The sequence below is a fragment of the Euleptes europaea genome, chromosome 8 (genome assembly GCF_029931775.1).
Source record: "Euleptes europaea isolate rEulEur1 chromosome 8, rEulEur1.hap1, whole genome shotgun sequence".
NCBI classification, from domain to species: domain Eukaryota; kingdom Metazoa; phylum Chordata; class Lepidosauria; order Squamata; family Sphaerodactylidae; genus Euleptes; species Euleptes europaea.
In genome coordinates this window covers 15,551,188-15,678,621 of record NC_079319.1, presented here as the reverse complement: position 1 = coordinate 15,678,621, position 127,434 = coordinate 15,551,188, and the positions used below count along the sequence as shown (strand labels likewise).

The following is a 127,434-nucleotide window of genomic DNA, read 5'->3' as shown; positions in this document are numbered from 1 at the left end:
CACTTTGCAAATGAAACCAGGGACCAGTACCTGGATAAATGTGTGGTTTCAATCACATGTTCATCTGTACATGCACTGAATGTAACATGAGAATAGTATGTGTAAAGTGCTGTCAAGTCGCAGCTGGCTTCTGGGGACCCCATAGGGTTTTCAAGGCAAGAGATGAACAGAGGCGGTTTGCCACTGCCTTTCTCTGCATAGCGACCCTGGTATTCTTTGGTGGTCTCCCATATAACCACAAATATAAAGAAAAATTAAGTGTACACTGTACATGGAAATCCTGTTCACAAGTTACAGTGAATGCATATATATCCCTCCATGTACATCCATTTGTAAGAAAGAGGCAACACATGTTACCTTTACAAATGAAACCAGGGACCAGTACCTGGATAAATATGTTGTTTCAATCACATATTCAGCTGTACATGCACTAGATGTAACATGAGAATTATCACATATATAAAGTAAAATCAAGTGTACACTCAGGGTGGCCAACCACCAGGTACTAGCTGGAGATCTCCTGCTATTACAACTGATCTCCAGCCAATAGAGATTGGTTCACCTGGAGAAAATGGCCGCTTTGGCAATTGGACTCTATGGCATTGAAGTCCCTCCCCTCTCCAAACCCTGCCCTCCTCAGGCACCGCCCCAAAAACCTCCCGCCAGTGGTGAAGAAGGAATGGCAACCCTATGTACACTGTACATGGAAGCCTGTTCACAAGATACAGTGAATGACTGTACAATCCATGTATACTGTACACCCTGATTTTTCTTTATACATAAAGTATTTCTCATGTTACATTCAGCGCACGTGCAGATGAGCATGTGATTGAAAAAACACATATATCCAAGGTACTGGTTCCCTGGTTTCATTTGTAAAGTGAACACACTCTGGCTGTTTCTTGTAAACAGATGTATGCATGTTTAGTGTAAATTGTGGACAGGGTTTGTGAATGCACCAATAACTTGCTTGTATGTGCATGCATCTGTTTGTGAGAAAGAGCTGACAAGCATTCACTTTACAAATTAAACCGGTACCTGGATAAATGTGGGGTTTAAATCAAGCATTGAGCTGTATATAATATGAGAATTACTCAACACTAGGCTTAGGGTTGCCACCAGCTCTGGGTTGGGAATTAAAATGGCAAATGAGATTCAATGTGAGTAAGTGTAAAGTGATGCATATTGGGGCAAAAAATCCCAACTTCACATAAACACTGATGGGATCTCTGCTGGCAGCGACAGACCAAGAAAGAGATCTTGGGGTGGTAGTGGATAGCTCAATGAAGATGTCAACCCAGTGTGCGGCTGCTGTAAAAAAGGCAAATTCCATGCTGGCCATAATTAGACGAGGAATAGAGAATAAAACTGCTGATATCATACTGCCCTTGTACAAATCTATGGTGAGACCACACTTGGAATACTGTGTACAGTTCTGGTCACCACACCTAAAAAAGGATATTACAGAGCTTGAGAAGGTGCAGAAAAGAGCAACCAAAATGATTAGGGGACTGGAGCAACTGTCCTATGAAGAGCGGTTAAGACGCTTAGGGCTGTTTAGCTTGGAAAGAAGGCGGCTAAGGGGAGACATGATAGAGGTCTATAAAATTATGCATGGTTTGGAGAGAGTGGACAGGGAGAAGTTTTTCTCCCTCTCCCATGATACTAGAACACGGGGTCATCTGCTAAAGCTGGAGGGCGAGAGATTCAAAACAGATAAAAGGAAATATTTTTTCACACAACGCATAGTTAAATTGTGGAACTCCCTGCCCCAGGATGTGGTGATGGCTGCCAGCTTGGAGGGCTTTAAGAGGGGAGTGGACATATTCGTGGAGGAAAGGGGTATTCATGGCTATTAGTTAGAATGGATACTAGTCATGCTGCATACCTATTCTCTCTAGTATCAGAGGAGCAGGCCTAATATATCGGGTGCTGTGGAACACAGGCAGGATGGTGCTGCTGCAGTCGTCTTGTTTATGGCTTCCTAGAGGCACCTGGTTGGCCACTGTGTGAGCAGACTGCTGGACTTGATGGGCCTTGGTCTGATCCAGCAGGGCCTTTCTTATGTTCTTATGTTCTTATGAAATACCTGGAGATTTTGGGAGTGGAGCCTGAGGAGGGCAGGGTTTTGGGAGGGCCTTCAATGCCATAAAGTCCAATTGCCAAAGTGGCCATTTTCTCCAGGTGAACCGATCTCTATCGGCTGGAGATCAGTTGTAATAGCGGGAGATCTCCAGCTAGTACCTGGAGGTTGGCAACCTTAGCAAGGCTACTTAAAGAACAGATTCTGCTGTGACAATCAGAACCTAAGCAAATGGGGATCCAGGGATATGTACTCTGCCCTTGGGCTCGGGTATCCAGGAGAGTCATCCCAATCTGCAAACTGGGAAGCATTACAAGATTGTATAATGGGTAGGGTTGCCAGGTCCCTCTTTGCCACTGGTGGGAGGTTTTTGGGGAGCAGCCTGAGGAGGGTGGGGTTTGGGGAGCGGAGGGACTTCAATGTCATAGAGTCCAATTGCCAAAGTGGCCATTTTCTCTAGGTGAACTGATCTCTGTTGGCTGGAAAGCAGTTGTAATAGCAGGAGATCGCCAGCCACCACCTGAAGGTTAAGCAAAAATAATCAACACTAGGCTCAATTCTACACATATATTCAAAGTGAGAAGTCAATACAAAAAGTAGTGCAAGCAATATCTACAAGTGAGCGATAGTCAAACAAGAGAACATAGTACAACAAATATCAGTGAACAAGGTCAAGGAACATATATACAAAAAATCTATGTCTAATGTTTCTCTCTCAATCTAAAGACTTTCCAGTTATAATATCAGTCTTTGTAAGAGCTGGTCCAGAGAGTGGAAAGGATTCCTGTAGATTTTTGGTGAGGTCCATATGTGGAATCAGACTCTATAATCCGCTGGCCATGTGCTGGGGGTAATTCAAACGAGGACCAAGCTGACACTTAATATCAATAGGAAACGTCTTCCAGGTAATAGACACTTTCACCAAAGATGGCTTCTTCAGCCTAAGTGCCCAATATGTTTTTATATATATATATATATATATATATATATATATATATATATATATATATATATATATATATATATATATATAATTTTTGTAATTTCTATTGCCAAACACACTGAGATAAGTAAGATAAAGTAAGTTGTATTACCTTGTTATTTTCTTAATGCTACATAGTAGTCTATAAGTTGATTCTTGTCCGTGTAATGGTCGCTAGTGCTTTCTGAGTCAAGCTTCTATTCACAAGTGTTACTTTTTAACCTATTTTGCTGACTGTGAGGTCCTAGTGTGTGTTGTATTAAAGGGACCATGTCTAATCTAAGTTTGTAGGTTATGTTGAGAAACCTAAGTCAAGTTAACAAATTGTTTATAAATAACAAGATAAATCAAAATCTGTATTTAATCCTAAAGGTGCCAAAGTTTTGAAAAAATGTATATATTTAATTTATTGTTGTAATAAACAATTTTGTACGTTATTTGAATTGTATTGATGACCTTTATACACCCAAACAACAAAAAATCTAAGATAGTTTTCGTTATGCTTTTTTTCGAGGAAATGCAAGACTCAGTGCGCGTCTTGTACTTGGGCCCTGATCCGTGAGCGATGCTCTCCGATCCGAAGTCGTATAGGGCGCATTGTGCTACCAACGTAAAGTTTCGCGCATGTGCAGGTAATGGGTGGTTTATCCAACTTGTATGGCAGTGTGAACTGTTTTGCTACCACCTGAAGGTTAGCAACCCTAATCATGGCAATTGCAGAAGTATAAAACAAAATTGTTTAGGAGATTGTATTGTGAGACAGCTTCGGGGACGGAACATTACAAGTTTGTACCAGGCCTGTAGAAATTATGTTCAGACTCTGCAGGGACTCAACGAGTCTTCTACACAGTTCCAACTATAGACAAAAACATTCAAAAGTATTCAGAGAATATGGTTTCTGCCCTAAAGTTTGCAATTTTATATCCCTGTTCCCTTTTTCATCAGCTTTTCCAAGGCTATCACTACTACAAATTTCTTCTAAACCGTTTAAAAACCCACTATATCCATACACAAACAAAGCAAAATCAGTCTCTTAAATCATATTGCCTTTTCTATTAATTAAAGTCTTTAATAAACAATTCTGTTTACAAAGTAGATTATAAAGTAATGAATGGAATTGGCAATTTTAAAAAGGCATTTGCTCAGGCAAGTTATTTACCAAAAGTTATTTGCAAGAAAAAAAATGTTATGATGAAAACATGTGACATTAAAATGTTTACCAATAGCCCCACTTGAAAAGGGACAGAGTTGCAATTGTTAAGCCTGGACCAAAAAGAAGAATAACACTTTCTTCTGTCAGGGTCACATGTACACATACGGTTGCCAACAAGCCTGGAGAAACATTCCCACTCTCTTTAACAGAGGTTTAGTTAGGGTTGCCAACCTCCAGGTACTAACTGGAGATCTCCCACTATTACAACTGATGTCAAGCCGACAGAGATCAGTTCACCTGGAGAAAATGGCCGCTTTGGCAATTGGACTCTATGGCATTGAAGTCCCCAACTGCCAGGTACTAGCTGGAGAGCTCCCGCTATTACAACTGATCTCGAGTGGATAGAGATCAGTTCACCTGAAGAAAATGGCCGCTTTGGCAATTGGACTCTATGGCATTGAAGGCCCTCCCCTCCCCAAGCCCCACCCTCCTTGGGCTCCGTTCCAAAAACCTCCCGCTGGTGGCAAAGAAGGACTTGGCAACCCTACATACACTGTACATAGAAGCCTGTTCACAAGTTACAGTGAACGATTGTACAATCCACGTATACTCCCCAAACCCTGTCCGTGGTGAAGAGGGACTTGGCAAACCTACATCTAGTCCAGCATCCTGTTCACACAACGGCCAACCAGTTACCTCTAAGAAGCTCACAAACAGGAAGATTGCCACAGCATCATCCTGCCCGTGCTCCCCAGCAACTGATTTAAGGGGGCATACTACCTTTGGTGCCCTGACCTGGATGGCTCAGGCTAGCCTGATCTCTAAGAAGCTAAGCAGGGTCAGCCCTTGTTAGTATTTGGATGGGAGACCACCAAGGAATACCAGGGTTGCTGTGCAGAGGAAGGCACTGGCAAACCACCTCTGTTAGTCTCTTGCCATGAAAACCTCAAAAGGGGTCGCCATAAGTCGGCTGCGACTTGAAGGCACTTTACACACACACACACACACACACACAACCTTTGGTACTGGAGGGACAGATTTAAAAAAAATCAAAAACAGTTTGTGCTGAGCCTCCAGCAAAATGTGCTTTTTTATGTTCTCAATTAAATCAACTTCAGTTTCTGCAATACATACACTGGGATTAACTCTACACCAGTAAAGTCAAAGGAGCATTGTAAAAAGCCAAGGACCGAGCATCCGTCAACTAGTCATTCTGGCCTAGTATGGCCCATGTCCTAGACTCACGATTACCTCATATCCAGAAAACACCTACACAAGGCCATTGACATCTGCACACAAGCATGGTTTTTAGAGCTGCTCCTGAAACCGTCCGCTGTACTCTCCACAGTAGCATTAATAGAAGCTGCCCTTGTCTGTAAAATTTTTGTTGTTGTTGTTTCTTTTAAAGACCCCCGCTGAGCAGCTGTGTCTTTCCCCTGCGGTTTATGTGGCCGAGTAATTACAATTCAGCAAAAGCCCAGATTTCTCTCTTAAATGATATGTTATGTTCTACAAAGAGATGGGCCAGTTTATTCAAAACCAGGAGAAGAGTCACTTGGGCTGGACGGCACGGTAAAAAAAACAAAAAAAAGTGTGAGGTTTTCCATAGTGAAGACGGACAATTTTTCGCACATCACAAAAGAGACTTTAAACCTCTTGCTGAATACCTGCACCGTGCATGAAAATGGTTCGTGTGGGACAGAAAGCAAGTAAGTTCCAATTTGAAACTCTCTAGAATTTTTCTGCACAAGAAGGAAATGCAGACAGCGCTCCTAGGGTTGCCAGGTCCCTTCTCTCCTCCGGTGGGCGGCTGTTTTGTATAAGCGTGCGTGCACGCACCGACGCGCCAATGCGTGTGCATCCCTTCCGGTTTAGAACCTCGCGAGGTGAAACTTCCAGTTCTGAACCGGAAGTGACGCACACGCATCGGCGCGCATGTGTGCACATCAGGTGGTCAGCGGGCAGAGCGGTAAATGGCCAGGGGTTTGCCCGCCACCAGCGAGCACCTGGCAACCCTAGGCACTCCAGTGTTGTGTGAGAATACCCCCACCAGATCCCTCAGAACAAGCCTAATGATTCCTACACTGGAGATTAAGAACCCTACTTCTCAAAGTGGTGGTGGGCAGCTAGGGCTGCTGATGGTGGGAGACCAGGCAGCCCTGGTGCTGTGTTACATTTCAGGAGTTCAAAGTCCTTCCCACACATTACCTCAGTAATGGTTACCACAGCCCCATATGGCAGGCCACATATTAGGTTTGCCAGTTTCCAGGTAGGACCTGGAGATCTCCCAGAATTACAACCAATCTCCAGACTACAGATAGGGTTGCCAACCTCCAGGTGCTAGCTGGAGATCTCCTGCTATTACAACTGATCTCCAGCCAATAGAGATCAGTTCCCCCGGAGAAAATGGCCACTTTGGCAATTGGATTCCATGGACTGAAGTCCCGCCCCTCCCCAAACCCCACCCTCCTCAGGCTCCGCCCCCAAAACCTCCCACCAGTGGTGAAGAGGGACCCGGCAACCCTAACTACAGAGATCAGTTAAATTGGAGACAATGGCTGCTTTGGAGGGTGGGGCCCTATGGCATTATCCCTGCTGAGGTCCCTCCCCAAACTCCATCCCTAAATCTGCAGGAATTTCCCAACCCAGTGTTGGCAACCCTAACGAAAACAGTGATTTGCTTCAAGCCATCTTCGGCTTTTGTGGCCCAAGCTACATTTGAAGTAGGGGTTTCTGGGCTCCTACCTCACACTCTCAGCCAGCCTCTGAACTTGCATACCAAAGAGCAACCAAAAAAAGGGAAGGCAGTTCTGTTTAGCAAACTGGTCCCAGGCTGTACGTTGGCAGAAAATGCTGTTTACGGTCAAATGGCCCATTTATAGGAGCTCTCATGTCCAACAAAGGGCCTATTTCAGGAAAACTTTGCTCTCCACACTTCCTAAGCCAGCACCGATTTCTCGTGGCCCCTGGGACTAAAGTGGGGTGGCTGCTCGGAGAGATCTAGCCTCGTAGCCAGCAGCAACAGTGAAGTCAGTCAGAAGTTGATTTACAGGAATAAAAAGCCACGCGTCTTCTCCAGAGTGCCCCATTTACCTGAAAGGAAGACAAGGGATTTTTTTCCAAGTGTGCTGAAAGAAGAGAGGGGGCCATCTTAAATTCACCTGCCATTATGTACAGCGATTAAAAGCTTTTTTTCTCTATACCTTTTTTAGTTTAATATTCTTAGTATTAAACGCAATTGGCTTATATTAGACGGGATTTCTAGTTGTGAACGAAAACCAATTATACCTTTCAAAAGAACTTATACTTTAAAAGATCAGTTAGTTCAAAGTGACACCTCTCTAACCAAGAAACAGAACCTTTTACTGTACACTAAATTACCTAAGGGGCATTACAGATGTGATCATTGTTCCTATTGTAGATTTACACGTAAAAGGAACTTCTTCATAAACCTAGTAGATGGTAAACAATATCAGTCAAAGAACTTTACAACATGTAACTCTATAAACATCATTTATCGTTTATGCCATCATGTGTCCATGCCAACAAATCTATATTGGGAAATCTGTAAGATGCCTAAAAACACGCATTATTGAACACAGAAATAACATCTAGCTCAGAAAAACAAGAGCCCTCTAGTTGCACATTTCCGGAAGGGGGAGGGGGAACATACCACAATGGATATTGATTTATGGGCAATACAACAAGTATCAAAACATAGTTATATTGTGGAACTCCCTGCCCCAAGATGTGGAGATAGCTGCCAACTTGGAAGGCTTTAAGAGGGGAGCGGACATGGAGGAGAGGGGTATTCATGGCTACTAATAAAAAATGGACACTAGTCATGATGCATACCTATTATCTCCGGAAACAGAGGAGCAGGCCTATTATATTAGGTGCTGTGGAACACAGGCAGGATGGTGCTGCTGCAGTCGTCTTGTTTGGGGGCTTCCTAGAAGTACCTGGTTGGCCACTGTGTGAAGAGACTGCTGGACTTGATGGGCCTTGGTCTGATCCAGCATGACCTTTCTTATGTTCTTATCAGACCATAATGAATAGACACTTCTGAGGAAGGAGGCAGAGTGGGTTTTAAGGCTGAAATCTTTGGTGCCATCTGGGTTAAATGAAAATTTGGAACTTCTACACCTTATTTAAGATCTTTAAAGTCAAACTTATAACATCCTGTAATTGAGTGATAAAGGTTTGTTTTGGTATAAATAGAACCTGCTCAGTTCTAAGGTGTTTTACACTCTGATATATAAAAAAGTGATAAAGGTTTATTTTGGTATAAATAGAACTTGCTCTTTTCTAAGGTGTTTTACTCTCTGATGTATAAAGAAGTGATAAATGTTTATTTTGGCATAAATAGAACTTGCTCTGATCTAAGGTGGTTTATACTCTGATATATAAAGAACTGACACATATCATATTATGTATACAATGATCCTAAGAATGCTTTGAACTATGGTCCTTTAAGGGGTGAAATGAACATCTATTTCATCAGACCATATAACTCCTTGAGAATGACTCCATCTTTATTGCTCAAGGTGAGACTGGAGACTCATGCTATGATAGGCAAGCAGAATAATTGTTTGGTTACATGTTATTTTTTTAAGATAATTAATGGATTTTGCTGCTAGTTTCCTAGGGTAAAATTATCAAAGAATCTTCTAAAATAATATTTTATTTGCTAAAAAAAAATTCAGTGTATAGGTCCCTAAGATTTGTAACCAAATTTTTCAAAATACACACACACACACACACACACACACACACACTAAATGAATTGTATTTGGTTGTGTGTGTGTGTGTGTTTTATGACTTGTTTTTATTCTTTGAGCATATTTTCCCTGATTACAATAGATCCTCTGACAAAGCCACAGGAGAAGTGCGTTGGGATCAGGAAGTAACAATAAAAGATTTATTCAACACCTTGATTCTTTTCTTCTGCTTGCTACTGCTGGCATAGCCCTGACTTTTTCCTGATATCCTTTTTTTTTTAGGACAATTGTCTTCCATTCAAGATTGTCTTCCATTCAAGTAAATGCGGTACCTTTTCTATTTCAGCTAGTTTAATTCTGTAAAACAAGCTAAGCAAACCAACATCCATGGCACAGCGTTGTCTCACCCTTAAGAAAAACTGTGCTCAAGAGTGTTTGGTATATCCCAGAGATGCCATTTCACGTTGCGGAGGGGAAGGAAGTAGCCAAAAAGATCTCAAGACCTGCTGTTGGGTATAATCAAGTTAGGGATGCCAGCCTCGAGGTGGGACTTGGGAATCCTCTGGAATTACAGCTTATCTCCAGACTACAGAGATCAGTTCCCCTGGACAAAATGGATGCTCTGGAGGGTGGGCTCTATGAGATTGTACCCCACTGAGGTTCCTGTCCTCCCCAGGCTCCACCCTCAAATCTCCAGGAGCTTCCGACCTGGATCTGGCAACCATACCACCTATCCCCCACTGGTGGCCAAGGGGAACGTGGTAACCCTAACTGGGAGGATTGATCCCATCTAAAAGATAAAAACAGCCGCTGTAATACTCTCCATTGACACCAATGGAATATCTCACGGCTGTGGGGCAAGCCAAGGAATAAGAGCATTTGACAGGTTCAGTGATATTTTAAAATTAAAATTATTTCTGTTTTTCACCAATAAAAGTAAGGTCGGAGTACTAGCTAACAAGTTCATTCCCATGGGGAGCTCTCCAGTTAAAAGAATACAACTGTGTTTGGAGCCAGTACACTTTGGTTTTGGCCAAATCAAGACAACAGACCATGTTTTAGTTTATTTTAACCCCAACTTCTGGTTGGTGAATTTCACTTCTAAAAATTCTAAATGCTAACTGCTCTCATCTTAGATCAGGGGTGGGGAATGTCAGGCCCGGGGGCCGTTTAAGGCCCGCGAAGTCATTTGGTCTGGCCTTTCGTGGGTCCTGGCAGACCTCTAGCTCAGAAGGGTCTAAGACTGCTGATCCGCCCCCTCCTGTGAATAGGAATAGCCTTCAAGGCGGATGTGAGTTTGTTTTGCTGAGAAAAGGAACCTTTCCCCCCCCTTGCAGAAGAGTCATTAGCTATGGAGCTGCTAGGACCAAGATGCCACTGGTTGGATGCCTGCCTGCTTGCCCGCACGTGGAGGGGGTGTCATCTGGGGCAGCTGCCTGCTTGGGGCTTGGTCGGCCAATTTTTAAGTTGAAATGATGTTATAAATGTCCAAATGGCCCTTGGCGGAAAAAAGGTTCCCAACCCCTGTCTTAGATCTTTTCTTTAGCTTGGTTATTAAGTTCACATTGGATTATTATAGCCATTGTTTTTATTAAGACTTAGTTCCAATGTTTTGTAGCCTATAGCAAGAAGCTATCCTACCAGTCACGATCTTGTGTACTATCTTGTGGACTCCTAAGGGTTTGCAACACTCTCGGTAACCTTGTGATATAGACCATTATTATTATTGTCATGTTTAAGACAGAAGGCTAAGGCAAACAGAGAGAATGGTTTGCCTAAGACTGCCCAGAACGTGAACAGCGGAGCAGAGCTTTAACCAGAAATTTCCTGGCTTGTGCACTTAAAAGCATTCGATGTCCCCACCTTCCTGAAGCCAAGCCAATTTGGGTCTGGCCGATCTCTGAAGGGGAGACTGCCTGGGAATTCCAGGTATGCTATCTTCAGTTCTTGGCAAGAAGGGCAGATTAACAATACAGATAAAAGAAATACACCAACTCTCTATCTTTAGGACCAGAGTACTATATATTCCCAGCTCTACAGTAACATGTAGTGGCATCGTAAACCTTCTGGACTCTCTTTTTCCAGACACATGCTAGATTGCTAAGACGCATCAGAGTGAAGATTTCTGGACAAAACAAACACATATTATTTTTGTAAACCACATAAAGTCTGGAGTGAATCAGTTTAGATATCTCATATCTAAATGTCTCATCACACCTCATCCCACATATCAGATTTACTATTGAAGAGTCATATGTGCTCAGTAGTTTATAAAGAGTAAGTAAGTGGCATGGCTTTGAGAATCTTAGCTTTCTAGCGCCATATCATAAGTATACTCTTTTCTGTTGGTCTTGCAGGTAACACTAAGGTCATTTCCACATAGGTTATTAGCCCTGGATTCAGTGCTGTTGGGAAGCGAGGGGGGTTTCTGTTCCCCCTCAGCATTGTGGTTACGGTTGCCAACCTCCAGGTACTAGCTGGAGATCTCCTGCTATTACAACTGATCTCCAGCCGATAGAGATCAGTTCACCTGGAGAAAATGACTGCTTTGGCAATTGGACTCTATGGCACTGAAGTCCCTCCCCAAACCCCACCCTCCTCAGGCTCCGCCCCAAAAACCTCCCGCCGGTGGCAAGGAGGGACCTGGCAACCCTAGCTGTGGTGCATTCATATACCTCCCAAGGTTTCCCCAACTTTTCTCTGACCTTTCTCAATCCTACTTTTCTGCAAAGTTTTGGGAAAGATTATAGTAAAATTTTGATAGCTGCTGTGTAGTGCTGCTGCCAGCCCACTGGGGGAGGCCACTGTTGACAGTGTAACATCATTTCTGGGGAATACCTGGAAGTGATGTCACACATCTCTAGGAAACATGGAAAACTCTATGGTAAAATCAAGGAGTTTCCAGTATTTGCTAGAGAGGACTGGTATAATTTTCAGGATTTTGGGGAAGTGACATTACGCCATAGGCCAACTGGCCATTTTTAAAATTTCTCTCACCCCAAAGCGGCAGCAGAAAACAAAAGTTGGGGGTGGGAATTCCCCATCCCCACCAGGAAACTGGAAAGCCTACTGTGTGGGTAGGAAACTTTGGATTTTTTTTTTTTTCCATCACTGGGTGGGGCTTTTTTAAATCCACAGTTGAATATCATTATATTGATATAAAGTTGTAATGATAATGTGTTTACAAGACACTCTGAATTCCCGGCTTTCATTTTTTAAAAAAGTTTCTAACCCCTTTCGTTGTGGCGGCATAAGGGGAAAACCAAATGTGTAACAGTGTGGTCATTTATGCAGGGGAAGTTTGTGTTTGGTTTGCTGCACAGTTTTCTGATCTGAATTCTCAAACATCATATGCATGAGGGCTTCCCCCCCTCCCCCAAGAAATTCCAGGAGTACCTTGTTATTAATTTTGAGCTTCTGAGTTCCTCCCCCTGAAAATGCAGCCTTGTTGCAGTTTACTTGGAGGGGGCCAGTCAGCTCTTAAAGGGACTGCTCCCTGTCTGTGTGTGTGCTTTTGCAAAGCTGGGTATTCCTCCCCACCTTTCTTCAACAGCTCCCTGCCAGGAGCAGCCTTCTAGCCTCTCTTTGGTTGGTGTCTTCCTATACATTTCATGAAGGTTTCGCTCCCTCTTTTGTGCTTCACTTTGACGGACATGTGGGAGGGAGAAGCCAGAGTGGGTGTGACGACAGAAACCTGAAGTTAAGACGATGCATGGAAATGGCAGGGATTTGCCTCACTCTTACTTCAAAGCAGAATTTAGATTCATTATAAAACAGCATCTTAGAACTGCAGGGAAAGAATGAGGCAGGAGCGAAGTGACTTCTAAAGGTTGGTAAAATTATGAATAATGCAAAGGAAGCCTCAAAGCAGTCCAGCAGGGATCGTGAGCTAAATACCCCTGCATAAATGGCCTATGACTTCTGGGATGAAGGTTTTTCAATTGGTTGCATCCCACAGATCAGATCCCCCAGTGGTCATTCTCTCCACCAGGGCAAGGAGTCTTCCCTCAACATAAGAGGTTCTAGCATCAGGGGAAGGCTCCTTGAACTGGGCAGGGACATTCCATCCCCTGCCCCTAGCTGCTCGCTGCAGCACCAAGAGAAAATGGAGAGAGGAAGTGTCATCACTGCAATGATGCAACATCACTTCCAGTCACTTAACCAGCAGAGATGTCATGCATCACCATGACTCTCTAGCAATCCCCCATATCTCTATGGTTTTACCATAAAGGTCTGGGGGGAGTGCTAGAGAGTCACATGATGCCAAGCCCCACCCTTCAAAGTTTCCTGCAAGCTGGACAAAAGCATCACCTCCAGCAGGCCATAACTATGCCATGAACTATTAATTAGATTATTTTTGCTACCTCCTAGAATGAAATAGCTGCAATCATGTATACACTTATTGGAAGAAAAGTCCTGTTGAACTTGGTCGGAATTATTTCTGAGTAAGCATGCACAGGATCTGGTTCTTATTGTCCTCAAGGATTGAACAGCGATTGTTTTATGCTTTGGAATACAATTTGTTTAGAAGCTCTGAAATAGCATGCATTCCTACCAACTCAGTCGTGTATCCTCAGGAGAGGACATCCCAGAAATCCCGAACGTGAATGCAACCAGAGCTAATTATATAAGCAGAATTTTACTGCAGGGAATGCTTTTAAGTGAACTGGCCTTTTACTGGAAGCGGTGAATGATTTCATTCTCCCAAGCATTCCAGTCCAAACCCCACCATTCTCGTACGTTGTTATTTACACATATGATGAATTGGCCAACATAATTTAACAGAAGTCCCTCCTTCACTGAATAATCAGAAACAAGGATGCAAGTATATATTTACATCTAATCTGACGGGACATCATCAATGCTCACAGGCTGCAAAATCCTAAAATTGGTCCTTCCTTTCTGCAGAGCCCCCATCAGGGCTGCCCGCCATCAACCTGTCTTTAACAGCAATAAAACAGCAAAGATGCTGCCGCCAAACTTCCCTGCCCCGTGCTTTCTTCCATGTGGGAAAATCAAACTCATGCTTGCTACAGCAGGCATAAGAGTCAACAAATCAATGGAGGAGAAGATGACACCCCACCTGATATATATTTAAAATTTAAAAAACAAAACACCAGTATTTCAGCAACCAGGCATCATAGTGGTTTGTGCAACAAACTCAGGTCAGTCCAGAAGAAGTAAGTAACAATTCAGCAGGAAGCTGTGGTTCCCCATCCCCCCAGTAAAGTGATAGGAAAGTTTCTAAATGTCTGTACATCAGGAGGAGGAGGAAGAAGAGGAAGAGTTAGAAGAAGAGGAGGAAGAAGAAGAGTTGGTTTTTCTATGCCAACTTTCTCTACTTTTAAGGAGAATGAAACCAGTTTACAATCTCCTTCTCTTCCTCTCCCCACAACAGACACCTTGTGAGGTAGGTGGGTGGCGTCGCTAGGTCCCCCTTCACCACCGATGGGAGGTTTTTGGGGAGGAGCCTGAGGAGGGCAGGGTTTGGGAGGGGAGGGACTTCAATGCCATAGAGTCCAATTGCCAAAGTGGCCATTTTCTCCAGGTGAACTGATCTCTATTGCCTGGAGATCAGTTGAAACAGCAGGAGATCTCCAGCTAGTACCTGAAGGTTGGCAACCCTATAGGTGGGGCTGAGAGAACTGGCTTCATATGCAGGAATGGGGAAACCAACCCGGTTCACCAGATTAGAGTCCACCGCTCGTGTGTAGGAGTGGGGAATCAAACCTGGTTCTCCAGATTAGAGTCCGCTGCTCCAAACCACCGCTCTTAACCATTATACCATGCTGGCTCTCCAGGTAGCTAAACAGGGGCAAAAACAGAGCAGAAACTATATTTCCAGTCCTTTCAGCCTTGTCAAAAAACATTTTCAGAAGTAGCGGTGCAAGCTTAAGCAGAATTACATCCTTCTACAGGCCAAATTACACCATACACCAGCCGGGTAAGCAGCAGAGTCGCAGTCAGATGCACATTGAAGAAGAGTTGGTTTTTATACCCTGCTTTCCTTTACCGTAAGTCTCAAAGCAGCTTACACTCGCTTACTCAGGGCCACAGGCTGCAAACCAAGAGCTATGGTCCAGAAGATCTTCAGCTCTTGCCCTTTGGCTTGCACCTCTGGCAACATCCAGGCAAAACAGCTGCAATACAGGAGGAACAGAAGCTAAGCCCAGATCTCATTCAGCCGGCAAGAGATGCTCCTAACCTTCCTTCTCTGCTCTGTCCTCACCCATGCGAAATACCTGGAAGACAGGAGGAATCGCTCAACTCAGAGCTCGTTCAGCTGGCAACCAGAGATGGTCTCAACTTTCCTCACCTGCTAATAGAATAATGGTGGTGGTGGTGGAAAGTGTCATCAAGTCGCAGATGACTTATGGTGACCCTGTAGGGTTTTCAAGGCAAGAGAGTTCAGAGGTAGTTTGCCATTGCCTCCTTCTAAGTCCGGACCCTGGACTTCATTGGTGGTCTCCCATCCAAGTACTAACCAGGGCTGACCCTGCTTAGCTTCCAAGATCTGATGAAATCAGGCTAGCCCAGGCTCTCCAGATCAAGGCAATGGGATAATAATCCTATTTTTCAGAATTGAAACATCACTTTTTGCCCTCAGTCTGCAAGACCTGAGCAAGGCTATTAATACGACATTTTGAAGGGCATTAATTCATAGGGTTGCCGTAAGTCGGAAGTGACTTGACAACACTTCACACACACACATACACACACACACAATGTTTGCATCTAAATTTCCCCCAATCATGCAAGATTCTTTTTCACTATATTATGTAGTTGCTGAGGAGGGGGGGGGGTGTCTTATTATGGCTTGTCAAAAAATATTTTCTCAAAAGCAACAGTAAGACCATAGTTGCTTTACCCCAGCGCGGGTTTTTATTATTATGTTACTAGGAATTTCCTCCTCATGATTCATGTGTTTTGCTAAAACATAATACACTGCATTTTTCTGGATAAGCATTTCAAAAAGGATAATAGAGCAACCTCTGTTCAAGAGCAGGCTGACAAAACAAGCAGCCTTCTTAACCCCCCTGAAAGAGTGTAAACTAGCAATTAGGAGTTTCCTCCATAGACAGTGGAGGAAAACAGCGAAGTATTGGAGGAAGCCAGAAAAGAACAAGTTTCTTGTTTGCTTTCAGGGCACAATAGCTCTCCATCCCAAAAAATGTTTTAGTTATAGCTTAAAACCTTCTTGCTAATAGTTAGGGTTGCCAGGTCCCTCTTTGCCACCGGCGGGAGGTTTGGGGGGCAGAGCCCAAGGAGGGCGGGGTATGGAGAAGGGAGGGACTTCAATGCCATAGAGTCCAATTGCCAAAGCGGCCATTTTCTCCAGGGGAACTGACCTCTGTCGCCAGGAGATCAGTTGTAATAGCGGGAGCTCTCCGGCCACCACCTGGAGGTTGGCAACCCTACATATGAACTATCTGACCAGCACGGTCATTTTCAGAGGCCCTTTTTCGGGTGCCTCTGCCATCTGAGGCTAGATGGATGGCAACCCAAGAAAGAGCATTCTGTCCACTTTGAGACCTACATGAATTTCTTCTGGTCCTATGAGACTGTGTTTTTTCCTTACACTTTATTGATACAGATAGCTGATGAAGCCATGAGCGAAACGTGATTTGGATCTAGACAACACGTCCTGACAGCTTCCCTCCTTGGCTCCTGCCTGGGACTCCGCTTTCCAGCAATTTACAACACCTAAAGAAGTCTATATTTGAGTATAAAAATTTTCTTACCTGTTACTCAGGACACTCAGGAATTGACATTGACTTACCTGACTCCCAGGATATTTATACACTGAACTTTTTTTCTGCTGGACTGCTATTGATATCTATATGTGTATCTGGTTATTACCTTGTTGTATATATTGTTCACTTTTGCACCTTCCTTCACCTTTATTAATTAGTACTTTAATATATATTGTGTGAGTGCTGTCTGGATTCTTTCCAATCTCCAGGTGCTAGCTGGAGATCTCCTGATATTACTGCTGATCTCCAGCCGATCGAGATCAGTTCACCTGGAGAAAATGGCCGCTTTGGCAATTGGACTCTATGGCATTGAAGTCCCTCCCCTCCCCAAACCCCGCCCTCCTCAGGCCCCACCTCAAAAACCTCCCACCGGTGGCGAAGGGGGAGCTGGCAACCCTAGCCTTCTCTGCCATGACACCAGTATTATGGAATTCCTTCCTTAAGGAGATTCATCTCTTCCCTTCTGTCATTGTCTTCTGCCTGCAGGTGAATACTTTTGTTTTGCCTGACATTCCCTCAATGATTCTTATCGGCCCTTCCTCCCATTCATGTGTTTATGTGTTTTGTTTTAAACATGTTTATAACTTTGTGTGTTTTAAATCTTGTTTTAATGTTTTTATTGTCCGTTGTCTTGGGGACCCCAAGTTGGGTGAAAAGCCGGCTTTACAAAGTTTTAAAATAAATAAACAAATCAACAGAGGCTGCAAGCAAACAGAATGGAGTGTACACCATCCAGAATTCCTTAGAGGGTAAGATAAAAATGTATCTATTAATAATAACCTGGCTTTGTTTGCTTCCCAGCGCAGCAAGCCTGTGGGGTAGCACAATTTCGGCCAAGTCATCTGTATATTTCCAGTTGCATCTCCACAGCTGGCTTTTTATAATTCTTATGGGACTAGGTAACTATAAAACACAGTGCAGTTTTAAAGATGCTTCTCATCTACTGTGGCTATTTATACCACATTTTCTCTCCAATGGGGACCCCAAGTGGATTACAATACCATTCTTCCCTCTTCCATTTTATCACAACCACCCTGTGACATTGTTTAGACTGAGAGTGGGTGACTAGTCCAAGGTGACTAGTAGGGTTGCCAGCTCCAGGTTGGGAAATACCTGGAGATTTTTGAGGCGGAGCCTGAGGAGGGCGGGGTTTGGGGACGGACTGCAAAGCCATAGAGTCCAATTGCCAAGCGGCTGTTTTCTCCAGGGGAACTGATCTCTATTGGCTAAAGATCAGTTGTAATAGCAGGAGATCTCCAGCTAGTACCTGGAGGTTACAATCCAAAGAAGGCACCTCCGTGCCTATATCATATAGGTTAGGGAAACAGCACTGGAGAACAAGTGTACAAAAGTAGCAAATTCTTATTAAGTGCTTAAACACCAATAACAAACAAAAGTGGAATATATAAACATATCACTAATATGTACAATATATACAACACATGTATGATGCAGTCTCTGTGCAACAGAATAATGCAATCTTCTTGGTATATATTTCTAAATGATGACAATGAAGTTTCAAGATGGTCCAATATATGGTACACAATCAAAATAGTCCCAAAAATGCAATTAATGGGAAAAGATGGGGGAACGGCCATTTCACAGTCTTTTCTTCAGCCCCAAGTGCATTCAACTTTTATGTATCCAAATAAATTTTCTGCCTAAAACATCATCAGGTTGATTCACTGGTTCCCCGAAGGATACTCCAAAGGATTATGTACAAATAAGCTCCACCAATTCCATTAGGATTTACATTCTAGTAAACATGATTTAGGTTGCTGTCTTAACAGCACCCAGATGGGATGAGATGCAATACTGCTGCTTAAATTTAGGCACTGCTTTTGGCTTACAACTTTTTCAAAATCTCACTGATGCTATTAGTTCTATTTTAAATACCTCCCGCAGTTTTAAATCTGAGGCCAAATATCTAGAGTATGTATTGCAGTCTAGGGGAGGGAAGGCAGTATGATGTAGCCAAATCTCAGAAGCTAAGCAGGGTCAGTACTTGGAAGGGAGTCCTCCGAGGAAGACTCTGCAGAAGAAGGCAATGGCAAACCACCTTTGCTTCTCACTTGCCTTGAAAACCCATTGCTGGGGCCGCCATCAGATGGCTGCGACTTGACGGCACCGTACACACACACATCGCAGACTGGACTTACTCAAGATCCTAGTTCTGCCTGCAGCCGGTGCAAGTAAACCCCAGTGAATTGAGCACAACTTATTCCCATGCAAGTGCAGATAGGATTGCAACCTTAAACAAAAACAGGAACATAACTACTTAAAAAACAAGAACACTACAATGAATGAGAAGGAAGAGAGGGGGGGAATTCCTACCAGTTTGCTTTTCTTATCCATGGATCAATCGATACCCGCCTTTATCTCCCCTTTTCCGCTCTCGGTTGCTCCCCCAGAGCCTATAAGATGCAAGAGTCTTTCTGCCTATAATTGTTTGTCCACTGGGTAAGCCTTTGCTTTTGAGATTGCTCCAATGCAGATGAAGTCAGGGTGCCAGCTGTCCATAGAGGACAATGGTGCAATTGGATGATGCCTTTTTCAAACAAAAGAGCTGCTTGCAGGATTGATTCCCCCCCTTTCCCCTCCCTTCAGGCTCTCCACACATAACCTTTCCCTGAAATGACTCCAGGGAAAGTGTCATCAACCTCCCCAAAACCGCTTTCAAAGGCATCCGCCTGATAGGCGTTGAATTCCTTTGACTGCCACCACATTTAAGAGAGGCTCTCGGTTTCCAGAGGTTACAATGCACAGCCAGCCAGATAGCAGTGGGATTGTTTCACTGGCTGTCCTTTCTTTTTTTTTTTTAAATGTCTAGAGCAAACCTTCAGTGCCCTGAATATTTAAACCCCCTAGGCTACAAACAGGATGTTATAGTGGCCCTTCAAAGCAAAGACCTGAAACCCCAGATCTTCCTCTTTTTTAAGTAACAAGCCAGATAACTCAGAAGTAAGTCCAATTGCATTAAATGGCATTGACTACCGGGTAAAGTTTAAGACTGCAATCTTGTGCAATTTATGTAGGGTCACCATGAGTCGGAAGCCATTGTAAGCAACTTTGAGGCGCCTATCGGTAGAGAAAAACAGGGTACAAAAGTAGAAAAGAGCAAGAGTCCAGTAGCACCTTAAAGACTAACAAAAATATTTTCTGGCAGGGTATGAGCTTTCATGAGCCACAGCTCACTTCTTCAGAAAAAGCTGATTCTTCTTCTCCTTTGCCTAATCCTGCAGCTACCATCCACCAACTTCACTGGACAGCCCTGAATTCTTGCAAAAGAGAGGGAAAGTTCTGTTGTCTGTCCTTTGTGCATCATTTTATAAACCTCTACCGTGTCCTCCCTTTAGGATTACCAACCTCCAGGTGGGGCCTGGAGTTCTCTCAGCATTACAACTCGTCTCCATACTACAGAGATCAATTCCCTTGGAGCAAAGGGCTGCATCGGAAGGTGGACTCTATGGCATTACATGCCGCTGAGCTCCCTCCCCAGGCTCCACCTCCAAATCTCCAAGAATTTCCTAACCAGGGGTTGGCAATCCTACACTCCCTTTGTCACCCCCCCCACACACACACACAAGTCCCAAAATCTTTAGCCTTTCCTCACAGTGAAATGTTTCCCAGCAACTCTCCCTTTGCTGACTGTGAGTTTTCCACTTATCTCATGATTCCTCCTATCTGCTTTGTGGGCTGCGCTGTTCTGAACAGGAATGCGTGGCTTGAACTATGTTCCTCCTCTTCCCATTAGAGTGATCAGATGCAAAGGAAGGAAGAGCTCCTGTAACAGTTGCACAAAAGGCAGAATTAAAGGGCTTTCAGCAGGTGCAGCTTGAGAAGCAATGCAAAGGAAAGGCAGAATCGCTCTAATCGCTCTAGCCGGCAGGCCCTCCAAACTGTCCATGCAGAATCTTAGGGGCAATAGAGGCTATGGTTTGCAAAATCATGACGACGTCTACCCCAGAGGGCTTGAAATTCCAGAGAATTCAGCACTGTTTACTTGGCATCTTATCACTTTTACTTTTGCCCTACAGGGTTTAAACGCACCAATGGTTTTAAAACATATGTTTTGGAACTGTCTTGCATCTGTCAAATATTCCATGGGGGCGGGGGGCGGGGAATGAAAGACAGTAAAGCAGAGATGCAAGCTGGCCTCCTTAAAACAGTAAAACAAAAGAAGGGTTATGACTAACAAAGGCAACACATATTCTCTCTGTACTGTTTTTAAAATAATTTCATTTTTCAAACTAAACATACAAACATAAACAAATTATTACATTATATTGGAACCTACTTTACAGTCACAATTCGATTATTGCCTTCTTTAACTAATACTTTTCTACATTCTTCTTATATTTTCATATCTGATACCTTTATTGCTTAAATTCTTAAGTACTCTTTCTATTCTTAATTGTTAGCTGTGTAGTTAAAGAATACATTCCCTTTTTCATTCAGAGATTGATCTATTGCGTACTAAAGTTGTCAGTTTGGCCATATTAACTAATACTTTTCTACATTCTTCTTATATTTTCATATCTGATAATACCTTTATTGCTTAAATTCTTAAGTACTCTTTCTATTCTTAATTGTTAGCTGTATAGTTAAAGAATACATTCCATTTTTCATTCAGAGATTGATCTATTGCGTACTAAAGTTGTCACTTTGGCCATATTTGCATACTCTGTTAATTTATTTAACCATTCAGTTACATCTGGATGCTTCCCTGCTTTCCATTTTCTTGCATATACCACTCTTGCCACGGTCACCATATACGTAAATAATTCAATATATATTTTTGACGTATTGCTTGGTAAAATATTTAACAGCATGCTTTTTGGATCTAACACCAACTTAATTCTCAATATTCTCTGCATTTCACCAGGAAGCAGAAGCAGAAGCAGAAGCAGAAGAAGAGTTATTTTTATATGCCGACTTTTTCTACCACTTAAGGAAGAATCAAACCAGCTTACTATCACCAGCCCTTCCCCTCCCCACAACAGACACCCTGTGAGGTAGGTGGGGATGAGAGAGTTCGACTAGCCCAAGGTCATCCAGCTAGCTTCATGTGGAGGAGTGGGGAAACAAATCCAGTTCACCAGATTCATGTCTGCCGCTCATGTGGAAGAGTGGGGAATCAAACCCAGTTCTCCAGATCGGAGTCCACCGCTCCAAACCACCGCTCTTAACCACTACACCATGCTGGCATGTACAATTGTCCAGTATTTTCTTCCCTTTTTACAGGTCCACCACATGTGATAGAAAGTTTCATCTGTATTTTGACATTTCCAGCATTTCCCATGAAAACCTTTATTAGTGTTTGCTCTGTCTTTAGGTGCTACGTACCATCTGACATACATTTTACACCAATTCTCTCTTAATGTTTGGCATTCTGTGAACTTAATTTCTTTTGTCCATAAATTTTTCCCATTGGCTCATATTTATACTTTCTGCCAGATTTTGCATCCTGATGTTGCCTCCTAGCACTGGTATTTAGTGTCTCCCCACCAACTATCCTCCGTTCATACAGATTTCTCACAGTTCCTACCCATAGGAAAGCTTTTATGCTCGCCAGATTGAATGTCCTGCCGACAGCTGAACTGACAGGATGATTTGATAAAACTCCATTCTCAGATAGGCTATGTGCATCAGGAGCAATCGAGACAATAGATCACCTTCTATTATTTTGTGATCAATGGTCTGCACCCAGGGCCCTCTGGATTGCTCCTATTCTATCAAAACATCATCTTCCTGCTGACCCCAGGATGTTTTCAATACTGATGGGAGACTAGGACCCAGAAATTATTAGAGGTGTCGCCAAATATTTGACAATAGTCCTGTCTTTAACGACACTATAAAGTTAAATTATGTGCTAAACAAAGATATTATCAACGTACTGTTTATACCGCTATCCCTTTTAAGCTATTTATTTAGTGTTATATTTGTAATTTTAAAATGATTTATGAATCCCAAGATTTTAAAGTCATATTGTCTACAATATTTTAACATTCTATAATGTTGTAAATTTTGTTTTATCTTATGTATGTTGCACTCAAGATGTTTGGTCAGATGAGCTTGAAATAAAGGAAAGGTATTTAGTGTCTCCGGAAATGGAAATACTGATCCTGGCTAGTAGCCATTGATGGACCTCTCCTCCATAAATTTGTGTTCTCCCATGACAAAACCATTTAAATCATACTGGATTCTTTCGCACTGACCCCAGCTTCACTCTGCCAGTATTGGTTAACCATTTCTTAATCTACCTTGAATAACCCTGGTTTTCCAAATTGATATTCAAGTTGTGTAAATCTCATGCTGTCCTAGGTGTGGAGGGGTGTGTGTGTGTTGAAATGGGCAACCCTTTTGTGTATACACAGTTGACCACTGAAATCCCTTCTGGACAGCTGCCCAGTATCCTTAGCCGCTTACTGCTGTCAGCCTCCTGTTACCCAACTGAAGGTTCCAACCCATCATTTGACAATTACTGCCTTCGATCAATGTGGTCTGTGCCGTACATCAATAATATGGTACCCACTGCATATCCCAAAGGTTCAATTAACAGAAAAGTTTACTGTGAGCTGGTATTTGAGAGGGCCTGTCTTGTGTCACATCCCACAATCAAAACGCATGCTTTTCTGCAACGTCTATAATTTAACTTTTTTGGCACAGCTTCATTGAGTTTCGAGGAATAACGTTTTACTTACTGCACTTTGATCATCAGCTATGCTATGTCCTGTATTTTCCAAAGGCGTTTAGTCATCGTACGGTTGTCAAAGATGTTCAAGGTCTGAAGCAAGAAAACAAGGTTTGTGGTTTATAAGCCTTAAAGAAAGATATTAGCCACCCGATTCTGTGCGGAGTTAAGCATGCATAAGCCCACTGATTTCTACTCTGTGTAAAATTAGGTTGTAAGTCTGGAACCATTGAACTTAATGGGACTTTCTTCTGAGCATAGATAGATGGGGAGAGAGAGGGAGAGAGAGAGAGAGAGAGAGAGAGAGAGAGAGAGAGAGGACTAAGGTGTAAATTACATAACAAAAACTCCAGCCCAGCAACTCCTGATGGGGACTCATAAGTACACATGGCAAAGTTTGCTTAAGACCACATTATGATCATTTAAGATTTGCCAAGTCACTAAATAAATGACACTGGAAGAAGAAGAAGAAGAAGAAGAAGAGTTGGTTTTTATATGCCGACTTTCTCTACCACTTAAGGAAGAATCAAACTGGCTTACAATCGCCTTCCCTTCTCCCTCCCCACAACAGACACCCTTTAAGGTAGGTGGGGCTGAGAGAGCTCTAAGAGAGTTGTGACTGGCCCAAGGTCACCCAGCTGGCTTCATGTGTAGGAGTGGGGAAACCAACCCAGTTCACCAGATTAGCCTTTCCTTTCCTTTATCCCTTAGAAGCTCCTTGATCCATTGGTTTTGAGCAGCGTAATTTTAGATCTAACGTTTGAGGGATATAAGGACTGAAATAAATCTGGTCACTGACAATGTAGCCTTGGGATCCCTGTCACTTAATAAAAAAGCCATTATGTCAGACACAGAGGCATTAGGTTTATATGTTAAAAGGGGAAAGATATAATGTGATCGAAGTTCCTCGTAAAAGCGGCATTCCAAGAGGGCATGAGCTAATGAATCAATAGAGCCAGAAGAGCAAGGACAGGTCCTGTCTGGGTATGGTATATTCAAATTCCTGCCCTGCATAACCATAGAGGGGTTAGCATTCAGTCTAGCTAAACAGAAGGCTCTAGAAAGACGAGAAGTTGTCAAATAATAAGTATAAGGGCATCAGATTAGCATCCACCATTCATATGGAGGAGTGGGGAATCAAACCCGGTTCTCCAGATTGAAGTCCACCGCAAGGACGGACTGCAAGGATCACTGGAGAAAGCAGAATAAAGGTTTGAGGTAATGGCCCACAAGAACAGGCTCGACAATTGCAGGGGTGGCCATTTCCAGAAGGGTAGCCATTTTAGCCTGTCGCAGCAACTATAAACAGGAGTCTTGTGCCACCTTCAGCACTAAAACATGCTTATTCCAGCACAATCATGGGCCACCGTCTGCTTCATCAGATAGGTTCGAGGAGCTCACAGTTCTTTCCTCTTCCGTTTTATCCATACACAACGACTTTGCGAGGCAGATCAGGAAAGAGAGAACAACTGGCCAACACTGAATAATTCCCAGACCTAGTTGACAATGTACATTACATTGGCTCTCAGTATGTAGATCTTAGGGAGAGAAGGGGGCATGGTATAGCTTGATTTCATCAGATCTCAGGAGTTAAGCAGGGTCAATACTTGGACAGGAAACCACCAATGAAGGCACTTCAGAGGAAGGCAATGGAAAACCAACACTGCTTCCCACTTGCTTTGTAAGCCCCTTGCTGGGGTCACCATGAGTACTGTTGCCAGCTCCAAGTTGGGAAATACAGGGGAATGACAAGGAGTTATGTTGGGCATCTCATTTTCCCCTCCTCTTTCCCTTCACTGAAAGCCCTTTTCATGCTTCTTTCTTTCCTTCCCAACCACCAGCCAACCTACCTTTATTTACCCCTCAGCCTCACCTTTTCCTTCTCCCCTCCCCTTAGCAGCCTCTCCCCAGGAAAACCCTGGCGAAGTTGCGCAGTACCAGCTGAGCTTGGCCCACTTACATAGTGGGAAATTGTCAAGGACTTGCAGGGAGCACCTCACTTTCTCCTTCATCCCCTCCCCACACATTTTGTCTTGTCCTCATCCTGGCAGCCCCCATATCCTCATCTTCCCTGGCTTCCTTCTCTCCTGATCCCACCCACCCACCAATCTACCTTATGTCAGCCTTCACCTTCAGCTATATTTATTATTTATTTACTTACATCATTCTTCTCTCCTCCATTTTATCTTCACAACAACCCCGTGAGGTAGGTTGGGTTGAGAGTGTGTGACTGGCCCAAAGTCACCTAGTTAACTTTCACAGCAGAGTGGGGTATTCAACCTGGGCCTCCCTCCCAGATCCTAGTCTGAAACTCTAACCACTACACTGGCTTTAAGTTTGGGTGGTTGCTGTTGAATAGTAGCAAGCAGCCAGGTTGGGGTGCCTCGTGCAAGTTGGGCGGGAGTGAGTTGCCTGGCAGTTGCTGCAAGGCCTGGCCCCTTGAGTCCTCCCTCAAAGGCCAAAACATCCCTGGAAATGCCCCCTCCCTCCCCCTTACCTTTTCCTGACAGAAACAAAGACTTTAATGCTGTTTTGGTTGCCTAGCAATGACCACTGAGGGCATCTGTTTCTTAAAGCCACAGGTGCTCCTTTTATCATTTGGGGGGCATTAAACCCAATGTATTTTTTAAGATTTCAGATTTTTCTGCAAACCTGGGGCTTTTCTCATATTTGTAGGAAGATCAGTCTTATCTGTCCATGGTTCCAGTTTCTGGATTTAAGTATCCACAAAAGGGCCACATTGAAAATAAGATATATTAATGATAACGTCCATGGAATTTTGAGGGGGAAAGCAAGAGATTTGATAAAACTAGCAACATTTCTATTGGGGGGATGTGCATACGCCTGCTCTGTGTTGTAGAGAACCCAAATCCAGTTATTCTAATTTAGTGGAAACTTTCCTCGTCCTTAGGAACAATTTGCAACGCTGAGAGGTTGGCCAGTGCACATGTGTGCTGAGTACACCACTGTGCACTCCATGTGTAATTATATGGGGCTTTTAAAAATCTGATTCCAATTTCTTTGCACAATTTGGTTTATGTCATCACTCACAGTTTATGGTCTGCTTCAGATTACTTCTAACATCTGTGCCCTTTTTTCCCTTCTCCTTGCTTGTCAGAGGATGTTGGTTTCCATTGTAATGTTGCCATTGTAATTTAGATAATTTTTCATTAGGAAGTTCATCACCCTGCATTCATTGGCAGCTGTAGGAGTTCTCGGAACCCTCTCACCCACAGACTACTGCACATACCACCAACTGACCAAAACTGTGATTACGGGTTTCATAATTATAATACTGAATATGACAATAAGAGATATTATGAAGCAGATTATAACCTTTTTTTATGGGTCTGAAAGAGAGAGATACAATACAAGCGGGAGTTCTTCTGGAATTACAGCTGATCTCCAGACTACAGAGATCAGTTGCCCTGGAGGATATGGCAGCTTCAGAGGGCAGACTCTATGGTATACTATAATGTCTAAGAGAAATTGAAGTCCTAGAGTGACAAGCTTTAAAAACTTGGACAGATCTTCTTAAAGTACCATGAAAAGGCTGAGTGAACCCAGAGAAGAACAAATACCTGATATTTCTTGAGATGGAAATAAGAGAGGTGACTAAAGCAGATAATGTTATGATACTGGGAGACTTCAACTATCCTCACATTGACTGGGTAAACATGTGCTCAAGTCATGCTGTAGAAATGAGATTCTTAGACATCATAAATGACTGTGCGCTGGAACAGTTGGTGACAGAGCCAAGAGGGATAGTGATCTTGGACTTGGTTCAATACCTGTTGAGAGATGCAGAGGTTGTCGCACCAACTGGGAACGGCGACCTGCTATTAATTTCAGCCTTCATATCAATGGAAAGTTACCCATAAAGTCCAAAACTGTAACATTTGATTTCCAAAGAAGAAACTTTACAAAAATGAGGGGAATAGTTAAAAGGAAGCTGAAAGCAAAACACAAGAGAGTCAGATCCCTGGAATCCCTTGGAAGCTATTTAAAACCATGCGAATTGAAGCCGAGATAGAATGCATTTCCCAGGTTAGGAAAGGCACTGCCAGGTCTAAAAGAATGCCTGCATGGTTAACAACACAAGTCAAGGAAGCTATAAAAAGTAAAGAGGCTTATTTTAAAAAGTGCAAGGTTTGCCCTAATGACTTGAATAGAAGGGACTACAGGATTTAGCAAAAGACATGTAAATTAATAATTAGGCATGCAAAAATAGAATTTGAGGAGCTGGTTGATAATAGCATCAAGACAACCAGTAAACATTTATTTAAATATATCCAGAGCAGGAAACCAGCCAGAGAAGCAGTTGGGTTTCGGATGACCAAGGAATAAAAGGATTGCTAAAGGAAGATGAAGAGAAGCTCAACTAATTTTTTTTTTTTTTTTTTGCTTCTATCATCACTTTGGAAAGTGTGGGGCATATACCCATGCCACAGCCACTATTTTCAAGAAGGGAGTTTGAAGAACTGAGTCAAATTGGGGTGACGAGAGATGAAGTTCTAGACCTACTGGGGAAATTAAAAACGGACAAGTCTCCAGGTCCTGAGGGCATATACCTGAGAGTTCTTAGGGAACTCAAATGTTAGATTGTTGATGCACTAATCCATATATGTCACCAATCACTAAATTCAGCTGATACACCAGAAGACTGGAGAGTAGCAAATGTTACACCAATTTTTAAAAAGGAGACCAGAGGGGAACCAGGAAATTGCAGGCCAGTCAGCCTAACATCTGTCTCAGGAAAATTAGTAGAAACTGTAATCAAAAATAGAATTATTAGGCACATCGAGGAACAAAGCCTGATGAGGAAAATCCCTTCTGCAAAGGGAAGTCCTGCCTCACCAACATTTTGGAGTTGAGCAAGCATGTCGATAACAGTGACCTGGTAGACATTATATACTTGGACTTTCACAAGGCTTTAGACAAGGTATCTCACGAAAGACTCCTGAGTAAATTTAGCAGTTATGGGATAAGAGGAGGGGTTCTCTTACAGATTAAAACTGGTTGAATGACAGGAAGCACAGTGTAGGAATAAATGGACAGTTCAAGAAAAGCTAGACTTTGTTGGCGGTCTCTCATCCAAGTATTAACCAGGGCCCACCCTGCTTAGCTTCCACTTTCCTGGGCCATCCTGGGGCAGGGCTGTTTTCCATCCAGGAGAAGCCTAATCTGGATTGGAAAGTCAGCATGGTGTAATGGCTACAGTGCACTACTAGGATCTGGGAGACCCCAAGTTCTCCATTCTGCCATGAAAGCTCGGCGGGTGACCTTGGTCCACTCACAGGTTCTAGCCTTACCTACTTCACAGGTTTGTTGTTGAGGATAAAAATGGAGAAGAGGAGAATGATATGAGCTGCTTTGGGTCCCATTGGGGAGAAAGGCAAGGTACAAATGAAGTAAACTAACATGTAAAGAATCCCTGAGACCATCAATATATTCTTTGCATGCAGTCTAGAATGGAATCTCTGTGGAATGGATATACATCTTTTAAAATGTCTCTCGAGAAGGGATATGAAGAGGACCTGCAGAGGACAGACAGGAAAAGTACATTTCCAGACACTGTCCTTCAGCGTTACTCCTCTGAAGATGCCGGCCACAGCTGCTGGCGAAACGTCAGGAAAGAAAATACCAAGACCACGGTCACACAGCCCGGGTAACCTACAAGAACCAATACATTTCTTTCAGTTACATAATCTGAAATATTTGAAGGGGAATGCAAGAGCAGGGAGACAGCAAACCTTCGTGGTCTCTATGAGAACATTGCAGGGCTTTACCCGTCTGTGCGCTTCCATCTGGCAAGTCAAAATAAAAACGGCTTGTTTGTTCTCTCTTATCACCTTTCCACTATGATACAAAACAGGAATTGGTTTATTAGTTTGGACACCTAAAGGGTCAAATGGGCAGCACAAAAGGTTGCCGGACATTTTCTTAGCAAGTGAAGTCATGAAGAACCTTGCGGGCTTCCTTCCTCTCAGCCGATGTGTCTCCTCTGGTTATTTTATTGCTTCTTTCAAATCCTGTTCCCTCCCCCCCCCCACCGCCCCGTGTCATAAGTGGCCAACTTTTGGAGAGATGGAATGATGATAGTTTTGTCCTCTAACTTAAAAGGGGGTTAGCAGCTGTTTTGAATAGTAAGCATTATAAATCTAAAGTCTTCTTTGAAATTAGTGGTGGGGTCTTCCTCTCACGAAATTTCTGTGGAAAGCCTGAGGTGTTCTGATAAAGCACATCTGGTCAAATTACTAAAGGGGGGTTCCACATATCCTTCAGTTGCCAGTAGATCCCCCCCCCCAAGCAAAATTCAAAACAATTCATTTCAGGGATCCCAGGCCCTCCAAAGAATGCACCCTCCAGGTTTAGATTCAGAACTCTGTTGATAGAGTTTATTGTCTGTGGCCAAAGGCCATCACAATCCACCATGCAAAACATTAAAATAACATTAAAATATCGTAAAATAACATTAAAATAACTTTAAAACCGTCCGACCCACAAGAAACTAATATTTAAATGTGTTAAGGTCCCTGGCTAAAAACAGCTTTAGCTCGGATTTTCTTGGCTGCTAAAGCAAAGAGTGACACTTTGTAGGAAACATCAGGATTGGTGTCTGATAGGAGAAAGAGCAGCTTCTCTGGATCTGGAGAAAGATTTAGGCCCTTTAGAATCGCTCCGAGGAATTTAAGTCTGGGCTCTGTGTAAAGAGGACAGAATAAGGTGTAATGAGTTAGGTCCTCTGGAGCGGCCCCACAAATACGTCAGCGAGAGGCCCGTGGTGTTTGGGAGTGACGTCCAGCTATCCAAGCCGTTGGCATGGTTTGAAACCGGAGGGAGGTGAAAGCTATTCTGAGCTTATGGGAGGGGATGCTGACCAGGTATGAAGCTCTGACATGGTCCCTTTTAAACTGTTGAAACCGTGGTGAGAATTTGGACTGGGAGATGGGTTGCCTGTCCGACGCGGCATCGCATTTGAGCGCCCAATCCCGAACGTTGGTTCCTGCTTTGGGGGCAGCCTGGGTGTCATCTGATATGGAGTAGCGGTGCAGGATGTTGTTATACCAGGCTAGCTTGTCGGCATCCTTTTGCATTCAGAACTCATAGACTGGGAGGTCACACCATGAGGCACAGCTGTCTGATAGCCTGGCCTGGTCTCTCAGGGGACCAAACAGATGTGACATGGGTCATGGGTAAAGATCCTACCCACCGAAACCTTCATCACTCAGCCTTTCACATTCAAATACATTTACCTCATGAGTAGACCCATTCAGTATAGGTTACCATGGCAACAATTGGTGGCTCTAGATGAACCGCTGCTGTGCTAATACTATATGCGAATGCAGTAGGCATATTTGAATATGACAGATGTGCATGGAACCCTTACACAGGTAAACACCTTTCCTCCCTTCCGTTTTAGCGTCTCTTCCAGTCTTCACTGGCGATATTGATGCAATTGTAAGAATACTTTCCTGAGAGTAATAAAATAAGCCTTGCTTTCCAGTAGGCCTCTTTGGGATTGCTTCCTAAACAAATTATGAATTATCAGGCATTTCGTAAAGAGGACGACCACAAACAAGTTGTGATAATTCTCCTCTTTCCCTCATGTTGGTGCAACATGTAAAATTATTGCCAGATAGGTTTGCCAACCTCCAGGTATTGAAAATCAGCACAGTCAAGGTACAAAATTACAAATTACCAGACTTTGGATTTTATAATGGGATTTGTGAGTATGTAATTTTAAGTAAATAGTATACTTTGGTGATAGGATTTATTAGCAATATTTACATTGTATATTTGAATATAGGATTGAACATGGGGCTGAAGAAAACATCTTGAAACGGCCGTCCCCCAGCTCATTCTTTTTGGATTATACCAATCATTGGATATCCTACCTGAATTGGACTTTTTCAACCATACTATAAAGATAAATTGCATATTTGCATCTATAACACAAAGAATAATTGTACACCTGAATGGTTGACATCAAGTGAATCTTATGTATTATAGTAATAGGATAAGTATTTGTTGTATAGCACTTGTTGTAATTTGTCCTAATCACTAATAATAATTTTGTAATTTTGTACCTTGACTGTGCTGATTTCCAAACCTACTTAGGTACAAGCATAGTGATGCCTTTATTTGTTTAACCTCCAGGTATTAGCTGGAGATCTCCTGCTATTACAACTGATCTCCAGCTGATAGAGATCAGTTCACCTGGAGAAAATGGCCGCTTTGGCAATTGGACTCTATGGCATTGAAGTCCCACCCTCCTCAGGCTCCACCTCAAAAAACTCCAGGTATTTCCCAATCTGGAGCTGGCAACCCTATTGCCAGAGGATGATGGGTCAAAGGAAAGCAGTGCATGATAGCCACACATCCAGTGTGTTCAGATGCTAACAAAAAACAAGAGAAGTGAAACCTTGCGATGTCATACAAGATTGAACCCCCATGGTTACAAAGAATATGCTGTTTTAAATAAACTAGACAGGTTTAATTGGTCAAAGACCATTAACAATAATAAAAGAAAAGGCAGGTTTAATTTTGCAGATGCTTACCTGCATTATTGCTCCATCAGCTTAAATGTTTATTAGCAAGAGAGCATTCTGTTTGGGTACAAAACACATTTCCACAGTTTATTTCCCACACTGTTTACAAGGAAATAGATTTGGAACAGGAAGAATAGGTCAAGGATCTGCATTAGAGCTGTAAAGAAACCTTCATGAATCAACCAACACTTTCCATTTAAAAAAAAAAAAAAGTTCACAAATGCTTGGGAGCAAAAAAAACTAGCATTTCATTTTGATCATTTCTCTCCTTTTTTTGCTGCTGTATTAAGATTGCCAATTCTGCCTTGGGAAATTCTTGGCAATTTGGGGGTAGAGCCTGGTGAGGGTGGGGTTTGGGGAGGGGAGGGACCTCAGCAGGGTATAATGCCATAGAGCCCACCCACCAAATCAGCCATTTTCTCCAGGGAAACTAATCTCTGTAGTCTGCACATCAATTGTAATTCTGGGAGATCTCCAGATGCCACCTGGAGGTTGGCAACCTTATGCTGTATATTTAGGGTTGCCAGGTCCCTCTTCACCACTGGCGGGAGGTTTTTGGGGCGGAGCCTGAGGAGGGCGGGGTTTGGGGCGGGGCTTCGATGCCATAGCGTCCCATTGCCAAAGCGGCCATTTTCTCCAGGTGAACTGATCTCTGTTGACTGGAGATCCATTGTAACAGCGGGAGATCTCCAGCTACTACCTGGAGGTTGGCAACCGTATACTGTATATTCATTGTGCTTCATCATATGCTTAGAAATACAAGGAAGAGACCAAAACGTATCAAGGTTACATATGAAACTGGCTTATACCTAAATCAGGTCATATCTTATAGGCAGCTCCCAATGGTCTTGAGAGAAAGAGAGATTCCATGCAACACCTTTTACTTGAGATCCTTTAACTGAAGATGTCAGTAGTTGAATGTAGGATCTTCAATGTGTAAAGCATGTGCTTTGGCAACGAACCACAGCTCTTGCACTGTTAATAGGTCATAAAAGAGGTGATGTCATTTCTCCTTGAAGAGGATACTTATTGTTAATTTGTACTGTTTGTTCCTTAAACATCCTGGCGTTGTGTTCTATGGCAGCACATGACAGCAAGGAACTGGGACATAGTAGAGGTTTGGGATAAGAAACACCTTGAGACAGAGATCAGAGCCCCAGACGTGTTGTTTAGCTGCAAAGAGCAGGAGTGGGGAGCAGATATGGATCTGGGCTGTGGAAATGGATAAGAGAAGACTATCTTGGTTTATTTTAGCCCAGCTGGGGGGAAAAGAACAGACCAGTACTTAGGGGTGCTAATGGCAACGCTTGGTAAAGTGTCAGGATAGGCTTTTGTGGGCCAGAAAAGATCATATAATTCTAAAAGTGCACCAATTGGAGTCACTTCACTGCTTGGAGCTACCGGAGAATATCTGTTTCCAAGAAAACAAAATTTGTTTTCTTTTTGCTTCTTTCTGGGGTGGCTTGCTATGGGTTTGCTCCCCATCTGTCTTGTGACCCCTGCATTGAGAGGGCTTCCCACCCAAGCTGGTCCCCAGCCAACTTACAAATACCAGTGTTGTCAGAATAATTCTGAGTTCTCTGAAGATTGTTGTAAACTTGAGAGTTTGCAAAGCCTAGCACAAATGGGGGAAGATCTAGAGAGCAGGTGGGTTTTGTTATTGTTGTTTTGTGATGCATCAAAAGCCAGGGGTAGATTGAACTGGAGAAGGAGGTAAATTTAGAAGTTTAAAAAGCATCCTCACTCTTGCTATTCCCACTTTCTGCCATTAGGATTGCCAGCTTTGGGATGGGAAATTCCTGGAGGTTTGGAAGTAGAGTCTGGTGAGGGTGAAGCTTGAACAGGGGAGGGACCTCAGTGGGGTATAATGTCATGAAACCTCCTTCCACAGCTGCTATTTCCTCCAGGGGAACTGATCTCTGTTGTCTGGAGATCAGTTGTTATTTTGGAAGATCTCCGGGCCCCACTTGGAGGTTGGCAAACCTCTTAATTGGTGATTTGAAAATTAACCTCTGCCAACTAATCAGAAGGTAGGAACAGATACTGGTAGGGATGGGCACCATTTTCCCTGGCATTTTTTGGATTCGGGTTTATTGGACCCGAAGATTTGCTGCAAATCTGAAAAAAGTCAAATACCTATACCTTTTCAGATATCCAAAAAATTTCAGCTCCATTAAAATCTATGGGGAATTTGGGACGGGGGCCTCCGGGGGGGCTGCTTTTCAAGGTAGAGGCACCAGATTTGCAGCATATCTGTAGATGACTCTCTTCAGAAGAACCCCCCAAGCGTGGTGAAGTTTGGGTCGGGGTTCCAATTTTATGCTCCCCCCAAAGGGGTGCCCCATCTATCCAATGGAGTTTTCAATTGTTTCCAATGGAAGATGGGGCACCCCCTTTGAGGGCCCATAAAATTGGACTTCCTTTTGTTTTGTCAGGTATTCCCTTATTGACCCTTTTATATTTTAATTGCGAGTTTTATTCATACTATATCACATGCACCCACCGTTTTTACATTTACTTCTATTGACTTTTTAAACTGTTTGCCACCTTGAGGGCCCTAATTGGGCAGAAAGGCGAGATACAAATGTTTTAAACACATAATTCCTTCACCCGTCTGACATGCTGTCAATCTACATTAATCTGTAAAATGTGAAAATGCCTTTTCTTGCTTTTTCTCATGTGGGAGAATCCATGCTCCCAGCCTATGCCAAGACGTACAGCCTAGTTCAGATGTCAAAGCCAAACTGTGGTTTGTGCCCGCAATACCACCCTCATTTCCTGGTTCAGGCAAACTGTGGTTTGTCATTATGCCCAAACTGGTAGTACGTACCACAAACCATTGTTTGTCTCCAAACTTGTATTGGAAACAGTGATTTCTAGTTCTGGTTTGAAAGCAAATTAGGGTTTGCCTAAGCCTCTGGCAGTAAGGAAGGAAAATAAAATCTGCAGGACTGCCTTCACTCATAGGTATCAAAGTCAGCTCCAATCATCAGACCAGGAATGATTTGCACAGATCAGTGAAAACTGTTTCTGCTCAGGCTTGTATTTTCCCAGTGGCTGCACCTCTGGAGTGGAAGGGGATTCCTGAGGGTGTAAGTAAGACCCACAACCTTGTACAGGTTTCAGAGGCTCTGTAAAGTGTATCTTTTCCAACACACTTTTGATAGCTCATGAGTGGAGGTTATGGGCCACTTCTTATCTGTATTCCTGTTGTATTGAGATTTCACTTGGTTTTAATTGTTGTAAGCCACCTTGAGCCCCCATTGATTAGGAGCCAAGCAGGCTACAAACCTTTTAAATAAAAAGAAGGGAAGAAGGGAGACGAGAGGAAGGCATGTGTGAGCCCAAGACACTGTCTCTGGCCCTTCCTCTTTTCCAGAAAAAATGCTGTTTCTGTGGCAAAAATGGAGACTGACACATCCTTGAAAGCTGGGGAGCCAGCATGGTCTCGTGGTTAAGAGTGGTGGTTTGGAGTGGTAGACTCTGATCTGGAGAACCAGGTTTGATTCTCCACTCTTCTATATGAGTGGCAGACACTAATCTGGTGAACCAGGTTGAAGAAGAAGAGTTGGTTTTTATATGCCGACTTTCTCTACCACTGAAGGGAGAATCAAAGCGGGTTGCAATCACATTCCCCCCCCCAACAGACACCCTGTGAGGTAGGTGGGGCTGAGAGAGCTCAAAGAGAACTGTGACTAGCCCAAGGTCACCCAGCTGGCTTCATGTGGAGGAGTGGGGAATCCAACCTGGTTCTCCAGATCAGAGTCCACCGCTCCAAACCACCGGTTAACCACTCCACTCACAAATGCATTTCCTACTAATATCATGCAGAAAACACTGAAGTCAAACTGCCAGCATGGTGTAGTAGTTAAGGGTGGTGGTTAGGAGCGGTGGAGATCGGGTTTGATTCCCCACTCCTCCACATGAGTGGTGGACGTTGATCTGGTGAACCGGATTTGATTCTCCACTCCTCCACATGAGTGGCGGATGCTAATCTGGTGAACCGGGTTGGTTCCCCCATTCCTTCACATGAGTGGCGGACTCTAATCTGGTGAACTGGGTTGGTTTCCCCACTCGTTCACATGAAGCCAGCTGGGTGAACTTGGGCTAGTCACAGCTCTCTCAGCCCCACCTACCTCGCAGGGTGTCTGTTGTGGGGAGAAGGGACGGTAAGGCGGTTTGATTCTTCCTTAAGCGGTAAAGAAAGTCAGCATATACAAAGCAACTGTTCTTCTTAACGATGCACTCACATATAAAAGTTACACAATATTCATCAGCAAGGACCAAGCATTCAAAACATATGCATGGATCAAATATCAAAGCAGCGATGTCCCATAGTGCCAAAATCAAAACTAAAAGTCTCTTCGGCAGCTAAAATCATAGTTTAGCAGGCTGCAGTTAAGGGCTAATGTAGATTCTTCCCTGCAACTGTTCTCCGTGATCCCTGAAATCTTTAATGCCTCTTATGTGACTCCATGTGGCAAAACACAGGTACTACCAATAAGGCCTATGGCCCAAGAGTGCTGAGGAGCATAGACACCCTCTGCCAGGTACACAGAGATGGGACATTGTACGTATGGTCCTTTTAATCCTCTGCACAGGACAGCCAACCAAGCCAAGCCACCCATAATTAGTAAAATTAGTAACCATATCATGTAATCCTACCTCCAATGGGAAGCTGGATTTTAATACTTTTTTAATGATTTTTTTTTTTTTTGTAAACCATCTTGGTTAGGTTCCTGGAGAAGCAACACCTGGTTGGCCACTGTGTGAACAGACTGTTGGACTTGAAGGGCCTTGGTCTGATCCAGCATGACTTATGTTCAACAGAATAAAATTATAAATAAATAACAAAATAAAGCAATGCCTTTTATTGCATTAGATCTAAATGTGGCCCCAAAGAGGGGATAAAGTCTGATTTGTAGATCTTTTTGGGTGAAAACGCATGGTCGCTTTATCCTCCTTTAATCCCTGTTTCAGCCAGGATCGAACGCATGCTAAATCCTGGCTGAAACAGGGATTAAAGGAGGATAAACCGAACATGCGTTTTCGCCCTTTGTGTGGGGGGAGGTACAGTTTAGTGCTGTCAGTAAGAGTACTGGCTAGGACTGGGGTGACCTAGGTTCCAAATCTGCACTCAGCCAGGAATTTCGCTGGGGTACCGGAGGCCGGACACTCACACTCAGCCAACTCTACCTCACAGGACTGTCGTGAAGATAAATGTGGGAGAAGACAATCTGTCACGCTGAGCACATACTCTCCGCACATGCACCAGGAGGTGCAGCATGAAATGTTGAGGGGAGGAGCCCTGGCTCGGTGGCAGAGGCTAATCTGGTGAACTGGATTTGTTTCCCCACTCCTACACATGAAGCAAGTTGGGTGACCTTGGGCTACTCACGGTCTCAGCCCCACCTACGTCACAGGTTGTCTGTTGGGGGGAGGCGAAGGGAAGGTGATTGTAAGCCGGTTTGAGTCTCCCTTAAGTGGTAGAGAAAGTCGGCATATAAAAACCAACTCTTCTTCTTGCCTGTCATGTGGGCCATGTCTACATTTGCCATCTCAATCCAAGAGGCTGATTAAAGCCATCCTGTGGTTTTTTTAATGTAATATTGTTTTAGTTAGAAAGAAAAGACACAAGTCTGTTCTCTCACCAGCTCATGTTTATACCCTGATGATTTTATACAGCAAGTACACAATTAACAGCAGACTGTACAAAAGTGTTTATTAACAAACGATGGTCTATTTAGAAAATCAATTTTGAGTCCCTTCTTGAAATCCCTGTTCCTGGACTGGCACTGTTCAGCGATCTCTCCACTATCTATGAGCTTTATAACTAAAAAAAGGACACACACAACACACGCACATCAAATAAAACACTTAATCTAAAGGCCAAACTTACAAGGGAGGGGGGAGGGAAACACAAACCAGATGTAAGAGTAACTTGAAATATTCTTGAAAACTGTAGCGGGAAAGAAAGACATACTTACAACTACACAAAAATAAAATAATTATATATATATATTGCAATATTCAGTAAGGTTTGAAAATTGAGTACTCGCTAGATATTGTTACTTCATATACCCAAACAACCTAAATTGCAACTTACTGTACGTTCGAGGGAGATTTTTTTAATCACAGAGTTTCCAGGAAATTTATCACAAGAGTTTTAAAAGTTTTTGCAGCTCAGTCGCCCCCCTCCTCCCCTCCGCTGCCCCACTTTACAAGGAGAGCCTTTGAAAGGGTAACTGACATTTTATGGAAAGGCTCCCCTCTGCCAGTTTTGCAAGGGCTTGTTTTTGCCCAAACTTCATTATATAATTATGAGGCTGATTACAGGACACAGCAGAATGGCGGCATTTTTTCTGCCACCAAAAAAAAAAGTTGTGGAGGTGATTGCCAAATGCAGCTGAAGTCACATGGGCTTATGTGCATAGTATTTTTTTAAAAGCCAACATCCTAAAAATAAGACGTTTTTCATCTTCGACTGTGCAAGCGTTCCCCCCCACCCCAAAATCACAACACGGTGGGACAACTGCGAAGGTTAGACGACATGTTGAAAAGAGATCAGTCGAAGGCCTTTTGTTTCCCCGGGAGGCCTACATTACGTTATACAACACGTAACCGCAACTTTTCCAGAGGCTTTGGCAGCTGTCTTCTGTTTAAAACACGCTTCGCTCCGCGACAGCCATCAAAGGTTTGAAAAACACAATCCATTCTGGCAACGCTCTCAGGAAGCCTGTTCCGATCCGGGGCCTTCTGATACAGCTGTAGCAACTCGAGAGTGGCTCGCTTCAGTCTGACAAGGAAGGAGAGCGAACAGAGCGCCCGCTGGCAGGGCTGTTTGAGAAGGTGAAGGGCTCCTTCTCCTTCTCTTTGTTGTCGTGTTTGTGCTTGTGCTTATGCTTGTGTTTGTGCTTCTTCTTCTTCTTCTTGTGCTCGTGATGGTGGTGGTGATGGTGTTCGCTGTGCTTGGAGGAGCTGGGCTCTTTTATGAAACCGGGCAGCGGGGGCGCGGGATTGGGCAACATGTTCAAGTCCAGCGAAGACTGTTCTTTACCTGAAACGGGAGGGCGATCACAAATTCAGTTTTATGGTGACTTTCACACATGTGGAATTCTCAGAGCAAGCGCAAACTCAAAAGCTCTGAGGATGGGGATCAGTAACACACCTCTGGGGCCCACATGTATCTAAGAGCAGGCCTCCATTTCCTCCTTCCCTAATTCCTTTCCCTTCCTTTTGACCTTTTCCTTTAATTCCGTCTTGGTTGTTTCCCTTTCCCTTGCGGGGTTTCCTGTACCCCTGTCTTTCCGTCTCCAACCTCTCTCCCCCGCCCCCAGACTGAGGACATCAATAGTGGGCATAGATATATATAACCACCTGTTAAAACATCCTCCCTGAGGTGGAGTATTCAGGTGCCATCAGAAGGAAATTGTTAGCTGAGTAGAGATTTTGAGTAGAGGTCTTTCACATCACCTACTTGCCTAGTCCCTTTAATTGGAGACGCCGGGGATTGAACCTGGGACCTTCTGCATGCCAAGCAGAGGCTCTACCACTGAACCACAGCCCCTCCCCAAAGCCATCAGCTCTTAAGCTGGGTTTTTTGGGGGGTTTTCACTTTACACTCATAACACTTCAATGCAAATTTGAGCTTGGATTGGAAAGTGAGCCACATTTACACTGGTGGGTGTGTACGCCTCTGGATCACACATGGTAACAGTACCTGAAGATCTCTAACTGAAACACAGTATGAACCCATCTCCACAGCCCAACACCCTACCAACTAACTCCCTCACACCTGTGGAAGACCAAGCAAGTCTAAGGAATTTATCCACATTTACTTGAATAGGCAGAGCCTGAGAGCAATGGCTATGTACAAATCTCAACAGAAAAGGAAAACCAAACAAGCATTAATGGTGAAGAAATAGACAGTTGATTTCTACCAAAGATGCTCTTAGTAGGCTGAATAGGAGAATGGGTCATCTTATTGTTAGCGCCTAGAATTGTTAGAGCCTAGAATTAATAGTAGGAAAGCTGATAGGAAGAAAGTAGATTCCTTTGAAATGTGGTGCTGGAGGAGAGTGTTACGGACACCATGGACTGCCAAAAAACCCCAAATCAATGGGTTATAGATCACATCAAGCCTAGAAGCTAAAATGACTAAACTGAGGCTGTCGTACTTTGGTCACATTATGAGAAGACAAGAGTCACTGGAAAAGACAATCATACTAGGAAAAGTTGAAGGCAGCAGGAAAAGAGGAAGACCCAACAAGAGATGGCTTGACTCTGTAAAGGAAGCCACAGCTACCAATTTGCAAGATCTGAGCAAGGCTGTCAAAGATAGGACATTTTGGAGGACATTGATTCATAGAGTCGCCATGAGTCGGAAGTGACTTGACAGCACTTAACACACACAGAATTACTACAGAAGAATAAACTCCTGGTCAGAAAAAGCGTCAAGAAACAGTAATCTGACTTGACATTGTATGGTGTTATATTGTGTCCTAAATGTCTTTTTTTTCTGAAGTAAATATTACTTTTAATAAAAAGAGCGAGACAGCTGTAGCTAGGTGTTGAAACTCTGTACATAAAGCCGCAATCTATACAGGGCTCGAGTTCCTAGGTGCGTGATGAACAGAGACTGCAAAGAAGATGTCATCTCCTACTGAAATAAACAAGTGTCAGGGGTGGGGAACCTTTTTTCCGCCAAGGGCCATTTGGATATTTATAACATCATTTGCAGGCCATACAAAATTATCAACTTAAAAATTAGTTTCTTGGGCGGTTCTAGCAGCTCCATAGCTAACGACTCTTCTGCAAGGGGGGAAAATGTTCCTTTTCTCAGCAAAATAAACTCACATCTGCCTTGAATAGAGGCTATTCCTGTCCGCAGGAGGGGGCGGATAACCAGTCTTAGATCCTTCTGAGCTAGAGATCTGCAAGGACCCACGAAGGGCCAGACCGAATGATTTCGCGGGCCTTAAATGGCCCCAGGGCCTGACGTTCCCCACCCCTGCTGTAGATTGTGGGGATCTAGTGTTCTAGATGCCATTTAGAGTCCCATTGCCGACAGCAGTGGGGACTGCAAGATCTTTCACAGCAACAGTACGTGCCAGCTCTCGAAATTCTGACAGCAACTAATCTAATTTAGAAAGACTCATAAACCTTCTCTTTAACTCCGAGTACCCACTAAAGATGGAAAGCCGGCGTGGTGGTAGTGGATAAGAGCGGCGGAATCTAATCTGGAGAACCGGGTTCAATTCCCCGCTGCTCCACATGAAGCCTGCTGGTTGACCCTGGGCCAGGCACAGTCCTCTCAGAACTCTCTCGGCCCATGCAGAGGCAGGCAATGGCTAACCACCTCTGAATGCCTCTTGCTTTGAAAACCCTACAGGACTGCCGCAAGTCAGCTGTGACTTGACGGCACACACACACACACACAAGATAACTATTCACAAAGAGGAGAAGCATTTACGCCCAATCCCCGACAAACTGGTTAAGCTTTTCTAGGGAAACTGAAATATATCAAGCCAGCGTGGTGTAGTGTTTAGGAACAGTGGTTTGGAGCCGTGGACTCTAATCGGGAGAACCGGGTTTGATTCCCCACTTTTCCACATGAGCGGCGGAGGCTAATCTGGTGATCCAGGCTGGTTTCCCCACTCCTACACATGAAGCCAGCGGGTTACCTTGGGCTAGTCACAGCTCTCTTAGAGCTCTCTCAGCCTCACCTACTTCACAGGGTGTCTGTTGTGGAGAAGGGAAGGTGATTGTAAGCTGGTTTGAGTCTCCCTTAAGTGGCAGAGAAAGTCGGCATATAAAAACCAACTCTTCTTCTTCCTCTTCTTATACTGAATCTTACCACTGGTCCATCGAAATTAGTATTTTCAACTCTGACTGACAGCAGCCTCGAGCCTATTGAGCATATCGCTGTCTCTTTAAAATGCTGGACTCCTTGCCCTGTTCTATTCCCAGACAAGCCTCTGACCGCATGATTACAGCTTCTAGGTTATGGGGCTTATGTTATATCTATGAAGCTGTCATCCACAGTTCATTACACGAATATAAAAAAGGGCACCCCGATGGTTTGGGTACACACATCTAACACAAAATAAACCAAACCAGATTTCAGCGCCATTTCAAAACACGAGTTTGAAAACCAACTGCAAAAGCACAAAATGGAGAATATATGTGTAGCCACAAGAAGAACTGGAAAACTGAGTGAAACTGAGTGCTTGGTTAGGGCCTTTAGTCCTCAGAACTACATAATTAAAAATATATAAGAATTAAAGGATAAATAAGAATGATTCATTGAAAACCAGCTGTTCAAAACCAGTCTGCTTCTGAAATACCAACTCGCTAACATCTCAAGCTACTATGCAAGACAAACTTGGTGTGGTGGGGTTTGCCTCACCACTGTACAATCCCTTAAGTTTTATGGTTTAAATCCTTACTGATTCTTAAAAAGGTCTCCACTAACAAAAAATGTTGGCTGTTCTTGCAGTTAATTAACACAAACACCAAAGTAAGATGAAATAAATTCATAGGTCTCTCCCGTGTTAATTCCAGGTATCAAAACCTAGGTATATCCACATCTATGCCGTGAGATATTTTTCCAAACTTCGAAATAACACTAACTTTCCAAATGTGGCACAAGTGATTTGCTACAGAAAAGCATCAAAACACATGGGGAAAAGGCCATGTGAGAAGGCATCTCAGACACCATGCGCCTGAACCAGTAAACAAGGTTCTCAGACACAACTACCGCTTACGTGTCTTGACATAATAACACAAATATTAAGAACTCATTAGGTTGCTGTCCTATAGCATCCAAAACCCTTAGTCACTTTTCTTTTGAAGTTAGCCATGGAGAACACATCGGTGGCTGGCTTGCAAAAAAAAAAAAACTAACACGCCCTTCAGCAAATGGCAATAAATTTCTTTTTACAACTCAAATGCCTCCCTCTAATCCATCTCCCTCTGATTTCCTGGGCTTTAGCACCCCTACTTCTCAATATATATGAATCACTCCCCTTTTATCATCCTCAATTCGGCTGTGATTAATAGTTTGCTCCAAAACACTTCCTTCGTATTGTTCTGAAGAGAACACAGTGGCAATGTACGCCCTACTGCCCTTAAAGGGTGCTCTGCTCTCCCGATGTGATGGTTCAGAAAACAAGAGAATGAATCAGGGATTCTCAGCAACCATCCAAAACCACCGAAGAAGGGTGAGGTCTTGGAGTTTGCTTTTGAAGTGGTTAGTAATATTCCTTGGAACAGAATATGCATTATACTAGCCTATTCACTTGGCACCTCCCCCCTCCCCCCCAGTTTTGGATGTTCAGAGGCCAACATAATTATTAGTTTTCTCTGCAGAACAGATGTTTAGAATCAGAACTGCTCTCCCAACGGAGAAAGTCGACTGGTATCCCAGATATCCCGGAAAGGAGCTCACGATAACACCAAGAAAAGTAAGAGCCAGTGGGGTTCCAGGGCATGCATTATGGTCGACCCCAATTTCGGGTGCTGCCTCATGGCTATTGTGGTTCTTGGCTCCCACAGGATATTCCAATCTTAACAACCACATCTGAATAATTCAATAGGGGCAGCTGTGTTACTCTGCTGCAGCAAAAATAAACAAGAGTGCAGTATCAAACACTGAACATGAGTCAGTAGAGTGATGCGGTAGCTAAAAAGGCAAATGCGATCTTGGGCTGCATCAACAGAAGTATAGTGTCCAGATCACTCAAAGTGATGGTATCGCTTTACTCTGCTCTGGTTAGACCTCACCTAGAAGATTGTGTTCAGTTTTGGGCACCGCAATGTAAGAAAGATGTAGACAAGCTGGAAAGGGTCCAGAGGAGGGCAACCAAGATAGTGAGGGGTCTGGAGACCAAGTCCTATGAGGAAAGGTTGAAGAAGCTGGGTATGTTTAGCCTGAAGAGGAGAAGACTTGAGAGGGAATATGATAACCATCTTCAAGTACTTGAAGGGCTGTCATATAGAGGAGGGCGCCGAGTTGTTTTCTGTTGCCCCAGAAGGTCGTACCAGATCCAACGGGTTGAAACTAAATCAAGAGTTTCCATCTAGACATTAGGAAGAATTTTCTAAGAGTTAGAGCAGTTCCTCAGTGGAACAGGCTTCTTCGGGAGGTGGTAAGAACTCCTTCCCTGGAGATTTTTAAGAAGAGGCTAGATGGCCATCTGTCAGCAATGCTGATTCCATGGCCTTAGGCAGATATTGAGAGGGAGGGCACCTTGGCCATCTTCTGGGCATAAAGTATGGGTCACTGGGGTGTAGTGGGGAGGTAGTTCGGAATTTCCTGCATTGTGCAGGGGGTTGGACTAGATGACCCTGGTGGTCCCTTCCTACTCTATGATTCTACGATCATCTGAAGGACAAATGAATTTTATTTCAGCATCAGCTTTTGTGGACTAGCGCTCACTTTGTCAAGTGTGTCTGCAAAGTAGACTCTGGTTCATGAAGCTTTTGCTGGAATAAAATCTTGTTAGTTTTTAAGGTTCCATTAGCCTCCTATTTATTTTAACAACCCTGCTGCAATAAAAAGGGCATTTTCCATACGGGCACCCCAATCACTCTTAAACACAAAACAGCGTCTTTTGTTGAGAGCCACCGAAGTTGGAAAAAGGCTTCAAACTTTCCTGAGCCGAGGAGTTGGATCCCTGCCCCCCCCCATATAGTAGTAAATACTTTTATTTGTAGATAGCCAAAGGCCATTACAAGGTAAATTAAACTATAAAACAAGAAAATTATACAATAAAAATAAAAGATAAAATACAAAATGCCATATAAATTATGATAAAATACAATATAATTAAAATATATCCTAGCTAGCCATCAGTTCTGGCTAGTTACATTCTTTGGCACCAGTTTGACTCTTATCTTATCTTCGGGAGGTGGTGAGCTCCCCTTCCCTGGAGGTTTTTAAGCAGAGGCTAGATGGCCATCTGTCAGAAATGCTGATTCTATGACCGTAGGCAGCTCATGAGAGGGAGGGCATCTTGACCATCTTTTAGGCATGGATTAGGGGTCACTGGAGGGTGTGGGGAGGGGAGGTAGTTGTGAATTTCCTGCATTGTGCAGGGGGTTGGACTAGATGACCCTGGTGGTTCCCTTCCAACTCTATGATTCTATGATCAGTCTAACTTGCTTCAGAGGGCTGCTGCTGTGAGGGTGCGCATGTGAGTAAGGGAGCAACCATGCCCATGCATGTCGCCCCGAGGTTCCTTGGAGAAAGGGCACGGCAAAAATGGAGCCCAGTTAAAAAGAATAAATCATAACTCTCTCGAGTACCTGCTCAAGTACAAAGGCTTCCTTTCATTTCCCCACACAACATGATACACAAACCTCACACTGGGCAAAATATAATCTGAAAACTGGCGTTCAGCATTACGAGGAGAATACAGCCTGCCCTTCGGGTTCTTTTGATCCTTACAGTGTTGAGGGTGGAATGCTCCCTACTGCATTTGAAAGTTTAATAGCAAATAAAAAAATCTGGTTTTCATATTAGGAGTCAGATCCTGAATGACATCAGCAGCTTTAAAAGACTTCCTACTGATGCTTTCAAAGCTACTGTATTTGGGACAGAGTTATAATTTTCATACCAACAGCGGACTGGAGGAATGCAAAAGTGTGCTACATTTTAGAAGAAGACGAGTTGGTTTTTATATGCCGACTCTCTCTGACTTTTAAGGAGAATCAAACCGGCTTACAATCTCCTTCCCTTCCTCTCCCCACAACAGACACCTCAACTCAGCCTCTGGGCCGGGGTCCCCAATCCATTTGAGCCTGTGGGCACATTTGGAATTCTGACACGGCATGGTGAGCGCAGCAACAAAATGGCTGCCTCAGGAGGCGGAGCCAGTCACAAAAGGATTGCCACAACTTCACTTCAGTAACACAGTGCAGATCTTTATACTGTAATGGCGGCAACTGCCAAAGAAACATTTTAAAAGTCAGATCTCCAACAGCCAATCAGAAGCCTTGCTGGGCAAAAACTATACCTGGCCCCGGCCCACTTCCTAAACAACACTTGGTGGGCACCAGAAAAAGTGTCAGCAGGCGCCACGGCACCCACGGGCACCACACTGGGGCCCCCTGCTCTGGGCTTTCCAGAAACGTAGTATATGCCATAAAGGAAGCCACACTGGTCTGCTGCAGCAAAAACCAACCAAGAGTCTTGCGGCGTCTGTGAGACAAGCAAATTAATTGTAGCTTCAGCTTCCTAAGCTCAGAGGCATAAGCTAAAAAGGCAAATGCGGTCTTGGGCTGCATCAACAGAAGTATAGTGTCCAGATCACGCAAAGTGATGCTATTGCTTTACTCTGCTCTGGTTAGACCTCACCTAGAGTATTATGTTCAGTTTTGGGGACCGCAATTTAAGAAAGATGTAGACAAGCTGGAACGTGTCCAGAGGAGGGCAACCAAGATGGTGAAGGGTCTGGAGACCAAGTCCTATGAGGAAAGGTTGAAGGAGCTGGGTATGTTTAGCCTGAAGAGAAGACTGAGGGGTGACATGATAACCACCTTTAAGTACTTGAAAGGCTGTCACATAGAGGATGGTGCCGAGTTGTTTTCTGTTGCCCCAGAAGGTCGGACCAGATCCAACGGGTTGAAATTAAATCAAAAGAGTTTCTGTGTAGACATTAGGAAGAATTTTCTAAGAGTTAGAGCGGTTCCTCAGTAGAACAGGCTTCCTCAGAAGGTGGTGAGCTCTCCTTCCCTGGGGGTTTTTAAGAAGAGGCTAGATGGCCATCTGTCATCAATGCTGATTCCATGACCTTAAGCAGATCTTGAGAGGGAGGGCATCTGGGACATCTTCTGGGCATGGAGTAGGGGTCACTGGGGGTGTGGGGGGGAGGTAGTTGTGAATTTCCTGCATTGTGCAGGGGGTTGGACTAGATGACCCTGGTGGTCCCTTCCAACTCTATGAATCTATGATTCTTTGTCAGGCACATACAATGTTGGGGGAAAACAGCATGGCCATAACTCTTTAAACAAGCGCCACAGCACAGGTTCACTAGCAGAGGCGAGGGATGGCCTCACGGCGCACAAAGAGCAAGGACCATTTGGAACAAACGCGGCTCCCAAAATAGCTCTCCTCTGCCTGCTTTTACACACACGTCGGTCCAACTGGCCCAAACTCTGATAATGTGCGCTGCGCCCCTTTCTATCCCGGCATACTTGACGTGAACACAATATGGAGCACGCAGCTGGTCGATACAAGTGTCCCAAAAGCAACATCTGTTCGCTTCCTGGCACGGTCCTCCAGCATCTTTTGTTTATTGTAACTTTATACCCCCCACAAGGGTGTACGAAAATAGCACAGTACAGAGTATTACGAAACACCAGGAGAAGAGCTACTTTTTGGCCTGTATACTTGGGACGCTTCCCTGCATTTTTATATACAAGACCTCAGAGCAGACTGTGTTTGCCACAACAGCACTTTATTTTTAAAAGGATAAAGTACTGAAATTGTCTATATACGGTTGTATCATCTCCAGGATTCACTGTACATTGGGTTAAGAAACCCTGAGCACATTTTTCAGGTTAAGTCATTTTAAGGACTTAACTAGTGGGAGAAATAACTGCACTGAGAGTGCCCGTCCTAAGCAGAGTTACACTTGAAAGGCAATGGGCTCAGAGGTGTGTGACTCTGCCAAGAATCATAGAATCATAGAGTTGGAAGGAACCAGTAGGGTCATCTAGTCCAACCCCTTGCACAATGCACGAAATTCGCAACCACCTTCCCCTCCACCCCCAGTGACCCCTACTCCATGCCCAGAAGATGGCCGAGATGCCCTCCCTCTCACCATCTGCCTAAGGTCATAGAATCAGCATTGCTGGCAGATGGCCATCTAGCCTCTGCTTAAAAACCTCAGGGAAGGAGCACTTACCACCTCCTGAGGAAGCCTGTCCCACTGAGGAACTGCTCTAACTGTTAGAAAATTCTTCCTGATGTCTAGATGGAAACTCTTTTGATTCAATTTTAACCCGTTGGTTCTGGTCCGACCTTCTGAGGCAACAGAAAACAACTTGGCACCCTCCTCTATATGACAGCCCTTCAAGTCCTTGAAGATGGTCATCATGTCCCCTCTCAGCCTTCTCCTCTTCAGGCTGAACATACCCAGCTCCTTCAACCTTTCCTCTTAGGACTTGGTCTTCAGACCTCTCACTGTACATCTCTTTTTTTAAAAAAACAAAGAACCAGCAAGTGACCCTCAATGTCACAAGGGCTCAGTTTCTGATTCTTCAGGGTATATTCAGTCTGCCTTCCAATCGATACTTGGGCAGCTCATTCCTGAGCTTTGCGGCAGCCGGGGACAGCATAGCCGAGGAGCCCCCGTGGCACCTCGGAAAAGGTTCCCTGGCCGCCGAAAGGCTAAAAAAAGCCTGTTTAAATTAAAAAATGGAGCAGTTTCAGAGAAAGGCTTTAATTAAAAACTAATTAAATTAATTACATTTATTAAAAAAAAACAGATCTCCAATTCTTCGGACTTTTCTGACATTCCAGTTATAGGAAAGTACTCTGGGAAAGTCTTCAATTTGAACTAACACTCTCTCTCTCTCTCTCTCTCTCTCTCCCTCCCCCCCCCCCCATTTCTAACCCTTTAAGATATATGGCCCCTGACCTGGTTAGCCTGACCTTGTTAGATCTTGGAAGCTAATCAGGGTTGGCCCTGTTTAGAACTCGGATGGGAGGCCACCAAGGAAGTCCAGAGGCAGGCAATGGCAAACGACCTCTGAATGTCTGTTGCCTTCCTAGTACGGGTGTGGCAGCAACTTGACAGTACTTTCCATCACCAACTTACATGGCTGCAGTAGTAGTAGTAGCAGTAGTAGTAGTAGTAGTAGTAGTAGTAGAAGGAGAAGAAGGAGGAGGTGGAGACTCGGACTGTAATTCTTTGATTGTAAGAATCTATTAGTCCATGATTTCCGTTTTATCATGTTTTGACTGGCTAAGTGCCGCAAATAAATTATCTATCTATCTATCTATCTATCTATCTATCTATCTATCTATCTATCTATCTATCTATCTATCTATCTATCTATCTATCTTATCATTTTATCTAGTTCTGAACCAAGCTTTAGAATGGAGGAGGTGGTTTTTATATGCTGACTTTCTCTACCACTTAAGGAAGAATCAAACCGGCTTTCAATCACTTTCCCCTCCCCCCAACAAACACCCTGTGAGGTAGGTGGGGCTGAGAGAGCTCTGAGAGAGCTGTGACTAGCCCAAGGTCACCCAGCTGCCTTTATGTGTAGTAGTGGGGAAACGAACCCAGTTTACCAGATTAGAGTCCGCCGCTCAAGTGGAGGAGTGGGGAGTCAAACCTGGTTCACCAGATCAGGGTCTGCCGCTCCAAACCGCCGCTCTTAGCCACTACACCAAGCTGGCTCTCGTTTTCTCAGCTAACATTGGGACAGATTTTTGGATTCAAATGCATGCAACTTGACAATTACATGTGTCCTGCCTCTTGTTATAAATGGGTCAAAGAAAGCGAGTTAATCCTTGGTCTCAAAGTATCAGTGACAAAGGAAAGGTGGTAATGGAAAAAAAGCCCTCGCAATATGGGGGAAACTGCTTCAGGCTACCCAGCACAAATGTGCTCCGTATTCCTAGTAAAATAAAACAATCCAAATTTGAACTTATTTTTTAAAAGGTCCCAATGGAGACAGCAAAAGAGGAAAAACTGGCTCTAGAACAGGAAAAACACTAGTCATAGCTGGAATCCTGTCAAATCTGAAGAGGCATGAGCATCCCAGAGGCCACTTTGGGGTCTCAGTTCATTCACACACTGTTCAGATGAGCCGCTCTCCAGTTGGCATTTGACAGAGTGAGTTAGGCATTCGTTTTAAAGCTCTGCAGTAACCAAGCTGTGCTGGAACTGTCCTCCGGAAATCTGATTTCAAATTTTATCTCTGCCACAGGATCACCAAGCAGGTCTTTTATCCCTGAATCAGACGTTTGTAAACTGAGGCCCCTTAGTAGCCCCGCTCACAACACTGCAGGTGGAGAGAAGCAAAATCACAGCGGGAAGTCCTACTCCTGATCTACACAGTTTGGGGAATGTTCTCACAATACACTAGTGTGTGAAGGTCAGAAGTGGTCCTCCTTCTCCTGCCAACTCAGTCTGCACACTTACATCATGCACAAAGGAGAATTATAGTGAAAATTTTACATTCTGAATCCAGTCACAGATAATAAAAATCCATTTCCATTTAGTCAAAAATGCTCCTTGTGAGAATGCCTGAGACAAAGCCCTTTGAACAGAGAAAATTCTGTAGAAGTTTTTAATCAACAAGTGCATTTCTCAAAAATTAAAGGTCTTAATTTGGGGTACTAGTTTGTTTTTTTTAACCTCAACTATTTTTAACAGGACAACTTCCCTTTCATGTGAGAAAATTGATCTTCATCTGGTATGAATGTACTAATTGCAAACATGCCTTTTGAAAGAGTTCTTTTCCGCCAGTATGTATCGCACACAGACTGCAAAACATACAAATATATGAAGATGACGTATTTTAAATCAAGGCATTGATCCATTTAGTTTATAATAATCTACTCTGATAGGTAGCAGCACCACACAATTCTAGGGAAACGTCTTCTTGCCACCTGAGATTCTTTTCACTGGAGATGCAAGGGAATGGCCCTGCAACCTTCTATTTTTTTGCTGATTCTTTCTCTCCCTCTGTAGACCTGCCAGCTCCCTAATGCTGTTTCTGGGGGCCTAGTCCCTCAAGAAAACCACTTCAGGGGGGCATTCTGGGCTTACTGCAGAAGGGGCCGGGGAGATGGAATAGTCTCGCTCATGGAGACTATCCCATCCTGAACTTTAGTTTAATCAGGGGAGGGGTTGTGGCTCAGTGGTAGAGCCTCTCCTTGGCTTGCAGAAGGTCCCAGGTTCAATCCCCGGCGTCTCCAGTTAAAGGGACTAGGCAAGTAGGTGATGTGAAAGACCCCCCCCACCTGAGACCGCTGCCAGTCTGAGTAGACAATACTGATTTTGATGGGCCAAGGGTCTGAGTCAGTATAAGGCAGCTTCATGTGTTCATGGACAGAATTCACTTCTCTCAGTAGAAGTAACCACTGGCCTAAAAGCTCTACTATAAAAACAGTAAGAAAACAACAGATCTACTAAGAAATAGTCACTCAACAACTCCTACTTCTCCACTAACACTATCTATAAGCCACTCTCCATGCAACTCGCATGCAAGATCGCATATATCCCACTAACAATCATTTGCAAACAAGCTTGTGGACAGAATTGCTCACAGTCACTCATAAGAACTGTGCTGGATCATACCCAATGGTTCATCTAGTCTAGCCTCCTGTTTGACATTCTGGGATGAGGTGGTAGGTGATGGGAGACTTCCACCTGGGACATGGACAGCAGCTGCCAATCAGAATGGAGAATACTGACCCTGACAGACCAACAGCCTGGCTCGTATTGGGCAACTTTGTGTGTTCGCATTTCGGTCAACTGGATGCTCCCAGAAGACCCATCAGAAGCGTACAGAAGCCAAGGCCTTATCCTATCGCTGCCCCTGGCACTAGTATTCGGAGGATTACTGTCGCTGAACATTAATTTGTGTACTGGAATTCACCTTGGGCCCTACTGATCACAGCTGTTTGGAAAATTTTAGTTGATTCCATCGGAGGATGTAGACAATATACTTGGAGGAGTCCAGATACGTCCTCTTTATCCTTGTGCTCTGCCCCCTCCCCTCCCCCCGCAGGTGATTTGCAAATGACAGAATTCTGGCCAAACTGATCGGTACAGTGGTGAATTCACCAGGGACAACTGTGAAAATACCACCTACCCTAGAAGCAGCTATGATTAGAATTCTGATGAAGGAGCATATAGACTTTTGATGAAGGAGCATATAGACTTTTGATGAAGGAAATTACAGGCCAGCCTCAAATCTATTTTTTTGCCCCTTGGGCAACGTGAAATGGAGGTGGACTAACTCCAGCTGTACGTAGATGCAGTTGATAATCTAGATCCATTCCAACTGGACTTCAGATCAGGTTTTGGGACAGAGCTTGCTCTGGTGACCACTCTCCTTGGGGAAGTCAGGGAGGGTAACCCTATTGATTCTTCTGGATTTCTTGGTGGTGTTCAATACCACCAACTCGTCAGCTCGAGAAATGCCTGCCTTGGATAGGATTACATGCTTCCCAAAGGATCTGGCTATGATGATTTCCTCTATTACAAACTGCTCTGAAAGCCTTTTTTTCTAGCTTGGAGTGATAAACAAAAAAAAAAATCAGCAAGTCCTGAGGACAAGATGTAGGCCCTAACAAGAACCATTATATTTTTTTCCTAAAATCCAGGAGAGATGGGCACACACCTACATTCTGATAAGTTGTTTCAAAGCCTTGGGAATACAGCTGAAAATGCCTTGCAATTTGCCATAACATCTCATGAGAGAGAATGTGTCTCTCGTAAGAATACCTTAAAGCAGCACTGATCTGTTTATATGGTCATCCCCACTATGAGCTCTATTTGAAAAAGGAGACAGATGCTGGGGAACGTGATCATTATGATCCATAGAGACGAGGAATGGGGATGCTCATGAGCATGACACTGGCCGATGGCGTGCTGCCCATTGTACCAACCTGGAGTCGACGGTCTTTCCAGCATGTTCAAATGATGGTAGATAAAAGCCTGACTGTCATGAACAGTGTCCATATCAATCTCCTCCTCCTCTTGAGAGTTTGAGAACTATAACGGAAACAAATAAAATCAGCTTAAGGAATGCCAGTTCATGCACTTTAAAAATACCTTCCTGTTGCGCTGACCACAGGAAGCTATTCCAACGAGAACATGGAAATCAATCCCTTCCAACCCACCCCAGGACTGAAACGGACAGTCTCGGGCATGCCTAAGTATGCACAGGATGGGATGCAAAATTCATTTTCATTTCGTATCTTGCATGGGTTACAATTCCTCATAGTTTCTCGTCTTCTTGGCCTCTGGCATCCATGTGGAACAGAACTTGTACAGCATGACATTTCTTAAGAATGCAACAGCCAGAAGACAGCTGGGTGAGGAGAAGGGGCAGCTTAGCTACAACGGCTGGATCCTGGCCGTTCCCCATCATGGCGTTCTATGGTGTAACGAAAGCTAGATTTGCATCTGCTCAGGGGGATGCCAGGTACTAGGCATCACTTTGTTGCCCTCCTTCATTCTCAGTGTATACTGCAAAAAGGGGTGGGATCTTTCTCACCATTCAGGTGCCTGATTGGACAGGATGACAGAGGAGGAGCCATAGACCGACTGGCCACTCCTATCGCAGCAGCCGTTTCCTTAGCTGACCCTCCAACCACTCAAAGCCTGCCATTCTCTTACCCTTATCTTGAGTTTGACTTTACTGTCTTCATTCTTCTCGAGGATCTGGCCTGGCTCCAGAGGGGACCCCAGGGGCGTATCAGCTTTCCTCTTCAACCCTTGTTGGTGAGAAGGAGGCATGGCTGCCGTCTCTTTGACAAGATGATCATCTTCCTGAAGAAGCGATTAAAAGCCTAAATAAAAATCTCCAGATAGCCTCGAAACACTGTCAAGACTATGGGCAGAATTGTAAGACCAACTAAGAATCTGTCGGGGAACCTGACATAACTCTACCAGTGCCGTTGTTCATACAGGATGGAGAGTCTGCTGCAAGAGTTGGCCCCAAATGCACAAAAGCAAAACTCGTAGACAGTGCAAATGTTGCTGCTCCTTCTAAATGCAAAAAAGCAAAACAAAAAACCCTTGCCCAAACCATTCTGCCGTTGCCCATTCTGAACAATTTTTGCGGTTTTACGATCTGTTTTAATCATAGGGTTGCCAACCTCCAGGTACTAGCTGGAGATCTCCCTCTATTACAATTGATCTCCAGCCGATAAGAGATCAGTTCACCTGGAGAAAATGGCCGCTTTGGCAATTGGACTGTATGGCATCAAAGTCTCTCCCCTCCCCAAACCTTGTCCTCCTCAGGCTCCACCCCAAAAACCTCCCACCGGTGGCAAAGAGGGGCCTGGCAACCCTATTTAATCATAAGCCACCTTGTCAAACCTGACAGGGCAGAAAGGCAGGACGTATATTTTGTAAGTAAACAAGCCAAAGGCAAGAGGACGCAAAAAGAGATAAAGATAGAGAAATGCCAGGAAGCTGGCCTGCCCTTTGGTAAGCTGAGTTTTGGGGAGGGCTGCACAACAAGGAACTGCTTACGGTGCTCTGGAAGCCCACCATCTGTCCCAGATTGTTCAGGTTGTTAGCAGGTTCCGGGCCACACGACCCCATCTCGGGGATGATGGTGGGGTTCAGTACAGCTTTCTTCTCTTTCAGATTAAGGACCAACCCGAGTTCCGGCAGCGGCAGACAGGAAGGCCTGCTGAGACCGAACAGAGTGTAGTACAGGTCGACAGCGCCGCACCGCAGCCGCCAGTCGTGGGACGTACCTGCAAGACCAAGATGACAGCAAAGGTTCTCGTCACCTCCACACACTGTCTTGTGTAATGTTTAATGCCCATCCTACTGCCGGCTGTGTGTCTACTGTAATTCCACAGGAGTGTAGAAAAACCACAGAATGTGGTACTGGGTGCAGGTTTCCATGTCCTGGGAACTAAACCTTTCTTTCTTTCCTTCTTTTGTTTAAAGCAAGTGCCTTGCAATTTGCCAGGATCAGAGGAGCATGCCTGTTATAGTAGGTGCTGTGGAACACAGGCTGGATGGTGCTGCTGGAGTCGTCTTGTTTGTGGGCTTCCTAGAGGCACCCGGTTGGCCACTGTGTGAAAAGACTGCTGGACTTGATGGGCCCTTGGTCTGATCCAGCATGGCTTTTCTTATGTTCTTATGAATAAATTAGATGAAATTAGCCAATTTTCATGGTTTCACTTTAAGCTGCAGAATTCAAACAGGTCACGGAATTTCTCAAGACAGAATGGGATTCGCCTTGTGTTTGTGTATGTGGGTGTATATATATTGGTGTGTTAGTATTGCCACCAGAGACCAACAGGAGAGTACTACATCACTCTGAGGCATGGTTCTCTGGGCCGCTCTGAGCCTAGCTCTGGCCAAGATAGATAGCGGGGGTTAAGTCTAAAAAACAACAACAGCAACAGCAGCAGCTTATAATTTTTCTTAAATAAAAGTAATTAACTACATACATGCAGCTACTACTACATTATTGTTTCCACTAACTTTATTTCAGACTCCAGCAATTGCAATTTAAGGAGAACAGTCATCCTGCCGTCCAAGCCTGGAACAAACAAACAAACAAACGAGGACATCTCCCAAATAAATGGAATGGCACGAAACAGAATGACACAAATTGATACAGGGGCCTGCAGCAGAATAAACGGCTTGTTCCAGCACAGCTATTATCAAGGGAGAAAAGGCAGCTGTGGAAAGAATATACTTCAGAATGCTATTAGGAAGAATTCATGCCTTGGCCAGAGTTTAGCTTGAGAAGATGGCTTTTGTGTTCCATAGCACAGACAGCCATTTGCAATCCTGAAGTCCTTAAATCAAGGTGGATAAAACTTGCAATTTTACCACCCAGTCTTTCTTCCGCATATGAGTTGCGTACAGAGTACTACATATATATTGATAACATACTGGTGTGAGGTTTTTTGGGTTTTTTTAATGCTTTGTAAAACACAGAGGGCCAGAATCTGCCACATGGATCCCAAATTCTCTTTAGCGCAATCCATAGGCTCTCGTTAAAACGAGTATCCCAACAGCCTTTGTTCACTTTGGCTGTTTTTTGCTGGCGTTTCCTGATCTGCAGCTCCACCCCCCACCCCACTGCAAAGCTCCATCTCTGAAACTGGTTTCTTTAAAAAAAAAAAAAAAAACCCAAAAAACCCAGTAAGTTTAAAAAGAAACTTGTGATTTGGGGCCAGAGGGAGACCCTTTGAAAGCCGTAAGAGTCACTTTAAAAACCATGCAAATGCATAACACTCCTTTCTGTACTGGGGGCTGTATCTTAGAGGCATTTTTACAGCACGCACTGTGCGGTCCCTTTCCTGTTTAAGACCTTCGGTGCTACAGTCACGGAAACAAAACTGATTGGCGGCGTGCTGAGAACCTAGTAAGTCCACTGCCTTTACGCTCTCAATCCCACATAAATCACTAAATTGGGGAACTATCCCCAGTGATTTTACTGACTACATATCGGACATTTAAATAAATCACGTGCCATTTATAAGTTTGGGCTACTCTCTTGCAAAGGCATCTTTAAAGAGAGCTAACCCCCAGGGCTTCGGAGGGTCCTGCAGACATGCCAAACGTGCAAACAGGCAGAACAAAAAATGAGGAGACAGCAAAAATGAGTGGCAAAATCTGAGAATGGTGCTTTGTGGAGGAGTGAGGAATCAAACCCAGTACTCCAGATCAGGGCCCGCTGCTCTTAACCACTATACCACGCTGGCTCACCAGCACAGGCGAGGCAGGTGGTGACCACAGAAAGGGCTTTTCTGGTGGTGGTGCCTCGCTTTCGGAATGCCCTGCCCCTGGCTCAACGAGCACCTCCCTCACGTTCCTTTAGGTGCCAGGCCTAGGCGTTCAACTAAGGAGATGCATCTATCTGGCCAAAGAACTGTTTTATAGGTACCATTTCAGTCTGCTGTTCGTCTTATGCTGCTTTTATATAGAAGTTTTTCTCCCTCTCCCATAATACTAGAACACGGGGTCATCTGCTAAAGCTGGAGGGCGAGAGATTCAAAACAGATAAAAGGAAATATTTTTTCACACAACGCATAGTTAAATTGTGGAACTCCCTGCCCCGGGATGTGGTGATGGCTGCCAGCTTGGAGGGCTTTAAGAGGGGAGTGGACATATTCATGGAGGAGAGGGGTATTCATGGCTGTTAGTTAGAATGGATACTAGTCATGCTGCATACCTATTCTCTCTAGTATCAGAGGAGCATGCCTATTATTTTGGGTGCGGTGGAGCACAGGCAGGATGGTGCTGCTGCACTCGTCTTGTTTGTGGCTTCCTAGAGGCACCTGGTTGGCCACTGTGTGAACAGACTGCTGGACTTGATGGACCTTGGTCTGATCCAGCAGGGCCTTTCTTATGTTCTTATAAGCCCTGGGATGGTTTTTTTTTTTTTGCCTGTTTCTATCAACTTGACTTGGTTTTTATTTTTCTTGCTGGTACAGTGAGCCACATCGAGCAGGTTCTGGAGAGGTGGGATACGCTTTTTCTTAATAAAGGTTTGTAGACTGTCCCCCCTGGAGGGTTGTATGCCCCATCTTAAGAATCACTGGGCTAGCTTTATCCAGGCATTCACTTTACCACCATCCCCTCCATTGTGGCCAGCCTATAGTCTCAACAGGCTATATAGGACGAGATACATAGGGTTACTGGCACGCTGGGACTCTGCAGTTGCTCTTGACATAAGTAAAATTTGGGCAAGAGGTCCATATGATCCACAGAGATTTTATGTGGTTTACACACCAAATCTCAAGAACAGAGCATATCTTTTGCTATTGCTCCTTGGGTTACAACAAGGTCCTTGAATTAAAGGCTAACTCAGACTCCTTGGAAAGAAAGAGAACGGACCCACTGCGAATTCTCCGGTGGCATGATCCAAACTGTTTACTTCCTGAGCTTGACATCTGGTAAACCTTTCCAAAAAACTAAGTGAAGCGGGTCCCCCACCGCTGGTCCCCCATGGTTAAACTGCAGCTGTAAACTACCGAACTCTAAAAATAATGATACATAAAGAGCACACAGCCTTCAACATCTCTAGAACACTCTTAAATGATCGAATCCGAGTACTACAAGCAATGTGCCAAATTCGGAAGACCATTTTAAAACACCACTGCTCTATTACCGGGGAGGGGGGATGAATAGTAATTGAACGTTGATTCTGGCACAACATTTTCCCTCCATGGAGAGAGGACCCCCTGTGGAAAAATTCATTTGGATGTTTCCGGGAACAGACTGACAAGAATCCTGCACAAATCAAGTGTCTCCCCCGCCACACCAAAGAGTACAGAAAAAACATTACATTCAAAATGGTTCAGCTATAGTTTGTCTTTCTTTACAAACAATGCTAGTTTGTTGGGTTTTTTTTTTAACTTTTATTTTAACCAGAATCTACTGAAAGTATCATGGGGAGATGGGCTCTTTTGGTTTTCAATGGCTCCAGCTTGAGTTCTGTAACCCCAACAGAGATGCAAGACATTTGGGCATAAGATCAACATAAGAACATAAGAAAGGTTATGCTGTATGAGACCGAGGCCCATCAAGTCCGGCAGTCTGTTCACACAGTGGCCAACCAGGTGCCTCTAGCAAGCCCACAAATAAGACAACTGCAGCAGGATTGTCCTGCCTGTGTTCCAAAACACCTAATATAATAGGCATGCCTCTGATCCTGGAGAGAAGAGGTATGCGTCATGACTAGTATCCATTTTTACTTGTACCCATGAATAGCCCTCTCCTCCATGAAAACATGTCCACTCCATGAACAAGTCCACAAACATAATTGCATGGGACCCCACCAGTGGGGTCCATAACACACTGCCCTGTGCTTTGTACTATAAGCTTGTCACAACAATAAGCTGCTAGTCAATAAAAACATAATAATATCTGCAACTTTTAAATTTGTAGGGGGGAGATGAACCCATCCTTTCACCTCTGAGAGATTTGCGCCTTAAAAAAACACCAGGCTTATCTGGTAGGGCACGAGCTTTGGTAGGCAAGACCTGAACAGATTGGCAAAGTTCGGTACGACGGGAAGATCAAATAAGGAAGGCACATAATGTCTTCTATGGGATGAAACATGAGTTCCATACATAAGCAGCAATCTCCCCCCCTTCTTCCTGAAATGGCTTCAGAAGGTGAAGTCTTGCACAGCTTCACCATTATACTCAGAGGCTAAGTAGATGAACAGCAGCATTTTGGGGGAAGCGGCTTCCCATGTATTCTATTGAATGCAGTGGTACAGTCATGCAGGAAGACTGTGCCAACTGTGCAACTGAGGCAGAGATAAACTCTGATTGCCCTGCTTCTGAGGCTTATGTCATGTGTTCCGTGTGACCGGCAACCAACTGGGCACACTTAACTTGGAAAAAAGTTAACATAGAAGAAGAAGAGTTGGTTTTTATATGCCGACTTTCTCTACCACTTAAAGGAGACTCAAACCGGTTTACAATCACCTTCCCTTCCCCTCCCCACAACAGACATCCTGTGAGGTAGGTGAGGCTGAGAGAGCTCTACAGAGCTGTAACTTGCCCAAGGACACCCAGCTGGCTTCATGAGTAGGCGTGGGGAAACAAATCCAGTTCACCAGATTAGCCTCCGCCGCTCATGTGGAGGAGTGGGGAATCAAACCCGGTTCTCCAGATCAGACTCCATCGCTCCAAACCACTGCTCTTAACCACTACACCACGCTGGCACACATGATGCAGTGACCTGGTTTAAGCTACGCAAGTCTCAGTTTTAGTTAGTGTCTGGACAAGAGATCGCCTGAGGGTCTCCATAAGCTGCCCTGGATTCCATGATGGAATAAAATCAGGACGATATTGCAATGAAATACAATCAAATTAATGAGCCCTGTTGAACTCAATGGAACTTAGTTACAAGTAACATGCAAAAGATCAAGATAGCATGTTGGAAGTGTCAGGAGATAAACGGTTCTTACTTTCATGTCTGGTGGACTTGTTCGAAGCTGCAATCATACTGACACAAGATTCATGGCGAATTACAAAACATCTTCCGGAAAAAAATCAACTAGAATCCTAAATATTTTCTACTTGGCATAATGCCACCGGAACTGTCTCCGCAACGAAAAGAATTATTTAAATATACCACAACAGCGGCAAGGGTAGTTCTTGCAAAAAGGTGGAGACAATTAAACATGCCAGATATAGATGACTGGAGAGATAAAATGATGGAATATGCCATAATGGCTGAAATGACCCATATGATGAACATGACTTACGAAGAAACTCTTGAACAGTTTAATGAAAGATGGAGTTTGTTTTATAGGTATATAGAAACCAGTAGCTGAAACTTTATAAAACGGTATAAATATTGGTTGAAGCAAAGTGAAGTTATTTTCTAGCCGAACAAGAATAATGATATAATCATTGATTATAGCAAAGTGAATATCTTCTACAGGAACAAGATACTTTATCTAATAAATTAGAGAAATTGTTGTAGTAATTATGATGTAATTCCTTTTTATGTTGAAACACTATTACTATTTTCTACTAATGTACTTTATCCGCAGACGGTCCCCTATTCTTTCCCTTTTTTCTTTGTATCCCCCCTTTTGAAATAAATAATATATATATATTTTTTAAAAGGTCAAGATATGTGCTGATAAGTTCCTTAAAAATAGCAGTGGGGGGGAGTTTAACCTGAATTCATAAGTTTCCAGAGTTGATCCACTAGAGCTTCATTGCACAAAGGAGATTCCATGTTCTTAGTAAACGGCGGGTTCTTGGTCAACATGTTCAAAATCTTGTGTCTAAAAGACAATAAGAATCGACTTTTTAATTCATACAAACACAAGCTTTCTGTTCGTAAGTTTTTGCATTTTCCCCGCCTTTTGTCGGATACATATATAAAAAACCAAATTTGTCCCTCAATGCTCACAACATCTTAGGAAATCAAGCTTGGTGTACTTGTACGGGGTTTTAAAAATACATCAAGCAGTCATTTCAAAGAAGAGTCCTGGGGCAGTGGAGATCAATGGAAACAAGAAAAGAAACCAAGGGGGGGGGGGAATCTGAAAAGAGACCGCTGTGTTCAAAGGCTGCTATTATCCGGGTCAGCAGGGGTACCTACTGACTCACACTGGCAAACTTTAAACCAACAGGGCACAATGTTCTTCTACAAACGTGCCATTTTAAGGAGAATCAAACTGGCTTACAATCTCCTTCCCTTCCTCTCCCCACCACAGACATCTTGTGAGGTAGGTGGGGCTGAGAGAGTCCAGAGAGAACTGTGACTAGCCCAAGGTCACCCAGCTGACTTCATGAGTAAGAGTGGGGAGACTAAGCTGATTCACCAGATTAGAGTCAGCCGCTCTTAATCACTACACCGCGCTGGCTCTCTGGGAACACACTGGGAATTCCGAGGATTCTTCTGAAAGGAAAGAAGTTCCAAGAAATTCCCTCTATGGCCAAAATGTTTAGAGTAAGACGAAGGCCTCCTTATGGAGGTGTGAGGCAGCGGTTAGGATGAGCACCGAAACCCCTGTAAACTTTCTTACCATTTTGCCACAAGGAGCTCTTTTCCCTTAGGGAAGTGGAAGAGTGCTGCTCTCTTCCTTAATAACTACAAATGGCCCCCAGTTCGGGACATGAACCACTCCGTTGACTCAGGCAGTTAACAATAGTGGAAAGTGAAAGAGTTTCCTTCTTGACTCTAGAAGGATTGTCAAGCGAAGTATAGTGGTCAAGAGTGGGGGACTCTAATCTGGAGAACCTGGTTTGATTCCCCACTCCCCCACGTGAGTGGCAGACTCTAATCTGGTGAACTGGGTTGGTTTCCCTGCTCCTACACATGAAGGCAGCTGGGTGACCTTGAGCTAGTCACTGTTCTCTTAGAGCTCTCTTAGCCTCACCTACCTCACAAGGTGTCTGTTGTGGGGAGAGGAAGGGAAGGAGCCTGTAAACTGGTTTGTTTCCCCTTAAAAGGTAGAGAAAATGAGCATATAAAAACCAAGTCTTCTTCTTCTATGTCAGAGGTCCACAGTGTGGTGCCTGTCAGCACCTTTCCTGGCCCCCACCAAGTGTTTTTAAAAAGTGGGTGGGGCCTCTCATTGGCCACTGGAGATCTGATTGGCAGTACAGATTAAAATAGCAGCAGCTGCCATTACAGTGTTGGCTTTATTCTTTCTCTCACTCCTATTCCCCAGTGAATTTTTAAAAATTACTCCTCTTGCCCCCTGCACTAGGGAGTTGGCTCCGCCTCCCATGGTGGCCATTTTGTGGTTGCGCCCACCACCCTATTTCAGAATTTCAAAGATGCCCACAGGCTCAAAAAGGTTGGGGACCCCTATTCTATGTTAAGAACATGACATGTCATGGATTTTCACCTTCTGAAACCTAGGAGGTTTGGATCTATTTAGTACCCAAGAACCCCATTAAAAAAAAGGTAAAGGTCCCCTGTGCAAGCACCGGGTCATTCCTGACCCATGGGGTGACGTCACATCCCGACATTTCCTAGGCAGACTTTGTTTACGGGGTGGTTTGCCAGTGCCTTCCCCAGTCATCTTCCCTTTACCCCCAGCAAGCTGGGTACTCATTTGACCGACCTCGGAAGGATGGGAGGCTGAGTCAACCTTGAGCCAGCTACCTGAAACCGACTTCCGTCGGGATCGAACTCAGGTCGTGAGCAGAGCGTTTGACTGCAGTACTGCAGCTTTCAACTCTGCGCCACGGGGCTCTTGCAAGAACCCCATAACATGTCAGTAATTTGTTTACTGCAAAGATCTTTTAAGCAGATTGTTCAAAATGGGATTACTGGGAAACCTTTGTAAGAGAAATTGGAAGTACTGTTAAAAATAAGTAGGAGTAAATGAAAAATGCAAAACTTTGCCAGTTTGTTAAGACTCACCTTACATAGGGCACAGGATCATTCTGAACCATATTCAGCAGCCACTGTAATTCCTCATAGCTCCTGTCAACTATAAAGACAAAGGGTAGGACATGCTCAATAAAATGGTAATCTTAGAAGCCAGAAGTGGTTAGAAACTTGAGGTAGCTACGAACAACTTTTCCTCTCCATCTCACCGCATTTCCCCACCTCGTTACAGTTCTTGCCCCACACAGCTTTTGCCAAAATGGGTCCTGCAATCTCAGGCGTAACTTTTTCGGTTGTCAAAAGGGCCAGAAAAGCTGGTTGGATCCCACCACCCTACCTTGCACAGCGCAGCCATAGGGGAGCGGGTTTAGGTTTAGGACTCCCTCTCAGTTCATGGCTTAAATCCTTAAGCGGTTAGAAACGAATGGATAAGGAAAAACTATAACTGTTCCCATTCTCTTTGTTTTTAATTTGTGAACTGGATGCGTTGTTTGCTCTGCATTCCGGTTCTAATTATGTGTTGTTCAATTTTGAATAAAAAATATTTTTTTAAAGCATGCAAAACTTGTAATAATAATAATAAGAGTTGGTTTTTATATGCTGACTTTCTCTCCCACTTAAGGAAGAATCAAACCAGCTTACAATCACCTTCCCTTCCCCTCTCCGTAACAGACACCCTGTGAAGTAGGTGGGGCTGAGACAGCTCTAAGAGCTGTTACTAGCCCAAGGTCACCCAGCTTGCTTTACGTGTAGGAACAGAGAAACAAATCCAGTTCACCAGATTAGCGTCCACCACTCATGTGGAGGAGTGGGGAATCAACAGACACGCTGTGAGGTAGGTGGGGCTGAGAGAGCTGTGACTAGCCCAAGGTCACCCAGCTTCATGTGTAAGAGTGGGAAAACAAACCTGGTTCACCAGATTAGCGTCCGCTGCTCATGTGAAGGAGTGGGGAATCAAACCCAGTTCTCCAGATTAGAATCCACTGCTCCAAACCACTACTCTTAACCACTACACCACCCTAGCTACGATTACACTACAATAACAGTACAATTACCTAGGACTAATAAAAGACTTGTGAATGAGGGGCTCGTCCAATAATGCTGCCTGCCCCTTGGGGGTCCCCAGCCACTAAGAACCAAGTCCACTCCCCATCCTGTGTTCTGTTCCAAAATTTGGTGGAATGTTCAAATGGGTCAGAAACCAACAATTATAAACATGTGACAAGGAAATATAAGGTAATGTGTATTATCATGAACTAAAAGGTAAAAAAAAAATCACCTTTTGTATAGTCAACAACGGCCTCCAAGGCTGCTATTCGGATATCCACAAAGTGACCATATTCTGCATATGACTTAAAGACGGCCGGGTCGCTTGGGACATGCCCGTTCTTCTGCAGTATGCGAATGGCATTCAGGCAGCTAGTATTTGGGGAGGGGAGGAAGGAGAAGGAGAAAAGGTTCTGCTTGAGAGTTCTGAATGCCCAGTCACAGGAAAGAGATTCCGTTTAACACTGCAACAGGTATTTTACATAACAATTTTCTAAATTACACCTAACTTGTGCAGTAACTCTCAGAAACTTGCAAAAATGGTATTTTAATTAAAGAGAGACTATTTTTTATTTCCTAAAGAGTTTCTCCAGATTACACAGAGCAAAACATGAGACTATTTAGATGTGCAATCATCCAGTGCAACACACTAAGTCACAAGATCAGACACAAGTAAATACGGGTAAACAATCTAGCCCGAGGTTCCCCAGCGTGGTGACTACGGGCATCCTGGTACCCACCAACACCTTTCCTGGCGCTCGGCAAACATTTTTTGAAAGTGGGCAAACCCCAGTGGGGCTTTTGCCCAATGGGGCTCCTGAATGGCCACTGGGGTCTGACAGGCTGTGCAGATTTTTAAGAATTGGCTTCGGCAGCAGCTGCCACCACAACCACAAGGATCTTTACAGCGTGACTGTATGTATGCAAGGAAATAACTTTTAAACAATATGTTTATTTTAAAAGGCACCTGGTTAAACAGAGCTTCTGCCTGAAATGTTGATGAGTTACTATTAGAGTGATGCGTGACCTCTGTCCCCGACATTTTGCGCATGCACCCACTGTGCCGTATCAGAATTCTAATGGTGCCCGTGGGCTCAAAAAGGTTGAGGGTCTCTGATCTAGTCCTTTCTGGGTGGCATCAAAACATCATCGGAAACTACACTACAGTTGCACTATAGCAATCATTTGCAGGTGAGTCGACTGGTCCACACAGGAGAATTCCATAACAAATAATTGCTATGGCACAATATCCAACAGTGGGAGACAATGGTCCATGCATGGCTTATGCAGATGAAGGCTGAAAGCCAGCGTGGAGCAGAAGGAAGAGTGGAACTCCCTGCCCCAGGATGTGGTGATGGCTGCCAACTTGGAAGGCTTTAAGAGGGGAGTAGACATGTTCATGGAAGATAGGGCTATCCATGGCTACTAGTAAAAATGAATACTAGTCATGATGCATACCCTTAAAGTGCATTTAACATAATTTACTTTTCTGTTTATTATGTAATTGGAAATTGTTATGACGTGTGAACAAAAGCTGGGGGGGGGGGGACAGAAATGATACAGTAGCCGCTGCTAGTGTCGCATACGGTATGGAGCAAAGTTGGGATGATTGGATAAGTATGATGGTTTTAGAATTATGTATTTTAAATTTTATATTGGTATATTTATTATTATTGACTATGTTGTAAGCCGCCCTGAGCCCGGCCTTGCTGGAAGAGGGTAATAATACCTATTCTCTCCAGTATCAGAGGAGCATGCCTATTATATTAGGTGCTTTGGAACACAGGCGGGACAATGCTGCTGTAGTTGTCTTGTTTGTGGGCTTCCTAGAGGCACCTGGTTGGCCGCCGTGTGAACAGACTGCTGGACTTGATGGGCCTTGGTCTGATCTAGTTCTGGTTTCAGAAGTACGTGATGGTGTTCCCCCACCACCACGGTCTTTGTAGTACTTTTAACAGGGGTGCATAGTCAATCTCCCCTTTATCGTCTGGTTTTTGTGTGTTTCTTAATAACAGTGAGAAGGCAACCGAAAGCTACAAGTCTACAAGACTGGCATGAACCATTGGGGCTCAGCAAGATCTGAATGCAAAGGCGAGGTTTACAGAGTGATGCTTGCAGCAGTTCACGATGTTACGGAATCATACCTGACTGTAATGGTGTGCCGGTAACTGGGTAGTAGCTTTTCCATGTTTAAGAACCGGGTTATTTCTTCAAGAATGAGGCGAACATCAGGGTTTAAATTATCCAGTGTCCGGGCTTCGTTGTTCACATTGACGGCAGGCGTTACAGAGTTTGCTAGCGCATCTATCAGTTCTGCTCGGTAATAGTTGTCTGAAAACTAAAGCCAAAGACCAAAACATAAACCGACAAACAGTGTAGAATGGGCCACCATAAACAAGAAAACCTACCTAAAGGCCCGTCCCGCTGAGTTTGTTTCCATACAAAGATCTGACCTTGTGACCAGATAGGCGTCAGAAAATCTCTTTGTCTTTAAAGGCACTTAAATTTGTGTAAATGAGGTACAGCCACAGATGTCAACCAGGGGTCTCCAAAGTAATGCCTGTGGGTGACATGGTGTCTGCCAACACCTTACTTGTAACCCACCAACTGTTGTTGGAAGTGGTGTGGTCAGGTGTGGCCCATCAGCAGGGCTTCTGATTGGCTGTGCAGAGTAAAAGAATGTTGTTTCCACAGCAGATGTCACAGAATTGATTTTATTCTTTCTCTTACTCCTCTTCCCAGTGTATTTTTAAAAATTACTTCTCATCCCATGCACTTGAGCATTCTCTTTCTCCCTCTCTTTCTGTGGTTGGCTCTGCTTTTTGTGGTGGTCATTTTGTGGTTGGCTCAGCCTCCTATGGTGGCCATTTTGTCATAGAATTAAGTACCCAAAGGTCAAGAAAAAAATCAACATCCAAGGCCAAAGGTTATACAATGTAAAGGTTATATCAATACAAAATATGTATATATTTATTATGGGCTAAAATCAATAACATATATGTTAGCCTACCAAACCAACATGTTCATTTTAAACATACAACACAAATAGACCAAAAAAAATCACAGAATTAAGACTCTGACCAAACACGTTCCAGCCAAATGGCCTTCTTCAGGGGTCAAAACAATAACAGTTCCAGACTAAAAATGTACATGACTTTCTTAAACACACACACACGGGGATTAGTTGCCCATTCTTATGGAAGCCTAAAACAGATGAGGAAGTCTTGCAAAACACAACGTACCTACAGTCATACAGGTTTTTAGAAAGTCATGTACATTTTTAGTCTGGAACTGTGATAATTAATAAATAAAACAAACAAACAAATAAATAAGTTTTAAAGCCGCTTTTTACCTTGTTTTTTCTATTGTCGTTGTACTTGATTAGGTCTAAAATGAACATCAAAACCTCTTTGGGACACAGATTATGAACGTCCCTCAGCAAGGCCATCGCAACAGGCATTGTCTGCGAAAAGGATTAAAAACATAAATGAGGAACTGGTTTGACACAAATATTTAATCAGAAGCCAGCTCATGGAAAAAAAACTTCTGCCTCGAAACGCCAAGTGTGCAGTTCCAACTTTCAGCTCTATTGAGTAGCTTCTCCATCAGCAGGGTCAGTTTCATGCCAGGCGATAGCCAAGCAGATTGTTTCACAAAGATTCTGGTTCATAATTCTGGGGAGGCCTAGGCTTAATGGAAAAATCCCCATATTAGATCAGATCAACTAGACCAGCAGGTCTCTGACAAATGAACCCCAGAGAGCTTATGATTTTCTCCTCAAGACATGGAGAAGGCATTGAAGGTACAGAACTATAGCTATGAAGACGAAAGGGGGGGAAGACTTTTTTTCTCTTTTCATTTTTTAGGAGCTTTTTAATTTTTATGATGGAAAAAATGGAAAATTTTGGGGTACACTAAAGAAAACTCCTACGAAATATTCTTTTTTAGAATGAGTAAAATGCTTTTTGGAGGGAAGGCGGCATGTTATAGCCCGATCTCAGAAGCTAAGCAGGGTCAGTACTTGGAAGGAAGGCCACCAAGGAAGGCTCTGCAGAGGAAGGCAATGGCAAACCACCTCTGCCTAATCACTTGGCTTGAAAGCCCCTTGCTGGGGTCAGCTGCAACTTGACAGCACTTTACACACACACACACAAAATGCTTTTTAAAGCAACGTTTTTTACACTCACAATGTACAGTATGAAAAAGTATTAGGACTTCACAACTTTTCAAACTGGGAAGTACTGGTTGGGGTCCACTGAAAATCCTTACTCTGTAGACATATGCAATTATTTTCAGTGCTTTTTTGTTTAATTGTAAATAATTTTAGCAACATCAATATGCTACAATGTATTTAATGGCGATACATTAATAAAGAATTCAGTGTTTTCAATATTATAACGTTTAGCTTAACATCCAGACATGCTGGCAGTTTCACCTACTGTGACTATGATCAAATTTCTGTGCAAATAACACACTGCTTTGTTTACTGCTGAATTTGTTTTCTACCTTCCACTTTTATTTTTTCCTACCTCTTAGATGGCAAAAATTAAAGATACACATGCTATGGAAGCATGTTGCTGCAGCAATTAGCATACCTTTATCAAATACTGGCAATAGGTGCAATTTTTCTTATACAAAAATGGAAATATTTATACTTTTAAATTCCATAAATATGTAAAATAGTACAATTCTATACAGTAAGTTATGAACAATATATTTTATGTTGTTAAATCAGTAAATAAATTTAGGTTTAATAGGAATGTAAGTATTGCATACATTTCAATTTCCCCCCAATTTCAATTTTTTTTCTGAAGACAAGCTTTTTCCTCCCTCGAGGCTTCAAAATTTCAGGAAATTTTACATCTCTATCCAGAATTGTGCATAGTATTCCCAGCTTGGCCAAACCATAAATTTATCAGTATCCAAAATGACTGTTGATACCATCATGATAAATACAGCTGATAACTCACAGTGGGTAAATACAGCTGATAACTGTATAATTATCATTAAATTAAATACAATTAATTAAATACAGATAAATACAGCTGATAACTGTAGCCATTCCTATATTTAGCAATCCAGGTCTGCTAAAGGAAGTTAAAGCATTAAGGAATGTGTGTGTTAAGTGCCGTCAAGTCGCTTCTGACTCATGGCGACCCTGTGAATCAATGTCCTCCAAAATGTCCTATCCTTGACAGCCTTGCTCAGAACTTGCAAATTGAGGGCCGTGGCTTCCTTTATTAAGTCAATCCATCTCTTGTTGGGTCTTCCTCTTTTCCTGCTGCCCTCAACATTTCCTAGCATGACTGTCTTTTCCAGTGACTCTTGCCTTCTCATAATGTGACCAAAATACAATAGCCTTAGTTTAATCATTTTAGCTTCTAGGGTCAGTTCAGGCTTGATTTAATTTATAATCCACTGATTTGTTTTTTTGCCCGTCCACGGTATCCATAACACTCTCCTCCAACACCACATTTCAAAGGAATCTACTTAAGGAATAGGAGATGATAAATACATCTTTACCTTCTGAAGGAAGTAACTCTGGAAGTTCATGAAGTTGTTGGTTTTCACAATGTTGGGGCAACTTTTGCAGCAGAACATGCGGGTGAAGAGGGACTTCATGGCTGGTGGACCTGTCCATGTGCTCACCATGAAATTCGCAATCTAGATGATTGGGAAAAAGAGAAGCCATACTGATATTGTACGGCTCACACAGTTCCCACCCCCCTCTTTACTCCCCAAAAGGGGTGGGTGGGAAACTGCAGCAAGTGAACAAAATCTACAACTATTTAGAAGAAGAGGAGTTGGTTTTTATACCCTGTTTTTTTCTCTACCGTAAGGAGTCTCAAAGCGGCTTACAATCGCCTTCCTTTCCCTCTCACAACAAGCACCTTGTGAGGTAGGTGGGACTGAGAGACTCCTGAGAGAACAGTGACTAGCCCAAAGTCACCCAGCAAGCTGCATATGGAAAAGTGGGTTAATTCACAGTGGATAGCCATGTTAGTCTGTCTGCAGTAGTAGAAAAGGGCAAGAGTCCAGTAGCACCTTAAAGACTAACAAAATATTTTCTGGTAGGGTATGAGCTTTCGTGAGCCACAGCTGAAGAAGTGAGCTGTGGCTCACGAAAGCTCATACCCTACCAGAAAATATTTTTGTTAGTCTTTAAGGTGCTACTGGACTCTTGCCCTTTTCTACTAATGGAGAAGTGGGGAATCTAATCCGGTTCTCCAGATTAGAGTTTGCCACTCATGTGGAGGAGAGGGGAATCAAACCTGGTTCTCCAGATTAAAGTCCATCGCTCTTAACCACTACACCATGCTGGCTCTTTAACAGGCGGAAGTTTTAAATCAACAGTTAACAAAGCTTTCTACCTTCCCGTTGTCTGCTGGAGAGCTCCTGGACATCCGCTATGGTATTGCATGCACTGCTGAGAACTGAGGCACAATTCTAGGACATGCACCCATTCTGGAGACCCTCCATGGGTTACCGGGTTCAATTCAAGGTTCTGGTTACCACCTACAAAGCCCTTAATGGCCTTGGACCCACATGCCTCTAGGACCATCTCCCCACCGCATCACCTTCCCTCATTTGAGCAAAGCTTTCTCAAGGTGCCACCCTGCAAATGGATAGGATTGGCAAAACAGTTTCACTTACCTGTAACTGTTGTTCATCTGGTGGATCTTCTATGCAGTAACACATTGGGGGACTGCGCAGGCCAGCCACGGATAAGATTTGTCAGCTTCTAGCAAAATCGAAAGTGAGAGTGCTCCCCCTCCCCTCGGGGCATGTAGCCTTCTCGCCTAACGGTCACATGACCCAGGGGGAGGGAGCACTCTCCCCTCCAGTTCTCCAACCTGCCGTCATGGAACCCCCCACGTGTATTGCGGAGAGGTCCCCCAGTGGGGAAGGAAGGAGGGATGTGTTACTGCATAGAAGATCCACCAGATGAACAACAGTTACACGTAAGTGAAACTCTGTTTTCATCTGCGTGGCTTCTATGCAGTCCCACATTGGGAGAGTAGCAAGCTCGGTTGCCCGGATGGTGGGTGTGGGACAGTCACCGAAACATGACTGCAAGACGGCACGTCCCACTGCTGCCTCTCTAGATGAATCCACATCGACCGCATAGTGCTTCATGAAAGTAGAAGGGGTAGACGACGTCGCCTCTCGACAGATGTCTCGGAGGTCGATTTTAGACGAAAAGGCGACGGAGGCAGCGTAAGTTCTTGTGGAGTGCGCCTTGATCATGTCTGGGCAATTCACATGTGCTCTCTCATAAGACAGTCTAATGGCTGAGGTAATCCACCTGGACAGAGTCTGCTGGGAGGCTCGGTGACCCTTACGGTGGTCGCTACAGCAATAACATATTAATGTTTTCCCTGCAAACAAGGTTCTTTGTAATAAGAAGGGAGGGCCTTCCGTACATTTAAAAGTATAGAGCCCTCTCCGCATCGGAAGAAGGGGTCGGCAATAACACAGGTAAGACGATACCTTGTGTAGAAAGAAAGATCGGGTTTCAACACCACTTAATCAGCGTGAAACTTAGTAAATGGTGAGGAATGACAAAGAGCCGTTAAATCTGTGACACGACTGGCCGAGGTGATTGTGACCAGACAGGCAGTCTCATAGGATAGCAAAGAGAGGCCCCCGTTGGCCAAAGGCTCAAACGGTGTTTCATGAGTTGGGACATGAAGGGAAAGCTCCACTGAGGAACAGGTGGAGATACCCGAGGATAGAGGTTAATATGTCCCCGTAAAAAAACTTCTGTGAGTCTGGGTGTGAAAAAAACACAGAAAAGAGAGTCCAACTCAGCGTGAAGGGCCGAACAGTAGTCGAGGGACTGAACAGTCCAGCATCGTTAAACATACGAGGTAGTCAAAAATTGACAACAGGAGAGAAGCAGCTCTGGACAAACCATTGTCAGCAATTCACAGGGAAAAACGTTTCCGCTTGGTATCAAGAAAAACGTCTCGTGGACAACTTAATGGGGTGCAGCAGCACCTGAGCCACCCTATCTGACCATAGATTACATAGAATTTTCCATGCTGCCAGCTTGATTCTGGAAGGAATGTGAGAAATATCTTGAGGAGGAACAGTACTAACTTGAGTCAGGGCATTAGAATCGTGAACTGAGATCTCCTGGGCTGGATGGTGCCACCAGGATGCCACTTGTCCTGTCTGTCCAGATCTTGGTCAGAACCTTGCCCAGCAAGGGGAAGGGGGGGGGGATCGACCAAGTCATTTGGAATGCATCCCCCATGGAGCCTGGGTTGTCCCCCGCTCCAGAGCACAATTGAGGACACGCTGAATTGTCCTGAGTCACAAGAGATACATTTGTGGGGTGCCCCAGATGAGGAAGAGATAACAGAGACAACGTGAGTCTACAGTGAGTTTGTGACAATCGTCAGGATGATAACTTACGAAGTCTACTAGAATGTTACTCGTGCCTGCGATGTGAATGGAAGTGACAGCGGAGCCATGTGTTATGGCCAGTCCCAGACTGGAATGGCTTCTGTGCACAGCAAATGGACCTTGTGCTGCCCTGTTTGTGCAGGGCGGTACTGTCCGTTGTGACCTGAACATGTCGATTCTCGAGGACCCCTGCAAAGGAACAGAGAGGAAGCCTAATAGAATGAAGCTCAAGAAAGTTAATGTGCAGGGTAGACTCTTGAGCAGGCCATACACCATGGGCCTTAAGAGCCGTACAATGAGCTCCTCCTCCTGATAAGGAGGTGTCAGGAACAATGAGCCTGTGGAGCAGGTGTTTGAAAAGGCAACACTGGCCAAGAGGACCATCAGACCAAAGAGGCAATAACCGATGTAGGGATAGACAGCTTTTTGTAATGAGGGTCAATATTCAGCTGGAATGATGTCAGAAAACCGAGTGTGCAAGGGGAACATCCGCAGACGAGCAAAGGCAACAACTGCAGTGGAAAAGCCATGAGTCTCAAGTAGAGAATTATAGGTAGAGAATTGGAACCTTTCCTAGAACAGGCTAACTATCTTTCAAATGGAGCGTATTTGTAGCAACACCCTTATGCGGCTGCAAAAGGAATTAAGTGCGGAGCTGTTGCTCATCCTGGGACCCGCTCTGAACAGGAGCACAGGGGCTAACCAGGGCATCCTAGGACCAGGGCATCCTGGGACCCACTCTGAACCGGCAGAGGGGTTAACCAGGGAATCATGAGACGTATCCTCAAGTTCCGTAGATGTAGTCGCTCGGCCCCAAGAGACATCGACGATGATGGGAGATGCCGAGGTGAATTAGATGCCGATCGGTACTGAGGTGTGCCGGTGTGGGTCGGCGCCGAGGCGACTCCGCATTCCGAGTGACAGGGGCAAGAAAACTTGGCTGGTTTAATGAGGGTTTTCACCGCTTAGAGGTCCGAAGGGAGGATTTGTCTCGCCCAGACGTACCTCAGATGTCTTGCCTAGATTCCGAAAAGGGGAAACTTTCCTCAAGGTGGAGGTAACCACGCCAAGGACTCCATGTAAAAGTAATCAGTCCAAGTCCTCAGTGCCCTCTGAGTGATCTAGCACAACTCTTACATGAGGAAGGCAATTTTTCTGTGGCAGTCGGACTTAATTATTTCTTGAAGAGAGGAGCCTTCATAGACTCCATAATGAAGAGAAGCTAAAGACACGTTCTCTCTCCGTGGCGGCAGAAAGAGAACTGGAGGGGAGAGTGCTCCCTCCCCCTGGGTCATGTGACCGTTAGGCGGGAAGGCTACTTGCCCCAGGGGAGGGGGAGCACTCTCACTTTCGATTTTGCTAAAAGCTGACAAATCTTATCCGTGGCTGGCCTGCACAGTCCCCCAATGTGGGACTGCATAGAAGCCACGCAAATGAACTTCCCGTTCACACCCATTCTCTGGGGTGGCTCCCCCCTTGTAGAAAGGCCTGCCTGAGGTGGTCAGGAAGCCCCCCCAGCCCCCGCACAGAATGTGCAAAACAGAAATGTTCAGGAGGGCATTTTCACAAAGGGATCAGAACACTCAAATAATGGAACAGCACAGGAAGGACGGAAGAGCATAAGAAGAGCCCTGCTGGATCAGACCAGTGGTCCATCTAGCCCAGCATCCTGCCTCATACAGTAACCCACCAATTCCTCTGGAGGTCCAACAACAGGGTATAGAGGCCAAAGTCTTCCCTTCAGGCACTGGGATTCAGAGGTTTACTACCTCTGAAATGTGGAGGTTCCCTTAGGCACCGATGGTTAGTAGCCACTGACAAATCTGTCCCCCACTCATCTTTCTAACGTAAGAACATAAGAAGAGTCCTGCTGGATCATTATGTAGTCTATTGCAATGTTTATTTTATGCATCACTTCCCGTTTTTACTGCAATGTCATCTACCCCTTTAGCCCCCCCCCCTTCTTCATTCTATTATCCAACAGCTCAGCATTGCAAGGACAGGTAAGTAATGGTGGACAACAGCCATTTGCAAACAGCACTTCTGCCACTGAAGAAGAAGAGTTGGTTTTTATATGCCGACTTTCTCTACCACTTAAGGGAGATTCAAACCGATTTACAATCTCCTTCCCTTCCCCTCCCCACAACAGACACCCTGTGAGATAGGTGGGGCTGAGAGAGCTCTAACAGAGCTGTAACTTGCCCAAGGTCACCCAGCTGGCTTCGTGTGGAGGAGAAGGGAAACAAATCCAGTTCACCAGATTAGCCTCCGCCGCTCATGTGGAGGAGTGGGGAAATCAAACCCGGTTCAAACCCGGTTCTCCAGATCAGACTCCACTGCTCCAAACCACCGCTCTTAACCACTACAAAATGCTGATCATCTTGGCATGGAAACCTGATAATTGTCCAAAGAACCCTGGAGGGCGGGGGTGCTTGAGAAACACAATTTAAAATGAAAGCGCTACCTAAAAACCAGACAGCCTCTTGTCACCACATCTTCTATAAATTGGAGTTATAGTATGTGGAAACGGTCTGCACTTATAGGACATCTGCAATTAATTATCTTCCCACAATCAATACCCAGCTTTACTTGTTCCTTCTACCACCCCAATTTACATTTCAGGCAGGTTTTTTTTTTTTTTAATTTGGTAAGCTACATATTCAGCGCCTGCAGAAACCAGTCGCTCAAGAGGCGTTCATGTTACCCGTTTCCTCGGTTTACCCTGCCAATAACCTCATTTCAGATTTCAACCATGCCTCAGCCACCCGGAAAGTACAAGACCACACGAAGAGAAAGAGGCAATTCAGAATCCTGTCTAGGTTTAAGTTATAGTTTGGAGCAGATGGAGAAGAGGCAAATGTTAACAATCGGTACAACGGAGATGGGCTTGTCCAAACAACCTACACTTAGAAATTCCACTTTATGGAACAGTAAAGGATTGCAGAAATCATTACACGTTGCCTTTGCCAATAAAGACAGCTGGTAGTTGATAAGAAATCTATCTGTAAAGCAAGACCTCACAGAAGGAGACAGGAGGAAAGGTGTACCTATCCCCTGTAACATTACAGGGGAGGATGGGGTCTACAGTTCAATAATCACCCCGCTGTTCCAGTTGGAAACTATCACTGGCTACTCTTGCAGGAGTCGGCTCTACCTTTCTCTGCAGGGAACATCAACGGCTCGGATCTAAAAGAGACAGGAGGAAAGGTGCATCTGTCTCCTGTAACATTACAGGTTGAGTATCCCTTATCCGGACATCTGATATCCTGAGTGATCCGAAAACCGGACGTTTTCAACCGGCATGCAGACATTACTCACAGGCTCTCAGCAATGCCACTGATGGTTCAGTGTACACAAAATTATTTCAAAATATTGTTTAAAATTACATTCAGGCTATGTGTATAAAGTACATATTGTATAAAATATATATAAAACATACATGAACTTCGTGTTTAGATTTGGGTGATATTCCCCAAGCTATCTCATTATGTACTTACAAAAATTCCAAAATGTTCCAAAATATGGAAAGATCCAAAATATGGACCACTTCTGGTCCCATGCAGTCCAGATAAGGGATACTCAACCTGTATAGGGGAGGATGGGGTCTAGCGTTCACTAATCACCCTGCTGTTCCAGTTGGAAGCAGACACTTGCTACTCTCGCGGGAGTCAGTTCTACCTTCCTCTGCAGGGAACGTCAAGGGATCTGACCTGTGTTCAACAGGATGATTTGATACCCAGGACTGGCCCTGCGAGAACTCCATGGAAGTCTCAGAACCTGTGAAGGCATTTAATTGAAGTCCAACCTGGCCATCTCTCACCTTCGCGAGACAGAAGCATGCCATTATTCTCACTCGGTAGAAACACTGCTCTTGTTCGAGGATATCGGTCAGTGCGAGCCGTGATGCTGGAGTGGGGAACTTCTGCAGGGCCAAAATGGACTCCTCCTGGGCAACCACATCTCTCTCGTATCTCAGCTGGTACTGCCACATAAAGTCAGCCTGTTCAAATTCTACCTTCCTTAATACAGACATGTCTGGGTCGATCCTTATCCAGAGCAGAGGGGAGTCAGCGCTGAAAACGAGACGAGCAAAATTTACGCTACGGCTTGAAATGTAGAGGAAGGCATGCAGACATGCAGTAACATATTAACACGGGGTGAAAGGGTAGCTCCAAACTCAAAACCTCTCGTTTCCGACATGCATAAGGCTATAGTTATGGGACAAGCTTTTAATTTCAGCCATGTGTGGAATGGCAGGAAAGTTCCATTCTACCTTGGGGAAATTTAGCCTGGGTCCAACCCTGTGGTTAGCAAAAACCAGAAAGCAGAGGAAGGTTCCATTCTACCAAGGGGGAAATTTAGCCTGGGTCCAACCATGTGGTTAACAAAAACCAGAAAGCAGAGGAAAGTTCCAATCTACCATGGGGGAAATTTCGCCTGGGTCCAACCCTGTGGTTAGCAAAAACCAGAAAGCAGAGGGAACCTTACAAGGATTGAGCCGTGGCTTGGCATTAGAGCATCTGCTCTGTATGCAGAAGGTCCCAGGTTCAAACCCCGGCATCTCCAATTTTAAGGATCAGGTAACAGATGTTGTGTAAGAACCTGGAGAGACAGTACTGACCTTGAAAGACCAAAGGTCTGACCCAGTGCAAGTCTGCTTCATGTGTGTTCATGCAAAACAACATGAGTGAGTTCAGTGACAAACCATGGCTGGCGTTACACCTGAGCGAAGCCTGTGACACACACACGCAACAAACATGCAATTTGCATGTCCATTTAAGAGGACGGATAGACTGTGTTCGATCTAACATACAATCGTATTTATCTAATACAATCGCATTTATCTAATAAAACTATCATACCAGGAAGAGACCAAACAGTACGTATTGGGAGACGGCCACTATCCATAAACAAGCCTATTCCAAAACCAATATTTAATAAGGGCTGGTGAAACAATTACATAGTCTATAACACTAGCTCTTTTTAAACCATAGTTAAGTACACATTTCCATCCTATCAGCTTGTCTATTTTAATTTAAAACAACTACATTATTTTCGATAAGGAGTAAAAATAATTGTCTCCCCACAATTTGCATGTTATTTCTATACAGGGACGCCTTTAACACAGAAGTCTTGTCAAGCTTGACGTCTCGATCGTTACTGGCGTACACCGGTAACTGCCGCACGATCCTTTTGAATTTTCAGCCATGTGCGGAATGGCAGGAAAGTTCCGTTCTACCTTGGGAAAATTTACCCTGGGTCCAACCCTGTAGCACAGGCTTCCACATTTAAGCGACCAAGAGTGGATACCTCAGTTATAACAGAACAGAAGGAGAAAAAACAGCTAACAGCTGAACAAGATGGCTAACGGAATGGCAAATCCTTTTGAATAAAAGAAGCAGTGTTCAGACCGGCTCCCAGCACAGTTACGGGTTCACGACCACGTGTAGTTATGGAAAAAGGAAGGAGTTATCAGCCACAGTTCCAAGGCTTGTTATCCAGCTCTAATGCAGCACTCTAGCCTTTGCTACAAGTCACTTCCTCAAACCACTGAACTGGTTCCTTCTAAGAATACATTTGGAGTGGTACTCATGGGTCTCTGGATAGTGCCCGGGGCATCCCCAAAGGTGTGGACCTCCAAGGTATGGCAATGGGAGAGGGGATTGGCAAAAATGAGTTCTGCCAATGGACCCCATAGGTAGGATTCCAGAAATTGCCAGGATATTATTATTCACAAAGCCTAAGAACTACAATTCTATGAGTACTGCAGAAGGCAGCGGGAGTACGGCTACACCTCCATAACACCTCCATATGCCTCATCCACCTTTCTGGTAAGCCGGAGAGAGGAAGTGCCCCCTAGCAGGTAACTACTGCTGGGTCCGGGGGAGAGTCGCCCTGCTGTTTCCATAATCCAGATTGCTGCTGCTGGACTGGGGCAGGTATCATTCACTCTTCCTTCCTTCCAACAACCCAGTACAATACAGGGAAAGGGACAATATCTTTGTTTTCATGGAATAACTTACTCCATGGCAGAAAGATCCATGTCTACTTCCTCTCCATTCATTAGGGGAATCTTTTTCTTCTTATTCCTGTGTTTTTTAAAAAAGAAAAAGAAAAAAAAGAAAGCCAAACATGAATACTAATTGCTGTTTTCTTTTCTGAACTCAGCAAGCACAGATTAAATAACGTTTAAATAAACCATGTTATGAAGGAGGTTATGAAGAAGGCTGAGCCATTAAAACTTCATTTAGCCAGAGCAGATGTTTCTGTCTGCTTCTGTCAATCATGCTTCAGAGGTTCATGGCCTCCTCCCAGGTTCAATCCCCGGCATCTCCAGTTAAAGAGACTAGGCAAGTAGGTGATGTGAAAGACCCCTGCCTGAGACCCTGGAGAGCTGCTGCCAGTCTGAGTAGACAATACTGACTTTGATGGACCAAGGATCTGGTTCAGTATAAGGCAGCTTCATGTGTGAGAAGAGTTAGTTTTTATATGATGACTTTGTCTACCTTTTAAGTGGTAGAGAAAGTTGGCATATAAAAACCAACTCTTCTTTTTTATCTTATAGCCCGCCCTCCCCAGCAAAGCCGGGCTCAGGATGGCTCACAACATCGTTCATTCGACAAAGAAATCAAATTTCCATAAAATTACAATAACATCGTGCTAGAACAGTGCTGTAATAAAAACCAATCCCACACATTAACAATAGACATATAGATATGTAAGTAAATAAAGGTGACAGTCCTACTATATCATATCAGCCACAGCTGGGGCCTGTGGGCAATCAGGTCCCCCCATGTAGTTAATACTGAACTCAGATGGAAGTAAATGGGGGGGGGGAGGATAGGGAGGCCAGCAATGATGGAAAACCGTAGCTGGCCTCAACCATAGGCCTGGTGGAATAGCTCTGTCTTGCAGGCAAAATGGGACCAAGGCAGTGGAAATGGGATATGGTGGTCATTCTGGTTCAACGCTCCGTCAGGATACTCATATGAATGGTTTAGTCCCTACCGTCTACTCTTTGAATGGCAGGGGATGTCATGCTTCAGGCTGTTTTCTTCTATTTGCAGAGTATGGTTGAAAGACCCGTCAAGCTCCTGCACCGTCACCTTCAGAGGGCCCTTAAAAGAGATTGATTTAACCGTTACTGGGGACGTGAAGAAACAATACAAATACTAGCTAAGATTCCACGTAAAGTGGGCATGGTTTTGACTGTTTCCGACACTTGTCGCCTGAACTGACCTCAAAGGGCCCTTGTCTTTTTTCACAGGCCACCCTGTGAGGTAAGTTAGGTGAAGAGAAAACGGTTTGCCCAAGCCCATCCCATGACATCCAAAGCTGAACAGGGATCCGAACACGAGATTCATATGCCTAAGTACAATATTCAAACCACTGTACTTTCTCAGCTCTCCTATAAGCTCTCTGTGGGGTCAACCACTCTTGGTATAACCCCCATTATCCCCACGATTTTGTATCAGCAAACACCCCCAACAAAACAGAAGAAGGACATCAGCTTCCTAGCCCAGAAGGTCCAGCCACATGCGCGCAGAATGGAAGATAATCACAAGACTTAGCATTTATAAGAAGAAGAAGAGTTGGTTTTTATATGCCGACTTTCTCTACCACTTAAGGAAGAATCAAACCAGCTTACAATCACCTTCCCTTCCTCTCCATACAACAGAGACCTTGTGAGGAAGGTGGGGCTGAGAGAGTTCAGAGAGAACGGTGACTAGCCCAAGGCCACCCAGCTGGCTTCATGTGTAGGGGTGGGCAAACCAACCCGGTTCACCAGATTAGCATCCGCCGCTCATGTGTAGGAGTGGGGAATCAAACCCGGTTCTCCAGATCAGAGTCCACCACTCCAAACCACCACTACACCACGCTGGCTCTCTCCCAGGTTTCAAGTCTCCTGCACTGCAGACAGATGTGATCCCAAAAACATCAAGGACAGGAGGAAACCAGAAGTGAACTCAATTCTTTATCCATGTGTCAGAGTTTTCAAGAGTTGATGCAAGGTTGTGTTTAGAATAACAGCTGATAAATAAGTGAAAAACATCCAACTGGAAAGTATGTCACCTGACATTAATAAAAATTCTATTCAACATTAATGTCATGCAATAAAATATTTAAAGTAGATGGGGCTACGCATCCCCCCACTTGCCCTGCCCCAATATGGCTCAGTTTCAAAAAGGTTGCCCCCACCCCTTATTTAATAGTAGTAACATAAAAGAAAGGCTAGTTGGACAGTAGGTGTGTACAAAAGGTTGACAAGTTTCACTAAAAATGTGAGAGAATTGGACTTACCAAAAATTTCTGGGTCCCAGGAGATGTATAGTCCTGCTTTATTTCTAATTCTAGTACGTTTCGTTTCCTGTTAAATGCAAAACTTCCATAAAACTTGACCACGCTGCTCTGATCTCTAATGAACTGAATAGGATAATAACCACTGTGTTCAGAAGCCACTTAAGTCCCAAAACTTAGTATAATCAGAATAGAGAGGGCCTACAGCAAGCTATATTTACCTCTGTATTTACCTCATGCTTGTGTGGCGGAATTTTCTGATTGTTCATGTTATTCGATTTATAATTTGGCGTAGTATGAATGAATGAGATCGTAATATACCACACATCAATAGCAGCCTTTATGGTTACAAAAGGTCACTAAGTTTCTGGATTTAATTTACTTATTTGCATTTCAAATGTTTAACATGAAGCGGCCGATGAAGTCGATAATGTCATGTGGTCGTAAACCCTAATCCGTAAACTCCCAGGGCTGTGTAAGACTGTTTGCTACACAAGGACCAGCATTGTATAAATGTGTTACCACAGGTAAACTTTCACCTCACCTCACACCCAATGCTTTTTCAATAGCATTGGTTCACAGCATCAGCCGTGAGTCATCAAGGATCAAGGTAGTAAGGATCTTCTATCACATGGGGAAGATAATCTGCCCCATCATCCCATGTCATTAGAAGGTGGCTGCGTGGATCAGGGCCTACTCAGTGGTGGCACCAGGACCATGGAGCTCAGTTTCATGAGGATAATTCTTAGTTAATCACTCCTTGCATTGAGAAGGTTGGTGAAATCACCCTAATCTTTGAAATCTTTCAGTTGAGCGGATCTAGTTTTAAACTGATTACATGTTTATACCTGCTTAGTTAATAACTTTGAAATTTCTTTTCCTCAAAGCTGTGCTTCTTTTTATTCTGTTCATTTGGTTTCTCGACTGTTTTTTCTTTCAACTTGCTTTGTTTTTAGCTGCCTAAACTCTACCCTTCCAGATAATGCCATGTTGGAGTACCAAACGCAGTGTAATTTGCTCATGTGAGGAGGCCCAAGATACTCCTTAACTATTAACCAGAGGACATCAAGCTGACCTGAAATACTGTCAAAACACAGGTCGGTACTTCTAAGCAGTTTTTACAAGTGCCAATCAGTTTCACATCACCTCTTGCTGTTACAAAGGCAAATTTTATCTATAGGTGTCCCAAGACTTTTTGGCACCAAAATGAAGTTTTAGCATGCACATCTGAAAACGTGAATGTGAATTCAGGGGAGGGACTGTGGCTCAGTGGTAGAGCATGTGCTTGGCATGCAGAAGGTCCCAGGTTCAATCCCTGGCATCTCCAGTTAAAGGGACTAGGCAAGTAGGTGATGTGAAAGACCTCTACCAGAGACCCTGGAGAGCCGCTGCTGGTCTGAGTAGACAATACTGACTTTGATGGACCAAGGGTCTGATTCAGTATAAGGCAGCTTCATGTGTTCAATGTACCAAACAGTGGCATTTTCCATATGACTCATGGTTCCTAGTTATGTAACAGAGGCTAGATGGCCAACTGTCAGCAATGCTGATTCTATGACCTTAGGCAGATCATGAGAAAGAGGGCATCTTGGCCATCTTCTGGGCATGGAATAGGGGTCACTGGGTGTGTGTGTTGGGGGGAGGTAGTTGTGAATTTCCTGCATTGTGCAGGGGGTTGGACTAGATGACCCTGGTGGTCCCTTCCAACTCTTATGATTTTATGTAGTTTACGTTTAAATTCAACTTATGTTACTGAGTGTTTTTCAGGGTGAGCAGAACATTACAGATTGTTGCTGCCTCCTCTGAAGGAAGATTCACAGGAACCTAACTTACGTAAAAGAAACCTGGACCACAGCAACTGAGACAGATTTATAAACTTTAACGAACTCTTTGTGCCATTTCAAGGCTGCTTCACATGTTCCAGTGCCCCCAATTAACAGGGCCATGGGACGGCTACTTTTCATCTTCACTGTTAACTGGCCCAGAGCTGGAACGAAAAGGATACACCCATTGCTTTATTAACGGCTGGATGTCTTTGCCAGAGACGTTGGAGATGGATTTTAAAAACCCAGATGTGGAAACCAGCATCTGACTCCACATATGAGACTGAAACTTCTGGGATGAGGCAGTGCTGGCCAGACTCAACAGTTTGTTGAAAACCTACGAAGAAAAATGAGCGTTGGTCTGTACTCAAAGCAGGCTAAGCAATCTTAAATCTTTAAGACATATTAAAAGGCAATCAGGTCATGGTACGCAACAGAGTTCATTTTAAAAACAAAGCCAGACAGGATCCTAGGTGGTCCTGCTGCTGGTAGGGAGAGAAAGAATTCAAGCTGCACCTCTTGGGAACAAACCTGGCCATCAACTACTTTCGGAGTGAGCATATATCAGAGAACACGTTGGCTCAGAAGTGTGCTGTCGGGTCGGTTCATGGTCTGCGTAGTCAAACATTTGTTGCCGGCAGCAGCTAGCCAAAGACCTCAGGGAGCTCACAGCACAGTGCGCTCCAACATCTTGTATTCAGAGGTATGCTGCCTTTGTACATGGAGGTTCCACTCAGCTATCACGACTAAGCACTTATAACCCCATCGTCCAACACCTTCTTTATTTAGTAAAGCACACTGCTAAGGGATTACAGTACAGTCCTGTGCCGGGTTACTCTGTCTAAACCCTCTGAAATGGGCTTAGACTGGAGTAACTCTGCACACAATTGTGTTGTATGCTTGCTAGAACTGTTTTTTGTTTGTTTGTTTTTTGTAGTGGGTGGGGAGAAAGAACAGCTCAAGACAGGCAACAGATTGAATTGTTTAAGCCACTGGTGAGTACCCTTGTTTTTGTAAGCAATGGCCTGATTCCATGGCCTGCTATCCAAGAGGAAACCTAGTTTTCCGGGTGTGGTTCTAACTGGCCTCAAACCGCATGGGTCGATTATGCAAACAGCTAACCGTGCAAAGAGGCGTTTGTGTTTTCTGGGCCCCATAGGGTTGCATTTACATTAGTGAAGCTATGAAAGTTTAGGCCTGGCTAAGACCACCACTTAGCAAGTCCATGGATGCTGCCCCCTGCTCTGCGTTATCCGAAGGAAAGGCAGAGTACAAACGCAACTAATACATCTTTAATGGTTTGGGCCAGTGCAGGAGTCAAGAGAGCCAGCGTGGTGTAGTGGTTAAGAGTGGTGGAATACAATCTGGAGAACAAGGTTTGATTCCCCACTCCTCCACATGAAGCCTGCTGGGTGACCTTGGGCTAGTCACAGTTCTCTCAGAACTCTCTCAGCCCCACCTACCTCACAAGGTGTCTGTTGTGGGGATGGGAAGGGGAAGGCAATTGTAAGCTGCTTTGAGACTCCTTAAAGTAGAGAAAAGTGGGGTATAAAAACCAACTCTTCTTTCTCTTGACTATAGAAGTGAGCTGTGGGACACACACACACACACACACACCGACATGTCCTCCCTGGAGCAAACATCCTCCCCTCTTGCCTCAACCATGGTTAAGAGAGATCTTGACACTGATGTTCACCATGGATAATTGGGATTTGAAGCTGGTTGACAATCCCTGCCTAAGCAGGGAACTTGGCTACCCTTCTCCGTGGTTAATGATGGCACCTTAATATCTCTCAACCATGGTTAGGTCAATGGGGCAACTGCCTCAGGGAGGGAACCTATAAACCCCTGGTTGATTCACAATTCCTTAACTAAGATTAACAGTTTTTCATAAGTACCAGTCATTTGCACAAACTGGGAACACACTGGTTTTACTCACAGGGCTGGATCCCGCCAGCTTTTCAGCTGCTAAAAGAGGACCACCAAAAATTGCTTAGCTGGGGATCATGACACCAGCATCTTTTAATTATAATTAACGGACACTGGGTTTTAAATCTGGCTTTTATATTCTACTGCTCTAAGTACATTTTGATTTGATTGTATTATGTACAGATGTTGTTTGCTGCCCTGAGCCCGGCTTGGCCGGGGACACAGGGCGGGATATAAACCGAAAATGAATGAATGAATAAATACACGGACAAAACCCACATGGGATGGGGCTGTGGTAAGGTGAGAAAGTGAGCAGGGCTGAAAAAAACCCTTGCTGGATCAACCCACTGTCTGCTCATACTCCTTATTTGTTTTTACATCACATTTTATGGTTATAACACTTAAACTGAATTTTTAAAAGGTCACAGTTAATGGAAAGAAAATAACCCTAAAGGTTACTTTAAGGCAACGGTTCCCAAACTTTTTGAGTCATGGAGCACTTTTCAAGAGAGAAATTCATCACGCAGCATTAATTTTCACCTAGCACCTGTATACTAAACCAAATGACAGCAGTATTTCTCTTTCCAATCTCTTCCCAAAGTACTAGATGTTTCGCGGAGCATCAAGTGCTCCTTGGATCACAGTTTGGGAACCTCTGCTTTTAAAGCAACCAAAATCCATTTCATACAGTGATCCAAATACTTACTTGTAACATGAATTCCATGCTTATCCTGTTTTCTATCAGCCGCATGACCAGATGGGCCTTACACTGGAACATGGTGTAGTATTCCCACGATAAAGTGTGAGGGTGCTTGATAGAAAAATGCAGATGTGATGAAGGGCTGGAAAATTAAATCAAGATCATTTCAGGACCCTGGCGTTTTATGACAAAATCCCACCACGCTCTACAGTGGATACAACAACATAAAGGCAAAAAAAGACAGCCAGGTGGCATCCAGGAGCGCATATGACACAGATTTTACCACAGAAGCCCGGCGGCACCATAAAGACTAACAGCATTTCTTCCAGGGTGAGCTTTGAGAGCCAGCGTGGTGTAGTGGTTAAGAATGGTGGTTTGGAGCAGTGGAGTCTGATCTGGAGAACCGGGTTTGATTCCCCACTCCTCCACATGAGCGGCAGACGTTAATCTGGTGAACTGGATTTGTTTCCCCACTCCTACGCACAAAGCCAGCTGGGTGACCTTGGGCAAGTCACTCTCTCTCAACCGCGCCTACCTCCCAGGGTGTCTGTTGTGGGGAGGAGAGGGGAAGGTGATTGTAAGCCGGTTTGATTCTCCCTTAAGTGGCAGAGAAAGTCGGCATATAAAAACCAACTCTTCTTCTTCTTTTGTGAGTCAGAGCTGACTTCCTCAGACTGGAGACACACACTAGCGTGAACTTAAAATTAGACAGACACACCAGAGAAATATGGGGAACATTTCTCTATCCAATAGTAAAGTGGTTTGCCCTATGTGGGTGACAAAAGCTGCATAATAGGGTCATGGGCAACAAGGTAAGGGATCTTTACCTACTCAGGGTATGCAAAGTATAGCCTAGTATACCTCACAGGGTGGTTGTTATGAGGATAAAGTGAATGAGGAGAGGAGAACAACGAAAGTCATTCCAGGTGCCTACTGGGGAGAAAGGCAGGGTATAAAAGAATAAAATAAATAAATTCCATATTAACTGATTTTGCATTATAAATGTCTAGTATGTATGGCTCTCAAAATATGATGGGCTTAAGATCTAATGACTTACAGTGCACTCCATAGGAGAGTTACTCCAGTCTAAGCCCATTCACTCTGCAGAGGATCGCACCGTTAGCCTTTCAGCATCACTTAATGAGCTGTACAGGAGTCTTTCCTCCACGCACATGGAGCAAAGTTTCATCACCAGGTAATGTGCTATTTAAAACCTGCAAACTTCACTCTGGGGTGATGTGTACCAGCAATTAACAAGATATTTACTGTTGCAAAAATGGTACAATGCAGGTGTTCAAGTTTTTTTTACTTAACCAGCAAAACTGTTTCCGTCACATTGGAAAAGTTTTTACGATACGTTACTGATGCTCAGTTCCATTTTTACATGTTCAAACAAAGATAATGTTTACTGGGGACATCCTTTACGGGATCTTCAGGCAGGTGAATTGGGCCTTTGGCTCAATGAATGTTTACTCACTAACTACTCATCCATCAATGCTCCTCTTAAATCTACTCACTGCCCAGCTAAACATACTTGTCTTTTTCTTTTCCTCCACCAAATATTGGGTGCAGTAAGACTCCGCCAGTCTTCAGTTCATATGCCACTATCTTGTCTAGTTCCTGAAACATACAAAAGATATAAACACTGTAAATTAGTATTTGATTACACAAATGCCAGGCCAGCTGTGTGCAAATTCTTTGTTAGCAGCCAATCAGCCAAATCAAGGTATACGAGCATCAAAAGCAAGAGAGGGGCTGTGGCTCAGTGGTAGAGCATCTGCTTGGCATGCAAAAGGTCCCAGATTCAATCCCTGGCATCTCCAGTTAAAGGGACCAGGCAAGTAGGTGATGTGAAAGACCTCTGCCTGAGACCCTGGAGAGCTGCTGAAGGTCGGAGTAGACAGTACTGACTTGGATGGACCAAGGAAGGGTCTGATTAAGTATGAGGCAGCTTCATGTGTTCAAGAGAGTTTCTCTCATTCAATGCAGCGACGTGGACTTGTATCCAATGAACCCTCAACAGAAGGGGTGTGGATTCCTCCCATAATGCTCTCCTCCTTCTCCCCCAGACCCTTCTGACCCCTGAAAAGATTGTTTCTGGGGTCACAGAACCCGTATGGATTAAGAACCATGTGGACTGGGTGGGGGTGCAGTGATGAGGGGAAAGGGAATGAAATCACACCTTCTGTCACACAATCGGTTAAGAACATGAGAAAAGCCATGCTGGATCAGACCGAGGCCCATCAAGTCCAGCAGTCTGTTCACACAGTGGCCAAATCAGGTGCCTCCAGGAAGCCCACAAACAAGACAACTGCAGCAGCATTGCCTGCCTGTGTTCCGCAGCATCTAACATGCTCCTCTGATCCTGGAGAGAATAGGTATGCATCATGACCAGTATCCATTTTTACTAGTAGCTATGAATAGCCCTATCCCTCCATGAACATGTCCACTCCCCTCTTCAAGCCTTCCAAGTTGGCAGCCATCACTACATCCTGGGGCAGGGAGTTACACAATTTAGCTATGCATTGTGTGAGGAAATACTTCCTTTTACCTGGTTTAATGGCTGCTGGAAATGATGGACAGAGATGTTGTCTGGGAGAAGGAAGAATATAGCACAATATTCCCTTGAAAACATATGAAGCTGTTTAGGGAAAAAATGCAGATGGGGGGATGCAGGACTACAAAATTAAACCAAGATAATTTTAAAAACCTTTTTGATGGCACAACACATCACTTATTATTGACCAAGTAAAAGAACCAGATGGTCCGGACTAATTAAAAAAATCATGCACTGGATAGAAGGATTTAGAGCTTCCCTTAAGAAGCCCAGTTTTGCCACGGCAATGAATTGGTGTTTGGATTGTGCCACTTAAAGACACTTCAAATGTTATTCCATAGGGACAAAAAAGCTCCACACTTAGAAAGCTTGTATGTAAGTGAGGATGCTACTTATTTATTTAGATCTACCCCATTACATCCTGGCCTGCCCTCTTTACATTGAACCTCAGAATAAGTTCCTGGTAAATACTTTCCTGAAGAGCCCCATGGCGCAGAGTGGTAAGCTGCAGTACTGCAGTCCAAGCTCTGCTCACGACCTGAGTTCGATCCCGACGGAAGTTGGTTTCAGGTAGCCGGCTCAAGGTTGACTCAGCCTTCCATCCTTCCGAGGTCAGTAAAATGAGTACCCAGCTTGCTGGGGGTAAAGGGAAGATGACTGGGGAAGGCACTGGCAAACCACCCCGTAAACAAAGTCTGCCTAGTGAACGTTGGGATGTGACGTCACCCCATGGGTCAGGAATGACCCCGTGCTTGCACAGGGGACCTTTACCTTTTTAAATACTTTCCACTTTCCACTCATTATCTGATGCTGACAAACTGATTTTCTTGCTTTCTGATATCGACCCTTTTGTTTCCCGAAAAATGGCACTTTATGGCCTAGCGGCCAGGAAAATTAGGGTAAAGAAAGCCACTAAAGGAGGAAAGGAACCGAATTGATGTATTTTAATCTAATGACTTTTAAGGGATTTTACATTTATATTTTAAGTTGTTGTAATATTGTCTAGATTGTAAAGGCCATGCACAATAAACACACACACGTATGACAAACCTATTTATAGTTTTGAGCCCAGAAGTAAAGTGCTAACTATATAAACTTTTTTTCATGCCGGCTCTTGACATACATGCTGAAAAAAAGTGTATGGTAACAAGTATTATTTCTCCATCACAGAGGCAGTGATGTAAGAATTGTAATGAGTAAATTTAAGCATACGAATCGCATGATCCCGTTGCAGTACTCAGATGCTACTCAGACTCAGTCCACTGCACAAGCTACCAAAGCACGCTCTTTTAAGAACTGGTTAGATTCAGATGACTGGCTTCCTCAACACTGTAGTGGAATCTGTGAGGACGGTGGTAGTCTGAAGAAATCTACCATGTGACAGTCTCCAATACTAATTATACTCCAGGCAAGCTTAAACATCTCTCTCTCTCTCAATGCAAGCAAGAGCAGTGTACCCATCCTGGCAAACCGGGGCACTTGAGTGGAGGATTATTACCACGCATAGCCTGAGGAGTAGTGGACAATCCAGTATGACAAGTTGCCTAAAAATATAACTAGATAATGGTATAACTCACAGCGGCTTAATTGTTATGGTAGACCTCTGTCTGCATACTGTGCTGTAGCCTTATTAAATATCTCCAGAATGGTGCCAGCTTGCTTTCAGACTTTGGCTAATCTTCTGCAATAACTTCTCTTTAGAATGTGCAAGGAATACCGTTAACTTCATTCACTTCAATCTATCAGGACCTTAAAGGCACCTGGAGGGAAACTGTTGCCAACAGGGGCATGGCTTTATACCTGCTCTGTCCCCTTTCCTTCCCCTGTGGATCAGTTTGTTGTCGTTGGGTAGATTTGTTGTATTTATATACGAATTTACAGCCTGCTGCGTTTGTATACTATAAGCTGCTTTGAGTTCACGCTCAGTGGTGGAAAGCAGGGTAAACGTATCCAAATAAATAAATAAAGTTAGTGTGTGATGTTTGCAAAGAGCTATCTATCTGGATGCATTACCTCCTTGATCCAGTGCCGATACTCATTTACGCCAAAGGTTTTCTTCATCCAAAGACCATAAATATAGCCAGAGATTCCCTTTAGTACCCACTCATCTGACCTGAAAGCAGAAGAAGAAATAAGGCCTCCACCTCTCTTGATTTACAGAGCATAGTAAATGCCGGATACAGCAGCTCCTCTCTCCCTCTCTCCCTGCCCATTCCACAGCCCCAAGGAACCCCCTCCCCTCCCAGCAATGAAGAACCCTCCCAGCTGATCAGTGCCTAGCACACCCAGGCTATAGGCCTCTGGGGTGGGTCCTGTGGGGAATCCCTTGCTCTTGGGCAGCTTTTCCCTAGGAAGAACTTCCTCTGCTGTCGCCCTCGGCCTCCTCTGGTGTTGACTGGCCGGGCCTGTCACATACCCATAAGCAAAAATACTACATATACAGCTCTATATGTTCTGTACTCACCAAGACATCCTAGATATGAAACAGCCAAAAAACTGCTGGGCGAGGGCTTGAGCCAAACATCTCCTGGTCAGGGGGGTGTCATCTACTATCATTGCACTGTGCAAAAGGTTTGTGCTAAATAATTGTAAAACACAAGCATAAGAACATAAGAACATAAGAAAGGCCCTACTGGATCAGACCAAGGCCCATCAAGTCTAGCAGTCTGATCACACAGTGGCCAGCCAGGTGCCTCTAGGAAGCCATAAACAAGATGACTGAAGCAGCACCATCCTGCCTGTGTTCCACAGCACCCAATATAATAGGCACACTCCTCTGACACTAGAGAGAATAGGTATGCAGCATGACTAGTATCCATTTTAACTAATAGCCATGAATACCCCTTTCCTCCATGAATATGTCCACTCCCCTCTTAAAGCCTTCCAAGCAGACACGCAAATTACCACGATGAATAAAACAAAAAGACCAACCCTTCTGTTTAAACAATCAACACAAAAGTAACATTTTAGGAATTTTCAATCTTCACATACAGTAATGTTTTTGAAAAATTAAACTTCCGGAAGTACAAGGTTCAAATTTGTAAACAGAATTTGCTCCAGAATGGTGTAAATGGCACCAATCTATTTTGTGTGCAGAAACTTCTTTGAGAGTTTGTTTGTTTTTTCCTGGGGGAAAAAGCAGGCATTGCATATACTTAAAAAAAGACTGGTAGCTCATAAATGGTCTCAAATTAACTTTTCCAAGTGCTTTTTTATCCTTGTGTTCTATGAAAAGCAAGATTAAAGAAGACTGTACAAATCAGAGTGCCTTGCATGGGGTCAGGTTCTGTGAACACAGGTCCTCCATCCTCCCCTCCAAATCCACCCGGCAGATCTCTGCATTGCATTACATGCTGCTTCTGACCTTGCACGGAGTTCCAAGTTGGTCTGGGCATTGTTTCTGGGTGAGAGAGGCCGACCTTAGGCTTACCCATTCCCCTTAGGATTGTAGTCCTATAAAACTGGTTGCATTTAAAGAAGGAAGCTCTTTTACTGGCGATAACAGGTTGCACAGAAAAACTTACAAGGGGGAGTTGGTGGTACGGAGCTTTCCCCACCTTCCCCGACCAGCTGGGTTGTCATGAAAATACCGGACAAGTGTTATGGGTTGGGTCCTTGTGAAGAAAACGTGGCAGGGCACAGGGGTATGCAGGATGTCAAAGAAATTGGGTGAAACTACATCCACCCCATCTTCAGCTGGCAGCTTGCCCCTGGGTCACAGGAAGACACAATTCCATCCAATTGCACCATCCTTACTGCAGCCCATTCTGAGTTTTGTTCAGGACCATCCAACAATGAACGAAAAAGAAGAGTTGGTTTTTATATGCCGACTTTCTCTACCTTGTAAGGAGATTCAAACCAGCTTACAATCTCCTTCCCCTACCAACAACAGACACCCTGTGAGGTAGGTGGGGCTGAGAGAGTTTTGAGAGAATTGTGAGTAGCCCAAGGTAATCCAGCTGGCTTCACGTGGAGGAGTGGGGAAACCAACCCAGTTCATCGGAATAGAGTCAGCTGCTCATGTGGAGGAGTGGGGGAATCAAACCCGGTTCTCCAGATAGAATCTACCGCTCTTAACAACTACACCACACCGGGAGCAGACAGCTGGGGTAAACAAAAGGTGAGAAGAGATCCACACCACCAACTGCACCTATGAACTCTTCTACAGGACCCAACCTGTAATACTGGTCCAATTATCTGCCATATGAAGTCCCTTGAAAGTGATCTGTAAAAGCACTGGGAATTTTCTAGGCAGCTACTGCTGCACCTTATTGGCTCGGATTCTATACCTCGTTCCTGCTTAAGTTCCTTTTTGTCCACTGCAGAGACAGTCTTCCTCTAGGGAGCACGTTCCTCTGGTGCGATGCACTTCTGGGCTCACTGAAAGATGCCGATGCTTGCATGAACGTAAGTGCTTAGCACCAGAGGAATACGATCCACAGGGGATGAAGAAGAGAGCAAGTGGAAGCGAGGTTACAGAAGTCAACTTTCAGCAATAATTTGTTAAACTGCTGGTTTTTAGACGTAAACATTCTAAGCACTGACCTAAAAATGCTCATAGAAGCATAAGCAGCTACTTCAACATAGGCCTCATCTACAAAAACCGTTTTGAAGCAGGAGTACGGGTAGCGGCAGGTGAGTATCTCTTCGTAGAATTCAAAGACTTCATGGAGATAGGAAGTGGTGTGTTTGAGCAGCGGGAGGAGCTGAGGTAAACAAAAGTGAGTCACCTACAACGAAAAGGGGGAAAATGTCTATGTAAGTCGACATCCATCAGCATGTTAACATTGGAAATCTTAAATCTCACTGGGCTGTGCCCAGGTTTGTCCAACCCCCCTTTTAAAAATTATTATAACTGTACAATGTATATAGATTAAAAACACTAAAATGGGTTCTTACAGTCAACACACACATAATAAAATGTATAGTAAATGAAAAAGAAGAAGAGTTGGTTTTTATATGCCGACTTTCTCTACCACTTAATTCACAGTGGAATCTGAAGAAGTGAGCTGTGGCTCACGAAAGCTCATACCCTACCAGAAAATATTTTTGTTAGTCTTTAAGGTGCTACTGGACTCTTGCCCTTTTTGTCTACCACTTAAGGGAGACTCAGACCAGCTTATAATCATCTTCCCTTCCCCTCCCCACAACAGACACCCTGTGAGGTAGGTGGAGCTGAGAGACCTGTGACTAGCCCAAGGTCACCCAGCTGGCTTTGTGTAGGAGTGGGGAAACCAAACCGGTTCACCAGATTAGCCTCCGCCGCTCATGTGGAGGAGTGGGGAATCAAACCCAATTCTCCAGATCAGACTCCACTGCTCCAAGCCACTGCTCTTAACCACTACACCACGCTGGCTCTCCAGCGGGGAGGCGGGGACCCCTTTATACTACCATGACAGTTTTGAACTCACTTTCAGGGCAAATCTACATTTCACTGTCCTTCCTAACTATAACAAAACTTCGCCGTCGCCTTCAAAGGCATACTAAAAAAGATCAAAGGCTCGGACCACATAACAACGTGTAAAGGCCTAAACAAAAGTTTTAGATGTTGCAATTAATTCCAGACATAAAACAACTAAATATGAGTAGCTTAATAAAAAAATATTCAGATACGTTACCATCACATATCTAAGCATGGTTGTTAAAACATTCAAGGAATTTTTGGAACGGAGAAAGTTGGGCTCAATAGTAAATTGAGGAAAAAGGGTAATCCAGTACTTGTTTCGGCCGGGGGTAGAAAGCCCATGCACATAACATACTGTATAACATAACACTGGGAATCCCTTTTCCCTCAAGCCACACCAACATATCCTTTCTAAACCCCCCTTTTTTTGTAATCTACCTCAAGTCCCCTGCTGGGACGAAAGGTGAGAATGCAAATAATGTAATTAAAATGTAATAAAATGATCTCTAAGGGAAATAGCAAGAGAAGCGGTTTAGATTCTAATTTCACAGTCACTGAAAGGGGCTGCCATACAGCTGGGAACAGGGTTGCCAGCCACTGGCTGGCACCCAGAGGGAGACTAGATTGTGGAGACATGGGGGCGGGGGTTTGCTGTTGCTTGATAGCCTTTCTGGGGGGAATTCGGAAGCATCATCATACCACTGTAGGATTCAGCAGAAATTCTATGGTAAAAGTATAGTTTCCACTGAATCCTAGAACGTCATGACATCACTTCCATGTTCACCCTGGAAATGGTCTCATGTCAATGATGTGACAGCAAACGTTTTATTCCCCCCCTCCCCCCGCTGGCCTACCAAGTGGTGGCTGGGGTTAAGAACATAAGTAAGGCCCAGCTGGATCAGACCAAGGCCCATCAAGTCCAGCAGTCTGTTCACACAGTGGCCAATCAGGTGCCTCGAGGAAGCCACAAACAAGACGACTGCAGCAGCACCATCCTGCCTGTGTCCCTCCGCACCCAAAATAATATGCATGCTCCTCTGATACTAGAGAGAATAGGTATGCAGCATGACTAGTATCAATTCTAACTAACAGCCATGAATACCCCTCTCCTCCATGAATATGTCCACTCCCCTCTTAAAGCCCTCCAAGCTGGCAGCCATCACCACATCCTGAGGCAGGGAGTTCCACAATTTAACTATGTGTTGTGTGAAAAAATATTTCCTTTTATGTTTTGAATCTCTCGCCCTCCAGCTTTAGCAGATGACCCCGTGTTCTAGTATTATGGGAGAGGGAGAAAAACTTCTCCCTGTCCCCTCTCTCCAAACCATGCATAATTTGATAGACCTCTATCACGTCTCCCCTTATCCGCCTTCTTTCCAAGCTAAACAGCCCTAAGCGTCTTAACTGCTCTTCATAGGACAGTTGCTCTAGTCCCCTAATCATTTTGGTTGCTCTTTTCTGCACCTTCTCAAGCTCTGTAATATCCTTAGGTGTGGTGACCAGAACTGTACACAGTATTCCAAGTGTGGTCTCACCATAGATTTGTACAAGGGCAGTATGATATCAGCAGTTTTATTCTCTATTCCTCGTCTAATTATGGCCACCATGGAATTTGCCTTTTTTACAGCAGCCGCACACTGGGCTGACATCTTCATTGAGCTATCCATTACCCCCCCGCCCAAGATCCCTTTCTTGGTCTGTTGCTGCCAGCACAGATCCCATCAGTATATATGTAAAGTTGGGATGTTTTGCCCCAATATGCATCACTTTACACTTACTCACATTGAATCTCATTTGCCATTTTAATGCCCATTCTTCCAGTATGTAGAGATCCTTCTGGAGCTCTTCACAGTCTGATTTTGTTTTAACCACCCTAAATAATTTGGTGTCATCTGCAAACTTGGCTACTTCATTGTTTAACCCCAACTCCAGGTCATTGATGAACAGGTTGAAAAGCACCGGTCCCAACACGGATCCCTGAGGCACCCCACTGCTCACATATTGTGAGAACTGACCATTGATTCCTACTCTCTGCTTCCTATTTTTCAGCCAGCTTTCAATCCATAAGAGGACTTGTCCTCTTATCCCATGACTATGAAGTTTGCTTAGTAGTTTTGATGGGGGACTTTGTCAGAAGCTTTTTGGAAATCCAAATACACAATATCCACAGGCTCATTCCTATCCACATGCTTACTGAGGGGGGGCTTGAGGGGGGGTTGCCGGCAGAAACCCTAGCTGGGTACCACGAGACAGCCTCCTAAAATTAAAAGCACCACTTGTTTTTAATTAATGTCAAACATGTTCCCTAAAAGGCAGAGGGGGATCCAGAATTACAAAATGCATCATCTGCCCTGATTCAGCATTCATGCCACAAAACCAGTTCTTCCTCTCGTTTCAATGTTTTCCCATGATGATATTCAGTGAGATTCAGAGAACTGGCAGACTGCTTTGAATAATTAGACATGGAGTGATTCAAAACCCTGCCATAACAGAGTAAAACAAACAAGCTAGTTACACTGAGCTTCAGGCTAGGGTGGGGTGAAGTTCTAAAAGAAGGTACTGTCAGACAGAATCATAGAGTGTGAATGTCAATATTTCTTTCAGCTTTCTGTCAGTTACCTTATCTTTGGAACTATCCGTTTCAATAAAACTTTCAATGGACTGCAAAGACTGGGAGCCGCGCAACAGCTACTCAAAAAATAGACTGCTGTAGATTTTCTGCCTAGACTGCTGTACATTTTCATCCTGCTCTTCCTCCAAACTGCTCAGTGCAACATACATGGTTCTCCCCATGTCTTATTTTGTCTTCGTGACAACTCTTATGAGGTGGGCAAGGCTGAGTGTGTATGATTGGCCCGAAGTCACTCGCTGAGCTTTAAGGCAGGGTGGGCATTTGAACCCAGGTCTTCCAGGCTGTAGTCCAGGGGTGTCAAACATAAGGCCTGGGTGGCTGGATTCGGCCCCATGAGAACTCTTATCTGGCCCGCAAGCCAGCCAGCCACCCCCAGTCCCGAGGTATCAATTATCAAAGAATGTTAAATAAAAGAAAATACTGTACAAGTGTTACTGTTTCAAGCATGTTTGTATTTTAAGTAAAAAATAAAGCAAAAAATAATACCATTAATTGGCTTTGCCTGTGTCTTCCATAAAGTTTGTATCTCCGGTACCGGGCATTAAATTTTGTGGTACACATGGCCCAGCCCAAGCAAGTGACATTGATGTCATATACAGCCCTAATGAGTTCTAAGCATAACGTTTCATTCCCTTTCCCTGGGAGGACAATTGCCCCCTTTCCAGATTTCTGAAAAGGAAGTAGAGGTCTGGTTACATTGTAGCCTCAGGCGATACAACTGAGTGCAGGCAGGTACTGCCCCATATATTCAATGGCGTTTTTACTTTGTTACTGGCTTTCAGACATTCAAGTGATTGAGTAAGAATTTACCAACACAGAAAATCAAATCAATAACCCTACAAAAGGAACAGTGAACCTACGGAACTGGATTTTCGAGTAACAATGTAATGTAGCACAGTTTAGTGTCGCCTCTTTAAGATTCAGACGGCTAAAGCAGCAATAACAGTATAATCCCAACCATACTCCACACAATAACACCGCCAAAAATCCCATTCAATATAAAGGATACCACATTGAGTCAAGAGAGAAGCACTACCTCATGCATGTACGGGTCAACGAGAATTTCAAATGGACCTATAGCCAAAGAAATGTTTGAGGCTGCAGTCGGTATCGTCAGCATATAGTGGAAGGTCTTCTTTCTCATATCGTGCGTGTATACTGTTTCCACCAGATCTCCATTTGAGACAGCCACCATTGTGGCATCAACTGTGTACTCCAGTTTCCATGTGCACAGTTCGGAATACGAATCAACACAAGGAAACCAAAACCTAGAGAGAAAATAACATAATCAACCATCCATGATCTTCACAACTCAAGACTATAGTCCTAAACATTGTGGAGAGCCAGAGTGGCGTGGCGATTAAGAGTGGAGGACTCTAATCTGGAGAACCGGGCTTGATTCCTCACTCCTCCACATGAGCAGCGGACTCTAATCTGGTGAACCGGGTTGGTTTCCCCACTCCTCCACATGAAAGCCTGATGGGCGACCTTGGGCTAGTCACAGTTCCCTCAGAACTCTCTCAGCCCCACCTACCTCCCAAGGTGTCTGTTGTGGGGAGAGGAAGATGTCTGTTGTGGGGAGAGATGAGCATCCACCACTCATGTGGAGGAGTGGGGAATCAAACCCAGTTCTCCAGATCAGTGTCCACAGCTCCAAACCACCGCTCTTAACCACTACACCACGCTGGCTCTTCTCAACACATGAGACAGGTACAATCTCCACCCAGGACAGTGCACACAAGTTCATTTCAACACCTATATATGGACAACATCATGTCTCAAGGAGTTACAAAGATACTTATAAATTGCCAAGGAGCACAACGGAACTAACTCTCAAACTGTCGTAGCCCTTTGTCATTAGCAAAAACATGGTTTTAAGGAGAGTCACATTACCCAGGTACTGTGAAGGCAAAACTGTACAACTCTGACCTTGTCGAATTTTGATATCCGCAGGAGAAGACGTGGGCCCCTCTTTCCGCCAAACTGCCTTCCACGTTGGGTACCACAAAATGAAGGCCTCCTTTTGGCTGGTCCAGAGAAAAGTTGATATGAACTTTTAGGGCTTTTAACTCTGTAGCAATAAAACAGCAAGCACACACGGAAGCTCTTATTTATTTATTTATACTCTTGCTTTATTTACAGTCCACCCTTTTCGCTCACTCACTTAGTGGAAGAGTTTTGCCATGTTAATCTAATTAACTGCCTTTAATATTCAGCCTTGCAAAAAGCATCCGTATTAACAACTGGGAGGTGGGGGGAATACAATTGTTTGTGAAGTTTAGATCTTTGAAGATAATGAAACTTACAAAAAGGGAAGGGAAAGAAGCTCAACCTAAACAAGGCAAAAAGCCTGAAGGTTGAGATGAAAATTATACAAAATTTAGAAATTATTTTTATATCTGATTAGCCTGTATATTTAAGGCCCAGTGTTTTTAATTAGTGTACACTCCATAATAAATTATATTTGTAATGTATTATGGAATGTAAAGGTAAAGGTCCCCTGTGCAAGCACCGGGTCATTCCTGACCCATGGGGTGACGTCACATCCTGACGTTTCCTAGGCAGACTTTGTTTACGGGGTGGTTTGCCAGTGCCTTCCCCAGTCATCTTCCCTTTACCCCCAGCAAGCTGGGTACTCATTTTACTGACCTCGGAAGGATGGAAGGCTGAGTCAACCTTGAGCCGGCTACCTGAAACCAATTTCAGTCAGGATCGAACTCAGATCATGAGCAGAAGCTTGGACTGCAGTACTACAGCTTACCACTCTGAGCCACGGAGTGTACACTAATTAAAAACACTGGGCCTTAAATATACAGGCTAATCAGACTTAAAAATATAAAAATAATTGCTAAATTTCCAACATAGTTGATGATGAAGAATCAATGTAAATGACCAATAAAATACCCAAACACGTTTCAGCCTTTGCGGCATTCTTCAATGGTCATATATACATTTATACATATTTCAAAAAACACATCCAGAAATACATAGAAGGTATGCTGTAACATAATAACCTTCTATATTGTGTGGCCCATTGTCACTTGTTGCATAATATGGAATTTTCACCATTTAAACTGGCACACACAGAGGTCTTATAATGTATTTCAATGTCGTGTGGATGTGTATATCATCAAACAGCAATAAAACGTATTCTCTTTGAAGATAAACGTATTATCCTTGAAGATAACCTATTACTCCCAGCTGAAATGCAATTTTCTATGCAGTAACTCTTCATAGGCATTTCGGCGTCAATCTGCAGCCAAAGCACAAACTGCCCATAGAAAAAAGATTCTGCACTGGGGGCCAACCTATAGGGCCTTCACTTTAAGAATCAACATGATCTCTGGTACAATTTACCGTCAACTTGTTTCCACAGCTCTGACGGCACCTTAATGCACAGTTCTCCATTTCCGGCATCTGGGTCCACAGCACTGACTGCGGCTGCATATGCGTTGGAAAAGTAGTTGAGATTTCTCCTGCAACGAGAAAACCCGTCTCTTCAAGCTCAAATTGAAGCTGGGGTCGAAGGAAAAGTTCTCAAATGAAGTTCTCGCCACATTGTGGAGAGGTTTCCAGGAAGACCATAAAACACAGTTAAAAAAATATCCTCAAACAATAAGCAGTAAAACAGAGCACTCTATAGCAACAGGGCCCTGACCTGGATGGCCCAGGCTAGCCTGATCGCGTCAGATATCGGAAGCTAAGCAGTGTCAGCCCTGGTTAGTATCTGAACATGAAGCTACCTTCTACTGAATCAGACCCTTGGTCCATTAAAGTCAGCATTGTCTACTCAGACCGGCAGCGGCTCTCCAGGGTCTCAGGCAGAGGTCTTTCACATCACCTACTTGCCTAGTCCCTTTAATTGGAGATGTTGGGGACTGAACCTGGGACCTTCTGCATGCCAAGCAGATGCTCTACCATTGAGCCACAGCCCCTCCCCTATTTGGATGGGAGACCACCAAGGAAGTCCAGGGTCGCTACGCCAAGGAAGGCAATGGCAAACCACTCCTTAGTCTCTTGCCTTGAAAACCCCCCAAAGGGTCGCCATAAGTCAGCTGTGACTAGATGGCACTTTACACACTCACACAGCGACAGGAGAGCTAGCATGGTTTAGTGGTTAAGGTGTCGGACTATGATTTGGGAAACTCAGGTTTGAATCCCCACTCTGCCATGGAAACTTGCTGGGTGACCTTGGGCCAAGTATATTGGAGGGGAGACCTCCAAGGATTACCAGGGTCATGACATGGAGGTAGGCAATGCCAAACCACTTCTGAATGTCTTTTACCTTGAAATCCCTGTGGGGTAGCCATAAGTCAGCTGTGACTTGACAGCAAAAAAAAAAAAGGGGGGGGGGAAGCAAGAAATCTACAGAACCAGAAAAGCACTCAATAGTCATATGTCTTCTGAAAGAAGAAGGTGCTGCCTCCCCTTGGAAAAGCTTCAGAATTGTTCTGCTTCAGAATTCATCTGGGAAATTGTCCCCAATCTATGGAACAATTGCAGCAAAGGCTCAGCTCCTTGACCCAAATGCTTCTGCCTCTTACGCACACCAAGCAGAGTCTGCCCGCCATACATAACTACAAGCTTGAGTTATAGGGTAGACATGTAATCTCTGAGGGATGTGCGGGTTTGAAGTCACCGTGGGCGTTAAAGAACCAACAGGTAGAATTGGGTCCGGGAGCCAATTGGCAGCCAGTGTGTTTACTGTGGTATACACTGAATAAGTTCTCTTCTCACATCTGACCAAATCATGATTTGCAGAATGGCTACATACTGCCTATATGACTGAAACCACTTGTATTATCACCGTGATAGTTTCCATTTGGACTTACAACATATGTTGTGTGTGCACAAACAGCTGTAATCTTACATTTCAGACCACAAGTGGATGGAAATTCGAAGAATCAACTCTTCAATACCTAACCACAGCAAATCCCATTCATTAAACCACTGAAATCCTCTACATCCTGTTTCACTTTAATGATGGTGATTTCACAGTCAATTGATTTCCTTGGTTGGATGGCTTCATACCGTACCTCTAACATTCTTTTAAAGGGTAATGTAATGAATAACAGAGAATACTTTTGATTCCTATTAGATTATGAACTAGTTCCGTTAAAAAAAATCCAACATAATATGCAGCAGCCTGTCTTCTTCCTCAAGCAAAAGATATACTGCATTTACATATTATCTTTAGTAATACTATGTGCTTTATGAAAGTTATTGTTTGGCACTGCACAATAAAAACATTAAAGCTTCACAAAAACAGATATAATCTCATTTCAAAGCCTTCTGTCCACTTCCCATTCCCCACCCAACACAGAATGGGTACATTTCATTATGGATGTTTTTAAATATGTCCCAAAAAGCTGATTTATGCAAAGCGAGTCCAGGGGTTATAGCATGCCTATTATATTAGGTGCTGTGGAACACAGCCAGGATAATGCTGCTGCAGGCGTCTTGTTTGTGAGCTTCCTAGAGGCACCTAGCTCAAGCTGGTTTCAGAAAAGGAAAAGGCACTAGAGATCATATTGCAAATATAAGCTAGTTACTGGAGCATACGAGAGAATTTCAGAAGAAAATCAGCTTGTGTTTCATAGATTACAGCAAAGCTTTTGACTGTGTGGATCATGAAAAGCTATGGCTGGTTTTAAAGGAAATGGGTGTGCCACTACATCTGATCGTTTTGACGCGTAACCTGTACTCTGGACAAGAGGCCACAGTTAGAACAGAATATGGAGAAACGGAATGGTTTCCAATTGGCAAAAGTGTCAGAAAAGGATGTATTTTATCTCCCTATCTCTTCAATCTATATGCAGAACATATAAATTAGGAAAGATGGATTAGATTTAGATGAAGGTGGAGTGAAAATTGGAGGGAGGAATATTAATAATTTGAGTTATGCTGATGACACTACATTATTGGCAGAAAATAGTGAAGATTTGAAACGACTACTGCTGAAAGTTAAAAGAGAAAGGGCCAAAGCAGGACTACAACTGAACATCTAGAAAACAAAAGTAATGACTACAGGAGAATTACACAACTTTAAGGTTGACAATGAGGAAATTGAAATTGTTCAAGACTTTCTATTCCTTGGCTCCACCATCAACCAAAAGGGAGACCGCAGCCAAGAAATCAGAAGGAGATTGAGACTGGGAAGGGCAGCCATGAAGGAGCTAGAAAAGATTTTGAAGTGTAAGGATGTGTCACTGCCCACCAAGACTAGATTAATTCATGCGATCGTATTCCCTATTACTATGTATGGGTGTGAAAGCTGGACAGGGAAGAAAGCTGATAAGAAAATAGATTCCTTTGAAATGTGTTGTTGGAGGAGAGTGTTACGGTGGGTTATAGATCAGTGGGTTATGGATCAAATCAAGCCTGAACTGACCCTAGAAGCTAAAATGACTCAACTGCGGCTATCGTATTTTGGTCACATCATGAGACGACAAGAGTCACTGGAAAAGACAGTCATGCTAGGAAAAGTTGAGGGCAGCAGGAAAAGAGGAAGACACAACAAGAGATGGATTGACTCAATAAAGGAAGCCACAGCCTTCAATTTGCAAGATCTGAGCAAGGCTGTCAAAGATAGGACTTTTTGGAGGACTTTCATTCATAGGGTCGCCATGAGTCGGAAGCGACTTGATGGCACTTAACACACACACACACAGAGGCACCTGGTTGGCCACTGAACAGACTGCTGGACTTGATGGGCCTTGGTCTGATCCAGCATGGCTTTTCTTATGTACGTTTTTCTCTGATATTAGCAGTAGAACTGCAAAATGCTAGGCTCCGTAAGCTTAATTTGGTCACTCAGAAGCTGCTGGCGTTTGTTTTGACAAAACTGGAGTGCTTGGTTAAAAATTACTGGAAGTTTACTGTTTTGTTCTACTGTACTATAGTCTCTGAGCTACAGCCAATTCCCATAAACTATCAAATCCACAAAGTTCCAGGAAATGCAGTCTATCAGTACACTTAATTCTTTCCAGAATTAGGCTCACAGCCCAGTGAAAATCAACAACCCATAAAGCAGCTTATATTGGGTGTCTTAGTCCTAACAACGTCATATTCAAATCTTATAATTATTATATAAACGAAGTAAATAAAATACATTGCAGCACATAAGTCTGCACCAGAAATAAAAACTTACACAAATCTCAGCTTCAATGTTAGTTTCAGGGATACTTATTTAAAAGTACTTTACAGGAAATTTGATACAGGAATTTTCTGCCTGTGATTATCACCAAGGGACAGCTCTTTCTGAATGTCGGTGTTTAGAGGGAACTTGTGGTTAGATACTAAATACCAGTGGATTCACAGACAGGAACGGGCCCACAATTTATGTAATGAAAGGTAGACTCCTTAGAAGGGAGGCTAATATTTTGGAGAAACCATTTTTAATTTTGTTATTTTTCTCATGTCGATTGGTCCAGCTCAAAATATGTGACTCACTATAAGTGTATTTAGAGTACCAGTATGGTGAATGAGATGCTTGATGTTTGCCCTCTGTAAATGGAACATAAATGGTTGTGTTGGAGTCTAGATCTGGATTTATATCAGTTTGCCATATTTTTGTTTACTTTTGACCCTAATAAATCTTTGTGACCCTCTGGCTTGGACAGCTAGATTGGAGTCCAGTAACACCTTAGAGACCAACGAGATTTTCAGGCTATAAGCTTTCAAGAGTCAAACCTCCCTTTGTCAGATACCTTCGTCGTCCTCTGGCTTGGATGGCATATTTTCAAGCGTATTTGTGGAGACCCAATTACCAAACATAATAGTTCTGTACGTACTTATTATTCACAAATTACTATTTTTGAGTAGCCATGATGGTCCGCAGAAAAAAAGCTAGATTCCAGTCCAGTAGCAGAGTAGCTTTGACTCTTAAAAGCTTATACCCCAAAAATCTTCTTCGTCTCTAAGGTGCTACTGGACTCGAATCTAGCTCTATTTCTGAGTTGACAGTAAGTTAACAAATGCAGTTTTAATCTGTAACCTGTAAACTAACCCATGCGTTAAAAACCAGGGTCTAAATTGGAGGCAGAAAGATGAATGGCTGTCTTCCTCTAAATGAAACAGGATAACAGTTTCCTGCTCCTGATATATTTAAAGAAATGTTTATCGTTTGTCTTGACGAGTTCTGAAATGCGAGCAAAAAAGATTCATATACTTACTGTTTCGATTCACTGTGACAAACTTCAAGCGTGGGGTCATTATAAATAAAAGCTGCTTCCAGATCATTGACTCTCACTCTGTATATCCTACATTGTTTACTGTTAAGCTTGATTCTATTCAGGTTTGCCACAGTGGGAAATATCGTCAGCTCCACATAACCCTGTATGGATTTAAAACCACAGTATTAGACAAATGCACGTTATAGAAATCAGTCTTGTGCTTCAGACTCAGAAAAAGTCTGCATTCAAAGTGATTTATTTTTATGAAAGCAAAAAGAACACACACACACAAAAAGATTCTGCCCTACCTGAAAGGCCTAAACAAACAAACAAAATGCACCCCTGGCTCTAACTTGGCTTCTCTCTTTGAACGCCTTTCTGGGAACTTTGTGTGAATTTGGTCCCCTGGTCCAAGTCCAACATATTATTCACTGTGTGTAAAGTGTCCTCAAGTCACAGCCGACTTATGGCGACCCAGTAGGGTTTTCAAGGCAAGAGACGAACAGAGGTGATTTGCCAGTGCCTTCCCCTGCATAGCGACCCTGGTATTCCTTGGTGGTCTCCCATCCAGGTACCAGAGCCAACCCTGCTTAACTTCCGAGACCTGATGAGATCGGGCTAGCCTGGGCCATCCAGGTCAGGGCATACTATTCACTACACATACCAATTCTTTTTCGCCATTCTCCTGCCTGTGTTGGAGAATTCTTTTCTGTATGAAGCTGGAAACATGTTTTATGTGTGTCACTAAGTGTGCACATGTAACATTACAATTATGGTAGCACAGATGGGGGCAGCAGATATACCGGACTAGAGGTGATCAGTGGGACAGGAAGGGAGGTACAGTAAACAACTGACTGCTTTAATAATGGCATTTGTACAGAAACTCTGATTCAGGGTATTTTAGCAGGCTTTCTTTAAAATCACCCTGATGGGGAAAGAAAAACAGTGCTGCAGTCAGAGCACTGGTACACATGGAACTGTTCTCCTCTGTACTTCAAGATTTGCCCCGATACGGATCAAGTTACTCAACTTCCCTGCCCTTCAAGGAATTCAAAGGTTTACCGAACAGCTGAGGTAACATCACGACCCAATCATAGTGAGCACTTTAGGAGAAGCTGTAGATCAGTGGCAGAGCGTCTGCTTTGCCTGCAGAAGATCCCAGGTTCAATCAGGTAAAAGGATCAGGTAGCAGATGTAAGACCTCTACCCAAGACCTTGGGAGAGCTGTTCCACCGCCAGGCAGAGTAGGAAATACTGTCGGCAGGGTTGCCAAAAGGCCTGGGCAAAAACGCCCTGTCCCTTGATGTGTTGGAAGGTATAAATACCCAGTTAAGCCTCTCTAAAAGAACAGGCCTGCTGGCAACACTACTTGCTGGACCAATCTCTTGAACACGCATTTCTCACCCCAATTTTTTTTTAAAAAAAAGAACAATTCATGCCTCCCCCACTATAACTAAGACAGAAAACAGTAAACATTGCTGGTGGTATGTATTCAATTGAAGCCTGGGGGTTTAGCACATAAAATGGAGCATATGGAATATATTAAGGACCTCTGGGAACACAAAAAACCTCATGAAAAGCAGGAGGATGTACCAATGAAAACCACCATTCTCAGTCAACACAAGGTGGAGGAATGCAGCAATTCACGTTACTATGGGTCTCTCTACTGTCGCAGGCCTGAGTGATAGGGAGCCTGTACCTGTGGTATTCCTATGAATCTTATGAGTAAAGCTTAAGAAGTAAAAGCATATAGAGGCTTCTCTGAACAGAGTGAAAAATGAAGTAGAGTAAAGGTCATGCTGGCTAAAACTCTTCTGAGATTAATAAAACTGCAAGACTACAAGGTTAAGATACGCAATGTTGCCCACCTGACGGTTGTGGCTGGAAAAATATCAGCATCGCTTATCCGAGGTACTTTTACCCCTTCTTGACATTAACAAGAAGGTCATTTCTGCCTGGAAGTTTAGCCCCTCTGATAAGCTGCCGTGTGAGGAGGGAATAATGCCATCGAATGACTCAGACCTAGTCTTCAAACAGTATAACAGATGGTGACCTTGCACTGATGAACTTGGTGAGTGCCACAAACATAGCAAGGCTTTTTTCACAGACCAGGCGACAATGGCACATCACCACCATGTGTGACTCAATGCCAAGTGGTATTAGTGTAGCCTGCCCAGGGAAGAAGGTTCTAGCCTCTCAGCTCAGCTGACCACTGGTCTGAGATAATAAAAGCGAGAACCAAACTGCTAGGAGGCAGGGAGTTGACGGAAGATGGCTCAGGCTGTCTGACCTCACTCTCTACATCTTCAAAGACGTAAAACTTGGAAAGAAATGTTGGTAGAGGACAATGTGATTGTCTGGCTATCACCTTTTCTCTGTCTCTAACTGAAGGACAGCTGAAGCTGTCTAGCCTTGCTCTCTCCATCTTGAGAGATGTAAAACCTAGGATTGTTAGTGAAGGACAACACTGTTGTCTGGTCATTAGCTTTCCTCATCTCTTGCGTGAGATGTAAGAACTGAGTGAGTTCTTGGCCATGGCTCATTCTATTATTTCATATCTTGCGTGATATGGAACTCTACCATTTCACAAGTTCTTTGTGAGAATGGGAAAGACTCTCTTTGAGAGGGATTCATGTCCAGATGACCTGCTAAGGCTGGATGTCTGGAACGAATGCTTGTGGACTATTCCATAGGATGAAGGCTCTTAGTATTCCTACTAACCTTATTGTGGGGTCTAAGAGTATTGGATCAGTTCCATATTAGTAAACACTGACATCTCATTAATCCTAGCAAGGATTGATGGGTTCTCACTGAATGATCTAAATGGTCTGACTTGGCTTTCCTTGAGAAACATGGAAGTTGTGAAACCTAAGTTACAGAACTGGTCTCTTCAGTTCTCAGAACCAGGATTCTTAGATACTCTTAGAGATTCCTCTAAGCAACCAGAGACATCTCTCAGGGTAAAGAGTCAGAGGTTTCCTCAACAACACAAAGGACGCTTCTACACTCAGTGACAATGAGTGGCATACACAGTATGCATACACAGATTACATTATCGAGAGAGAGCTATAGAGCTCTTACCTGGAACTAAGGTTCATACAGGTTCTCTCTACATATTGAATTTAAAGCTACACTTAGTCTTGTAAATTACTGACTTCAGCTTTACAAGAATCAGCTGTCTCTGATATAGAACAGTATTCCAATGAACCAAAAGCTCATTAAGTATTTTGGACTATAGCTCTCAAATAAACTAAAAACCAGAGAATCAAAGATATGGTAAAGACATAGAAACATGAGAAAAAATTATGTTCTTACAGAAAAGGTTTGCAATGTCCTGAATATAAGCTAGAAGTTTAGAAATAATATAAGGTTGTATTTTGCATTAAGATGTTTTTAACTATGAATTTCTCTCCTTATACTAATCATATTTTGACAGGCTTTCTGTAAACTGATTTATTCCTGAATGAAATGCATTACAGGTTTAAGGTTAGAAAACCTTATAGAGAAATTGCTTACAAAGACTGTTTAAAACTGCTTGCGTATATCATAATGTATTTTATGACATGTTATGAGAGTGTGTAAATATTCACATACATATATATATTTTATGTGAAATAAATGTTATTTAAAGGAAGTCCATTGTTTATACACTTTCTGGCACACTTCAATAGAAAGCCTACAGTAGTAGGAATTATCATTGACTCCTGTCTGTGAGGTCTCGCTGAATAAGATAGCTTCACTTCTCAGTAAGTGATACATTCTAAGACTGTAGACTCCTTAACGACACGAGCCGTGACACTACAAGGGAGGAATCTAGCAATTATCATGCCTTTGTAACCTTCAGGATTGACTCCTGCAAAGCAGCTCATGTGGGGCTGCCCATGAAAGGCTCTCAGCAGTCTCTGCAGAAGGCAGCAGCCTGTTTCCAGTCAAGGGTGGAACAGCACCAACACATACAACCTGTATCTAAGGCAACTACATCTGACTAAGGGAGCTCTGACTCTCAAAAAGCTGACACCCTGGAAATCTTATTCGTCTTTAAGGTGTTACTAGACTCAAATCTTGCTCAACGTGGAATGCACGTTTCCTGAAAGCAACACAAGCTGATCTCTGACACCTCAAAGTCTGCTTCTTAGGTTTGCCTTTTTGGACCCAGAAGACTGAATTCTCCATGACTGTGAACACAATCTGTAATTGTTCCGTACTTTTGAAAGCCAGCATGGTGCAGTGCTTAAGAGCGGTGGATTCCCCACTCCTCCACATGAGCGGCGGACTCTAATTTGGTGAACCAGGTTGGTTTCTCCGCTCCTCCACATGAAGCCTGCTGGGTGACCTTGGGCTAGTCACAGTTCTCTCAGGATTCTCTCAGCCCCACCAACCTCACAAGGTGTCTGTTGTGGGGGGAGGAAGGGAAGGTAATTGTAAGCAGGTTTGAGACCCCTTAAAAGTAGAGAAAATCGGGGTACAAAAACCCACTCTTCTTCTTCTTTGCTGGCTTGGCTACTGATTTTTGTTGGAGCAACAATATATTATTAGAGGTACATGTGAATTTAGGACTAATTGGCTGGTTCGTTATGTTGTCATTATTGCTGTTGTATCCTGTTGCCTTGTTTTGTTGACGTTTTTTACATTACATTCTTTGTACAAACAAGGAACGTGTTAACAACGATTCCATGCCTAAATCAAATTTTAGCCTTTGGTAAACTGTCATGGAAATCGCTAGAACATGCAGATCTGAACACTCTCAGTAACTGAGTCACAATACAGTCACTCAGCATCTGCAGACCAGCTTGGCGGTCAGGAATAAGAGACCAGACAGGCAGGCTTTTCCTGTCTAAGGTACAACAGAAACGCAGTATGTAAAGCTGAAGGAAGGAAGCAACTGTGGGGTGAGGGAGTGGGGAGCAAGATACATGGTATAAAGAAAAACAAAAAGTTTTAAAACCCCAAACTCCCCTGGTAGCTGTAATAAGAAACAGAGATTTTTGACATTTTCTCTATATCAGTTATACTTACAACAACAGATTTTCTCTGGAAGTTTATGTTGTTGATACAGACCACCTGGTGGGTTGTGCTGGGCAAAAGGGAGACAAAAAAACAGAATTCAAAATAAGGATCTTGGCAAACACAACCATACGCACAAATTGAAAAGAAGTTAGTATACTGTTGCCCTGCACACACCCACGTGCCATATAATGGTTTTTAGATGTGGGTGCGGTAGGTTACGCACTTTGGATATAAAATATTATTTCCACTCAGCCATTGCCAACTGAGAAACAGTATTTTCAGTACTGATTCTGAAATGAACATTAAGCAGACAACTGTTGTTTTACGAGTGTGAATGCAGGACTAAACATCGTGATGAACGTGAGAAGATTCTCTGATGGGATAACCTAAGAAAAATATATTATTTGCTTGAAAAGAACATAACATCAGCAGTGCTTACGTGAGCTCAAAAAGGGTGATATGTTTTCTAGTACACCATTAGATATAGCAGTATGTGTTTTACATATAGTGATATAACAAGAAATGGCCTTAGTACACTTTTTTTGCCAAGGCAGCTAGAAATGGACAGTTGAGTCTTTAATCATTCCATATCTTTGTTGCCCCGAACAGCACAAACAAGGTGTAGCAAAAAGCCCCTCCCCAAGATCCAAGTTGTCTTCTAATTTGTTTTACATAATAAACTGTTCTGATCTTAATGCAGGCCTCTTAGTTATCATCCCAGAAACCTAGCTCAATAATAGAACAGACAACCTATTAAGAAAGTAAGAAACATAAGGAGGGCTGTGCCGGATCAGACCAAGGCCCATTAAGTCCAGCAGAGTCTGTTCACACAGTGGCCAACCAGCCGCCTCCAGGAGGCCCACAAACAAGACAACTGCAGCAGCATTGTCCTGCCTGTTCCTCAGCACCTAATATAATAGGCATGCTCCATTGATACTGTAGAGAATAGGTATGCAGAATGACTAGTATCCATTTTAACTAGTAGTCATGGTTAGACCTCTCCTCCATGAACGTGTCCCCTCTTAACGCCTTCCAAGTTGGCAGCCATCACCACATCTTGGGTCAGGGAGTTCCTCAATTTAACTATGCATTGTGTGAAGAAATACTTCCTTTTATGTTTTGAACATTTTGATTGTAAATCCACAATTTAGTTAAAATGAGCTAAAAAGAGGAGCTAATCCTAGCTACTCAATAAAGGAAGCCACAGCCCTCAATTTGCAAGATCTGAGCAAGGCTGTCAAAGATAGGACATTTTGGAGGACTTTCATTCATAGGGTCGCCATGAGTCGGAAGCAGCTTGATGGCACTTAACACACACACAATGCTAGCTAGCCCCACATTCAAAACAGTAATACACAGAAATAACAAAATTCTAGTTAACTTTATTTGTGGATTGTGGTGTAAGCTTCTTTCAGGCATCAAGCTAATGTTGACTTTCAGGATCAGGAAATTAAGTCAAGGCTAACCTGTCACATGAAGATGCCTTATACTGAATCAGCCCCTTGGTCCACCAAAGACAGTATTGTCTCCTCAAGAGTGGCAGCTGCTCTCCAGGGTTTCAGGCAGAAGGTCTTTCACATCACTTACTGCCAGATCTTTTTGACTGGAGATGCCAGTGATTGAACCTGGGACCTTCTGCATGCCAAGCAGATGCTCTACCACTGAGACATGGCCCTCCCCAAATTTGTGTACCCAAAGCAAAGATAGTTTCCCACTTCTTTATAACACCATGTTATCTGCCTTGAGTTGTAGTAAGAAAGGCAGACTATAAATAATGCAAACAAATATGGAACTTAAAATTTCTTGTCAAAATACGACTTTTGTCAGTTCTAGTTTTCTCACATTTCTGCTCACCAGCCTTTAGCAACCACAGGCTTTTAAATTCCCAGACCACCACATAATTTAAAATCATCAACCATGCTCATAAGACACAAAAATTATCATAGATACTTATAATTTATATGGTCGTGGGCTCTCAAACCCCTTGTCTCCTTTCTTCCTGTTCATCATGAACGGCACCACTGAACTTTGGTGAAACTCAAATACACATCACCACCATCTTCAACAGAAGTCTTTTCAAGGATCCTTTCAACATTCCCTTTCTTTGGGAACTCCTCGTTACAGATTGTTCATCGGGAAGTCTTAGAACAGCACAGACTTGGACATATCCAGCGAGGGACCATTATCCATAAAACCAAACAGTCTTCAGTGCATGAATGTGAGAGGTTTAGGGAACTTTCTAAAGGATCTCCTCTAAATCTTGAAAACACTGATCCATTAAACTAGGAGATTTATACAATTTGCCTAGTAGCAATAATACCATCTATTGAGGTAGTGAAGCAAGGGAGCATAGCGAGGAAGGGAATTTATATAAGCCAGCTTCTGGAACTCTCATCTAAACTAGAAATGATCACTTTTTGCACTTTCAAACCAACTACTGATATGCCTTTTTGTGTGTGTGGAAAAAACAGTCTCTCTCTAGGACAGATCTGGGGATATGTTTTTAGAACATGGGCAGGTTGTTGTTGGTGCTCCTATCTGAAAAAAAGAACACTAAAAGTGACCTGATTTGAGGGACAGCATCTACCTGCTGTCCAAGTTTCTGGGAAGGCCCAAGGGTATCCAAGTGCCTTCTTACTAAAGCCTCCAAAACAAGGGAAGTTTTTTTTTTTTATTGGTGCAAAACCAATAACTTAGCTGCGCTCCGGGGCGACGTAGTTTGGAAGGGACCATCTGGCTCAGAGACGGGATGCCGGATCCCAGGCCAATCTAACCCTTTAAGGTATGGCTATGGGCGCTGCTCAGAACACGTGTACTTTGATGGGGGTCGATCATAGGCCGTGTTGCGGCGCTGCTAGCCGAGCGGCATCTCCGGGGGGGGGGGGAAGGCGGAGGAGGACGGTGGTTCCGCGGCGAGGTCAGCCCCTCCACTCGGTGCGGGGAGCGGCGGCGTGCTCTTGAGGGCTGGAGCCTTGAGCAGGGGCGCGACAGGGGCCCTCCTCGGAGGAGCGGCGCTTTCTGGAAGCCGTTAACGCGGGTGGTTCATGAGGCGAGGGCGGCTCGTCCGGCGAGACGGCGCTTCTTCGCAGCTGCGGCCCGGGAACCCCCCTCCGAAGACGGCGCTGGGGCGGAAAGCCTCCGGGCCTCACGGCGACGGCGGCGGCGACACGGAAGCCGCTCGCGTCCCTCTTCCTCCGGCTCAGGGAACCCGGGCAGCCCGTCACGCGGCCCCTTTCCCCGCGCACCCAATCAGCGCAGCGCCTTCCGCCGGCGCCATTTTATTGGTCACCTTTGACCTCCCGCCGTCAGTTCAAAGGTCAGCGTGGGCGACGTCGGTGGCCTGCGGGCTTTTTGTTTTTATATTTTAGACCGCAGTTGTGGAACGAGTTTTTTTTTAGGGAGGAGGGAGGAAAAACCGTTAAAAAGAAGATTGAGGAGCATGCGCAGAAGGGAGAACGGAAGCGTTAGGTCGCTCCGGATTAGGGGAAAGAAAAACCGTTAAAAAGACTGAGGAGCATGCGCAGAAGGGAGAACGGAAGCGTTAGGTCGCTCCGGATTAGGGGAAAGAAAAACAGTAAAAAAAAAAGACTGAGGAGCATGCGCAGAAGGGAGAACGGAAGCATTAGGTCGCTCCGGATTAGGGGAAAGAAAAACAGTTTAAAAAAAAAGACTGAGGAGCATGCGCAGAAGGGAGAACGGAAGCGTTAGGTCGCTCCGGATTAGGGGAAAGAAAAACAGTTTAAAAAAAAAGACTGAGGAGCATGCGCAGAAGGGAGAACGGAAGCGTTAGGTCGCTCCGGATTAGGGGAAAGAAAAACCGTTAAAAAAAAAAAGACTGAGGAGCATGCGCAGAAGGGAGAACGGAAGCGTTAGATCGCTCCGGAATGCGCGCGTGGCGCACGTTGCCGCTTTCTCGAAATTCAAAAATAACACCCTTCCCCCCCCCCAGAGTTTTGAGAATTCATATGGGGAAAATGTGCATCTAGAGCACTGGTTCCCAACCGGGGGTCTGCGAGAACTAAATTAAGGTCCGCGAAACAAAGTTATAAACCCATAATAAATTAATATTTTCAATTAAAAGTTCTCTATGATAAAAAAATATATTCAAATATTATTCTAAGTTTAATGTTTAACTAACAGTTACGATTAAAGTTTATTTTCAAATTCTCAGAATTTTTATTTTGAACCTTGGGCTCCTGCACCGAACAAAAAAGTCCTAGTGGTCCCTGGTCAAAAAAAGGTTGGGAACCACTAGAGAAAGGCAAAACCTCCATTTTTGCATGGGAGGTTTTGTGTATGTATATAGTTGGGGAGTCATCAAGGGGGACTCAGATGCTTGAGTTCTGCACGAAGGATCCTAAACCATGCTCACCCTATTGGTCAAACGGATCCTATTGGCCCTAAGCCAGCATTTCCCATTGGTCACCGAGAGGGTATTCCCCCCTATCATGGATCGGGGGGAGTGGCCGCAGGCGGCCGGGGGGGCATATAAGCAGGGCACGTTCAGTCCTGAAATCAAATAAAGCTGTGCTGTTGAACTCCATCTCTGATCTCGTGAATCCTTCCCACGTGGACTTAACACGCATTTTCCCCATATGAATTCTCAAAACTCTGCGGTGGGGGGGGGGAGGGTGTTATTTTTGCGTTTTGAGAATCCGGATGGGGGGAAATGCGCATCTCGAGAGTGGCAAATCCTCCCGTGCGTAAATATGAGATACAAATAGCTCGGTTTCTGGGTCGAAGTGGGTGAAATGTCTGACGCGGAGGTGCGGTGAAGCCGGGGATGGATTCAAGCTCGGATGTGGTGCCTCCAAGCACACTGGGAAAATTCTGCATTAAAAGTGCGTTGTTCCAGTGGTAGCAATTCACTACATTGCCTGGGTTAGAATCTAATTTAGTGAATCCTCAGTGAACATGGAAGGGGGGGAGAATGTGAACAGTGGTGCCCAAAAGCCCACAAAACACAAACAAGTCTGTGACGTTACTATTCAAATAGCAAAAAGATATGTTCAGATGCCACCTATCACAACTGCTGTGGGTAGTTAACTATGCTTCCTTTGTATATTTTCCACCTTTGCCTCCAAACAGCACAAATTCTACCTCTTGCCTTCCATGGGCTTTTAACCCGGACATTGTTTGCATATTCCTGCGCTGTATCCCAGCTATTTGTCGCTGAAGGATTTATTTCATACAGCTGATGAAGCGGGCTCTAACTTCTAAAAGCCTCTGCCACAAGCAAACTCTTAAGTGGGCACGGGTCTTAATTGTTGTTTCAGAAGGCTGAAAGAATGGGGACAGCCCAGCAGAACAAAAGGGAAAGCGCCCTGGTTTTCAGAGCAAATTGATTAATATTTTAGTTTTAAAAACAAGTCTGATGCTGTAATCCTGTCATTCCCCCTTTTTGAGTTATATCAATGGGATAAGTTTAAATGAATATACAAAGTTGCCTTATATTGAATTACACCCATTGTTGTGTCAAGGTCAGCATTGTCTACTCAGACAGGCAGTGGCTCTACGGGGTATTAGGTAGAGGTGTTTCACATCACCTACTACCCGATCCTTTTAACTGGAGATGCTGGGGATTCAACCAGCTGCAAGTAGAACAGATAGAGCATCCCCCTCCTCCCTTTTTAGACCCCAGATAAATTATTCTGGGAGTAATGGGACCTGTGTGGATGAAGGGGTTGATAGATGTGGGAATAATGGATCCATTCCACCTTCTGCTGGGTTGGATACCAGCCATGTTAACTTATAATACTCTACCAAAAAACGTGGCCCAATATTTTCTGGAATGGGAAAGAAAAGAAGGCCCCTAAACCCTAGTGCTTTCCCTCCTGCCCCGTTAGCAGCTAACTACCATCTTATTACCGAACCACCTTATGCCAAGATCAGCAGAGAATCCAAGGAAGACTTATTTTTATTTCTAAAATCCTAAAACAATGTCTTGTGAACAAATACGTTTTGGATCATTATGGATACATTTCCTAATGGTCTGAAGAAAGTATTCCCCTATAATAATCTGAACTTTCCCAGGAGGACACAATTGTCTGTGCAAAATTTTATTCAAGAACCCCAGTGCTTTTAAATGTTGTTACACACTTAATAGAAGACTTTGGCCAGGTGATAAAAACCTAACCTCCACCCCAAATATGAGGCACCAACTGATAGTTTAGAAGTATCTTTCAGCCCTTAATCGCTGTTGCTTCTCATGAAATGGGCCTTCTAGAATTATACACTTTAACTCCGTTCTGTGTTGAAGAGCGAGCATATTTGGTCAGCAACGCACCTATCGTTTGCTTCTCTGAACACAAGTCCCTGAAAGATAGAACAGAAAGACTCTTTAGGCAGCTTTAAAAAGCCAAGTCAGATAGGACACAATGTTTTCAATTATTTGAGAATACTTCTGAAGCTTATATAAAATTAAGGATTCATCAATAAATTATTACAGAACACTGTCAAGCACCTCACACTCCAGGCTGAAAAAGGTTAAGAAATGGAGCAAAAGTTGTGGCAAATGATGCGACAGGAAGTGATACAACAATAAAAGAGGACAACACCATAAAGAGATCTGAAAAGCAAGGAGAAAATTTGCAACTTGTGCTGTGAAGTGAATGGTGTCCCAAGTCAATAAAAGGAAATAAATTGTAATCAAGACCACTAGCAAGAATTTCTGGTCAGCCTGCACTGACCAAGGCTGACCAGGAAAGAGATCTTGCGTGTTCTGGCAGCTATCTCAATGAAAATTTCAACTTGGTGTGAAATAGTGAAAAGCAAAAATTCTGTACTAGAGATTATTAGGAAAAGGATTGAAAACAAACTGCCAGCATTGTAATGCCTTTGTGTAGATCGATGGTACAACTCTATTTGAAATACTGTGTCATTTCTGGGAAGCCCACCCAAAAAGTGCAGAGAGCAGGGAAGGGTACAGAAAAGGGCGATCAAAATGATCTAGGGATTGAAGCAATTTCTCTGCAACACTGAAGGGGTTTGGGGCTTTTTCGGTTAGAGTAAAATACAAGTATGGGGGGAAGTTATAAAAGTTTATACACTTATGAACACGGTAGTGAAAGTAGATAAAGAAAACTTTCTGTCTCTTTCCCCAGCTACTAAGACCTAGGAGCATCCTATTAAACTGATGAGATACCTAGAAAAAGTGTAGGAGCCACTGGTGAAATGCAAGCTGCTTACAGAATAGTTAGCAACATGGTTGGCAGAGGAAGTCTGGGAAGTGGCAATAGATCAAACCCAGAATTGCTGAAGATTACAATATTCATCCTTAAACCTTGCCAAGACCGCTGGAATCATGGCTGGGATAGGGTGGGATATAAATCTAAATAAATAATAACAAAAATAATAATCAAGTAATATCAGTGTGTAAGTGACACTTGAAGCTATCAGAATTCAGTGAGTTCACCCCAAGGAAACCATATATGGAGAGTTAAAAAGAGACAGAAGAAGAGTTGTGGGAGGCTAAAGAAACTGTAGTCACAGATTCAAAATGTAAAGTGAGCTATAAGGAAGAGCTTAACCTGCCTGTAAACTACTTACTGTATATATGGAGCTATATCAGCTTCGGTCCACTTCTCCCGAATAGTGAATAAGCTGTTAAATCTTTCCTGGCTATCCTCTGACAAGTCTTCAACATTTAACAAGAAGATGGTCTCCGGTCTGGAGGATCGATCCACAAGAGCCAAACCCTGGAAGAAACAACACGTTGAAGAGGTAAGTAATTATAAAGCTACATTAATCCATCTTGCATCATGCAAGTTATTTATTCTCCTTCCAGCAAGGATGGCACAATGGCCAGGATGTTGCTCTAAGATTTAGGGGGGTCATGTTCAAATCCCCGCTCAGCCATGAAGGTTACAATGTAATCTTGGACCAGGCACTCTCCATCTCAGCCTAACCCAACAGAATAATATGGAAGAAGAGAATAAAATTGAAGTAGAGGAAAATATGCCCTGACCTGGATGGCTCAGGCTAGCCCACTCTCGGCGGATCTGGCAAGCTTTGTAGGGTCAGCTTTGGTTAGTATTTGGATGGGAGACCACCAAGGAAGTTCAGGGTTGATATGCAGAGTCAGGCAATGGCAGACCACCACTGTTAGTCTCTTGCCTTGAAAACCCTACTGGGTTGCCTTATGTCGGTTGTGACTTGACAACACTTTGCCTTGAAAATCCTATGGCCAGGGTATCAAACATAAGGCCTGAGGGCCAGATGTGGCCCCTTGAGAGATCTTATGTGGCCCGCAAGCCAGACAAGGCAGCCACCCACCCACCCACACACTCTAAATCTGGGCTGGTGAGGCATGGCCCAGCCCAACCAAGTTGCTTTTATGTCATATCCGGCCCTTATAACAATTAAGTTCAACACCACTGCCCTACGGGGTCATATAAGTCATCTGCAACTTGATGGCGCTTTACACCGCCACCAGAGGAAAACAATGTGCACCACTCTGAACTCCTTGATGGGGGAAAAAATGTGATCAATAGATTACAGAGGTCCAAGTACATTAAAGTGTTCTTTGAGAGTATGGGGGGCGGGGAATGTACATACGAAAGTGCAGTTTTTCAGTGCGTAAGAATTGTGTTGTTAGATCACAGCAAGATGTAATACACCCATTTGCAACCGCCACTTACAAATATTTATGGACAGGATGTGATTCTTTTCAGTCTTGGTGTCATAATTAGAGATATACACCCTCCCTATAAAGATGTAAATGGAGGCTCATGCATTCAGACACTGAATGACAGATGACAACCCCTTCAAATAATCTCAAATAATCTCTTGATACCCCTTCAAATAATCTCTCTATACCACCTTAAGGTATCAGAATAGCCAACAGCAGCAAACATATTAGTGTTCATTGGTTCTGCATTACCTTTAATTGGTCTAGCCTAGTCGTCATTCCGTCGGGGACACTTTGCTGCCATACTTCTTGGAACTCCGAGAGGCTGAACTTGACTGCATTTTGCAAGAGCATTTGCGCTGTGGCCCTGCAAAGCTTCTCTTCATCCATTTCAAAGAAAGTCTCACCTGGTATGGAGTAATTAAAAACACAAATCTTGGAACCTCGATTCAGTACATATGAATCCTTTCTTTTTTCTTTTAAAAAGGAGCGGGGTGGAAACCCCATCTCTCTGAAATAATGACGTTTGGGCCAAGTTAGATAAGTCAGCCTGGCTCATATGAAACATTAGATGATGCAGACTGTGAGCCACCAAGTCCATGCCTCCAATAGCCCCCATTAGGCTGCAGGAAAACACAGGATGTGGTTGCCTCCTGGTAATATACAATGGTGTACTACTTGTTTGTGGAGAGTTTTTGTACGTGTGTGCACATATGCCAAATTTGGGCATGCTCGCCTGTTAAGGAAAAAAAAAAGACTGGGATTCATAGGAAAGTTGTAAAGGGAGTAGCGACAAGGTACACAGGAAACAGAGTAGTTGTGTTTCTCTCTACCACCTCTCGCCGTCAAGTGTATGAACAAAGAATACACACATATGCACAAGCATACACCTGTTCAATTTTTACAGCAAAAAAGGTGCACAGCTAAGGGATATGCCAAACTAGCCTGCCCCTTATCTTTTTTCTGTCAGTCTCTTCCCCCCCAACCCACAAAAAAAATTCAGGCATTTTTTGTCTTCAGCTACGCTAGGCTGAGAGGAAAAGCACTTGAGGGCAGACTCAGGATGATGATATAGTGAGCCAAGTAGTATTTATGTCAGTAAACGTTACAGGCACAGACTTCAGATCTGCATAATGGTAGTTCTGGAACGTGAATATGAAATCTAACTGGGAGTCCAGAACTGTCTGCGGCAACCATCTCCAGTTTAGCTTGATGATGCACCATCCCGATATTTGTTGGGGACCAGAGTTTCGTCTGCCATTTTGCATGCATGCCTTATCGTACAGCACTTCGTTATTTTAACAACTTCAAACATGCATTCACAAGGGTAACTTACCCTCATCAATGGTTTGTCTTCCGTAACTCCTGAGAATGTGTTCTATCATTTCCCTGGAACAAATATAATTTGTCAACTTTCAGCATGCCTTGACAAATAATAATCCTCGTCATGCTACAGAAATTGATTGCCTTAGTCAGTCTTTGTATCTCTTTGACTAGACTCCTACCCTTAACATTTTGACAACAAATATATTTAAATGTATGCAAAACCACCAGTTTTGAGACTGATGTGCTATGCTGTTTAGGAAAATAGTGAGGATTGCTCAGGTCGATTGTCAGCTGCACACCTCTACATTTAGCTACAGAAAAACTGACTTGTTTTCCCCAGGCCAGTAGAGCCTTTCACCAATGGTGCCTCTATTCCATAGATGCATTAGGCAGTACTATGAGAAAGGGGGAAACCTGCTATGCTAGTACGCAAAGATCTTAACTGTGAAGTTCTGAAAGCATATAATCGAGAGCAGGCTTTTTTGGCCCAAGTCCCCCAAACTGTGAAGATATTGGTGTCCTGGCAAACATGGGGGACAGGGAGAATGAAGGTTGTACTTGCCTAACCAAACAAGCTGAACTCCAGCAGCACTATTTTATTTCTTTATTTAAAAACAAAATAAAACATTTATTAGTCGCCTTTCTTCCTCATGGAGCTCACAGAATACATAAAACACATAAAACCAAGATTTTAAATCACTATTTAATCAAATAAAAACAACTTAAAGCTGCCTCCTAAAAATGGAAAGTGAGGGGGGTCAGGTGCACCTCCCTGAGAAGGTTGTTCCATAATCATGGGGCTGCCACTGAAAAGGCCCTCTCTCGTGTACCCACCAAATGAACTTATTTGATTGATGGGTCAGGCAGGTGTCTCCCTAAGAATTACCAGGGAGAAACATAAAGACGGCCCTTCTGATACCCCATCCCAAGCCATGTAAGGTTTTAAAGGTCCAAACCAACACCCTGAATTGGGCTTAGAAGCAGATAAGTAGCCACTGTAATTGCTGTAGTAGTGGGGTCATACGTTCCCGATAGCTGTCCCCGACCATACGTCTAGGCACAGCATTCTATACTAGCTGCAGATTCTGAACACTTTTCAAGGGTAGCCCCAAGCGGAGTGCATTGCAGTAGTCTAGATGTAACTAAGGCATGGATCGCTGTGGTTAGATCTGACTGAACCAGGAACACTACCAGTGTTTAGCTCAGGTCCTAGGGTGGAGAACAAACTCTGGAACATCAGGAAAAGCGATCTGGTATACCACTCTTCGGCCCGCATGCTGGGGGTTCCTACTTCTGATCTTGACCATCGGTGCTACATCCAACAGAACTGCGGCTGCAATCGTAAACACACTTACTAGGGAGTATCCCACTGAACCCAGTGAGATTACCTCTCCGTAGAAAGGCTTAGTGTGTGTGTGTAAAGTACCGTCAAGTCGCAGCCGACTTATGGCGACCCTTTTTTTTGGGGGGGGGGTTCATGGCAAGAGACTAACAGAGGTGGTTTGCCAGTGCCTTCCTCTGCACAGCGACCCTGGACTTCTTCGGTGGATTCCCATCCAAATACTAACCAGGGCTGACCCTGCTTAGCTTCTGAGATCTGATGAGATCAGGCTAGCCTGGGCCATCCAGGTCAGGCTTAGTACTGCACTGTAAAGCACTTTCACAACTCGGAATGACTTTGTGGGGCAAGCCCTAAGATTCTGAGAATCCCAACAGTTGTTAACAAAGAACTTACTTAGGCTCCAGGGGTCCAAGTTCTTGAAGACAGACACTTAAAGGGACCTTGCTGAATGGCCATGACTCCGAATAGATCAGCTGGGTCACATGATTCAACAGTTTCATCTCATAATCGAAATCTAGAATCCTCCAATATCCTGCCAGGCAGAGATCAAAACTTTAAACCATAACAGGTGAAAACAAAAGCTGGCACTGCAAGGTTGCTCCATTCAGATATTTTGAAAACACCCTTTTATGCTTTTGAAGAAGAGGTATACATCACCTTGAATTCTTACACGTTCTGATAGTGATGGGGGGGGAGGTTTGTGTCTTTTGAAGATAAAAGAAGAAGAGTTGGTTTTTACAGCCTACTTTTCTCTACCTTTCAAGGTGCCCCAAAGCAACTTACAATCTCTTTCCCTTCCCCTCCCAACAGGCACCTTGTGAGGTAGGTGAGGCTTAGAGAGTCCAGAGAGAACTGTGACTGGCCCAAGGTCACCCAGCAGGCTTCATGTGGAGGAGTAGGGAAACAAACCTGGTTCAGAGTCTGCCACTCATTTGGAGGAGTGGGGAATCCAACCCGGTTTTCCAGATTAGAGTCTGCTGCTCTTATCCACTACACCATGCTGGCACAAAGAATCCAAAACTGCCTATTAGATTTGGCCCACCAGCCTCTGATACTAGCACAGCCCTGCCGTACCCTGAGGTTAGTTTCTTGGTCATGTTACTGTAGAACCCAGCTGTAGTCACAGTTCTCTCTGAACTCTCAACCCCACCTACCTCACAAGGTGCCTGTCATGGAGAAAGGAAAAATGAGGAAGAATCAAACCAGCTTACAATCACCTTCCCCTCCCCACAACAGACACCCTGTGAGGTAGGTGGGGCTGAGAGAGCTCTAAGAGAGCTGTGAATAGCCCAAGGTCACCCAGCTGGCTTTATGTGGAGGGGAGGGAAAACAAATCCAGTTCACCAGATTAGCCTCTGCCTCTCATATGGAGAAGTGGGGAATGAACCCTGGTTCTCCAGATCAGAGTCCACTACTCCAAACCACAGCTCTTAACCACTACACCACACTAAAAGGAAGATGATTGTAAGCCAGTCTGAGACTCCTTAAGGTAGAGAAAAGAGGTGTACTAACCAACTTCTTCTTCTCAATTGTTCAGTTTTTTCCCTGGTTCTGAACCCATCTTCTCCCTCCCCATTGCTCATCTCTTCTTTTTTGGGTTGTGCATGTTTTTTATATGCATACATTCAGATGCCATGTGCGATGGGGGGATTAACCCACTAAAATTTGAGGAGCAGTTTTTTATATTCTTTTTGCAGATGTGGGGATTACCCAAGATATGCAGAACAATATATACTAGCCCTGGGAGACCCCCCCTCTTCCATATTTTTTGATCCACGTGGGAAGGCTATTCACCAATTCCTATCTATATATGTGCTGAACAGCAACAGGTCCTTCTGTACAAATCCTTACCTTCAACTTGACAAGCCTTTAGAACCCCCAGCTGATGCATTATTTCTTCTTCACTTGCTTGGATCTGATCTAGCAAATCGTCTGTTGTGTACTACAGAAATTAAGCAAAAAAAGTAACGTTAATTTGCTTGCGAGGTTTTATAACGTAGTTCTGTAAAGCGCCATGCGCACACATGGGGCTACACACCGACAAACACATAAAAATTTATGTGAAAGATTTATATCCCACCTTTCCGCTGCTGAGGGTTTCAAGGCAGCTTGCAAATATAATTTTAAGCAGCACAGAACACTGCTTAACAGCGTTAAGGATTGCATTAACAGTGCAATCCTAAAGAGTTACTCCAGTCTAAGCCCATTCATTTAAGCGGGTTTACACTGGAGTAAGACTGCATAGGATTGCACAGTAAATAAGCAACTTAAAATAAACCAACGTGTGTTTGTGTATCCATGATATATACAGTCAGTTTCCAACATTGTGCCTCAGTCTTCCAACTTTCTCTCATATTCCATAGTACAGTGCCCCAAAACAAAACTCTGGAGGGGACTTACAAATACAAGCAACTATATTCTCAGTGGCTTGAGTCACAGGGGTAAAGAGGTTTAACCCTCCCCCCAGTGGTATCCTCTCAAGTCCAAGCCGGTTGCAGTTGACTCTTCTGCAGGAAGTCCTTCTAAATTATATTTTTTAAGAGGCTCCTTCATTGCCTAAGCTGAAGAGAGTTTCTCCACCTTCCCATTTTTACCTTTGGGTTAGTCAGCATTTTCTCTTTCTCCCCATCTGGCCCTTCAAAAGGATTTTCCATTAAGAGTTTCTTGAGTTTCTTTAGCTTGGGTCGACATCTTCTTACTTCCCAGTAATTGTTGGAGAAGCCTGCGATCTACAATAAGAACCTGAATTGGGATCTGCCAAAATGACAACTGCAATATGGCTATTACACCACGAGAGGCTGAAGGTTGAAAAGAATTTTTGGTACAATTGGGAGTGTTTTTTCTCCTCAAGTTATGCAAGGTTTAGAAGCTGCAGCTGCTTGCTTTCACTATAACATCAAGACGGTGTAAATGATAGCTTCTTCTCTCACTTTTCATGAGAATGCTATACAATTATCTCCCATATTTGTAATATCTAAAGAATTGTGGTATTTGAAGCTACTGGATAGCCCAGAGAATTTGTTATTTTAAACATATTTTTAGATGCTGAGTACATATTTCTTATTTTTCTACTGTTAATTTTGGATTAATTGACAATATATGTTGTATTCCTTTGCTCAGCATTGAAGCTTACTGGGTGAACTGGATAAGAGCCTTTCCCACTGAGGTTTTACTTGCAATAATGGGTTTAAGTCATGGGCAGAAAGGTACAGGCTGGATATTAGGGATTTTTTTTAATATAGAAGAAGAAAAGTTGGTTTTTATATGCTGACTTTCTCTACCACTTAAGGAAGACTCAAACCGGCTTACAATCACCTTCCCTTCTTCCCCTCCCCACAACAGACACCCTGTGAGGTAGGTGAGGCTGAGAGAGTGTGACTAGCCCAAGGTCACCCAGCTGGCTTCATATATAGGAGTGGGGAAACCAAGCCGGTTCACCAGATTAGCGTCTGTCGCTCGAGTGGAGGAAAGGGGAATCAAACCCGGCTCTCCAGATCAGAGTCCACCGCTCCAAACCACCGCTCTTAACTACTACACCACGCTGGTAGTTCAACAGTGGAATCGGCTACTTAGGGAGGTGGGGAGCTCCCCCTCACTGGCAGACTTCAAGCAGTGGCTGGACAAACACTTGTCAGGGATGCTCTAGGCTGATCCTACATTAAGCAGGGGGTTGGACTAGATGGCCCCTTGCAGTTCTATTGTGTGATTCAGGTAATTGAACTCACAGGACTGGTGTAAGGACAAAATGCATTTACCCCACGTACACTACCTTGTGCTGCTTGGAAGACAAGAAGGATGCAGGCGTGACCGATAAATAAAATAACCAGTTTAATATAATTTCCCAAGAAAATTAGCCACTGGAGAAAATACCTGAGTGTGAACGACAGATGGAGGCTTGTCCGCACAGAGCTGCTCGGGAGTTTCACAGGTAGGTATGAAAAGCAGCATATTAGAGGTATCTGCTATTTTCATGTCATACGTCTTATCTTTGCTGCATAGCACAGCATGTTCCTCTTTATCTCCGCGGATCACGAGGCTGGAAACAATACGTTTTTCATAGTTATACCAGGATTTGAATACCGAAATACTAAGAAGTAGTGTTTACTGCAGTGCAAATGCTACTGCATGTTACATGTACATATAAACTACGACTTAAGAAAAGCCCTGCCAGATTGGACTGTTGCGGGAAAACGGAGGTTCGCAGAGGAAAGAGACCCAAGACCGTTATTCGAGAAAACAGTTTTATTACAGCTGACGCCCAGCCTGCAGTTGACTAGCAAAAAGACTGAGCCCCGATTGTACTGGGGAATGAACTTTTATCACAATTCCAGGCTAAGACATAACACGTCACCATTCAGTGCTTATCAGATAGTCAGGAGCACAAATACACAGCGGTTCTATCATCTACCATGACTTTTCCCCCACTGACTCAACACACAGAGCTGTCTTGTACTGCAGCAAACTTCTTCCCTTGCTGTCTTACTGCATTCACACAGAAAGGAGAAAAGGTTATCAAGAACTATTAAATCAAAACACTTAAGTGGATCCTCCACATTCAGAGGAAGTCTACCTTGCTGTCTAGGGACTAGTGATCCATCTAGCCCAGCATCCTATCTCAACCAGTTCCAGTTCCTCTGGAGGTCCAGCAATAGGGCATAGAGGCCAAGGCCTTCTCCGATGTTGCCTCCTGGCACTGGGATTCAGAGGGTTACTGCGACTGAACATGGAAGTTATCTTTAGTCTACATAATTCACAGTGGGTCGCCGTGTTAGTCTGTGTGCAGTAGTAGAAAAGAGCAAGAGTCTAGTAGCACCTTAAAGACTAACAAAAATATTTTCTGGCAGGGTATCAGCTTTCGTGAGCCACAGCTCACTTCGAAGAACTCTAGCTCATACCCTGCCAGAAAATATTTTTGTTAGTCTTTAAGGTGCAACTGGACTCTTGCTCTTTTCTACTACTTTAGTCTACATAGTTAGTAGCCACTGATAGCAGACCGATTTCCCAACCCGGAGCTGGCAACCCTATTGTTTCCAATACGACTGCATTTAATAAAAGCACTGAAAATGATTGCACGAAACGCATTAAGCCACCCCTGGGGGGAAAAAAACCCCAAGAGCTGAGCCTGCCATTGACAATCCCAGCCGCCAGGGGCGCTATGGAGCCGTCCGCCCACCGCAAACGCGCTCCACCCCGCCCGGCCGCCAGAGGGCGCTGCCGCCTCTCGCACGCACCTCCGCCCGGCCTCCAACTCGGCGCAGAGCTCCGGCTCCAGCTGCAGGAGGCAGCAGTCGGCCGCGTCCTCCTGGGCGGCGAAGCTGAGGCACAACGCGGCCGGCAGCAGCTCCGCCGGGTCCAGCTTCGCGACTTGCAGCGTGGCGTCCACCTCCTCCCGACTCCGCATCGTGGGCGGCTTCGTCTTCCCGGAGGCGAAGAGGCGAGGGGAGGGGGGGTTATCGTTGCCACTAGCAACCGAGGCGCGACCCGCTTCCAAAAGCGCGCCAATCTGCCCCACGTGACGCGCAGTGGGCGTGGCTCGGGCTCCTCGTAGGGCGGCGGAGAGGAGGGACCCAAATAGGCTGCGCGCGTCAGACGTGAAGCTGCTGCTGTAAAGATTAACTGTGTGGCTGGCGTGCTGGCTGGTTCGGGAAAATGGATGCAGGGGGCGGGAATTTGGATTTGAAAGGGTTTTTTAAAAAACTGGATTTTAATTTTTTTATATAAAATTTTATTGATTTTTATAACATAAAACAAACAATAATAATATTTTTAAAAATAAATAATATTTAAAAAATTAAAAAAATAATACAAAAGAGTATCTATATATACTAATTAATACATTCACGATTACAAAATTATAAGGTTCAAAAAGATACCCCTTCGGCCCTCCACCCACCATAAAAAAGTGACCCATCACCCGACTTCCGAAGAAGTGTCTAAACAGTTTTTAAAAATATCTATTAACAGTAAAATATAAAAAAATATTAAAACTAGTTGCTATAACTCACTAATTAAAGCAGTAAAATCCATTTTTGCCAGTTTATCCCAATATGTGGCGGCTTTGCCCAAGTTTTTTTTTAAATTCTTCCATATCTTTTCCATGTAGGAATTCCGTTAATTTGGCCATCCTCATATACATCCATAATTTCTCCAGTCCCTAATTAAAGGTTTATTCACTTGCTTCCAAATTTTAGCTATTACAATTCTTGCAGCAGCAAAACTATATTGACAAATAACCCTGTCATTATTACTCATATTTTTTTGTGGAATTCCCAATAAAATGCAGGCTTTCTTTTTACTCTACCAAAAAACCCTGGATTTTTAAAGCTTGAGGTGCCCTTTCGGGTCTTTCTCCTTGCAAGGCGTCAGGCGAAGGGAAGCTGCTGCCCCTAAGGAACTTGAGGACGGTCTGCATACGTGGCTTCCAATGCAGCCCTGTCAATTTTTATTCCGAAGACCCCTTTTCTTCATTGGGGCTCAGGTTTTTGGGATGGCCATCTATTGCTCCAGGTTGTTAGTAGCAAAACAGGGCTGCAGTTCACTCGTCCCACTTTTTGCATTTGTGAAATTATTGTTTGCAAAACAATATTCGTAAAACAATTGTTTGTAAAATTATTTTATATTCTCTTAGGACACAGTTAATTGTGCTTCTTTTTTTACAGTGAACTTTTTTTTTAAGCAATCTTTCTTGCAGCCTGGGGCTGTACATATTTTCTCAGAAATTCCACTAATGAGAGACTCATTATGGTCACATTATGAGAAGACAAGAGTCGCTGGAAAAGACCGTCATGCTAGGAAAAGTTGAGGGCAGCAGGAAAAGAGGAAGATCCAACAAGAGATGGATGGACTTATAAAGGAAGCCACAGCTCTCAATTTGCAAGGCCTGAGCAAGGCTGTCAAAGATAGGATGTTTTGAGAACTGCTACTCTTAAATCTGCAACAGAATGTCCTGGAAGGTTGAAATGTTCTCCCACTGGTTTTTGAATATTGTGGTTTCTGATGTCAGACTTATGTCCATTTAATCTTTGTCTAAGAGACTGACCTGTTTGTCCAATGTAGATTGTGGAAGGGCATTGCTGGCATGTGATGGCATAAATCACATTAGAAGATGAGCAGGAGTATGAACCTGAGATAGTATGGCTGACATTGGTGGGTCCAGAGATGATGTTCCTAGAATCTATATGAGGGCAAACTTGTCTTACAAAGGAATTTCAAAGGGAGATTGGAAAGAGAAACTGCAGAATTACAGTTGATATTCAAACTAAAGTCAATGCATTTACCTGGGCTGAAGAAAGACCTTGCATTCATGGCTCACCAATGCTGATTTCTCCACACCCATCTCTCCCCTGGACATCACAGACTCTTCTGCATACCACACCTAATCCCATCACTCCTGCTATTCACATTTACATACTGTTAACATTTACATTCTCGCTCAGAGGGAGAAGGGCATCTTCATTATGGGTGTTTCCTTTTCCTCTTATCTCGGGAGGCAGGAACCAAATATTTAAATTTTTCTGACCTCTGAGGGTAAACGCCCCCTTGTGATCAGTTCTATTTCCTGCCTTGAACGGGAGAGCAGCCTTCTAGCAGCTCTCTGCTACAGAAATAATAGAGAAACCTTAACCTTACTTATTAGACCTAAAAATATTCTTATTTTAACAAAC

General features: G+C 43.9%; 2 protein-coding genes across 2 annotated transcripts; both read right to left on the bottom strand.

Annotated features, from left to right (window-relative positions):
* Positions 1-38,538: 38,538 nt before the first annotated feature.
* Positions 38,539-110,541, bottom strand: TAF2 (TATA-box binding protein associated factor 2). Its single transcript, XM_056854490.1, has 26 exons — positions 110,428-110,541; positions 108,483-108,537; positions 103,467-103,627; positions 98,650-98,768; positions 97,222-97,363; positions 96,329-96,560; positions 91,802-91,986; positions 89,721-89,834; positions 89,270-89,369; positions 86,234-86,319; positions 84,706-84,841; positions 82,253-82,407; positions 80,251-80,365; positions 78,958-79,067; positions 77,973-78,038; positions 75,770-76,022; positions 69,061-69,201; positions 66,890-67,000; positions 65,682-65,875; positions 63,770-63,909; positions 62,524-62,593; positions 60,318-60,427; positions 54,172-54,401; positions 53,311-53,463; positions 52,578-52,683; positions 38,539-38,996 (listed from the first exon to the last, which is right to left on the bottom strand). Exons 1-26 carry the CDS (start codon positions 110,481-110,483, stop codon positions 38,731-38,733), a joined length of 3,606 nt encoding a protein of 1,201 aa, XP_056710468.1. The 5' UTR covers positions 110,484-110,541; the 3' UTR covers positions 38,539-38,730.
* Positions 110,542-114,650: 4,109 nt separating this feature from the next.
* Positions 114,651-125,171, bottom strand: DSCC1 (DNA replication and sister chromatid cohesion 1). The gene is made up of 9 exons (XM_056854588.1): positions 125,002-125,171; positions 123,641-123,806; positions 122,365-122,499; positions 121,622-121,712; positions 120,164-120,302; positions 118,439-118,491; positions 117,355-117,509; positions 116,022-116,170; positions 114,651-114,788 (listed from the first exon to the last, which is right to left on the bottom strand). The coding sequence occupies exons 1-9, from the start codon at positions 125,169-125,171 to the stop codon at positions 114,680-114,682; spliced, it is 1,167 nt and encodes a 388-aa protein (XP_056710566.1). The 3' UTR covers positions 114,651-114,679.
* Between the last annotated feature and the right edge of the window lie 2,263 nt (positions 125,172-127,434).

What these genes read in the sequence shown, in the direction of transcription:
- TAF2 (XM_056854490.1), bottom strand. Translation starts at nt 110,483, where the DNA reads ATGATGAACAGGAAGAAAGGAGACAAGGGGTTTGAGAGCCCACGACCA. An exon ending in CTGGGACCCAGAAATTTTTG is followed by an intron (nt 79,068 to 80,250) that starts GTAAGTCCAATT and finishes ATCTCTTTTAAG; the next exon opens with GGCCCTCTGAAGGTGACGGT. An exon ending in AGAGTTACTTCCTTCAGAAG is followed by an intron (nt 67,001 to 69,060) that starts GTAAAGATGTAT and finishes TCCTTTTCGCAG; the next exon opens with ACAATGCCTGTTGCGATGGC.
- DSCC1 (XM_056854588.1), bottom strand. Translation starts at nt 125,171, where the DNA reads ATGCGGAGTCGGGAGGAGGTGGACGCCACGCTGCAAGTCGCGAAGCTG. An exon ending in AAAGGCTTGTCAAGTTGAAG is followed by an intron (nt 120,303 to 121,621) that starts GTAAGGATTTGT and finishes TCTGCCTGGCAG; the next exon opens with GATATTGGAGGATTCTAGAT. An exon ending in AAGACAAACCATTGATGAGG is followed by an intron (nt 117,510 to 118,438) that starts GTAAGTTACCCT and finishes ACTCCATACCAG; the next exon opens with GTGAGACTTTCTTTGAAATG.